Raw genomic sequence first — 138,732 nt, 5'->3', positions numbered from 1 at the left:
GATAAAATAAGCCCATAGATATCTTATCAGATATACTCAAATGAGAAGTATTAATTTAAGAGGTCTACTATTAAAAGAAGGAAAACATTATAATTTAAAAAAACATGTTTATCTTGGCAGAGAATACAAAGCTTTAGAAATGGGAACTCTAGGGTATTGTCAAAGAAATGGACAGATAAGTCATTATAACCATACAGAGAATTTAGAATTTACCCCAGTATCTATGAGAAGTTTATGGGAAACAATGTATTTGTTTCCTACATTATTCACTAATGTTATAGTGATGAGTGAATATGTCTAGAAAAAATATTTTGAGAATTCCATAAATATTTATGCTAACACAATTTTGAAGGATTAATGATCTAAATGTAAAAAGGAAAACAATAAAAAGAGATAGAAGTGAATTACAACTACAACTGTATAGAAAAATCTCACAAACATAATGGTGAGCAAGAAAAGCCAGACATAAAAGAGTTTGTGTATGTGAAATTCAAAACAAGAAACAATGAAGAAATCTTAAACCCATGAACCATGGGCACGCCTTCTTCTGTGGCCTCTGTGACACTTCCCAAGTAACTTCTCTTAGCTCTTGTCATGTTAGACTTGACGTGTAAGTCTGCTAATTTTCTTGCCTACTTTACTATGGTGCCCCTAAGGGAAGCCAGATTTAATTCATTTAGCTACTTCCCGAACTCAGGCGCAGCTAAAACCCACTTTGATGGAGTTTATATCTTCTATTTCAGCGGATCTCAAAGCAGAGCTGGGTGAGTCTTGCTTCTTCTCCTGCCCTGGGAAACTTGCTCACCTTTCACACCTGTTCTGGGTTTCTCACTGAGGGCTGTTTCTTCCAGAAAGGCGAAAGAGATTCTACGCTGCAGGTAAGACACCCTGGGTTTCCCAGGCCACCTGGTGTCCTGATGCCCAACACTTCCTCAGCTCCTTCTCCTCAGAGGGAAAGACTAAAATTCAATAGTAACCAGTGGAAGAAAAATAAGGCGAAGGGAGAAGGATGTGAAGCCCCAGACGAATGTCTCACATGTTTTACCTGGGTTTGTTCTGTTTAGGTTGGAAGAAGGCCCTGCTATGTCCTGGTAAGTAACTCTTTGGCCTCAGATCTTGCCAAGTGCTTCTGGTATTCTGAGCACAATAAGCAGAGACAAATACACACCACACACACACACACACACACACACACACACACACACACACACTTACAAGTTGTGAAAATGCATTCAGTTTCGATCTGTAGTATTTTGTATTTGGAGGCTTAAGTAATCAATTGTTTTCCAAAACTAAGGATAGAAAAGAAATAGCTGCTAACTGGGGGGGTTTACAACACACATAGGGTATAATTCAACATGAATTGTTAGCTCATCCGGCATGGAGAAGGAAGGCACAGAACTCAGAGCAATTTTGATGAGATTTGGGAAGAATAAAAAGTACCCCATTATAGGAGCATTTCTATACTGAAATTAAAGTTTAAAAGGGAGATAATTTATTATATTTTAAATTTGGGAAAATATATTAACTATGATTTTATTTATTTTACCTATTTGAAACAAATAAAGTAAAGTTCAATATACAGGGATGAATTTATGTCTGAAAAGTTTGAAAATATCTCAATATCATTTATAAAATTTTTAAAAATATGTTTGTCTGGTGGTAGAAGGGATTGATTGTTGTTATACCTTCTATGTATTGTGTGGGTTTTAAGTAAGTGTGCATGTGTGTGTGTGTGTGTGTGTGTGTGTGTGTGTGTGTGTAGTAGAGTTGGACCTTGAAAACATATCAGGTCATTCATTGAGCGTATGTGTGTGCCATTTTACATGTCAGACATTGTGCTGTGTTGGTGGCATGAGTCATCATCTCTGACCCTATGGAACTTAAATCCACTGGGAAAGTAAGCCAGCAACTGCACACAGTCCGAAAAGCGCTTTGATAGGCGGAGGTCAGAGGAGCTCCTCACAAGAATTAAAGTTAATTAAGCAGTTTCTATAGCGTTTTCTGTTTTGAGATGCTTAAAAATGTTCCAGTGAGTCTAGAAGAGACAGCAAGTACTAAGGATGAGGACAGGAATTTGAGCTCTAACTCTTAACAGTTTCAGCTGAGGAGTAGGGTCATTCTCTGTCTTGGCCGCAGTCTCCTTACCTCTAAGGCAAAGAGTTTGGAATGCATGATTTCAGCTATTTCTCGGGACCCCTGTATTCATAGATTCTCTATATCAGAGCTATACTTGTTCCAGGAGGGAAGTTCAGCGAGAGACCATAACCTGCTCTTGTTGAGAATCATGGCCATGTCTTTATTTGCCTGTCCTCCTAAGACTCTATGATAATATCCAACCTTTAAATAACACCACAGGTCTTATTATAAGAGGAGTGGCTATGAGCAGAGGCAGATGCAGTCATCTGTCTCTGAAAAAAACATTAAAACTGATTACAGGGATCAAAATAACAGGGGTCAGTTTAAAGACCTTAGTCACAAGCTTAAGCTCACATTTGAGGAGGTCACAGGCAGGGAAAACCCCCAAAATAAAGTAAAATGAAGGACATTTAACAGGTCTGGTCCTCACTGGGGAGGGCCATAGAGGTCTTAAGAGCATGGGCACCTGGAACCCCGGACCCTCTGCAGGTGTCCCCTAACCTGGCTCAGGCTGGGGAAGCTTCTTCCCCCAGCATCCGGATGAACTAGGTGATGGTTCCTAACCTGAGACAGGGCACGGAAAGCTTATGTGTGTCCCGTAGTTTCTGGACTCTACCAGAGTGAGGGGCTTAGAGGAGGAAGTGAGGAGAGTCCAGAAAAATGAGCAATGAGCCTGGGGAGGAAGCATCCGCCTCCTTCTCATTCCCTGGCTGTGTGTCCATCTTGATCTCTATTTGTGTTGCTCTTTTTCAGACTGGAGGAAGGAACAGTTCGACCTTGGTGAGAGGTTCTTTATCTTTCTGGCTCTCTTTTAACCACCCCCCCCCCCCTTTCCCTTCCTAACTTCAATGCCTAGTTGAAGATGGAGGCAGCATTATTCTGGTAAAGAGAGGGAAGAACATGAGGTCAGTAAATGTTAGCCTGAACTGAAACTTGCTGCTGAAATTAGCTACTCTGGTTGTGCTTCTGCCTTTGTCTGTTGGCCCAGCTTTCTCCTCTGTGGAATCCACTTGGTTCTGAAACAGAAATTAGTGCAGCCCCTTCGCGAGGAGACCCCTAACCAGTAAAAAAGTGCTCAAATGGCAAGAGTAACTCGGCTGCTCTCTTTAAAGAGGTCAGCCCTCATGGAGCCTGTTACTCATTAAGGACTGTAGGTCTGATTTGCAGAAAACACGGGAAGAGCATTATTCTCAAGCGAACACCGCAAGTCCCTGGCTCACTCTGACACTCCTCCAAAACACTGGCAGTGGCATGGATGAGACCAGATGAGTAGCATCGCACCCCAGGAGAGCACAGCTACCCCGCCTAGTCCCACCCCCCCAACACACAGTCAGAGGAGCGGTCTTTCACCACGCGGCCCACGTTCGCTGGTTTATGGTTCCCGGTACAAAAGTGTCCTTCCCTTTATTTTCTTCCAACCCCTGTGACGCTAAATCTTAAAAGTTTTATCCAGAACAATCTGACGCAGAGAGAACAGAGACCTTGAGAGCGGAAACACAGGACCTCTCTCTTAGTAACAAGCAAGGAAACGGCCACCTCATCAGACTTACTATGGAAGGCTTCACTTCAGGGAGATACTACTGGGAGGTGGACATTGAGGGCACTGATGAGTGGACCCTAGGCATTTTTGAGGAGCCCGCAGACAGCGGTGGATTACAATTCAGAGTCTTAGAGAAGAAGGGATGTGACTACAGGGCTCTCACCTGTTGTCTCCAAGAAATTTCTCTAGCAGAGCGTCTCCTGATAGAAAAGTGTCCACAAAAGATTGTGATTTTTTTGGATTGTGAGGATGGTGACATTTCTTTCTACAGCATGACTGCTGGTACCACATCTTTTCCTTCACCCAGCCCAGCTTCTCTGGGTCACTGTGTCCTTATTCAAACTGGAATCCATAGAGCTTTCTCCATCTGCTCAGTATTAAGTGACTTAGAGGGAAAACCCTATACCATGAAGACAGTAGCCCATTCTCTGTAATGCTGCTAGGATTCCAATCCAGATGGGTGGCCCCGAGCCACTGATTTTGAAGCCTCTTGGCCTAAGGCCCTGTAAGTCTGCATGAGCAGAGTGTCTGGCCATATCAAGCAGAGTTTCTTAAACAACCTCCAGAGAAGTATATATTTTTTTTGCTTATTGCTGTAAATGTTGTTTCTTGATTTATATATAATGTATCACAGACTGATGATTTTCTAAAATGAATTACTACAAAATGAAGTGAATAAAAAATAGACACACGATTACAAGTGGTAATTATTATTAGATTCAATATACCTAAAATTATTCTGTCAATTTGCTCTAAAAGTGTTATAATATACTCTCTGTCTGTATTTGTCTCAGAAACAACTGGTAAGAAAGTTTATATGGAGGCACTTGTCTGTGGCCCACATGTTGAGTAGCTTTGCTAACACAATATTCAAAGGAATAAAAATTTAGATAAACCTCCTCACATTTCTCAATACCAGCACTGCATAAAAATGACAGACTGTGTTTTCTAATGTTAAAGGAGAAAAGTGAAACTACAATTTTATAATAAGCTGATGTATATCTTAAATGCAAGAATAATTTGAGGAAAGAAAACGAAACATCAGTCACATCTAATCCTAACAAATGTGATGATGGCAACATGATGGAGCCTGGAGGCCAGAGTGAAGTCAGAGGCATTTATCTTGTTGAAGGAAAGAGAAATGACTTTGCCTAAGGTACTAATAAGGAAATGACCACTTTATACTCTTGGGAATTCTCAGTGTGACCACCGGCAGAGATAAAGAAAGTCACACTACCTATTATGTGACCCAAATTGAGGTTCTGAAGAGAGAAACTACAATGTGTGAGATGAAAATTACATTGGATGGGATTAACAGCAGATAAGCCATTGCAAAAATAAATTATTAGTGAGCCTAAAGATATAGAAACCATCCCAAATTTAACACACAGAGAAAAATTAATTTTTTAAAAAACTTATAGACACTGACAACAGTATGGTGATTACCAGAGGGAAACGGGGGGGGAGGGGGGGAGATAGAAGAGGGTAAAGGGGAGATAAATTGTGCTGGAAGAAGACTTGGCTGTGGGTGGTGAACCCACAATAAAGCATACAGATGATGTGTTATGGAACTGTACCGGTGGAACCTACCTAATTTTATTAACAAATATTACCTTAATAAAATTCAATATACATTTTTAAGAAAATGAAGAGTATTGGTGAGCTGTGGGAAAAATTTAAAGGACCTAATACAAAAGTAATTGGAGTCCTTGAAGAGATTTTTTTAAAAAGGTTTGAGAAAACAGAGCTAAAAATATATTCTCAATGTGATCATTATAAATTTCAGATCCAAAAAGCTGTCTTAGTTTATTTGAGCTGCTATAAATATATCCAAAGGGTGGGGGGAGTTCCGGGCAAGATAGTGGCATAGGTAAATGTGGCATTCAAAATTACAACTAAATTACAGAACCACCTGAAATGTAGTGGAATACAAACCTTACAACTAAGGATATAGCCACATCAAGACTGGTAGGAGGGGCAGAGAAGTGGAATGGGCTGATCCCACACCCATGTGTGGTGGATAAAAACAGGAGGGATATCTCAGCTGGGGAAGTTCCCCCTGAGGTGTGAGGGGTCCCAGCACCCGACCAGGCCCCCAAGCCCAGGGTTCCAATGCCAGGAATAGAAGTCTCCATAACTTCAGCCTTTAAAAACCTGCGGGAATTGTGGCTGAGTAAGACATAAGGCTGCTGGAGTCCCAGGTATTCCTCTTAAAGGGCCCATGCACAGACTTAGACTCACTCACTCTGAGTTCCAGTCCTGGGGTAGCAGCTCAAAAAGATGCCAGGGGCATACAAGGAGGAATTGAATTGTCTGGCATTGGGGTGAGAGCTGGAGGGGAACTTTCTCCCAGAGAGAAGTGCTGGCAGAGGCAATTGTTCCTTTTCTGAGCCCTCACCCCACAGAGCCAGCAGGCAGGTGACATCCGTCAACCTGGCTCACACTGTTCACCTCACCCTGGTGATTCCCTGAGTCCCTGCCACACCCAATTTTCAGGCCCAACCCAAGCTCTTTCTGCTGACTTTTCCATACAACTGGCCTGCCTTGGCTCACACTGAAGACTTTCCTAACATCTCAAACTGGTAGCATCTGGCCTCCGCCTGCAGCATTCTCACTAAATGGCCCCAGGCCTGAGACTAGTGGTAGCTGGCCTTGGTTGGCAGCTTGGCTTCTCCCAGGCACCTCCAACACCAGCACAAATAGCAGCCATCTGCAGATTGCTCTGTAGTTCATGTCAGGTGGCCCCAGGCACACCTCCATTGCCGGGGAAACCCAAGCCTCCTGCTGGATCTGTGGCTGCAGCCATCTTGGTTGGGTTAATTTGCATACTCCCTCCTGATTGGCTGGTGGGCATGGCTTGTGGGTGCAGCAGAGGTATGGTCAATTTGCATATTACTCTTTTAATAGATATGATTTTATAGAATAGTTTTAGATTTACAGAAAAATGGAAAAGATAGTAAAGAGAGTGTTCTTATATCCTTCACTGCTTTCTCATTATTTATATCTTACCGTAGTGTGGTTTATTTGTCACAAGTAATGAACTAATATTGATACCTTATTGGCAACCAAGAGTCCAGAGTTCATTCAGAATTTTTGTTTTAAAAAATGATGTATTTATATATATACATATACATATATATTTATACATATGTAAATAAATACATAAATATGTATTTATTTATATACATATACATATATATATATATATATATATAATTTAAGTACTAGAGGCCCAGTGCATGAAATTCGTGCATGGGGGGAGGTGTCCCTCAACCCAGCCTGCACCCTCTCCAATCTGGGACCCCTTGAGGGATGTCTGACTGCCCATTTAGGCCTGATCCCATGGGGATGGGGACTAAACGGGCAGTCAGACATCCCTCTCACAACCCAGGATTGCTGGCTCCCAACCACTTGCCTGCCTGCCTACATAATTGACCCTAGCCACTTCTGCCTGCCAGCCTGATCACCTGCTAACCACTCCCCTGCCAGCCTGATCAATGCCTAATTGCTCCCCTGCTAGCCTGGTTGCCCCTAACTGTCCTCCCCTGCAGGCCTGGTCACCCCTAATTGCCCTCCACTGCTGGCCAGGTCACCCCTAATTGCCTTCCCCTGCAGGCCTGGTTGCCCCCAACTGACCTCCCCTGCCAGCCTGGTCGCCCCCAACTGCCCTCCCCTGATGGCCTGATCACCCAAAACTGCCTTCCCCTGCTGGCCATCTTGTGGTGGCCATCTTGTGACCACATGGGGGTGGCCATCTTGTGACCACATGGGGGCAGCCATCTTGTGACCACATGGGGTGGCCATCTTGTGCAAGGGCATGATGGTCAATTTGCATATTACCTCTTTATTATATAGGATTTTGCCATTGTGATCTGAGAAGATGCTTGATATGACTTCAATCTTCTTGAATGTGGAGAAACTTTGCCTGTGACCCAATATGTGGTCTATCTTTGAAAATGTCCTATGTGCACTTGAATGTATATTCAGTAGCTTTAGGGTGAAATGTTCTGAAGATGTCAATTAAGTCCATCTGATATAGTGAATCATTTAGGATTGATGTTTCTTTGTTGATATTTTGTCTAAAGGATTTATCCAGTGATGTCAATGGGGTGTTAAAGTCTCCTACTACAATTGTATTGCTGTCAATCTCTCCCTTTATATCTTCCAGAAGTTTTTTTTTTTATGTGTTTAGGTACTCCTGTATTGGGTGCATATATATTTGCCAGAGTTATATCCTCTTGCTGTAATTATCCCATTACTATTATGAGGTGGCCTTCCTTATCTCTTGTTATGGCCTTTACTTTGAGGTCTATTTTGTCAGATATAAGTATTTCTACCCCAGCTTTTATTTCATTTCCATTTGCCTGAAAGTTATTTTTATATCCCTTCACTTTCTGTCTGTGTGAGTCCCTTGTTCTGAGGTGGGTCTCTTGTAGACAGCATATATGTGGTTGATGTTTTCTTAGCTATTCAGCATCTCTATGTCTTTTGATTGGAGCATTTAATCCATTTACATTTAAGGTTATTATTGATAGCTACTTGATTGTAGCCATTTTTATTCCTTGTGCCTGTATTCCTTCTTCCTGTTCTATTTCTTCTTTTTACAACAGTCCCTTTAGCATTTCTTGCATTGTTGGCTTGGTAGTAATAAACTCTATTAGCCTTTTTGTTTGTTTGTTTGTGAAGCTCCTGGTTTCCCCTTCAATTTTAAATGATAGCCTTGCAGGATAGAGTATTCTTGGAATCAGTCCTTTTTTTTGCATCACTTTGTGTACTTCATTCTATTCCCTTCTGGCCTGATGTGTGTCTGTTGAGTTACCTACAGATCCCCTTGTACGTAACTCTCTGTCTCTCTCTTGAAGACTTTAAGATTCTCTCTTTGTCATTAACATTTGCCATTGTAATTACGACATGTCTTGGTGTGGATCTCTTTGGGTTCATCTTGTTTGGGACTTACTGTGCTTGTGTGACTTATTTCTTCCCCAAATCAGGGAAGTTTTCTGTCATTATTCTTCAAATAGGTTTTCTAATCCTTGCTCCTCTTCTTGTCATTCTGGCACCCCTATTATATGTATGTTACTTTGTTTCATGTTGTCCCAAAGCTCCCTTAGTCTCTCCTCCTGCTTTCTAAGTTTTTTTCTAAAATTGCTGTTCAGATTGGGTGTGTTTTACTACCCCATCTTCTAATTCACTAATTCGGTCCTCCACTTCTTCTAGTCTACTGTTGAAACCTTCCATTGTGTATTTATTGTCACTATATCATTCTTTATTTCCTCTTGATTCTTACATATGTTGATAATTTTCCCATCCAGCCAGTTTAGAAACTTTATGACCCTTACTCTGAATTCTTTTTCTGACATATTGCATGCCTCCATTTCATTTAGTTTCTTTTCTGGTGACTCCTTTTCTTTCTTTGGGGGTTGTTTCTTGGTCTCCCCATTTTTGCTCTCACCAAAGGGTCTAGGCTCTGAGTCATGTGAGGACTGTGGCTGTAGCTGTGGGCTTGGCAGGAGGGTTGTTCTCTCTGAGACTCCCTGGAGGGCTCAGGCACTGAGGCTCACAGGGCCTGTGTCTCTTACTGCTATGCAGTATTCCATCATATAAATATTCTACAATTATTTGTCTCTGTTACTGTGCATGAGCATTGGGGTTATGTCCTTTGTTCTGTTTATATCAGTAAAGTGCTGTGAATATTCATGTGTGTATCTTTTGTAAGCATAGGCACCAGCTTTTGTTGTGTGTTAATCTGGGAGTGGAGTTGATGTTTTAGCTAGACTATGTTTAGTTTTAGTAGATACTACTGAACAGTTTTCAAAAGTGGCTATAATAATTTGCACCCTACAGGCAGTCTATAGGAGTTCTTGTTGCATTTACATTCTAAATATACCCCAATTGTTTGTTTACAAGGTAGTGCTTAGAGGGCATGGTGTTAAAGATGATCACTTCATTCATCATGAATTTATTTAATTGCCAACCTTAACTATATTACTGTACCTATTGATGCATAATAAATTACACCCAAATTTAGCAGCTCAAGACAACAAACATTTGTGGGACAAAGTTAAAAGAGCCATCAGGCATCTGTTTAGCTTGTTTAGACCAAGTTAGTCTGAAGAAAGGAATTTAGGAGTGGCTTAGCCAGGTGGATCTAGTTTAAGGTCTCTCTCGAGATTGCAGTCAACCTGTTGACCATGGTTGTAGTCATTTGAAGGCTTCTCCAGTGCTAAAGATGTGCTGCCAAAGTGTCTTACTCATAGGTTGTTGGCAGAAAGCCTCAATTCCTTGCCATGTGGTCTTTCTCAGAGGGCTACTTATGGCAAGAGAAGTAAGATGGTTAGCAATATTAATAACCTGCTACTTTAATTCTCCCATGCCATGTAACCTAACATACTCATAGATTCTGGGAATTAGCACATGGACATCTTGTAGGTGGGTGGTCATTTGCTTACCTCTATCTATATATCACTCTATCTATGTACCAATCTATATATCCAACTATCTATGATCTTACCATTTCTATAAAAGGTTTCCAGTCCACCTGCATCAAACACTAAGAAGTGAGAAAAGATGCTTGGACCCTGTTCCACATTCACTGATATATGTCCACTCTGTATTCACAGGAGTCTTAGGTTTCAGTACTTCCATCAATTTTTAGAATGTTCAGATTAAATATGATCATTCCTCTTACAAATTAACACCATTAGATGCTGTTGCCAGTTCCTGAATGTCTTGCCTCCACCTGCTTATGACTATTTTTGTATGGTGGGCAAATAATAAATTTCTCCATTATTCTTTTCACTTTTGTGCTCATCATCAATATGTTATAAAAATGCCACAAAATGCACCCTTGCTTAATATTTTAAAAATTGTAGGAATAAATTAACCATAAAAGGTTACTGAACAAAGATGTCTGAATTATATAATCAGTAGCCTTTAAGATTTAGTCAACAGGGATTAAATGAAATATTTTTATTGTTGATAGTGTGATTATGTGCTTGGAGACTTTTATTTTCAGTTTTAGAAAGGATTAAAGAGAACACTGTATTCTTGTAAAAAGAGCATAAAAACATGAGGGATATGTCAGAGGCAGTATGCTCCAGATTTACTGAGTTATCAGCACCCTCGGAAATACTAACAATTTTAGAGCAGGAGACTTTAAATGGAGATCAAATGATGGAAATCAAATTCAAACACTTCAATTTCATGACAGGTTGGTGTCACTTTCTAAAAACAAAATCATAAATGCTGGGGGTATGGCTAAATGCAATTTATAAAATTTTCTAATTTCCCCTCTCCCCACATTGCCTTACAGTGAATCATTCCTCTAGACCAGTGGTTCCCAATGTGGGACACCCCCACACACAGGGGGGCAGTTTTATTTTTAAGGGGGATGATTTGAGAATGAGTTATTAACAGTGAATTTTTGCATGTCTTATTGTTCTAGGGGCCTCATATATAGTATATAAATATATATTGTGACATATTTATGCATTTCAGTTCTCTGTTATATATTTTTAACTGTATTTGCTATTTTTCATATCACTTCATTTTATTATTTTTTAACAATTTCTTAGTGATTTCTTCCTCAGTACTTCGACTGTCCTTTCATTCTTTTATTTTTCTCTTTCATAGATGCCATGTTCTTTGGAAGCTTGTTTAGACCAAGTTAGTGGCCTTTTAGGCTTCCTCCACGTGAATAGGAGTTCACTTTTTGAATAATAATAATTATACTCTGGGTGGCCAGATTATTATGACCACCACATCAGTACTTCATTGGGCCACCTTTTGCCTTCAATACTGCGGCGATTCTTCTTGGCATTGACTCCACGAGATGTTGAAAGGTGATGCAAGGAATCTGACACCGTGCCTGATGAATAGCACTGTCCAGTTCTGTGAGATTTGATGGTTGTGGAACCAGCTGCCTGATGGCTCTTTTAACTTCACCCACAAATGCTCAACTGGATTGAGATCTGGTGATTGTGGAGGCCACCTAAGCAAGGTAAAGTCTCCCTCATGTTCTTGAAACCACTCCTGCACAATACGAGCACCATGGCATGGCGCATTGTCTTGTTGGAAGAAGCCATCTCCATTGGGATACGCCATCAACATGATAGGATGAACTTGATCAGCAATGATACTTATGTATGTTGTGCTATTCAGACGTTGTTCCACACGAATTAAAGGGCCCAAATCATGCCAGGAAAACATGCCCCAAACCATAACACTGCCCCAACCAGCTTGAAGGGTTGTACTCATTCATGTGGGGTGCATGCTTTCATGCTGTTTCCGCCAAATTCTCACTCTGCCATCTGCACGATGCAACTGGAAACGTGATTCATCAGACCACATGACTTTTTTCCAATGCTCAACTATCCAATCCTTGTGTTCCTGTGCAAGTTGGAGATGTTTTATCTTAGTAACTGCAGACAGCAAAGGTATTCGAACAGGCCTTTGGCTTCCATATCCCATACGATGCAGTGTACGGCTAATTTGCCTACAAACGTCAGGTGATCATAATAATCTGGCCACTCAGACTGGGGTGGGTGGGTATCAGGATTTTAGAGATGCTTAGGTGGGGAATGGCCAAAAAAAGTTTGGGAGCCCTAGCTGGTTTGGCCCAGTGGATAGAGCATTGGCATGTGGACTGAAGGTTTCTGGGTTCGATTCCAGCCAAGGGCATATGCCCAGGTTGTGGGCTTGAACCCCAGTAGGGGGTGTGCAGGAGGCAGCCGGTCAATGATTCTCTCTCATCATTGATGTTTCTGTTCTCTCTCTCCCTCTCCCTTCCTCTCTGAAATCAATAAAGAAATTTAAAAAAAAGAAAAAGTTTGGCAACCACTGCTTTAGACTTAATTTGCTTTTTTTTTTTTTTTTTTTGGTAGAAAGAAAGAGAAAAAACATCCATGTGTGTGAGAAACATTGATTGGCTGCTCCCCCAACCCCATATGTGCCTCAACCCCGACTGAGAATCGAACCCACAACCTGGGTATGTGCCCTGACATGAATTGAACCTACCACCTTTGGGTGCATGGGACAATGCTCCAATCAACTGAGCCACACTGGCCAGGGCAAGGCTGAGTCTTTTTTTTTTTTTTTAATATATTTTTTACAGAGAGGAAGGAAGAGGGATAGAGAGTCAGAAACATTGATGAGAGAGAAACATCGATCAGCTGCCTCCTGCACAACTCCCTACTGGGGATGTGCCCGCAACCAACGCACATGCCCTTGACCAGGATCAAACCTGGGACCCTTCAGTCTGCAGGCCGACGCTCTATCCACTGAGCCAAACCAGTTAGGGCAAGGCTGAGTCTTTTAAAGTGCCCTGTGATCTGAACCCAGGTCCCTTGTACCAAAGTAAGCAATGAGGTGATATTTATAGTAAATCGGACTCTCACATCATTTGGGAGATGTGGATCAGGCCAACACCGCACTAAAGCGAACCAGTGGCTCTCTGACGTGCAAACAATGATACTGTGTCACGGTGCCCGTGATGCCAGCCCCAGGATGCATTGCATATGGTTTGGTGTTCGGTATGAACATACAGTTACTCTGTCATTAGTATATAGTCCAGGTCTCTCTATCCCAACAGATTACTGTAGAACTGTGAACAGCATTTGTGATAGGACATAAATTAGGGGTTTTCTATGACAAAACAGAGAAGGAGCAGTATTGCTCTGGAGGTGGAACTTTATTTCTCCTTGTTAGAATCCTGTTTGCCCAAAAAGCAAGCCTTGAAGGATGAGTGGTTTTGATAGGAGTTCCAAGGAAAATTATCTTTGGAAGTTGTAGGCTTTTGCTTTAGGCCTGCCGATTTATAAGGAGACTTCCTCTCTTGAGATTCTGTCTCTTAATACATAAAACCAATAGGATATTTACCATAAAATGGGACGATGAGGCTTGGATAGTATATTGGGTTCAAATATTGTTTTTGAGACGTTTTGACTGAACTGTAGGAAACTGCTTTAGAAGAAGTGATGGCACTTTGTGGGTGCGTAGCTTGGCTGCCTAATGCCTGAGGGCTGCACTCGGTTGGCCCCACACATACCAGAGCTCCAAAGCCAGAAATCAAAATAGGAGAAGCCTAGTCCTAAGTCAGGGTGGTAAGAGCAGACATGAGGAGAAGGATAGTCCATGGGAAAGCAGCCCAAGGTAAAGAAAGTTTTCTAGAAGTTATCTTCAATGAAAACAAGCACATTTTCTTAACCTTATCCTGTTCATCTCACCAGTCTTTAAATGAAGACCATCTGGAAGGTAGAAAAAAACTAAGAATATGTAGCAAGTGCTATTCATCACTTTGAATATTTCTTGTCACTCCCTCTGGCCTACAAAGTTTCTGTTGAGAAATCAGCTGACAATCATATGGATGCCCCTTTTGGGTAACTAACTGCTTTTCTCTTGCTGCTTTTAAGATTATCACTTTGTCTTTAACCTTTGGCATTTTAATTATGATGTGTCTTGGTGTGGGCCTCTTTGGGTTCCTCTTATTTGGGACTCTGTGCTTTCTGGACTTGCAAGTCTATTTCTTTCACCAGATAGTGGAAGTTTTCTGTCATTATTCCTTCAAATAGGTTTTCAAAATCTTTGTCTCCCTCTTCTCCTTCTGGCATTCCAATAATGCAAATGTTGGTACACTTGAAGTTGTCCCAGAGGCTCCTTACACTACCTTCATATTTTTGGATTCTTTTTGCTCTTCCGATTGATTGTTTTTTCCTTCCTCATATTCCAGATCACTGATTTGATTCCTGGAGTCCTCTACTTTATTGTTGATTCCCAGTAATTTATTTTTTATTTCAGTTAGTGTATGCTTAATTTCTGACAGTCCCTTTTCGTGTCTTTGATGTTCTCACTAAGGTCCTTGAAATTCTCACTAAGTCCCTTAACACTCCCATTAAGATCCTTGAGCAAGCTTATAACCATTGTTTTGAATTCTATACCTAGTAGGTTTTTACAGCCCGAAGCTACGGGGACTTTTCTTCCCAGCTTTGGAACCCTCGGCTGGGGAGCTGGTGTGGGGGATGGGATCCCTTCCTACTCACAGGAGGCCTTCACAGACATGATATTTCACCTGATTTTTTTATAAACACCACATGTGGGTGTGAGACCAGTCTGTTCTGCACCTCCATCCCTCCTACCAGTCTCAATGTGTTTTCTTCTTTCCTTCTCTAGTGGTAGTATTTCCATTCAGCCAGATTTCAGGTGGTTCTGAATGATGTATTTTAGTTGTAATTTTGATGTTGTTGTGGGAGGCGGTGAGTACTGGTGTTTACCTACACAGCCATCTTCGTTCTCCATCAGGGTTATATTTTTAAGGATTTTATTTATATTTTAAAATATGTTCTTTTATGTCATTTTAAATAGATGTTACTTGACCTATAGAACATTATATGTAATAGATACTGAATATTTGTTTAATGAACAATATGAAGGTTAAAGTAATCTGTGGGTTCATGTGCATTATGCATATTACTAGAGGCCCGGTGTACAGATTCATCCACATGGGAGTCCCTCAGCCTGGCCTGTGCCCTCTCACAATCCAGGACCCCTCTGGGGATGTAGCAGTGCACCAAGTAGCAGGTGGCCAAGGAGGAGCCCGAGCCGGGGCCGAGCACCGCACTGCTTACACTCATCTTGAACCCCTGCACCTGCTGCCACTACTCAGTAGCACTGCTGCGAAGTCAGGAGAGACTCCTGCCACCACAGTTGTGCTTGCCAGTCATAAGCCCAGGTTCTGGCTGAGCTACGCTACACCTGTGGGAGTGCACTGACCACCAGAGGGCAGCTCCTGCATTGAGCATCTTCCCCCTGGTGGTCAGTTCACATCACAGCGACTGGTCAACCAGTCGTTCCAGTCGTTCCAGTTGTTCAGTCCTAATGGTCGCTTAGGCTTTTATATATACATATATATGTGTGTGTGTGTGTGTGTGTGTGTGTGTGTGTGTGTGTGTGTGTATGTATACACACACACACACACACACACACACACACATATCCTACCTAATAAAATGGTAATATGTAAATTACCATCACTCCACTATGCCCAAGATTGGGCCAGCGGGAGGCGCAGGGGGCGGGACTCGGGGTGGCCGGGGTAGCCAATTGGGCCAGTGGGATGCTGAGCTCACATCGCCAGCGGCGGCGCGAGCTCAGCATCTGTGCCATGGCTGTGCTGCGGAACAGAAGGGGCCTCTGGGGCAGCGAGCTCACGTCCCGCCACGGACCATCAAAAGCAGGGGAGCTGGTTGCCTGTCTGCTCCGGCACCAGGCCTTTCAGAAGCCTCCACTGAGCCGGCGGCTTCTGAAAGGCCTGGTGCACCAGCGGACAGTCACCCAGCTCCCCCGCGATCGAAAGCAAAAGCGTGGGAGCTGGGTGCCTGTCCATTCTGGCACCAGGCCTTTTGGAAGCCTCTGCTGCGTTGGAGGCTTCCGAAAGGCCTGGTGCACCACGGACAGGCACCCAGCTCCCCCGCGATCGAAAGCGAAAGCTTTCAATCATGCACTGGGCCTCTAGTATATATGTATACTAGAGGCCCAGTGTGTGTGTGTGTGTTGTGTGTGTGTGTGTGTGTGTGTGTATACTAGAGGCCCAATGCATGAAGATTCATGCAAGAATGGGCCTTCCTTCCCCTGGCTGCCGGCACCGCCTTTGTTCCAGCGGGAGCTGCCTTTTCACTCCAGCCCAGAGCTGTGTTTCCACCTTCCCATGCTGCCCAGAGGCCCAGAGTGGCTGAGGTGGGACGGAACACCTGCGCCGTTGCTGACACAGGCATCCCACCCTGCACCCGGTCACTCGGTGCCTGCATATTCAAATTAACCCACCATCTTTGTTCGGTTAATTTGCATACTCACTCCTGATTGGCTGGTGGGCGTCATGATGGTACAGTCAATTTGCATCTTACTCTTTTATTAGTGTAGGCTAGAGGCCCAGTGCACAAAATTTGTGCATGGGGGGGTATCCCCTCAGCCCAGCCTGCACCCTCTCCAATCCGGGACTGCTGGCTCCTAATTGCTCACCTGCCTGCCTGCTTGGTCACCCCTAACTTCCCCCCCAGCCAGCCTGATTGCCCCTCACTGCCTCTGCGTGCCAGCCTGATCACCCTAACTGCCCCCCTGCTGACCTGGTCACCCCTAACTTCCCCCCCACTGACAGCCAGGTCACCCCCAAGTGCCCCCTCCTGGCCAACCTGGTTGCTCCTAACTGCCATCCCACTCCTGCTAGTCTGGTCACACCTTACTGCCCTCCCTGCCAGCCTGGTCACCCCAAACTTCCTGCCTCTGCTGGCCTGGTCGCCCCTAATTGTCCCCCCTTCACCAGCCTGATCGCCCTAACTACCCCCTTGCCAGCCTGGCTGCCTCCTCCCCCCCCCCTGCTGGCCTGGTGACCCCCCAACTGCCCCCCCCCGCTGGCCTGGTTGCCCCCAACTACCCCACATGTGCTGACTTGGTCTCCCCTCACAGCTCCCCCACCAGCCTGATTGCCCCATGCAGCCTGCTGTTTAGTCATTTGGTCATCCCTCACTGACCCCCCTGCCAGCCTGGTTGCCCCACACAGCCTGCTGCTCAGTTCTTTTGGTCGTCCCTCACTAACCCCCTGCCAACCTGGTCATAGGCAACCATCTTGTGAGGGCTTGAGGGTTAATTTGCATATTACCTCTTTATTATATAGGATAGATGTAGTAGTATAATCTACCAAAATATTAACTTTTGGAGCCTAGTGAGCCAGTATGAATGGAAACTTTCCAAAGGCAGCTCTCGTCTCAGGGCATCCTCACTTCCCAGTGAGACTTTCCTGCAACTCTCTAGGCAACGTTGACCTATGTAGGCAAAACATAATGACAAGAGGGAAAGAAGACTATATAAATATCCCTCCGTCATATCTTCACTTACCCATCTAGCTACTATTTTTATGATTCAAAAAGGCAAAGCAAATACACTGAAAACATGGAAAATTTAAATATAAAAAACAAATAAGTTATACATAATATCATAATGAGAGAGAATATTATTAATCTAATGTATTTTATGGTTTTAGATTAATTAATATGTCAACTTATTTGAACTTATTTTTTCATGTGAAATCATACCATATGCTTTTCCCATGTCCTTAAAAAAATCTATAAAATATGTTTTCCTGGTTGCGTAATATATTTAGATATATAATCATTTATCTAATAATCCCTTTTTAACCTCTTCCAAAAATGCTGCTTTCTGACCACAACCTAAAATACACACCCTGATTCTATGTTACTCAAAGCAGAACATATAAAAAGTGTCACATTTCAGTTATCCTATACTAGAAACAGGTCGTGATTTTACCTCACATATCAACCTTATCTTGTATATCCTGTATTTCTGATGCTTTGATATTCAGGGCCTTGCTGAACCTAGAAAGACTGCATCTTGCAAGTTAGCCAAGTCCTAGAGATAGTAAACAATTCATCCACACATGTGCTCTTCAAATACAAACCAATCAGTCCAGAACCCACACTCCCAGCCACACTTTTGTCAGGGTCTCACATTCCAGGGTACTATCCACCTGCCCTAACCACACAAGGCCAGGTGCCGGAAAAACTGGGATCGTCCCCATGTCCCAGAGCCCACTGAAATTGTTCAAATCAGCCAATCCTACGCCTGTTTACCCTGCCACTCTCAATCCCTCTGCCTCCTGACCAACTCAGGTGCTGCCCCATGGGGCCCCGGTAGCATGGCATGCCCTTCCCTCCTGGGAATGGTAACACACTGTCCTTTTGATGACAATCTTCTTCAGATCTGATGGTGTTAGTATACCTCATATTTTCTATTATTGCACTACACTTTAAAACATGGCAATGTTCTGGCTCAGTCATCTTATCCACATGTTACAATGCAGAATTCTCTAATGTCAAGTGATAACAGCTTTAAGAATTTGAGGAAATCCAAAGGTGTTTTTGTTTGTTTTTTTAACGTATGGCCCCTGCTTGGATGGTGTTTCTCAGTGGTTAGAGTGTCATCCCATGCACTGATCAAAGTTCCCCTCTCTCTCTCTCTCTCTCTCTCTCTCTCTCTCTCTCTCTCTCTCTCTCCTTCTTCCTTACTCTCTCTAGAATCAATGAAAAAAACATCCTCAGGCAAGGATTAAAAAAGAAACACATGGCCTAAAACCTAAGGTTTCCTAGCCTATCCCAATGAAGTAGAAAAATTCTCCGCTTTTAAAAAGAAAATAAGAGTCTTGCCCTTGCCCAAAAAGTTGCTATATGGCTGTATATGAAGAGTATTTAAATTAATATGGACCTCACACCAATCAACAATACATAATACTGTATATGTACTTTAGATACTGGTTAGTAATATTAATATTACATTTCCTCTTCTTATCCAAATGCCTAAATGAAAGGACAAGGATGATTATAGTCAGAGGCAAACAAAGGGGATGCTTGCTATTCATTACTCCACAGTTCTTAAACTGTAAGCTCAATCAAGTAAAATCAATTGAAAGTTATGTATCTGAACTCCTTCACATTATTCTTCTTCCTTACTCATAGTTTAGAATTCCTATTGTGCGTGATCAGTTTTCTAAAATACATTAAATGTCCTCCACCCCTACTGGAAATGTAGAGAAGGCCCATACATAGTTTTGCTAACACATACACTATATCATATTGTGGACAATTAGATATTTTTAGCAAAGGGATGTATTAGGATCCTCCAGAGAAACAGAATTATAAGGTATATATAAGGTAATAAATTAAATAGATTTATTTAAGGGAATTGGCTCACACACTGTGGGCGCTGGCAATCCTGAAATCTGTAGGGTGGGCCAGCAAATTCATGTAAGAGTTGCTATTACTACAGTCTTGTGTTCAAAATCCACAGGGCAGGCCAAGCTGGCCAGAAACTAAGGCAGAGTTTCTATGATACAGTCTTAAGGAATATTAGTTTTTCCATGAAAAATCTGTCTTTGCTCTTGAGACTTACAATTGATTAAAGGAGCCCCACACAGATTATGGGAAGTAGCCTGCTGTACTTAGTCTTGTGATTGTAAATGTTTATCACATTAAAAAAAATCTTTCACAGAAACATCTAGACAGGTGTTATAGCCTAGTCAGGTTGCCACATAAAACTAGCCATCACAAGGGTAGTTAGTTTTGTTGGTTTATTTTGAGTTCAGGTTCAGATTTTATGATGATAGCAGTAGCTATGAGTGTACTATCATAGACTTACCGTGTTTCCTCCATTCAAACTTTGCTGTCAGTTTACATTTATTCTATAGTTGGAGAGTTACAATTCAGAAACCAGGCTGAGGTACTAGTCTATTTTACAAAATGTTATGTAATTAAGTCCTAGTGATTCTATTATGATGTACTATTACTCAAAATTATATAATTAATCATTATAATTGACTATTGGACTTATGATGGTTCTAATCACTTTGTAGTATAATAAGAATGAAATTGTCTCTATCAATGAGTCTTTACTGAAATAAATTGTGGGGTGATTGTTGAAATACTAGTTATTTAAATTTACATGTGTAAAAAATTTAAATGACTCCTCCATCATCAACCTAGAGAATAAAATAGACTAAATAAGAATTTTAACTATCAAAGTTGATTTTAAAAATTAAGGTAGTCCCAAGCTACCCAGACCTGGAAGGTGATGCATCCTGAAATTGGAGGACGTCACTGTCCCCCCGAGACTGACTACTTCGCCTGAAAAATGCCATCATGGACAGTCAGCCTCAAGACTGAAATGAAGTGTGGCTTTGTGAATACTGTGGGATTTAGAGTCAGAAACTGCCTTTTGTTGGCTGGGTGAGTTCAGGTGGCTCAGTCTTGAAGGTTTTCATTTTGCAGGTTATTCAGGATTAAATGAGTTTGTACTTGTAAAGTACCTATTACAGAGCCTGATAGCTTATAGACACTCAATAAAAAGGAAAAGCTATTACTCCCCTGTTCTCCACACTGGCTATGAAACCCCGCCCACTGGCTCATTCTTCCTATCACCACAAACCTCTGACTTTCCCTTACTATCTAACCCCAACAACTCAGTTTACCCTTCATTTACTGTTTATCCTATCTAATAAAAGAGTAATGTGCAAATTAACCATCACTCTGCTACACCCACAAGCCATGCCCACCAGCCAATCAGAAGCGAGTATGCAAATTAACCCAAAATGGCTGCTGCCATGGAGAGAGCAGGAGGGAGGCTTGGGTTTCCCCGGCAATGGAGGAAGCCAAGCTTTCCGCACACCCTGACCGGCCCAGGCCTCTGCTTAAGGCTACAAAGTTTCAATTATAGAAGATAAATAAATCACAACAGAAATGGCTGCAGCCATGGAGTGAGCAGAAGGCTTGGCTCAGCTCAAGGCTACAAAGTTTCAACTATAGAAGATAAATAAATCCCAGATACCAGGGCCTCCACTTGGATCATCGGGGGGCATGGCCAGCCTGCAAACCACCAGAGGCCCCTCGCCCAGGCCATCCCATGCCCCAAGGGAACCCCCACCCTGATCTGGGACACCCTTCAGGGCAAACCAGCTGGCCCCCACCCATGCACCAGGCCTCTATCCTATCTATCCTATCTAATAAAAGGATAATATGCAAATTGACCATCACTCCAACACACAAGATGGGTGCCCCATGTGGTCAAAGATCCTGCCCCCATGTGGACACAAGATGGCCAGCAGGGGAGGGCAGTTGGGAGGGACCAGGCCTGCAAGGGAGGGCAGATGTGGGTGATCAGGCCAGCAGGGGAGGGCAGTTAGGGGTGACCAGGCCAGCAGAGGAGGGAAGTTGGGGGTGACCAGGCCTGCAGGGAAGGGCAGTTGGGGGCGACCCGGGCCTGCAGGGGAGAGCAGTTGTGGGGGACCGGACCTGCAGGGGAGGGCAGTTAGGGGTGATCAGGCCTGCAGGGGAGAGCAGTTAAGAGTGACCAGGCCTGCAGGGAAGGGTAGTTAGGGGCAAACAGGCTGGCAGGGGAGCAGTTAGGCATCAATCAGGTTGGCGGGGGAGTGGTTAGGGCAGTGATGGGCAACCTTTTGAGCTTGATGTGTCAAACTTCGCCAAAAAACTGAGTATAACTCGGGTAGTGTGTCACTTTGAGGAAAAAACATTATTTCGTGATATTTATAGTTTAAATAACGTAAATGTATAATTGTTATATATAATTGTATTTAATAAACCAAAAACTAAATATTTAACTTACCTGCTTAGTGACTTCTTTGTTCATCCGTCAGTTGGTTTCTTTTGTTGGTCTTGATATTATTTAGCTTGTGTGGGGTGCCATGAACTAAGATAAGTGAGGGGGAGGGGGAATTCTTTAACTAACCTGCCTATTAGTGACTTTTTTGTTGCTGAATTTCATTGGCTAAATTCTTCAATTGAAGGTTGGTATTTTGTACACGTCAGGCCCAAGCAAGCGCTACTAACTTCATCTGTCAATCTGTTTCTTTTGTTGGTTTTGATATTATTTAATGCTGAGAATAAGGCCTCACAAAAGTATGTAGAGGGAAAAATTGTGAGTAAAGCCATTGCTATATTTTTCAGGGTGCTAAAAGTGTCTGGTAGTCGGTTCCAGGCACTCCAAATTTCCTGTTCGTAGTGACACTCCTCTTGATTCTCCAAGTGGCACCTTTCCAGATTCTCAAGCTTTGACCTCAAGTCGACAAACACCTGAGCCCAGATACTGTCTTGAAATTCTGCAAGTTGCATCTCCAAATAATCAATTTGCATCCATTGGAAACCATTTAATTCCAAACTACTGTAGACTACTACTTCAGGATACTTAATTATTTTCATGGTCTGTTCTAGACTTCTAAATTGACTAAATCTATCCCTAAACTGGTCAAGTAACAAGTCTAAAACATGCTGGTACTTCATATGCAAGAGTTCCATTTCATTTTGTACAGCTGCACTGGCCTTCTCAAAATACTTTGTTACTCGAGGAAAATACTTATAAGTTTTAGTTTCTACATCTCGCTTGAAAATTTTAACTTTACTTTCAAAAGCTTTTGTGTATCCAAACATAACGTCAATACTTTTGCCAAAACCTTGTAACTTTAAGTTCAGTTCATTAGTATGAACAGAGAGATCTGTAAAAAACATCAGGGTGTTGACCCACTTATCATCAAGCTGAGGAAAGTTTCCCAGATCCTTATCATCAAGAAATACCTTAATTTCTTCAAAGCACTCCACAAAGCGCTCAAGAACTTTGCCTCGGCTCAGCCATCTTACATTATTGTACATTAGCAGTCCACTGTAGGTGGAATCAACCTCCAGGAAAAGTGCCGAAAATTCTCGCTTGTGAAGGGGGCAAGCAGCTATTAAATTAACTATTTTTGTAACAACTGACATTAAGTCGTTTAAGTCGGTGAATCCTTCCTTGGCACATAAAGCCTCCTGATGGATAATACAATGAAAAGGCACAATCGGATGTCCAATAGCTTCTGTAAACAATTTGACAAATCTGACTTTTTTCCCCACCATATTTGGTGCCCCATCTGTAGTCACTGACACAACTTTAGAGATATCAATGCTTAGGTCACGAAATGTTTGTATAACAACCTTACATACTTCACTTCCTGATTTACTTGTTGACACTGATACTAACTTTATCAACTCTTCTCTTATTGTGAGACCATCAGAATATCGACCAATAATGGCCAACTGAGCATGTGATGTGACATCAGAAGTTTCATCAAGAGAGATCGAAAAATATTTACACTTCCTTATGTCTCTTTAATTGATGTTGTACGTTTGTGTTCAGTCTCATTATTTGGTCTTTTATGATATTTCTACTGAGTGGTAACTCAGATATTCTCTTAATAATTACATCTTTATTCTGCATATCGTGAAATAGAACTGGTACACATCTTAGGAGAGTTTCTTTAATAAATTCTCCCTCACTGAGTGCTTTTCCATGCTGAGCTATAGAGTGAGCAATGCTCAAACTTGCAGATGTTAAATTTGTAGAGCCTTTCATAAATTTAAAGATGGAATTAGATTGGCTCTTATAAAGGTGTAGCTGCCTGGAAATGTATTCCTTCCTTTCATCCTCACTTTTTTCCAAGAGCTGGGAATGATTAGTTTCAAAATGTCTATTTATATTCCACGTTCTGCTTACTACTGTTTCAGTACATAGAACGCAAAATGATCTGCCATTTTTTTCTATAAAGCCATACATCTCAGTCCATGTCTCTTGAAAGGGTCGGCCACTGCTACTACCACTTCCTTTACTTAACCTTAGTTTTTTATTTTGTGGGTTCTCCATCAGGGGGGCAGTGACAGAAGATAGAATTATAGATAGCTTGTTAGGCCTGCAGGCAATTAGGGGTTAACTAGCCTGACTAACCACAAAATGGTGCATATAACTGTCTTTTAGGAAAGGTCAGGGTTAATAAGCAGAAATAGGGATTAATAAGGATGCACAACAGTAATAGTGGTGAAATGGAGTCTGCACTATGGAGCAAGATGGTGTGCCTTATGTGAATTAAAATGGCTGCCGCTATTTCTAATGGCGGGAAATGGCACCCATAGCATGCCACAAACCCTCGCCTCTCCCAGTCTCCCCCTCACTTATCTCAGTAATGATGGATTAGAAATCCATGACACCCCAGAACAGTAGATAATGGTTGCTGTGGTTAACTGTTATTTGGTTACTGGTAATGGCAGGGCCCCCAGAGATGCATCCCCTGCTGCGTTCCACTGCTCCCTGCTCTGCCGGCGGAAGTGAGGGCAAAGATCCCGGCTTAACCGGAAGTCCCAGAACTAGACACTCTGTGCCGGACTTCTGTTGTTTTGGCCTACAGACCTCCGGCACAGAGTGTCTAATAGGGGAGGATGAAACATTTGCGACTCTAACTCCAAGACTCTAGTCGCAAATGTTTCATCCTCAGCATGCGGCCACCTCAGCGGCAGCGTGTCATCAGAAATGGCTACGCGTGTCAGTGCTGACATGCGTGTCATAGGTTCGCCATCACTGGGTTAGGGGCAATCAGGAAGGCAGGCAGGCGAGCAGTTGGGAGCCAGCAGTCCTGAATTGTGAGAGGGCTGTCTGACTGCCCATTTAGGCCCGATCCCACCAGGATCATGCCTAAATGGGCAGTCAGACATCCTTTGAGGGGTCCCATATTGGAGAAGGTACAGGCTGGGCTGAGGGACACCCCTGCCCTTGCCCCCCCCCCCCCCCCCCCCTGTGCATGAATTTTGTGCTCTGGGCCTCTAGTTCTTAACATAAATATAGAAATTTGTCTCATTTTTAATCATGAAAAATTTATTAAGTGCCTGTTCTATAGGAATTCTCAGACACAAACATTACAAAGCTGACTGAAACACAAGCTCTGCCCTCACAGTCTCTGGAAAATTAAAAATTATTCCAGAGCCCACATAGAGTAAATTTAAGGTCCTCCAAAGTATTCTGAAATCTTCCCAGTCTTGGACCTCCTTTTACTTTTCTCTTGCCTCTCTGAAGTTCTAATTCTTTGTTATGACACAAATTCTGGAACCTTCATAGGCCACACTTCTATAGCCTGCTCAGGTCTGATCAACCTGAGGCATACAATTCCTCTGTGACTCTCTGTACCCGTCTACAAGGGCTTTCCCCACATCCAAGTTCATACTACTCAGAAACAGTGAGCTTGGGGTGTTAGTTTTATCTTGACCTCCCTCTGACAAAGAAATCCAGATGACACAGAACCCATCGAAGACAATACCTGGAAAATGGCAGTTTGGGGTATGGACTGACTCCCTGAGGCCTCCTCAACACTATTGGTTCAGGAGTTTTCTCTTTGGGGACCATAACACAACTGTTTTACCTTTCTTGCCTGCTCTCTTTCAAGTTCTCTTCTTTCACTCTTATTGATTCTTCTGGGAGCCTGAGTCAACTCAGCTTGATTTCTCCTTTGGTTTATGAAGTTTGAGCTGCTCAAAGAAAATAACCATCCTTCAGAGCAACAGGAAAATTCCTTAGCCTATTATCTAATTTCCTATAATATTGCTCACTTTACAATCTACTCAATTCATCTTCTTATTTTCCACATAAATGGAGATTATTTCCATAGCTAGAGCATCTCACACATCAGTCAAAGGGAGTACTACTTTCCAGAGGTTTGATCTGAGTATACCACCTGGTTATCTCTTCTTTCCCTAAGGATCATTCCACATCAGTTACAAAATTATGTCTTACATGATAAAGGCTAAATTGATTATTTGCTGTTCATTTGGTGGTCCATGATGAGCATATTTTTGAAGTTTGGTTTGGCAGGAGGTTTTTCTCACATGACCTAACACCTAAAAGATTCAGTAGACATTTGCCTAATCTGCCTTAATTGGAGGTGTGTCATTACATCTTGAGGTGAATTCACCTTCTGATTTTTTGCAGTAGCCTAAATCTTGGTGTAACTAATTTTCTTACCTTTCAGAGTTCAGTTTTTTTCAGCCAATTTTGCTGTCACGGGCATATTTATTGTTGGTTCATTTGTTCATTCACTCATTCATTCATTCACTCACTCACTCACTCCTCCCTTCCTTCTTCACTTCCTATTTTAGCATGTAGTTCTTCTATATGTATATTTGTAAATGTTATAATAATTTTATAGCTAATAAATCTAAAATCACATAAAATTGCATAGTTTTCTATTTAAATTTTAAATCTAAAATTACATAAAAATAAAAACAATATGTTTTCACACATCCCAGAGGATTGCTTTGCAAAACTATAATTCTCTCTAACCTTCTCCCACTTGCAAGAGTAAGGAGCTCAGTTGTGGAGGAAATCTTTCATACCCTAAACCCATGGTCGGCAAACTGCGGCTCGCGAGCCACATGTGGCTCTTTGGCCCCTTGAGTGTGGCTCTTCCATAAAATACCATGGCCTGGGCGAGTCTGTTTTGAAGAAGTGGCATTAGAAGAAGTTTAAGTTTAAAAATTTTGGCTCTCAAAAGAAATTTCAATTGTTGTACTGTTGATATTTGGCTCTGTTGACTAATGCGTTTGCCGACCACTGCTCTAAACTAAGGTTACACAGCATCCAAAGTTCTCAGTATCTCAGAAAAAGAACCTTCATAAAGGCTAAGAAATGGCCAGGTGAAGAAATGTGAGGAGGGTCAGATGAGGAAGATAAAGGAAAAAAGGAGTTGAGATAACAGATGGAGGGTGTCTATCTGGTGACAACAGTAAGAGGTGACCAGAAGTCTCTGATAGTGAATGAGCCTAAATACAGGTGAGTTTTTGTTTCAGAAATAACTTTGGCTGTCATCCTGACTCTACTGGGACTTGCTATTCTGGCTATTTTGTTAACAAGATGGACACGACTCAAGCAAAATGGTGAGTAACAATGAGTCAAAATGGAGATTCCCTGCGAAAGTCATAAAAGGAGGGATGCCAAGATGTAGTCTGAGTTCATTTCTACTTATCAGATAGCTAGAGACTTTGCAAATATTCTGGAAATTAATTTCAATACATGAATCAACAAATCTCTGACCTATTAATGATATACCCATCTTTTTTAACTCCCAAAGCTCACATTAACAATAATGTCAACTAAAAACATCAGATTGAGTTTAACAATATTAATAAGCAGAATACTCTAAAAGAAAATGATCTGAGCTCCAAGGAAAATTACCTGAGGAGGAAAATGGGAGAGAAGACACTGTGCTAGTAGACATCACTAGCTAGTATTTTAGTTACTTAAAATTGGGGAGATAATAAGAATAGACAAATATAGAATAGTACTTGTCAAGGAAACAGAGGTGGGGCTCATAAAGGCAATGACCTATTTCTAGGCCATGCGGTCTCTCCAGCATTTTTCTCAATATCTTTCCTACTTCCTTCTAGTCAGCTGCATCCCTCTCTAGTTCTCATCCTCAGTCCCATGGTCCCTCGGAGACTAGGTGGTGTGGAAGGATAGGAAGCACAGGGCTGGTTAGAGACAATGAAAGGAGGTAATGCATCGGATCAAAAGGCAGCCTTGAGAGAAATGAAGTTTAGAGTGAGGAGAGTAGGGACAGGAGAAATAACTTCTCTTACAAGTAGCCAACTGATCTATTTTTGCTTAATTCTTCCACAGAAATGGATGCCTCAAGATACAATTCAGAACAAAGTAAGTACTTATGCCAATGAGAAAAAGAAAGATAGTAAGCATTTATTATGAATTTTCGTAAGTCAGTGACCAAATCTGTCTTGTTTACCATTGTATTGGCAGCTCTAAGTTACTGGGAGAAATCCACCAGAGACTTCTATGCAGCAACTGGTTTGGACCGAAAGAGTTAGTAGTGTCGTTTTGCATAATTCTGAGGCTCTCTTCAGATGCCTGAGGTCTGAGAGCAGCAACAGAGACATCAAGCTATGGAAATAGCTGACTCCTCAGGCAATGAGGCAGAAAGTCTAAATTTGATAGCTATGAGGGCCTTGGCAATGTGGCCTGGGGAAGAATCTAATGTAGCTAGAAATAATACGAGTGAGCACAACTAAGGTCATTATGATTGATAAGGAGCACCAAGTTCCAGAGGTGAAGCAGGATTTCCCTGGCACTGTCCAGTGAGATGCCCAAGTTGCACAAAGATAACCCGGAAATAGTAAGACAAGGAAAAGAGGAGCTAGGTGCTGGTGTGCCAAGAAGGAAAAGCAACTTTGAAGCCCCTTCTGATTATTATTTAGCCTCGCTAAAATGAAACTGTTGACTGTCATGGTCACTTGTCATCATCTACTCCTGCTACTTATGCAGTCTCTAGTTCCTACAAAGTGAATCAATTTCCATCATTATTCACTACCAGGAGTTCATGTCTACCTTAGCTCTCAGACCCTTAAAGGCCCAATAATTTTCAAGAAGCAAAATCATGAAGCTCTTTCTCCTTTGTTCTCCAGGTGCCAGTCTTCTGGACTATGAGGATGGTAGAGGTAAGTAGATTAGAAACCACCGGAGAATTGATGGAGGAATATGTTCATTAGAGAACAAAGTAAAGGCATCTCCCTTTGAGCATGGTTTGTTAGGTCAGCACATCTTGTGGTGTTAGAATATCCAACCGCCAATCAATTTCTCTATACATGTATATACGTATGAAAGATTTATGCATTTCTTCAGAAGAGGCAAATATGTCCCCTTGTTAAGAGTATTGAAAGAATTCTTTGCAGCCCTAGCCGCTTTGGCTCAGTGGATAGAGTGTCGGCTGCCGACCGAAGGGTTCTGGGTTCAATTCCAGTCAAGGTCATGTACCTCTGTTGCAGGCTCCTCCCTGGCCTGGGCCCTGGTCAGGGCATGTGCAGGAGACAATCAATCCATGTGTCTCTCTCACATCAGTCTTTCTCTCTGTCTTTCCCTCTCTCTTCCACTCCCTCTAAATAGATGGAAAAATCCTCGGGTGAGGATTAACAAACAAACAAAAGAAGAATTCTTTCCAGCTCCTCTTTATCCCAATATCTTGAAAGGTTAAGGAACCTCTCCAAAACAATTCCTGATTGTGTAAAATAGGAATAAACTGCATAATTCATGAGTTGCCATGAAGATTGAATAGCATACATGAAAAGATACTTTGTAAGCTATAAAGTACAATATAAGAGTGAGCACAACTTATTATCTCCATTTTAGAAGATACAATTGATGCTCAAAGTTTAAGAGGTTTAGCCAAAGTCATGGAAAAGGAAGTAGTTGTCTAGGGAACCTAGGTTTGTGGACCTGAGTCCAATACTCATATCCTTACACCATACTATACCCACTTGATTTAAGGCAAAAATTTGTATACTGAATAAAAGTATACTGAATTTCAGTATTTCTTCTTAACAATAGAGCTATACTCTGACTCTCAAATCAGGACATGTGGTCTGGAATGAGTAAGGAATTATGATAAAGATTATTTTAAATAAGACATCCAGAAACCTGATGGTTCTAAGGAGATTCCAAGGCTCACTCTACTTTTTTGTAGGGACGCACACACACATACTACATACATACACACACATGCACACACACACACACACACACACACACACACACACACACACACCCCAAGCATATAGACTCATATCTCCCAGAGAAAAGAACAGAGGCAGCTTGGTACTCTGTTTGCTGTCCGTACCTCACACATGGTCTCTTGATCCATCAGTCTTCTTACCTCTGATTCAACTGTCCTGACAAACCAGAATGAGGAGCAAAGGACAATGGCATCCCCTCTTTCTTTTCTGAAATGGATTCCAAAGAAAATGAGAACATCTGGGAAAGTAGAAAAATCTCTTAGCAGTTAGCTTTAGACTAATAGTGAAACATTTCTTGATGGGCTGTAGTAAACTTAATCTAGTATTTTTCCCGCAAAGATTTTTCCTCTCAGAGATCTGAAGGAGGAAGAGGTAAACATTTACACCTAATGAGAATATAATGTAGACATAGTGGTCAAGGTAGGTCTCATTTTTTCCATCTTGTCTTTTAGGACTCCGACATTCATATTCGACAGAAAGTGGTAAATAAGCTAGATACCACGTTGTTAAGAAATTAATAAAGGAATCTGTTTATGAGAAATTAAGAATCTTATGTTTTTCCTCAATCCTCTAGACACTTCATATGATGATCTACGTAAGTATATTTAGAAATTATGGTGAAATTCAAGGAAAATTAATGTTTTCCTGTTATAACATGAGGGGCTATAAAACCTACCCAGATAAAACACAAGAAACCAAGAACAGTAAAGAAATTCTGAGAAGTGTTGAGAAATATCCATTTTTATACAATGAGGCAACTTTTCCCCAGAGCAACCAAGTTCCTCTCCTATCCACCTCCTAATAAGTTAACAAAAGAAATCTGAGTACTCAAATGTAATTCAATGTTCCAGAGTTCAAAAATGCTAACAATTTGGCATGCCTTTCTTAATACAAATGTTAAGAAGTGGAGGAATAAATCCCTGTAAATATTACATAGGGCAGTGGTTCTCAACCTTCCTAATGCTGAGACCCTTTAATACAGTTCCTCATGTTGTGGTGACACCCCAACCATAAAATTATTTTTGTTGCTACTTCATAACTGTAATTTTGCTACTGTTATGAATCGTAATGTAAATATCTGTGTTTTCTGCTGGTCTTAGGCGACCCCTGTGAAAGGGTTGTTCAACCCCCAAAGAGGTCGCGACCCACAGGTTGAGAACTGCTGACATAGGGTATAACACACACATTGAAATTCTAAGGGCACAAAGAAGTGCTGGTATTTTCTACTGTTGTCACTTATATCTCATGTTTATTGAGAAACAACCTCCTCATTGGAACATCATATTTAACCAAGAAGCAACCCGAATGTAAGGAATTGAAGGATACACAGATAAGTGAAATAAAACTCTGCACTCTGGGGAAGGAAGAGAATTAGCATGCACTTGGTACCTACCATGTGCTAGTTACTCTGGTGGGCATTTTAAATTTTATTTTATTTTATATCTATAAACAACCCTAGCCCTGCCAACCACACAAGTATGAAGAACCCAAAAAGTCCGCTATGGTTACCCAAAGCTTCTACTAGCTTATCCGTTACTTTGGTGTGAATGAGAGAGGAGTTCTCCCACCAGATGGATACAGCCCCACATCAGGGACGCCGGTAGGGATTTCAGTCCCCATATCCCTTTGTGCAGCGAACAACCTATACAATCACTATACAATGGTCTTGAAGATGTATGAGAGGCATTTCAGTCTTAACATGTCCAAAATCCAAGTCCTGATTTCTACTACACACAGGTACTCGCACCTGTGTCCACCCAATTGCTCAGGCCATCTACCTTGGAATCATCCCTCACTCTTCTCATCTAATCCACCAGTAAATGCCATCCTTGATACTTTTGAATCACATCCCAAATTAGACCACTTTTGGCCATGATGACAATCTTAACTGAAGCCCCAACATCTCTTGCCTGAACTACAACTGCCTGCTAACTGGTTTCCATGTTTCTACTCTTGCCTTCTTACTACCTATTCTCCTCACCAGTCATGGTGAACCTTAATGATCAGTTCTTAAATAATCAATTAATTCTCTATAGATTGTTATCCCTAATTTATACAAGAGAAGCATATGCATGAAAAGTGTTAGTGACTGGCCCAATGCCTTAGGGCCAGGTTGAGTCATTTCCAAGTGACTCAACCAGGGTATGAACGTAGACAGTCTGACTTCAAGTTTCATGTCTTTAGTTTATTCTTACACAATTTAGTAACCATTATTAATTTCCTGGTTACAACTCTTCAGTTTACAGTCTGCAATCGTAGCTCCTTTCCATTCTAGGCTACCCTAGCATTCTTAGCAAAAATGTGCATTGGTAAACATTTTACAGTTGTCTGATCTGAATAAGCCATAATTTAAAATTCATAAAACCAAGTCACAATTTATTTCTCTGACTTTCCAGTCACCTCTAAATCTATCATCCTAAATCTCTCAGTTGCCAATCTCTACTAGTCTTTCAAACACAATTTCTTGACATAGAAATAGAAATTTTCTCATCAACTTGAGATAATGGAATTCTCTGACAGGAAAATACTAGGTGAGATCATTACATTAGTTTAGGTACATTAAATTTAGTATTTAAATCTTAGTGAATTTAGTTTAATTTAAACACATCACATATTCTATATTAAAGTTGCTATGGTAATTCAAAACTTTTTAAATGCACTGAATTTATTTTTAATATTAATTTTTATAGCAACCATAAGTATAGCACATGAAAGTATTCATCATCTCTTAATATTTACTTTTTTAAGTATTTAGTATTTTTAAAATACTCACAGAACCATGAGAAATAAGTAACATTAATGTAAAACACTGATTTTATGTGTTCTGCACTTAATTCCCATCACAATGGCAACCAAGTATGGAAGAAAAACACCCTTTTTCCAAAAATAAGCTGAGAAAAAAATACACCTTGTCTTTACATTTCTAGATAGAGTTTAGCTACTTATATTTGCATAAACTATTAAATGCTATCATCATATAACATAACTCAAGTCGCTTCCAGAAGTTTTTATTTTTACACTTTAATGAACACATGACTGTTCATTTGCTTTGGAATTTGCTTTGTCCTCAGATCTTTTAGAAAGTCTGTTTCCATGACATCACTAAGAAACAAATTTTAGGTCACAGAACACTCAGACAATCTCCAACATCCCCTAAGGGGTCCCAGATTGTGAGAGGGCACAGGCCAGGCTGAGGGACCCCACTAGTGCACAATCAGGGTTGGGGAGGGACACGGGAGGTTGGCCAGCCAGGGAGGGCTCCAGGGCCTGTCTGGCCCATCTCACTCAGTCCCTATCAGCTGGACCCCAGCAGCAAGCTAACCTACCAGTCAGAGCATCTGCCCCCTGGTGGTCAGTGCACGTTATAGCAAGTGTTTGAGCAGCCATAGCATATCATTAGCATATTACACTTTGCTTGGTTGAATGTGAGACCCTATCAGTTCATGTAAATACTAAGAGAGAGCTAAAGTCTCCTGGCCGTGTTAGTTTAGGGTGGTCTATCAGTAACAAACAAGTTTCCAAATTGATTGAGAGGCAAGGGAAAAAATAGAGAAAATGATGAGTGAAAAGGGGAAGTGATAGGGGTTAGGGGGAAGAAGAGAAAAAGAGACAAGAAGGAAAAAGGGAACGGATGAGGACAGAAAAATGTAAGCCAGGAAGTTTCACAGGAATAGCATCTGTCAACTAAAAGATGAAACCCTTTATGGAGACTGAACAGATGGGCGGGAGCTGGTGGGGGTGACCTCCAGTACCCACCACCAGGCCAGTGGATCTCCCTGGGCCAGGGCTCGCCTTTGAAAGGAGGTTACAATGATTGAAGCTGATACACTAAGGTCAGCCATCCAGATTCTGATAATTCACTTAATGTTTCTGTGTGTGTGTGTGAGTGTGTGTGTGTGTATGTGTGTAGCACCATCAGCCAACTCCTCAGGTAAGTTTTTGTGCTCTTCTTTCAATTCTACTGTCATCTGGTTTGCAAGTCCTGTAGTTTCTGTATTTGTTTTTCTTTCTCTTAAAGAAGCTATAGATATCAATTACAAAAATAATTAACACATAAATTCACACTCTAGATTTGATAAATTATATTTTGTCATATTTCTCAAGTGGCAAATAAAGTAAAAATTTTTGTCCACAAACCTAGATCCAATCTACTCTTCCAAAGACTTATGGATGTATTAAATTCTTTTAAGCTTATTTTCATATGTTTATATAATTTCTATGTATCACTGAATAATATATAGTATTGTTTTGTATGTATCTTTTAAAAATTTCACTAAAATGGCATCATTCTGAAAGTATCATTGCAACTTGCTTTCCACCCCCCAAAAAAAACCACCTTTGTAATATTGAGATATATAGAAATGCAGGTTATGCATCTTAATTGTTGAAAATTTTTCCAACTTATGAATATACAATATTTATTCTATTCTTTCCTCTACTGCTGCATTCTCAATGTTTCCAATTTCTGCCATCGTAAATAATGCTGCAAAAATGTCCTTAAGTAAGTGGGAAACAGATTATCCGGGGTACACACCCTGAAGTGGATTCATGAGTCACATTGTGCCTGAACATTATGCAATTTAGGCACATTTTAACTTACTAGCTATTGAAACGTGTGGAAGTTTCCCGTTACCTGGCATCTGTAACAGCCCTAGGTTTTGTCATCCTTTCACATTATTGCCACTTTGATGAGCATAAAATGTTTTCATTTTCATTTTCCTGCTCACTCCTGAAATTGAGCATCTTCTCATATGTTTACTTGCTGATTCGGCTTCGCTTTATACAAATTGGAAACCCCCTGCTGAAGCAGTTAAGTAGTAATAGTTTGCTGCAAAAAAAAAAAGGATTTTTTAAATAAAGAGGAAAAGGGAGAAAGAAAATTGAGAAGAGAGAGGAGGAGGAGGAGGAAGAAGCAGGATCAGAAGTAGAAGAAAGATAGAGGCAGAAAGTTTCCATGGGCTGAGAAATTAGTGATACCCAAAACACTGTTAGCCTCTTACTGAAAGAAATTAACAGATGGGTTGCATAGATCTTACAATTCTACCCTACCACCAGAGTATTACTGAGAAAATGTGCAACCTTCGAAGTGTATACCCCAAGAGCAACCCATAAGTGGCTGTCCATCCGCCCGCCACATTGCATTGCAACTGACACTAGAAAGTGAATGTGACCCTTGCTGCCCTCTCCACACCCTCTTCCTGATGCAGCCGCTTATGCAACCGAAATTCTCCCTGGAAACTCAGATCTCATTCTCATTTTGTTTCCTTTCAGCACCGTCTCGAGCAAGTATTGGTAAGTGCCTTACTTTCCATCGATTGTACTGACACTTAGCCCCGTTTAATCCCGGGGCCATTTTCCTAAATGGCCCAGACTTCTTCACTGAGTCACAGCCAAAGCCTTAACTTTACATTTCTTTAATTTCTTTTTTTCTAAATAACGCAGACACCTCAGTAATTAACCAGAAGTACAGGAAGTAATGAAACTTTCTAGTGGCTGACCATGATGACATGTCAGCAGGAAATAGGAAACATTCCCAAACTTGTAATGCTGGGGAAACAGGGAAGAAGGAAGAGAGCAAGGAGCTAGTGAGAATGGAGACAAGGGATGTGATAGGGTCTGAGAGAAGTGGTCTTATCTGCCTTCTGAGAATTCCGAAGCTTTGTGTGCAGAGCGGTGCGGGAAGCTTCCCTGGAGGTGTCCCCACGTCCGGCTGGTGCCAGACGTCTGATTCCTACCTCCCTGTGCTGGAACCATACTCACTAGTTGGTGCTCCTGGGTTTCCCTGAACCGACACTCCCCGAACAAACAAACAAATGTGTAGCTTTTGAGCCAGACAACCACATAAACTTTTAGATTTGTGTCTCTTTTTAAAAGAACAATGGGCTGAGGGCCTTTTCTAGTCCCAATTTCTATTCCGTTTTGTGTGACACAGGGCTGGGATGGTACCCTCTCTGCCCAGCTCTTGTCCCTCATCCTCCTCCTTCCCCATCATTGGACATTTATCTGAAATTAATGAAAATTTTAGAAACTGAAAAACCTACTTGTTAAGAACAAAGAGAGGCCCTGGCCAGGGTAGCTCACTGGCTGGAGCTTTGTCCCATTCACCAAAAGGCTGGGGGTTCAATCCTCGTCAGGGTACACACCCACGCTGCAGGTGTGCTCCCCCATCAGAGCACATACGGGAGGCAACCAATTGATATTTCTGTCTCACACTGGAGTTTCTCTCTCCCTCTCCCTCTCCTTCTTTCTCTCTCTGTAAAGTCAATAAAAACATATTCTCAGGTGAGGATTAAAAATTTTAAAAACAAAAAGGATAAAGAGAGGATTAAAATGGTTTTAGCTAGTCATGATGGGCCCAGCAAAATAATTATAACTTCTTTGAGAGATAAAACAAAAGAAGAAAGAGGGTTTTGAAGAGGGCAGGAAATGGAAGTAAAAGACAGGGGGAGAATTAAAGAAAGCCATGTTTATTGAATCCATATTTAAAGGAATTACAGATGAGAAAAGTGAAGTTGAAGGACATTATTTAACTTGCCCTAGGGGATTTAGCTAATAAAGGTAAAACTGAGGTTCTAAATTCAGTCTTTGGATGCCAAATCCTGTGCTTGTCCAACTATACCCAGGACACCATGAAATATGTTGGATTTTCAATCCAAAGTAGCTTTTTGAAATAAAAGATTTCAAGGAATTTGGGATATTATGCATATGTAAAAAAATACTCAATTTTTAAAATGTAATTTAAAAATTAAAAAGTGTAAATTAACTAAATTTCAAAATTACTTTGCTAGTCCAATACTGTGACATAATACAATCCTACAAATAAGGTTGTTTTATGTTATATATATATATATATATTATAAAGGCTGCCCTTGGAAAATACCAAGCTCAACAAAGTAAAACAATAAACTCACATCTTTCATTTCTCTTGCACTATTTCCAGGCTCTGTTGTATATGGATATGGGATCAAAAATTAGCCTTTGATCAGAGGGCTGAAAGAGACAGTATTTCAAAGGACAGTTGGGCTTATTTTTAAAAAGATAGTGAAGAGAACAGCATGGTGTGTTGAGAGTTTAGAGAGGAAGGAGGGATGGAAAGAAAATCAGAGTAAGAGTTATACCAATCATTATGATACTAAAATGAGAATCACCCTCTGATGATGAAGAAGGTAGAGTGTTTGGCTGGAAGTTGGATGGGGCCACCAGGGAGCTATTTACTCCTGAAGTTCAGTAGGATGTGTAGTCCTGCCAAATGAGGGCGGCCCTCTTGTGAGATCAACCTCACCCGCGCTCACTGGACGGTGGTGAGTTGGGAAAGCGGCTCCCAAACCAGGAGCTCAAAGGGCCTAATCCTGTTATTTATTTGAAAATCTCAGGCCAGCAGAGTTCCCAAGGCAGAGGAAGCTGTGGTCCATCCCTCTAAGGGACACATAGATAAAGACTGCAATTTAAACAATAATGTAATAATCAATAAGTATATTTAGTATATGTGCCATGCTGCCCCAGGCCCTCTACATCTTCATAGCACTCTTATGAAGTAGACATAAATCCTCCATGTAAAATAAACAAACTTAGGGACCAAAAAGTTAAGGAATTGTGCAGGCTCACACAGCTAGTAAGTAGAGAAACAGAGATTCACATCCAAGCATTCTAATATCTGGTCACTCACATTACTTAATGAGAACCAGAGTCCCTTTCTAAAAAGAGTTCAGTGAGAACCCTATGCTTTTTAAAACAATTAATCCAGACTTGGATGGATTTTAATCTTTATTCTTCAGTGTCAACTCCAGGAGTCATATTTAAGTCTCTTTTCTATTTCTCAATTTAGGAAATAGAAAGGAGTAAATGGGTAAAAAGAAAGGAGTACAGAGGGCAATTAAAGAAAGTTTAAGCCAGTCTAAGTCATCCGAGTTCCCATAAAAGCTTCAGCTTCCCAAAGCCTGAAACACAAGAGGAAATGGCCTCCATGATCATCACCAGTCCTCTGTCTCTCTGGGCCATTTGCACAGCCAAAGCACAGGATCCTTAAACATCGTGACCAAATCATGCCACAGGTGGCATCAAGGATTTGGAGCTCCCTGGAGGGGAGTGTAAGGGCTTCTTTCTGAGGTCTCTCTTCAAAGGGGGGTTAACTTGAGTGCCTTTTAGCAGCAGCCCTCATGAATGTATCTGCGTGTCCATTTAGCACAGCCCACAAGGGGACTGAGCAATGCCTGGCTGTTCTTCCACCATCAACCCTGGGTGTCTGGGAAACTGTTCTGCCTGTCTGCTCTCTTCTAGGCGGGCCCTCAGTTTAGAATGCCAGCCTTTTGCTCCCCCACAATCCTAGATTTTATCAGATAAGGCTGAAGTCCAGAAATATAGGACTTCAGTTTGTAAATTTAGACTAAGTCAATCATTAAAAGTTGAGCTGAAAAGAGTATTGTTAAACTTGTCATTTTAGAGATTAGTTAAATAAGGTCCCAAAAGATGGTGGACACTATCAAACTTCACTAGCAACTTAACACCAACACAAGGCAACTAAGACAAATGCTCAACCTTCTCCGCTGAATACTGAGGGTGCATTTCATAGTAGTTTGCATATTACTATGATTTCTCATGATTAATATCATCAAAACTCCTAGGTCTTCCCTATAATTTACATTATTTTCCAAGAGGAACACTACAGAAATTAATAAAAAGAACAGTAAAATTAGAAGAATCCATATTTAGGAAAAAGTAAATTACTATTTAAAGGAATATTCCAAAAGAATAGAAAGAGGAGAAAATTGTTTGGGGTATAGAAGAAAAGTACACTGAGCGTAGACTCAGAATGTTGGAGGCTAAAACTGCCTACAGTAGTGTCCTGCCTTATCCATGGGGATACGTTCCCAGACTCCCAGTGGATGCCTGAAGCTGCAGATAGTACCGAACCTTATGAAGACTGTGGTTTTTTGCTGTACATACCTAGGATAAGTTTACAGCTTCTCTCTGGCATAGCCAAATTGCCAGCATCACTTGGTAGCCATTATGAAGTAAAACGGGAGTTACTTTGAACACGAGTCCTGTGATACCTCCACAGTCAATCCGATAACCCAGCCAGCTACTAAGTGACTGACAGGCAGGGAGTGACTGACAGGCAGGGAGTGACTGACAGGCAGGGAGTGACTGACAGGCAGGGAGTGTCTATAGCAGGGGTCCTCAAACTACAGCCCGGCCCGCGGGCCACATGCAGCCCGCTGAGTGTTTTTGCCGCCACTGCCTGTCCTGCTTAGCAGCCGACTCGTCCGGGCCCGCAGTGCGCATGTGTGAAATGTGCGCCGCACTCTCCGACTCCCCTCCTTCTCTCTGAGGGACAGTGAACTGGGCCCCTGTTTAAAAAGTTTGAGGACCCCTGGCTCTACAGCCTGATACATTAGACCAAGGGATGATGCACGTCCCAGGGGCACAGGGCAGGACAGGGCAAGATGTCAACACACTACTCAGAACAGCGTGCAATTTAAGACATCTGTATTGTTTATTTCTGGAAGTTTCCATTTGGTATTTATAACTGCAGTTGACTGCAGGTAACTGAAACCATGGACAGTGGAAACATGAATGAGGGGGAATATTGTATGATTTTTAGCATCCACAGGCCTAGGGCTTCTCCCCTCTCAGCCTCAGTTTTCTTTTATACTGATAAATTTGAACCTTTCTAACATTCCTTTTCTCTGATTCTTGAAGCAATCCCATTATGGAGAGGAGACATTCAAAATGAAAAGAGAAAGGAAAGAGAGGAGGGAATGGAAAATACGGGAAATGAATGAAATCGGGATGTTGGGAGTATAGTAAACCTGAATACTCCGCAGAAAACGTTCACTCCCGGCTAGAGTCCCAGGGGGAAGAGGACTCCACACCAGCAGGTGTGCCAACCTATGTGCCCGCTGGGCAGCGGAGAGCCTAGTGCATCCTGGGGCACATTTCTGGAAAGACTCCTGGGACAGGGGTGGATTATTGAAAGCATTAGCTCTAGACTGATTTAAATATTTCTTATTGTGCCTTAGCGTTACTGCAAGGATCTGTGAGTAAGTTTTTCTTCTTGTTGCAAAGTCTGGTAGTGCAGGACTCCTGCACTAGGCAGAGGGCGCTCCCTGTCCCACCTGCTCCCTGCGTGTCAGAGTGACAGGGCTTGAGGCTCGTGATTCTCCACCTTCTCCTTCATTGCTTACCTTACCCATATCATGCTCACCTGTCTCACTTTTTAATTGTTCTAGACAATTAAACACCCATGTTGTTTTCAAGCAAATGCCTCCACTCATGTTTTTGACCTCATCTCCCAACCCCACCTATCTCATCAGCAGCCATAGCTTCTCATTTCTATTTATATTTTCTTCATCCATTAACAACTCCTTGAAGTACAGAGATCTGATTTTCTTCCACCCCAAAGAGACTTCCCTTGACTCTGTGTCTCTACCTATATTCCAACCACAAAGGAGGAAATTATGCTGTCCACTTTGGCTGTGGGCTTGGTAAAAAAGTTGTCTTTCACCCTTGCTATGGGAACCATGCATTATTTCTCCAAGAACTGAGAACAGGATAGTAAGACCTCCTAAAAGCCACTTGTAACATGTTTGTTAATTGAAGTGTTTCAGGTACACAGAGGGACTGTTGCCTAGCAGTGACGCACGCAGCGCTGCAGCCAGGCTGCCCCGAGCTGCATCCAGCTCCCTCCCTACTGATTCTTTGAATTTAGACAAGTTATTTGAACTCTCATTTAGGTATTAAATCAGTTACATAACTAATTTCAATAAACAGTTGAAAAATTAGAGAACTGGGCAGAGTAGTGAGGGAAATTAGAAGAAATAAATGGAGAAGGGGACAATCGAGGTGATAAACCTTAACTCAGTGTCCTAGAATCAATTTCCATTTATTGTCAAAGAAAAATGAACACAATTTCTAAAGGAAGAGAAGATTGAGAAATGCGGGACAGAAAACTGAGGAAATAAAATAAAATGACCCCAAAATATAACAAAATTTCAGAAACAAATAGTCCTGGTTGGACACCTTTTTTTCCTTCTGAGTTATGTGCTTGTGGTAAAATTTTTCACATTGAATTCTATATTTGGTCATATTTTCAACTAGCAAAATTGCTTCTTGTTCAAAGATAGAATTATGTATATCACTATTTCATTATTTTTTCTAAAAAAATACCACCACTTAAAGGTGCTTCCCAACCTGCACACGTTTGTGAATCTTAAGCTTTAATTAAATGTGATCCAACAAGACACTTATCCTTACATTAATGGAAATACGTGTTTCATTTGGCCAATCCCAACTCAGGCCACAGCCTGTGCGATGCCAGTCTCACTGCCCTGTAGTTCAAGTATGCAGGGTGCTCACCTAGATCCCAGCCTTCCTCAAAGCAGAGCTCCCAAATTAGCAACCCTCTAACCCCATGCCACCTGCACATGTGCTTTGGCCAGAATAGCACTATTTTTTTTTATTTTTTTTTACTTTATTTTTATTGTTTATACTATTAAAGGTGTCCCATCACCCACCCTTGGCCCACCTCTCACCCTCCCTCAAGCCCCCTTCCCTCTGGTCATCACCACACTGTGGTATGTGTCTATAGGTTATGCATATATGTGCTTTGGCTAATTCCTTCACCTTCTTTCATCCTGTCCACCCTCCCCCAGCCCCTCTGAGATCTGTCAGTCTGTTCCATGTATCCATGCCTCTGTTTCTATTTTGTCCATCAGTTTAATTTGTTCATTAGATTCCACATGTAAGTGAGGTCATATGGTATTTGTCTTTTACATATTCCACATAGCATAATAATCTCTGGGTCCATCCATGCTGTCACAGAAAGGCAAGATTTCTTTCTTTTTTTTATGGCCACGTAGTATTCCATTGTATAAATGTACCACAGCTTTTTTATATACTCATCTACTGAGGGGCACTTAGGCTGTTACCAGATTTTAGCTATTATAAATAATGCTGCTATGAATATAGGGATGCATATATTCTTTTTGATTGATGTTTTGGGATTCTTAGGAAATATTCTCAGAAGTGAGAAGACTGAGTCAGTGAAATAGTTCCATTTTTAATATTTTCAGGAAATCCCAAACTGTTTCCTGTAGTGGCTGCAACAGTCAGCATTCCCACCAACAGTGCACTAGGACTCCCTTTTCTCCACACTTGTTGTTGGTTAATTTATTGATGGTAGCCATTCTGGAAAGTGGGAGGTGAGAATCTCATTGTAGTTTTAATTTGCATCACTCTGATGATTAGTGATGTTGAACATTTTTCATATCTTTGGCCATCTGCATGTCCTCTTTGGAGAAGTATTTATTAAGTTCCTTTGTCCATTTTTTAATTGGGTTATTTGTCTTCCTGGTGTTAAGTTCTTTAAATATTTGGAGTTAACCCCTTATCAGATATATCATTGGCAAATGTGTTCTCCATACAGTGAGTTCCTTTTTCATTTTGTTGATGGTTTCTTTTGCTGTGCAGAATCTTGTTAATTTGATGTAGTCCCATTTATTTATTTTTTGCTTTATTTTCATTGCCGTAGGGCACATATCACCAAAAATGTTGCTATGAGAGATGTCTAAGATTTTACTGCCTATGTTTTCTTCTAGGTTTCTTAAGGTTTCACAACTTACTTTTTAAGTATTTTATCCATTTTTAGTTTATCTTTTGTATAGTGTAAATCAGTGGTCTAATTTCATATTTTTGCTTGTATCTGTTCAATTTTCCCAATACTATTTATTGAAGAGACTGTCTTTACCCCATTATATGTTCTTGGCTCCCTTGTCAAATATTAATTGACCTTGTAGGTGTGGGTTGATTTCTGGGCTCTCTGTTCTGTCCTAAATCTATATGCCTGTTCTTATGCCAGTGCCAGGCTGTTTTGATCACAATGGCTTTGTAGAATAGTTGATATCAGTTATTGTGAAACTCCAACTTTGTTCTTCTTTCTCAAGATTGCTGAGGTTATTTGAAGTCCTTTTTTAGTTCCATATAAATTTTTGGAATACTTGTTCTAGATATGTGAAACATGCCATTGGTATTTTAACAGGAATTATATTGAATCTACAGATTGCTCTGGGTAGTATGGGCATTTTAATGATGTTAATTCTTCTAATCCATGAACATGGAATATGCCTCCACTTATTTGTATCTTCCTCAGTTTCTTTCTTCAATGTCCTATAGTTTTCTGAGTACAGGTGTTTTACCTCCTTGATTAAGTTTATTCCTAAGTACCATATTTTTTGTTGCAATACTAAATGAATGTTATTAGTTCTTTTTTTTCTTATACTTCATTATTTGTGTATAAAAATGCCACTGATTTCTGGGTATTAATTTTGTATCCTGCTACTTTGCCAAATCCATATATTAGCTCTAGTCATTTTTTATGGACTCTGTAGGGTTTCCTATGTACAATATATCATGTCATCTGTGAATAATGACAGTTTTACTTCCTCCTTCCCAATTTCAATGCCTTTTATTTCTTCTTCTTGTCTGATCACCATGGCTAGGATTTCCAGTACTATGTTAAATAACAGTGGTGAAAGCGACATTGCTGTCTTATTCTTGATCTTAGGGAAATGCTTTTAGATTATGTCCATTGAGTATGATACTAGCTGTAGGTTTTTTATATGTGGCCTTTATTATGTTGAGATATGATCCCTCTATTCCTACTTTGTTGAGAGTGTTTAACATAAATGGGTGCCAGATTTTATCAAATGTTTTTTTCTGCATCAATTGTTATGACCATGCAATTTTTATCTTTCATTTTGTTTATGTGATGTATCACATTTATTGATTTGTGAATATTGTACCAACCTTGCATCTCTAGGATAAAACACACTTGACAATGGTATGTAATCTTTAATGTATTGCTGGATCTGGTTTGCTAATATTTTGTTGAGGATTTTAGCATTTATGTTCATCAGGGATTTTAGCCTATAATTTTCTTTCTTTGAAGTGTCTTTATTAGCTTTTGGAATTAGGATAATGATGGGATTGTAAAAAAAAAAAAAAAAAAGTTGGAAGTGTTGCCTTCTCCTGAATTTTTTGGAATAGTTTGAGGAGTGTAGGTGCTAGTTCTTCTTTGAATGTCTTAAAATTTGCCTGTGAAGCTGTCCTGCTCAGGACTTTTATTTGTCAGGAGATTTTTTTTTTATTATTTCTGCTCTAATATAACTCATTGTTAGCAGTCTTTTCAGTTTTTCTGATTCTTCCTGATTCAGTTGTGGAAGATTGTATGTTTCTAGGAATTTGTCCATTTTTCCCAGGTTGTCCAATTTGTTGGCATATAGTTGTTCATAGTATTTTCTTACAACCCTTTGTATTTCTGTGATGTTAGTTGTTACTTCAACTCTTTCATTTCTGATTTTATTTTATTTGGGTCTTCTCTCTTTGCTTCTTGATGAGTCTGGCTAAAAGTTCATCAATTTTGTTTATCTTTTCAAAGCTCCTAGTTTAAGTGATCTTTTGTATTGTGGTATATTTGTTTTAAGTGTCTTTGTCACTTATTTCTGTTCTGATCTTATTATTTCCTTCTCCTTAATCTGGGGTTTTCTTGTTATTTTCTTTCTAATTGTTTTAGTCTTAGGGCTAGATAGTTTATTAGATATTTTTATTGTTTCTTGAAGGAAGTAGGTAATGCTATGAACTTCCCTCTCAGAATTGCTTTTGCTGTGTCCCATAGATTTTGGGTTGTTATGTGTTTGTTTCCAGGAAGTTTTTAATTTCTTCCTTGATCTCATTGTTAACCCATTCATTGTTTAATAACATGCTATTTAGCCTATTATGTGTTTGAATGTTTTGAATTTATTTATTGTAGTTGATTTATAGTTTCATGTCATTAAGATTCGAGATGATGCTTGGTATGATTTAAATCCTCTTAAATTTGTTAATACCTATTTTGTGGCCTTACATGTGGTCTGTCTTTGAGAATGTTCCATGTGTACTTAAGAAGAATGTATACTCTGCTGTTTTGGGATGAAATGTTTTGTAAATATCAATTAAATTTATGCAATCTATGTGTCATTTAAGGTTGCCGTGTCCTTATGGATTCCTTGTCTAGAAAAGTGGTCGGCAAACCATGGCTCACGAGCCACATGCAGCTCTTTGGTCCCTTGAGTTTTTAGCAAAGGCCAGCTTAGGAGTACCCTAACAATGTACCTACCTATATAGTTTAAGTTTTAAAAATTTGGCTCTCAAAATAAATTTCAATCGTTGTACTGTTGATATTTGGCTCTGTTGACTAATGAGTTTGCCGACCACTGGTCTAGAAGATCTTTCCACTGTTGACAGTAGGGTTTTAAAATCCCATGTTATGACTGTACTAGAGGCCTGGTGCATGAAATTCGTGCACGGAGGTGGGTTGTCCCTCAGCCCAGCCTGTACCCTCTCCAATCTAGGACCCCTCGAGGGATGTCCCACCGGGATCGGGCATAAACGGGCTGTCGGACATCCCTCTCACAATCCAGGACTGCTGGCTCCCAACTGCTTGCCTGCCTGCCTTCCTGATTGCCCCTAACCACTTTTGCCTGCCAGCCTGATCACCCCCTAACCACTCCACTGCCAGCCTGTTTGCCCCCAACTTCCCTCCTCTGCTGGCCTGGTCACCCCTAACTGCCCTCTCCTGCAGGGTTGATCACCTCCAACTGCCCTCCTTTGCAGGCCTGGTCCTTCTCAACTGCCCTCCCCTGCTGGCCATCTTGTGGTGGCCTTCTTGTGTCCACATGGGGGCAGGATCTTTGACCACTTGGGGGCAGCTATATTGTGTGTTGCAGTGATGATCAATCTTCATATTACTCTTTTATTAGATAGGATAGAGGCCTGGTACAGGGGTGGGGGCCAGCTGGTTTGCCCTGAAGGGTGTCCCTGATCAGGGTGGGGGTTCCCTTGGGGTGTGGGGTGGCCTGAGCGAGGGGCCTGTGGTGGTTTGCAGGCCGTCCATGCCCCCTGGCAACCCAAGTGGAGGCCCTGGTATCTGGAATTTATTTTCCTTCTACAATTGAAACTTTGTAGCCTGGAGCGGAGCCAAGCCTGGGGCTCCCTCTGTGGCTGGCAGCCATTTCTGTTGGGGTTATAATTGAAACTTTATAGCCTTAAGCGGGTGGGCTCGGCCAGGGTGTGTGGAAAGCTTTGCTTCCCCTGTTGCTGCCGGCAACCCTGGCCTGCTCTCTCAAGCTCCATTCTACCACCATTTCTGTTTGAATTTGTTTACCTTCTATAATTGAAACTTTGTAGCTTGAGTGGAGGCTTAGGCCTGGCAAGGGCAGGTGGAAAGCTTGGCTTCCTCTGTTACCTAGGAAACCTTGTTCTCTGTGGCTGTAGCCATCTTGGTTGGGTTAATTTGCATACTTGTTCTGATTGGATGGTGAGTGTGGCTTGTGGGCGTGGCAGAGGTATGGTCAATTTGCATATTTGTCTATTATTAGGTAGGATTGCTGTTGATCTCTCCCTTAAAGCCCACCAAGATTTTCTTTATATGTTTAGGTGCTTCTATATTGGGTGCATATATGTTTACAAGGGTTATATTCTCTTGTTGGATCAATCCCTTTAGTATTATGTAGTGATCTTATTTACTTCATGTTATGTCCTTCACTTTGAGGTCTATTTTGTCAGATATAAGTATTGCTATTCTGACTTTTTTGTTTGTTTCAATTTGCATGGAATTGTTTTTTTGCCATAACTTCACTTTCAGTCTGTGTATATCCTTTGTTCTGACTTTTGTATGTCTCTTGTTTTCTTATTCATTCAGCTACACTATGTCTTTTGATTGGAGTCTTTAATCCAGTTACATTTAAAGTTATTGTTGATAGGTACTTACTGCCATTTTTTCTTTATAACCATGTTCCTCTCTATATATATTTATCCCTTTTTATATTTTTTTATTGATTTCATAGAAGAAGGGAAAGGGAGATAGAAACATCAATTATAAGAGAGAATCATTGATTGGCTGCTTACTGCACACCCTCCACTGGAGTTCAAACCCACAATCTGGGCATGTGACCTGACCAGGAATTGAACCGTGACCTCCTGGTTCATAGGTCAACACTCAACCACTGAGTTACACTGACAGGGCTATATTTATCTTTTTTAAAAAGCAGTCCCCTTAACATTGCTTACAATACTGGGTTGGTAGAAATGAATTCCTTTAGTCTTTTTTGTCTGGAAAGTTCTTTACTTCTCCTTCAATTTTAAATGATAACATTGCTGGATAGAGTATCTATTTTTCATCACTTTGAATACTTCATGCCAATCCCTCTGGCATTAAGTGTTTCTGTTGAAAAATCAGCTGACAGCTTTATGAGAACTCTCTTGTAGTCTCTCTCTTGCTGCATTTAAGATTCTCTCTTTGTCTTTAATTTTTGCCATTTTAATTATGATGTGTCTTAGTGTGGATCTCTTTGGGTTCATCTTGATTGAGACTGTATGCTTCCTGAGCTTGTGTGACTTTTTCCTTTACCAGGTTAGGAAATTTTTCTACTCTTATTTCAGCAAACAGGTTCTCTATCCATTGCTCACTCTCTTCTCCTGCTGGACCCCTATAATGCGGATGTTGTTATGCTTGATGTTGTCTCAGAGGTCCCTTAGACTTTCCTCATTTTTTTTTTCATGCTCTGCTTGGGTGCTTACTGTTATCTTGTCTTCTAATTCACTGATTCAGTCCTCTGCTTTATCTTAACTAATGTTAATTTCTTCCAGTGTATTCCTCATTTCAGATATTGTATTTATCATTTCTGACTGGTTCTTTTTTATGGTTTTTATTAGAGGCCCGGTGCACGAAATTCGTGCATGGAGGGGGGTTGCCTGTACCCTCTCCAATCTGGGACCCCTCAAGGGATGTCCGACTGCCCATTTAGGCCCGATCCCCGGGCAGTCGGACATCCCTCTCACAATCCAGGACTGCTGGCTCCCAACTGCTTGCCTGCCTGCCTTCCTGATTGCCCCTAACCACTTCTGCCTGCCAGCCTGATCACCCCCTAACCACTCCGCTGCCAGCCTGGTTGATGCTTAACTGCTCCCCTGCCAGCCTGTTTGCCCCCAACTTCCCTCCTCTGCCAGCCTGGTCACCCCTAACTGCCCTCTCCTGCAGGGTTGATCACTTCCAACTTCCCTCCCTTGCAGGCTTGGTGCCTCCCAACTGCCCTCTCCTGCTGGCCATCTTGTGGTGGCCATCCTGTGTCCACATGGGGGCAGGATCTTTGACCACTTGGGGGCAGCTATATTCTGTGTTGCAGTGATAATCAATCTGCATAGTACTCTTTTATTAGATAGGATAAAGGCCTGGTACAGGGGTGGGGGCCAGCTGGTTTGCCCTGAAGGGTGTCCCTGATCAGGGTGGGAGTTCCCTTGGAGCATGGGGCAGCCTGAGTGAGGGGCCTGTGGTGGTTTGCAGGCCGTCCACGCCCCCTGGCAACCCAAGCAGAGGCCCTGGTATCTGGAATTTATTTTCCTTCTACAATTGAAACTTTGTAGCCTGGAGCGGAGCCAAGCCTGGGGCTCCCTCCGAGGCCTGCAGCCATTTGTGTTGGGGTTATAATTGAAACTTTGTTGCCTTAAGCGGGTGGGCCTGGCCAGGGTGTTCAGAAAGCTTTGCTTCCCCTGTTGCCGGTGACAACCTTGGCCTGCTCTCTCAAGCTCCATTCTGCTGCCATTTGTTTGAATTTGTTTACCTTCTATAATTGAAACTTTGTAGCTTGAGTAGAGGCTTAGGCCTGCAAAGGCTGGCAGAAAGCTTGGCTTCCTCTGTTACCTTGGAAACCTTGCTCTCTGTGGCTGTAGCCATCTTGGTTTGGGTTAATTTGCATACTCGCTCTGATTGGATGGTGGGCGTGGCTTGTGGGTGTGTCGGAGGTATGGTCAATTTGCATATTTGTCTATTATTAGATAGGATGTCCTTTTTAATACTTACTATCTCTGTGTTTAAATTCTCACTGAAATCATCCATTATTCCCCTAAGATCCTTGAGCATCCTTATAATCATTGTTTTAAACTTTGCATCTGGTATTTTGGTTGCTTTCATTTCATCAATTTCATTTAATTCTTTTTCTGGGGATTTTTCCTGTTCTTTTATTTGGAGTACTTCTCTTTGTCTCCCCTATTTTTTCTGTGTATTTGGTAGATCTGCTGTGACTCCTATTCTTGTTATGATGGTTTTATGATGAAGGTGTCTTGTTGGGCTCAGTAGCACAACCTTCCAGATCACCTGTGCTCTAGGAATATTTCTTGTGGGTTCTGTGCATCCCCTGTTGTAGTTGAGTCTTGAATGCTGTTGGCCTTTTTTTGGGTGGAGTTAACCTTTCAGGCTGGGTGACTATAAAGTTAAACCTTGAGACACTATGCTGGGAAGATCCATGAAGTGGGGTTGTTCCAAAAAGGGTCTTGTGCCTGATGGAATCCCCCTTTGGATGTGCTGTTTGTGTGGCTAGTTGGGTCGAATTCTGGCATGGTCTGATGGGGTTCAGGTAGATTTTGTGTGTAGATGGCCTTGGGCTACCTGCCTATATAGCTGCTAAGCTGTTCACTGTTTGTGTCTGCATCTATTGGATGTTAATGTGCATGGGAGGGGCCAACCTGTGCAAACAGGTCAGCTTTTTTCAGCTTAAAGCTGGGGGCAGATCTGTAAAAGGACCAAGGCTCCCTGGAGTCTGACTCCACTTGTCAGCTACTCTACCTCCTCCTGAGGTTGCCTGGTCTTCTTCCAGAGCCTTTCAAAGAGAAGCTGTAGGTTGAGCCAAGCTAGCTAAGATAGGGCTAGGGGGTTCCCTACTTGGGGATTACACTGTCAGGCACTCAATGAGGGGAAAGTAGCCTCTCCTTCAAAACCAAACACTTCAGTCTCTGCCAGAGTCTCCAACCCTATTTCCCCCTAGGGGAGCTTGCTGAAGGTTCAGGTTGGGTACAGCAAGCCATCCCCTCTTCAGAAGCAAGCTCAGAGACCCTCGGCTCAGGAGGATAGATCAAAAGAGTCTCCCTTTGGGCATGATGCTGCCAGCCTGCAAGAGGGGTCTAAGCACTTCGACCCAATCTCAGACAATAGTCTCTGAGATTTTCATGCTTTGAATGTCCCCATTCCAAGCCACTCTCCCCCGCCCCCCATAGAACTGCACCCAGTGGTTCTTGGCTAATCTAAACAGTATCCCATTTGGGGGGGTGCCCACAACCCTGTAGGAGAGGAGTGGACACTTCTTCTCCTTCCCCAGGTAGCACTGGTTGAATTTGCAGGGAAGTTTGGCTATGCCTCCCCAAAATGTGACCAAACAGCCCAGCACTCGCTCATCTGGCTTCTGAACAGAAGCCTTCCTGGAAGACACAGTTTGAAAATCCCAGTTCTGCATGGCTCCCCACCACACCACCCCCCGCCACCAAACCAAGCAGGTCAGGGTTGAAATTCAGCCTTGCATGGCACTCTGGTCCCTTATGAGGTTGGTCTCAGCATAGCAGAGTCAAACACCCCAGCTCTGCATGGGCTCTGAACCCAGCAGGACTGGCTGAAAGCCCTAGCCCTGCCCAGCTCCAACCCAGCAGAGTGGGGAAGGCCAAGCTGCTCAACAGTTGGAGGAAGGAGCGCTAGCTATGCACTTGAGGTGGGGGAAACCAATCCTCTTTCCCATATCACACAGCTTAGTCACTGTCTGGGTCTCCACCAAAAGCCCTCCTAGAAAATAGAGGGCCCCTTAAAGTCACTGCTGGGGTAACAACAGACTCATCTATAGGACCCAAGTACAGCAGAATGGCCTCACCAGCAGTTGGAGTCCAGATCCTGAACTCCCCAGGCTGTAACAATAAGCGTGTTCATCCCTGACAGGCTGCAGTCACAGTCTCACAGGTGAACTGAATCCCCACTGATTCCCATCACCAGATGCTATGCAGACTCCTCTTCCCATCTCTGTTGCTCTGGGTTTGGGGATCCCCACATGGGGTTGCAAACTACACTCCTAGGAGGAGGGAGTTCCACAGCCATGATATCCACTGCCTCTGTTGCACCTGCATGAGGGGCCTATCGCTTTCCATGTCCCCTTCCTTCTTACCAGTCTCTATGTGACTTCTTCTGTACTCCTTGGTTATATTTCAGATCATCTAGACTTCAGTTGGTTTTCCAGGTTTATTGCTCCATAGTGTAATGGTAAATCCAGTTTGGGGTTGGGAGCAAGTGGCACATCTCAGAATCCCTCAGGTTTTTTCTTTTTTTCCCTTCATTATTATTTTAAAGTAGTTTCAGGTGTACAGCATAGTGATTAAACATTTATATAATTTACAAAGTGATTTCCCATAAATATAGAACACACCTGGCACCATACATAGTTATTACAATATAATTGACTCTATTCTCTATGCTTTACTTTACATCCCCAGGACTATTTTGTAACTGCCAATTGTACTTCTTACTCCCTTCACCCTTTTCACCCAGCACCCCACCCATCTCTATAGTTAGTTCTTTGTATCTATGAGTCTGTTTCTGTTTTATTTGTCCACTTATACTGTTCTTTAGATTCCACCTATAAGTGAAATCATATGATCTTTGTCTTTCTCTGGCTGACTTATTTCACCTAGCATAATACCCTCAAGGCCCATCAATAGACAACTGGATAATTAAGATGTGGTACATACATACAATGGAATATTATTCAGCCACAAAAAGAATGAAATCTTACCATTTGCATTATTTAAAATTTTGAATTTGAATGCTTCTAGATACGGAATGGGCAACTTTTCAAATGGCCAATATCACCACTATATTGATAAATCGCCCCTTATAACAGACAAATTCCCAATTCATGAGACCTGCTGGACCCCCACAAAGACAACCAGTATTTCTGACAAGTATGGAAAATGTGGTACTCTCTAAAAGAACTGCTTCTGATATCTTCATTAGACAGAATATCCAAAAATACACAATAGAATTTTGGCAAGATATTCAAGTCTTCTCCACTCATAAAAATCAATAAGTGGATACCTTTGACCACCCTACTTATTTGTCTTCAGCTGAGCAAGGCCACAAAACTCTCAGTTCAAAAATTTCCTTTGTCCTCATTATTCTATATTGCTTTAGGCCAGAAATACTAAATACATGATGTGGTCCACCTATGCCCAGACTTTCCCCATGGCAGACTTCAGTAATTGATAATAGTTCTCTTTCCTGTTTAGCCCACAGGCAACCTAAAATTCTTCTCACTTCCAAGGACCTGCTACTAACTCGACACAAGTAGCACATAACTCATATATACTTGCCATTCCTAATATAGGTTAATATTACTAAATCTTAAAAACCTTAAATATATGAGAGCTGTCTTTTCTAAATTATCTCTATTTGATTGTAGGAATGCTGTATATTACTTCAGTTTATACCATGTAGGAAAACTAACATCTCATTTTAAGTACTAAGGTAGATCTTATCACTTCTGTAAAAAGCTACAATTTCCCTCAAAACACAACAAAATAAAAAGAGCCAGAAATACACAGGTAACAACTGCATGTAATTATTTTAAGATACATCAATTGCCAAGTTTTTTAACTCACACAAAGCTTTCCTACTAGATATGATTTTTTTTTTAAATAACGCTTCAGCACTTACAGAAATTTCAACAAAGAGAACTAAAAGCACATAAAGAGCAAAGAGTTGAGCAGGTAAAAGAGGAAAGAGTGGTGAGGAAAGGAGAAAGGAGAAAGAATTTCAGTGAAAATCTTCAGAACAGAAAAATGAAAGACCAAAATAGGTTCTAAGAGTGCCAGTCATAATTTCACACACATGCAAAACCTTTGAAATTCCATGGAAAAATTAATTCATTTCATAAATAAACTTTCTTCAATATAGAGGTTTTTAAGATTAGTTATTATTGAGGCAGAAACAATTGTCAGACCACTGACAAAGTCACTGGAATTTCAAAGAACATAATAAAGTCTCAAGGTGACTAAGGAATACACACACACACACACACACACACACACACACACACAAAGTGTTTTTAAAGAGTAAAATCACACATATTAACAAACGAAAAAGAACATTTTTTCATGAAATGCAGCATTCGAAACTTTCCAAATGACGATCCTAAATAATAAAGAGGTGATATGCAAATTGACCATCACTCCAACACACAAGATGGTTGCCCCCATGTGGTCAAAGATGGCCGCCCTCATGTGGACACAAGATGGCTGCCACAAGATGGGCAGTTGTGGGTGATCAGGCCAGCAGTGGAGGGCAGTTGGGAGGGACCAGGCCTGCAGGGGAGGGCAGTTGGGAGGGCCCAGGCCTGCAGGGGAGGGCAGTTGGGGGTGACGAGGCCAGCAGAGGAGAGCAGTTAGGGGCGACCAGGCCTGCAGGGGAGGGCAGTTGGGAGCAACCAGGCCTGCAGGGGTGGGCAGTTGGGAGTGACCATGCCTGCAGGGGAGGACAGTTAGAGGTGACCAGGCTGGCAGGGGAGGGAAGTTAGGGGCAACCAGGCTGACAAAGAAGGGCAGTTAGGGGTGACTGGGCCAGCAGGGGAGGGCAGTTAGGGGTGAACAGGCTGGCAGGGGAGGACAGTTAGGGGCAATCGGGCTGGCAAGTTCCTCCCCTGCCAGCCTGGTCACCTCTAACTGTCCTCCCCTGCAGGCATGGTCACTCCCAACTGCCCACCCCTGCAGGCCTGGTTGCTCCCAACTGCCCTCCCCTGCAGGCCTGGGCCCCCACAACTGCCCTCCCCTGCAGGCCTGGTCCCTCCCAACTGCCCTCCACTGCTGGCCTGATCGCCCACAACTGCCCATCTTGTGGCAGCCATCTTGTGTCCACATGGGGGCGGCCATCTTTGACCACATGGGGGCAACCATCTTGTGTGTTGGAGTGATGGTCAATTTGCATATCACCTCTTTATTATTTAGGATTGTCATTTGGAAAGTTCCTCCCCTGCCAGCCTGGTTAGGGGGTGATCAGGCTGGCAGGCAGAAGCGGTTAGGGGCAATCAGGCAGGCAGGCAGGCAGGCAGGCAGCAGTTGGGAGCCAGCAGTCTGGATTGTGAGAGGGATGTCCGACTGCCCGTTTAGGCCCGATCCCACCAGAATCAGGCCTAAACGGGCAGTAGGACATCTCTCAAGGGGTCCCAGATTGGAGATGGTGCAGGCTGGGCTGAGGGACACACACACACACACCTGTTCATGAATTTTGTGCACCAGGCCTCTAGTAAGGAATAAAAGAAAGAAATAGAGATGGTAAGAGAAAAGTTAAATGAAGCAGAATGCCTCCAATGCAGTGAACACTTACTACTTTGCAGAAGTTTTATAAATCCTGTGTAGCCACTGACTATTTCTCTCCCTGCCATTTCTCATAGAACTTCTCAGTTTTCCTGTTCATTAGCCTTCATTTTTCACTGCAGCCCTGCAGTATAAGCCAAACAGGAGATACCATTACCATTTTAAAGATTAGAAAAATAATATTTCACAGGTTTAGAAACTTACCCAGTCATAGAGCTAGAGAGGAGCAAAGCTGAGACTCAGGTCTTCAACATCAAGAGGATTTGTGACCTGGGAGAGGGGAATAGGATTGCATACACTCCATGCCCTCTGAAAATTTAAATCAAACTCATATTTGTCAACTTTCTTTCCTTTCCTTTTTGGTTTAAGCATCAAACATTTATTTTTCTCAGTTCTTGTCAATTTTCATTATAGGTGATACACAAAGCTTAAAAGCAACTCCAGGACTTTTTTGTAAGTTTCCCCTATTTCTCAACCCAGTTCTTTTTAATTTTCTACAGAGAACTACTATTGGGGTGCTGGGGAAAGGGTTAAGGAGGCTTATAAAGACTGAGGAAAGGGGGACCACACTCACTATTTTACTGTTCTCCTTTCACTTACTAGTGTAGGAAATTGAGGCTGATTCTAGTATTCCCTAAGTAACTGATGATTTTCTTACTTAGCAAAGTGGAAACTCTGCTAATAAAAATAATAATTAATTAATTAATTACAAGGTAAGAGAAAAATCCTCAGTTTGGATGGAGTTGTTTATCAAAAACAAACAGAAACTAAGAAGGATTTGATAGCAAGAACACAGTAAAAATTGAAAACCAAAAAACTAATTGCAGGATCTCTGATCTCATCAGTCTCCTAAAGAAAAAGGGGAGCAATGCAGATTTATCTTTTGTTAGGTCCATGCCCACAGGGGCCAGGCCAAAAGATGTGAGAGTTTAAGAAATTTTATTACATTCTCTCACAGCGGGCTAAGATTGGAAACTGGAATCTGTTAGTCATGTCTTGCAAAACCTGAAATGAGAATAATAGGAATACCACAGGGAGGTTGAGAGCCCCAAGCAGGGGGTATTGGAAAAGTACTGAGTGCAGGGGAAGGTAGAGAATATGCCTAAATTCCAGATTCTTTTTCTTTTTTTGTAAGCTGGGGTTCATGTAAACTGGGGCTTCTCTAAGCTGGGGTTGATGAGGGAGGCCAATCTCATTCTTCTGTAACTTCTTCATGCTTAGGTGGGATGTAGAGATGTCCCTAATTAGTTGGTGATTGAGGGAGAGGATGGTATCTAGTGTAGGTCTGGGATAGCATCACTTCCCCTATGGATCTGTTGGCAATTGCCTGAATGTGGTTTTGGAGGAAGGAAGAAAGGGCTCTTAGGATACACAGGCCAAAGATGAGTTCCAGGAAGAGCTTTAGAAGGGTCTGATAGAGGTAGAAGCCAGGAGGCCCAGTTTAGATTCTGTAGCCAGGAGCCCCAGGATTCTGAAAGTTGTTGTTGGATTTTTAAGGCCCTATAAGCTAATTTACTGGCCCCTTCCATTACCTAGGAAATTGAGAAGGGCATGGATGTGTAGTTGGGAGGGAGTTAGAGAAGGACTGCATAACAGAAGATCATCGACATATTGGAGGAGGGTGCTGGGAATTAAGTCGAGGTATGGAAGTCTGAGGCTAGGGCCTGACCAAATAGGTGAGGACTGTCCCTAAATCCTTGTGGCAGGACAGTCCAGATTAGCTGCTGTGATGTATTGGTGTTGGGATCTGTCCGTGTGAAAGAAATAGGCTTTGGGAGTCTTTACCCAAAATTTAGAATGTATGAGGCCGTGGGAGGGGAGTTGACGGCAGTTAGATTGTAACTGTGGGTTGCTATTCTGCCATGGGAAATAGCTAGCACGGGAAAGAGGTTGACCTGGACAGAACTGGGAGTTGTCAGTTGTTGGGAAGGTTGCTGATATGGTAGGCCAGGCTGAGAACAGAACAGGCTTTGAGAAGTGGGCTGTTTGGGTAACTGTATAGCTTGCCCGCACTTGAAAGAGGGTTGAAGTTCAAGAGTAAAATTTCATAGGTGTTGATCAAGATGCCCCATATGACAAGGTCCACCAGTAAGAGGTCTAAGGGGGCAGCTTTAGGGCTGGGGGTGGGTGTCAGGAGGAGGCTGAGGCTGACAAGTGGGAAGAAGGTTCAAGGGAACTTAGTGTGATAGAGGCAATAAATTTGGAGAGAATATCCTTCCCTAGGATAGGGGTCAGGCACCAAGGTAGGATGAGAAGAGAGTGGATAAAGGGAGTGTTTAGTAAGATGCAGTGTAGAAGTGAGGCAGCCAATGGCTGTGAGACTAATCTATTAACCCATAATAGAGCCTGAGGAGGGGACAAGGGTCCCAGTGAATTCAGGGAGGGCAGAATAAGTGGTCCCAGTGTCAATTAAAAAGGAGATCAGGTGACCTGTCACCACAATCATTACTCGAGGCTCTGTTCTGGTGATGGACGTCTGTGGGGCTTTGTCAGGGCCTGGGCAGTATAAGTCTTTGGTGGCCAGTCCCAGGAGGTCTGGGAGCTCTTAACTTGATCCAGAGGGCAGTCTAGCTGGACTGGCCAAGGTCCGACCTGGAGGGGTCAGACTACAGTCTGATTTCCAGTGGCCTTCCCTTCCGCACCTCGGGTGGGGCTCTCAGGTTTGGGCAGGACTTGGTCCAGTGTCCTTCCTTGTTGCATTTGAAGCGTGGGCCCAGAAGAGGCTTAGCCCCTGACTTACCCTCGGTTGGAGGACAGGCACTCTGTATGGGGTTTGTGGGAACAGTGGCTGGGAGCTGAAAGGCCTCCTTCTGGGCCTCAGCCTTGGCCTGATCTCTCCTTTGTTTTTGGATTTGGGTCTCCTCATTTTTATTACTAAAGACCTTGAAGGCCAGGTTAACGCGGTCTTTTTGAGGGGTTTGTGGACCTGTGTCTACTTTTCAGAGTTTGCAGCATATGTTGGGGGCTGACTGGGAGGTAAAATGGGTGTTCAGAAGAAGGGCTCCCTCTGGGGAGGTGGGGTCTAAGTTGGTAAATTTCTGTAAGACCTCCGTGAGGCAGGAGAGGAAGAGAGCTGGGTTTTCGTCAGGGCCCTGAGTGATTTCATTAAGTCTGCCATAGTGACTGCCTTATGGGCAGCCTTTATTATGAGAGGCAGGGAGGAGGGAGCAGGCCCCACTGGCTTGCCAGCCACTTGGATTCAAAATCACCACATTCTTTCCTTACAAGAGGAGGGGCTGTATCCCTCCCTGTAGCTTCTGAAAGGCATGGCTGCAGTTGAGGGGCAGAGTGAAAGGGTAGCGTTGACGATGCCCATTCACCGCAGTGATCACATGGGTTTTGGAAGGAAGAGGCCTTGGTGAGAGAGTAAGCAGCCCCCTGTCTAAAACAATTTCATTGTCTTACCTGTCACATTGAGGGCCAGCCTTGGCCATCCCTTCCGTGGTGATGCCCTGAGTGGGGGCTGACAGGAGTGCTGGGCCCCATCGGTTCAAGGCCATCGTGTGGGCGGGCTCTGGCCCTGGGGACCTTCCAGCCCTGGAACGGCCCTCTTCCAGTGGCTAAACTCGTGGCAGAGGAAGCAACAACGCCCTTGAGGCGACACGTGGCTTCAAATGGAGCTGCTTGTTCCTATCGATGGCTTTCTTGCTCTTCCTCTGGTGTTACAAACACGGGAAGCCTTTTCTACCAGTTGCTCGGTGGGAATCTGGGGTCCTAAGGCTAGTTTTTGGTAACTTTTTCCGAAGGCCTGAGGCTGTCTATTGGATAAAATGTGTCCCAAAATTTCTCAGCCCTTAACAGACCCAAACCATTTCTTTATCATGCTTTCCATGTGTGCCTTTCCTTCGAGGGGGCATGCTAAGGTCTGGGTGATGACGAGCTCCGCTCCCGGTAGTGCGGGACTGTTAGGCAGGTGCCTGCAGTTCTGCAAACAGGCGTCCGCAGTCTTGTGGCTGCTGCTCCCTGAGAAAGGGGGGGGGGGCGGGGGGCGGGGGGCAGCAGGCTGTTCTGCCTTTGTGAGAGGCAAGCCGTTTGCCAGGACCGTGAGGAAAGTTTCCCTTAAATCCCTATCTTGGTAAAGGGGCTTTAAACATTTGAAAAACAAATTGAATTGGAGAGCAGTGCTACAATTTAGAGATTCATTTGTAGGCCAGACTTAATGGTATTGGGGCTAAGCTGTATTACAAAAGAAAATCAATCTCTCTTTTTAAAGCTTGAGGGTAGATTTTTCTAATTATTCAAGAGACAAATATTGTGGTTTTCTATTTGAAAGAGGGGAGAGGAGAGGAGACTGCAGGAGAGAATGGTCAGTAAGAGAGGAGCAGTAGGTCTTGGGACTGAATGATCAGCTCAGTCAAAGAGAGTCCACACGGAGGAAGGGTCAGCATGAAGAAGGGGAATTTGGTCAGCTGTCAGTCCTTCAGAGATGGGCGGCTGTGGAGAAGGAAGGCGGCCGGATATAGGGAATCTCCCAGCACTTCCGGGTGCCCTGGCACCAGTTGTCTAAGTCACTGAGGTACTGAAATTGAAAGTGTCGGTTTTAGGTCAGACAGACTCATTGTTCAGTTTATACTGGGGCCAAGCCGTGTTGCAGTAGAAAATGAGCCATCTGGGTCTGTGTTTGCTGTGAGGTTGAGGCGGTCAAGATTCCGTAAGAGGCAACCCAAAGGGGTGCTGGTTCCCCATAATGGGTTGGTGTGGTGGGAGGGGAGAGGTGAGTAAGAAGCCCATCCTGGCGGTGAGAGGTCCGAAGGGAAGGAGTCCCAACCATCGAACAAGCACCAGAGAGAAGAGGAAGGCAGACCGCTATGTTAGGGCGTCCCACCAACACCGGGTAGCCAGGCACCTGGTCCCGGAAGAGTGGGCCCGCTGGCCCAATGCACAGGACTTTCATGGGGCAAAAGCCCACAAATCAGAGAGTCAAGGGCAGTGACTCTTACCAGAAATTTGAACGGCGTTGCCGTCTGGAGAAGGCTGCGCTGGGAGTGGGGGTCCCCACGGGCTCCCTCAGCATATCCCAGGTTTCAGTACTAAAATATTAGGTCTGCAGCACCAGGAGCCACTGTGAGAGTTTAAGAAATTGTATTACATTCCTTCATGGCGGGCTGAGACCAGGGTGTGGTGTCAGCAAGCAAGCGTGGGGAGAGCGGGATGTGTACCTCCTGGGCAGGTCAGAGTAGCCTGCCAGACCAGGGGCAGGTGGGGCTGGAAACTGGAAAGCCGCAGGGAGGGCGAGAGCCCCCGCGGGTAACGGAACAGTAAGGCGCGCAGGGGAAGGAGAGAACATGCCTCGCACCTCTCACTGCCGCCTGCCAATCTGGGAGGTGCGGAGGCTTGAAGTGTGCGCACACCCTCCGTCTGCCCCCTCTGACTTCCCTCTTTGTGTTTGTGTTGCAGCCAGCACGGCAGGAGCCATAAGTAAGTACTTTTCTGCGCTTTCATCCGCTACACGCCGGGATGTGAGAGTCCTGTTCCCGGATGTCTTTATTTCCCTGCAAACACTCAGCTCCGTTCCCCTTCTTTTTTCCCATTGTTACCTTAGTAGCTGGGGCCTCTGTGAGGAAGTACTATGTTTTAATTTTCTCACCATCTTGAGATGGAACAGCAAAAGTAAGTGCTAAGAATAAGGGTTAGACAGAAAGGCCAGAAAGCTTCCTGCTGAAAATCCCAGCAGCACTCGGAGGAAGAGGGCAGTAAGCCCCCCTCCCCCGACTGAGGGTCCCCAGCTGTCAGGGATGGGTGTGGGGAATGCACATGCCCTGCTGTGAATGGGTCAGCCTGGAAGACCTATCCTGGCAGCATTTTAAGTGACATCACAGCCAACATCTCTGGCAGAAGCACTGGGAGGAAACAGAGGGGAGGTGGGTGGGACGGACTGGATGAACGAAGGTGAGAGAACAGCCAGCGGGCACAGACAGCAGTGTGGTGAGGTCCAGAGGGAGGGGGTCAAGGCTGGATAGAGGTGGACAAAGGGGGAAAATCAGGGACATCTGTAATAGTGTCGACAATATAAATAAAATTAAAAGGGAAAAAAAGAGTGATGGATGAGTGAGAGGCAGTGGATCTAGAAAAGAAAGCCAGTGGCACATGGGAATGTACATGCACCCTGAGGTGTTACCAGGCTCTGTGGCCTTGCTGCTTAAAGTAGGCCCCAAAATCGGCACGGGCATCACCCTGGAGTTTGTCAGAAATGCACAATCTCAGCCTAACGGCCATGCTCAGAGCTACTGGACCAGAATCTGCATGTTAACAAGATCCATGTGGGTCTAGTGCCTCCACCCACTAACCATCCCTTCGAAGGTCTGGAGTCCAGTTTCCATCCCCTCTTATACTAAGACACTCAGGCCAAGTCACTCTGTTGAATAAGGGAGCCCAGGTCACCACCCTCAGGACACAGAAATTCCCACTGCCTGCTTCAGAAGAGGCTAGCGAGTCTTCATAAGCATGTTCCAATGAGCCCCGCTGGGAGAAAGGCGGCAGCCTGTGTAATCTGCAGAGACGCAGACACCCGCCCCCCGGGGAAGGACCGCCACCCTGCACCCCGCAGCTCCCCTGTCAGATCACAGTAGCCACTGTGGTCCCCCAGGGTGAGGATGAAAGAAGAAACCTATTTGCTCCTCGAATGGAATGGAAATTTTGCTCCTGTTGCCTACATTTCTGATGTTTTCCCAAAAATAATTGCAGTGCATACTGTATTCTCCTGTGCCAAAGAACCATTCTAATTGTCTTGTTTCTGTCCTATTTTAGCTGGAGCTATTGGACCCATAAGTGAGTTCCTTTATTGTTTCTTAATTCTGACATACTTGGGTCTTCTGTGGGATATGGGGCCATCTCCTCACTCTAGATGTTTCCTTTTCTATAGCTGTAGGCTTTCCCATTCATGCCTCTTGGTTACAGTTGAATCTCCTGACACCTCCTATTGCCCAAATCATCAGAAAAAAAAAAAAAAAAGAAAAAAAAAAGCCCTGAATTGTCACTGAGCTTAAGACAAGGGAAAGCTAAATAATTTTATTTAAAATAATTACCAAGACAATCAAAACAGCTATTAGTTGGCTTTTTCTAAGCTGGGAGGAAGGTCAAGAATAGGTTATTCTAGGAAAAGGCAAAAGCATAAAGCATAATAAAGACAAAGGAGGCAGTGGGGATGAAAAAGGAGATAAACTGACATGTTACCCGACCCTAAAGAATCTCTACCCTCTGAGACAGCTGCGGGGTGGACAGGGAAGAGAGGAGGGATGGAAGCGAAGAAGAGCTGACAACCTTCAGTCTGATTCCTCACTTACTATGAACAGTGAGTGACGTGACCTGGTGGGAGGGTTATGGTTTGCACACTACAGGTGCTGCAGCAATAGTTCTCCCTCTGCTTGAGTTGCTTCACAGATTCTTTAAAGAGAATATTGGTGGCATGAGAATTCTGTTAATATAAAACCACACTGATTTTTCTCCTCTTGTATTTCAGTGCAATTTTCAGCGCCTATTCGTAAGTATCAATTTTTCCCCCTTCTGGTTCCTTTGATTTCTGACCTGCAAGGTTAGGAGTGACCTACCTGTTTTTGTACCACATTTCTCAACACCCTTGGCATTCCTATGACACAGTTTAACGGGATCTCTGCATTGAGTAGAGAGAAAGCAAAGCCCATGGGCCAACCTAAGAAAATAGAAAGAAGAGGACCTTCCTAGCACTCATAATGCTCTCTCAACAAGCAGGGTCCACTTTTCAAATAACAAGTCCCTAATGGAATGGGGGCGGGGGAGGGGAGGCACAGGAAGAAAAAAAATGTAAGAAGAGAAGAGTTATTACAAATTAGTGTGGAATGAATCTTTCCCACTCCTCTTAAATGTTTTACCATCATTTAAAATAGGGGAAGCCTCTATTCTTGTAGGTCCCCTACACTGTGCTCCTTGGCACCTGTCCGAGGACTGCAATACAAGCAACCCTCGATCTCCCTCAGATTTCCATTCTGACATCTCCTCCAGAGTGAGTGTTAGGGGTGGGTATTTCCTTCACAGTGGTGACGCATACTAACCTGTCTATCTCCTTCTCTCTCCCTCTCTGGTTCCTCAGCTGGAGCGACAGGACCTATAAGTAAGTTCACTGATTCTCTACTGTGGAACATTTTAATTTCCAGCAGCGTTGTAGGGATCCTTCCCTGATTTCATATTGGGATTTCCAGGCTTTGAGGTTCACATTTTCTTGGCCTTTTGGTATCTTTCTACCTAGCATTTCAGTAAGTCATTGATGAGCTTGTGAATGTACATCCCACTGCTAAACATAAACTGTAGAGTGGAAGATGAGCCCTTGCAGAAGGTTTCCAGTGCCTTATCAATATTACGCAAAGGGCTTTTAAAAACAGAGTGAGATAGACATAAGTGAAATCATGAGAGAAAGGAAGAAAATTAAGTTTAAATGGAGAGGGGGTCTTTTTCAATCCTCTACAAGGGTTTAAATGGACTAAATGTATGCCCTCTCCCTAGTACCTTTGCTACTTATCCTCTTAGTGGCCCATCAGAAGAGGAGGCCCTTATATGTATGAGATTGCCTGAGTATCCCAGTAAGAGTCAACACCCCGCTACCCAAATGCAGCACACCCCAGAGCCTTAAAGCACCTACTGATTTGTTTTACTTCTTTTCTCTTCCCTTCTATTTATTTATTTTAGAGCTCACTCAGAAAACCATTGGTAAGTCACCTAAGTCTCAGCTATGTCTATTGATCCTTTACAATGCTTAGAATGTCATTCTATTTTTATTTCAATGATTCATTCCCACAGACTCCAGTATCAAGTGATTCCACTGCCTCATTCCCCTACCCAGAATTCTGAGAGCTTGGATTTTCCCAAGTTCCACATTTAAAAAAATATTCACTCTGAAGCTGAAATACGAACTGAAAATAAGACCCCCATGGGATGGTCCTTTCTGAGCCATTACCACTTAAGTATATAATCTAGCTCTTTAGAGCCAATCTACAATAATAAAAGAGTAACATGCTAATTGACCGTACCTTCACGACACCCACCAGCCAATCAGGAGTGAGTATGCCAATTAACCCAACAAATATGGTGGGTTAATTTGCACACGCAGGCGCTGAGCGCCATGGCGACTAATGCAAGTGTCCTGTACCACTCCAGCCACTCAGAGCCTCTGGGCAGCATGGGAAGGTGGAAAGGCGGGCTCTGGGCTAGAGCAGAAAGGTGGCTCCAGCCAGAGTGAAGGTGGTGCTGGCAGCCAGGGGAAGGAAGGCCCATTCTTGCATGAATCTTCATGCATTGGGCCTCTAGTATATAATAAAGATTTAGAATATGGCACATAAACTTCTTGCCTTCTGTGCAAATAATTGTTATTATTAGATTATCTTCATTTTGTAAAATAATGAAAACTTTAAGTTACTTTTCATTTCTAATTGCTCTGACAATTTCTCTCTAAGACAGAATCTATCTTCACCAACACCTAGCAACTTTCTCTAATGCATTTTTCCATGGAAACATTACAAGTAATGGTTAGGTTCCAAGATGAGATTTCCAAAATTACATGTTCATAAAGTAACAGCAAACAATTACAGCTTCACACACTCAATTATAGTATTCCTTTAAAAATTAATAATTTTTTAATTATAAAAGTAAAGAAATATGATTTGAGGTCCCCCTATAGTCATCTGATAAAATGAATATGAGTCTTGTATTTATACCTACCATATTCTTTGAGTGACTTCTATAATGTCTTACAGTTTTTCTAACTCTCAAATTATTGGATCTACAAATGTTCCATAGGTAGTGGAAGAAGGAGTTATATACTCATCTTTAGAAATGAGGAAACTGAGGCTCAGGAATCATTTCTCAAAACAATAGGGAGAGGGTTGGCTAGTTAATAACAAAGCTAGAATTGAAGTTTCCCTGACTCGTAGTTGAGTTCCTTCCACTTTCATTTTGGGTGTTATAAAGGTTTATTAGCAAAGAATAAAATGAACTTCAAATGTTAGAATTCAGGGGACAAAATGGCTTATATGGGTAAAGGAAGTCAGAGAAAGTGCAATACAAAGTATAAAAGAGAATGAAGATATGAGTTAAGGAAAACATCAAGAGAAAAAATTGGAAGGCAATATTAAGTAAATTGGCAGATATGAGAAAAAAGAAGAGTAAATGAATGTAAATAAAGCTGAGAAAAAGAGGAAAGGAGGATACAAAGAGTCACAAATTAAGAGTGGAAAAGGGGAATAAAATATATAGAGCAACAAAAGACAAAACAAAATTTGAAATGATTATCTGTCCAAAGATTTAGAGCCTCACACCAAAGGGCAGGAATCCTAGAAGTTCTAGTCCAGGATCAAGGGCACTTTTTTATAGAGACAATCAAAGCAAGTATTAAATTACTTTTGCAAAATACCTAAATTTCTAGCTTGACTACAGCTAAGAGCCCAGGATATTCAGAACTGGTAAGCTATCTTCTAGTTTTGTGGGGGAATGGTTTGTGGGTCAGAACCGGAATATTTCCCATCATGAGTGCCATGCATTGATGAGCTGTGGAGAATAAAGGTGGTGCAATGCCCACTTGGAGGAGGGGTGGTTTTAAATTCAACTAGCCATGCAGACTCAGAAGATTATCGTAGCCCTCCCCTGGCACCAGACTGCTCGTAGGACCCAAGGCACACTTGCCAGCAGGGCGGCACCAGCCATACCTCTGGGGTGGGAGTAGTCCTCCCAGTGGTCTCTGCAGGTGTCCACAGAGCCAGCCAGGAACTATTCTCTTTGGCCTCCATTGGCTCAGGACTGGAGCTGCCCTGGCTTAGAAGCTCCAAGAGCTAAATTTCCTGCAAGAACTCCATATACATAACTTGTAGGGATCTCAGAAACATGCCCAAATACATCATCACTACATTCAGGGAAGCCAAAGGTATGGCTTTCTAACAGGAATTTATAGTTCTCCCAGTTCATGTGCAATTTACCAACCAAGAATCATTCTTAAGTAAAAGCAATGTTGGCAAATAACATAGCAGACTTACAATCTCTATCAGGTCACCAGGGGATCAGTGCTAGAAAATCACCTGAAGGCCAAATTCTCATCAAAAACTGAGGTTTTATTGACTCTTTGCCCACAGACACCAAAGCAACAGTCAGTGAGAAGAGCTTCCGTCCTACCCAAATGCCTATCCTGGAACATATTAGTTGGTCAAAAATAAAGACTTTAGTGCAAGAGCAGTCCTTTGAAAAGGCGGTATCTTCTACTGTTACTGACAGGAACGAAAAGTATAGAATTTTCCCTAATGTCTTCTAGGTTGACAGGATCCTGGAAAAACCCTCACTTCAGGCTGAAATATTGCAGAATATGCTAAGTGCCCCCTTTGTTCTATACTTAACATAGCTGGATTAGTTCTCATTACAGATACCACTGCCTCTCCCCTACTCTACCTGCCAAAGCCCCACCCTAGAATAAAACGAATGAAAAATGTATTCTTCATCCTACTACCCATACTAAATATGCCAATTTCAATTTCTTTTCAGTGCAATCTCCAGGACCTATTGGTAAGTCACCTGTATATATGTCAACTCATATGTATCACTCAAATTCCTAATAGATAGCATAACATTTTCCTAAAAGAGATTATAGTGCTTTGTCAACAATCATTACAAGCACCTTCCAAAACAAAGATGCAATAAGAGAGAGTCTGAGAGAGGGTGTAAGAAATGAGCAAGAAGACAAAAGAAAGATGGCTGAGAGTGAAACAAAAGAGATATGAAGAAAAAATAGTGAAGAAGATGGAGGGAAAGGAATACAACTAAGATTTCTCCTCAGACACCTCTAATGAAAGGCAAGAATGAAGTGGTTTTCCTTCCAACTAGAGTTATGAGTCTCCTAGAGGAAAGTCTGACTCCTATGGACAGGCTAGTACAGCAGAATTAAACAGATTTAATCCAGAAATTGGGATTTAGTAATTCCCAGGAAACCGTTGTCACTGCTCTCTTATTGTAAACATCAGTGGTGCATGTGTTTTTCATGTTCAACAACCACAATATGTTTGTTTCTATTTTTAGTGCAATACGCTGGATCCAGTGGTAAGTCCCTTGTCTATTTTTTCCTCTGGTATTCATTGATCTTCTTCAGTGTCTAGAGGGCCTGTTTCCTGTCCTAAACATATCTATGGCCATAAGAACACTGGTATTAAACATGTTTTCATCCTTCCAAGTTTCCACCTGCTGAAAATTCTCCAGGGTTTGTTTTTTGTGTTTTTTTTTAAGAAAAAGAGTAATAAAATTCCCCTAGTAATGGTGATGATAGCTTCTACAACAATATAGAAATCTCTAAAATGATAAGGGTAGGCCTGGCCGGCATGGCTCAGTGGCTGAGCCTGGACCTATGAACCAAGACGTCACGGTTCTATTTCTGGTCAGGGCACATGCCCGGGTTGTGGGCTGGATCCCCAGTGTGGGGCATGTAGGAGGCAGCCAATCAATGATCCTAACATTGATGTTTCTATCTCTCTCTCCCCTTCCCTTCCTCTCTGAACTAAATAAAAATTAATAATAATTATAATAAGGGTAGCTTTTCAGTTCTGAAGTGCTTTATAGCTTATAAAGGAACTACTCAAAGAAAATGGAGACAATATAGAGAAAATGAGAAAATGAAGGCAAATTTTAAAAATAAATATAAAAGAGGGAAAAGACAATCAATTTGAATATTCTTCCCAGTTTCTCGGGGGAAGTCTACCAGTGAATACTACTCAGGGCCTAGTCTATCCTGAGTTACCCAAGGCCTTTCTTTTTCCTCATGTCCAGGCCCTCTCACCCCAAACATACGTGTACACACACACACACACACAGAGAGACAGAGAGAGAGAGAGAGAGAGAGAGAGAGAGAGAGTCAGAAAACAGGCTATGACAGGGAGGCTGCAGTTATAGGATTTGGCAGAAGCATCAGGCAACTACAAAACATGAGCAGTGATAGCCTATAGCAGTGATAGAACAGATGAAGAGGAAGTTCAGTCTGTGACAAGCCGGGCAAAGACAGTGCCAAAATCTAGTGGCAAAACTAACCCCAAGTCCTAGGAAATTCTGAGTCTGGACATTAAGTGACAGCGACAGCATTCCAAAGTTTAAGCCAAACAGGAGGAAATTATAAGAAGGCAAGTCAGAGGTGAGCAAACATTTCTTCACTAGCTGAGCTCCTCCTGTGAATCAGAAACTGTGCCAGGCCCTGGGCATACAGTCATGAATTAGAGAGAGAAGGGTGTGATTAACCTCTGAGGCCAAGGAGTGCACAGTCCTACGAGAGGTCTTAGAAACATGAACTCAACGTGTGGAGAGGGCAAGCAGCCTCCAGTACATCGCCCTCTGACACCAAAGCTGATGGAGCTCCCTAAGTGCTGGCCCTAAATATCCCGCTTGTCAATGATAAGAGCCATCAGCCACGGACTAGTCCCCTCCATCGAGGCTGCCTCTCAGTCTCCTGATGATCACCAAGCCCGACGGCCTTGGGAGGCCTCGTAATTCCTACAGGGAGAACCCGTAAGCCAGCTCACCTCAGAGCGTCTCACTGTAGCTGAAGTGGGGGGTCTCTTCTGGCCCAAAAGTTCCCTAATAACCACCAAGTGCCAGAAAAACGACATGGGTATGTGGGTTCCTTCTTCCTGCTTTTCTTCCCGCTTACCTCCTCCTCCCCTATGTGTAAACACTTCCGAAATAAATAATGTAAGCATGAAAATATACTGCTCCATTTGCTTCCTCCGGGCTTCCCCCTAAATCACAAGGCGTTTGAAGAAAGTGCAAAATGCATTGATTTTTCTTGATTAACAAAAATGAGTGCTCCAAATGGGACTCACAGAGGAGTAAGAATAACATGTTCGGTGAGTTAAGTGTTAGGTAGGAAATGAGGCGAGTGGAAATGAGAGAGACTGAAGTACATTGCAGTAATGGGATGGGCCTCATGGCCATTCTCCTGCCGCAGACCAGAAGGAACAAGCCTGAGGATGCCGGCACGAGGGTGGGTGTTTTCGCCCAGACACAGGAGCTGGTTTTAGAGCTCACTGCGTCCGCTCTGCAGTTACCCTTTCTAAACTCATCGCGGGAGAACTGACGACTCTTGGTTCGACACACACTAATTTCTCCCTTCTTTTTTCCTTCCATTTTCATATCAGCTGAAACTTCAGATATGACCAGTAAGTGCCATGCCTATTCTTATATGATAGTTACATTCAGCTTCCTACAGGATCTGGAATACTTCGTGTCTTAAGGGTGTAGAAATTCATGTTTCCTCTTGCACTCTCTAGCTGTCCCCACTAAGGAATGAATAAATTGGGGGATATATATCCAAAGTTTCCTGTGGCTTTTCAACAAGGGAGGGAGGATATTTGTATTACTGAATGAAAGCTTGCATGGGATAGCAGAATTAGGGAGAGGTGAAGGCAACAGAGTTTAATGTACTAATAGCCTATAGCAGTGATGGCGAACCTATGACACACGTGTCAGCACTGACATGCGTAGCCATTTCTGATGACACGCGGCCGCATGCCGAGGATGAAACATTTGCTGCTCCTGAGGATGAAACATTTGCGAAATAATGTTTTTTCCTCAAAGTGACACACTACCCGAGTTATGCTCTGTTTTTTGGCGAAGTTTGACACACCGAGCTCAAAAGGTTGCCCATCACTGGCCTATAGGGTTTTTTAAATTACCGGTCCGTCATTCACACCGGGAAGAGATACGTCATCTCGCTGTCCTGCAGCCTCTCAGACTAGGCAGGAGGCAGACCCCACCACGGCTTGATGGCAGCCGCCTTCCCAGCCCCTGCACTGCAGCACCTGCAGGGATTTGCTGCTCCCCTCACGGCCATTTCTCACCTCCCTCCCAGAATAGCAGGGAAACTGGCTCCTCTTTCAGCAGCCTTTCCATGCTGATTTCTCTCTTTGTTTTTCAGCTACAGAATCCTGTAAGTGTGACTCTCTCTCTCCATGACGGAACTCATCTGTCTCCAACAGTACCTGACAGACCTTGAACCAAATTTTGCCTGTAACCCCTTATGTTTCCATTACTCAGAATTCCACTAGGTTACTAAGAAGTTTCTAGACTATTCACTGACTCGCATACAAATGAAAAAGCAGAGAATCTTTCTCCATGGTTCTAAGGATTCTCAATTAGTGGCTTTCCATACAGAAGGAAAACCAATGAATGAAAGTAAAAGGTATAGATAAGATTTCTGCTTTCCAGCTGAGTCACCTACACAAGTGATTAGTAAACTGTCCATCTGCTTCTCTGCGGGGCCTGGTCAAAGTCCAGCGACGTCTGTTGGAACTTGATTCCAGCCAGAAACTTGAGACTCCTATTTCTTAGCCTTTTGATTCCCCATTAACCAGCATGTCCCCGGCTGATTATAAGTTTTTTGGAAAGTTCAGATGCCTGTAATCAGAAAAACTTTTCAAGCAGTTATACCACTAAGAAATGTACCAATAGGAAAAAAAGAATAGCCCAGTAAGTCAGAGGAGTAATAAGAAATCTCTCTGCTTGTGTTTCAGCGGGAGCAACTCCTCACAAAACCCGTAAGTCTGTGTGTCCATTTGACTCCTGGCCCCTTGGTCTCCGGCGGGGCCAGGAGTCTCCGGCCATATTGAGATGGGGAGGGAGTGAAGTCCATCTTGGCCTCTTGCTATCTCATTGTCAAAATCCCTCTGGGTTATTAATGATGTATTTGAAAGTTCTAACACTATTGATTTACATAAATATGAGAGGGAGAAATGAGCTTAGTCATAAAGACCATCAATAACAGATTGTCTACAGAAAAGGGAAATAAATGATAGGAGAGAAAGGAGGAGATAAGAAGTTTCTAAAACAGTTCTTCCTTTGAACTTCCTGCCTCACCAGGTCTGTTTTCCCACATTTGGATTCTAAGATGTCTGAGAAAAATTTCCCTCAGTATATAGGGGTTTTAGAAACATTTCGATATCTTGCTTTCATATTACCAATAATTCTCTCAGCTTCTTCATAATTTTATGGAAAAGATCAAACTCCAGAGTTTACATAAAAAATCAAGAACCGAGGGGGCCCTAGCCAGTTTGGCTCAGTGGATAGAGCGTCGCCCTGCGGACTGAAAGGTCCCAGGTTCAATTCTGGTCAAGGGCATGTACCTTGGTTGTGGGCACATCCCCAGTGGGAGGTGTGCAGGAGGCAGCTGATTGATGTTTCTCTCTCATCGATGTTTCTAACTCTCTATCCCTCTCCCCTCTCTGTCAGAAATCAATAAAATATATATATTTTTAAAAAGAACAGAGGGAAAGGTTTCCCAGCAGTTTAGAATGACCTGTTAAGGGACTTCACACACTGAAAAACAAATTGAACAGGGACGGAAGGAAAAGGAGATAATTTTTTCTGTTCTGTTTTCCAGATGAACCAGCTCCACATGCCACAGGTACGTCGTTCCCTGATTCCTCCACTGTGGCTCCTGTAACCTGGGCTTTGTGGGCCGGCGCTGGGGTTTCTGGGCATGAGATACACGCTTCCTTAAGCACCTAGCTTCCCATTATCAAAATTCCACGACATTACTAATTATTTTTTTGGAAATTTCAAAAGCTGCTGGTTTACATTAAAAGTAAATAAAACCAAAAGGGACAGTTTCCCTGTGGGTATAATGACCTACAGGGAAAGAGAGAATTCTGCAAATAGAAGGGAAAATAGTGAGAAAGAAAAGGGTTATAAAGCTGTTTCAGCTGCTCCACCTTCAGTGCCCGGTGGTAACTGCAGTCCCTGTTTTCTGTTCTGTTGTTCTCTACAAGGCCCAGCATCTGGCCTGCTCGTTGCTAACGCTTGTGCAGCAACCTGAGACCCACAGCTCTGTTTCCTTTGCCTGCTGCTCATCCAGCTTTCTCTTCTGTGAAGCAAACTTACCTTTACTTAACATATGTTCACGTGTCCTATGTGGCATAGGTGCTTTATTACATTATCCCATTTCATCTCCTTTCCCTTTTTACTGAATTTGTTAGGATGACATTGGTTAACAAAATTATACAGGTTCCAGGTGTACAATCCCACAACACATCATCTGTACACTGTATTGTGTGTTCACCACCCAAAGTGAAGTCTCTGTCCATCACCATTTATCCCCCCTATACTATCCTCCACCTCCTTCCACCCTCCCCCACCCCTTCCCAGCAATCACACACTGTTATCCATGTCCATGAGTTTCTTTCTCCTTTGTGTGTGTGTGTGTGTGTGTGTGTGTGTGTGTGTGTGTGTGTGTGTGCTCCTTCTCTCCCCCTCTACTCCACTGACAGCTGGCTATTTAATCTTTTGGGGAGTAGTGGGGTGGGGGCGAGGGGGAAGAATTGGCTGAAAGGCTTTATTCAACATTTTTATATACATTTTTTACATCCATACTTCCTGCTGGTATTAGCATTGTCCTCTTCAATGAACCACTAATTGAACAGCCTGACAAGCATGACATAATCATACAGCACTTCTAATCTGTGAAACCTATTTAGAATGTTAGCACAAAATAGAAATATGATGGGTCTATTTAATCTTTAGAGTAACTCCACTGACCTCTTTGTAAGGGCTAAGAAACTGAGGCCACATGCCTGCCTAAGAATACACAGTCACGGAAGCATAATCTGAACAAAAGAGCTGTGTCACTATCAAGCTGCTCCCCTACACAAATAATCCTGTTACACTTGTTTCTTTCCATCAGGGATCTAACAATATCTAATTTGTTCTTTCAGGTCTACCCCCAGCACCCATAAGTAAGTACTACATCTGCCTCTCTACTTTGGTTCTCTTTGGCCGTCAAAGTTGGAGGGACTTTGTTCTGTTAAAGTGATATGAGTTCCTCATTGCTCTCTTGCTTCCTTATGACCCAGCTTCCCCTATGTTGCAGATAATTTAAGAGAATACTGATTAAAAGAAGGACTAAGCTAACATTGGTCAACAAAAAAAACTGAAGAATATTTTTAAAACTAGTGGCTCTGCGCATGAATCCGTGAGCTGGTAGCTCACTGCTGCTTGCCTCAGCTGGCCGCCCCACCCACTGCCGCTGTAGCTTTCAGCTGCACATAGCTCGCTGCCCTGCCCTGCTGGTGATCAGTTATTATGTGTCATGGCGTAACAACCATTTGCATATTACCTCTTTATTATAGGATCATAGAGTAGATGAAATGTTTGAGAGAGAGACAAGAAGTCCAAAAATGATATTTAAATGGAGAGAGGCCTTTGAGTGTTACAGTTTCCTTTCAAAGGAAACAGAAAGATCCAGGGTCTTCACCTGAGACTATACCCAAAGTCATTCAGGTCCAATAAATAAAGAGGCCATTTAAGGAAACCCTGTTGGCTTCTTCATGACATCATCACTGCTTAATTGTATACCTAAGTTTGCATTAAACACTTTGGGACACTTTCTTCTTATGCCCACCCAAGCCCTCCCTCACAGATGCCAGTAGACTATATTAGACATACTGTTTTTTTCTGTTTAAGAAAAATTACATGGATTTCTTTTGCTTATTTTTTAGCGATTTCACAGAGAACATCAAGTAAGTTCTTTATTTATCAGCTTGTCATATGTTGGACTTTTTCTGAGCTTTGATGTTTCTATGTCTAAGTACACAAGAGAGTGAGACTCATGTTTCTCATATTTGTTCACATCCACCTTATCCAAAGGCCTCTAGATTAGAATTGAAAGACAATCTCTTTGATTTATAACTGTAGGATTTACCATTATTTCAGTTCTTAACTCAGTTTCCCAGGTAACAGACACCAAAAATAACAATATTTAAACCAGATCAAGCACTGACCAGGTGATATTGAATACAGAACTCAGGAAGTCACTTTCACACTGTGCAGTAATTTTCCATAATTCAAATCTCATATGTATGTTACAAATGATTTTTATGCAATCCCACTATTCCCTGGGGTTTCCCATATTGAAATTAAATCACATTAATATTAAAACACCAAGTTCCTATCTTGGTTAAAATTTCAGCATCAACAGAGCCCAGGCAGGTAACGGAAATGACTGAAATGGGTTACATCCCCTAGGAACTGAGCAGATTAGTCTAAAGGGCAGTTGTCACTCAGCTCCAGTCAATCTCTCCATGCAAGAATGCAGATCTAGAGTTACCACAGCATCTATCTTAATCCTGACTTTAGGTAAAATGTCCCAATGATTAAGACATGATGGACATCTTGATCACTCAGACAGATTACAAATATACTCATATACATCCACCCCACACTTCCACCTATAAACATGATGAATATATTTTATAATATTATCTTTTTAATAATTTCAATAATGTTAGGACACAGGGGTTGGTATTTGAAAAGGGAGAATTGGAACTGTTAACTCAGAATGATCTAGTGTCCTTCTGAAGTCCCCATCTACACATTCTTTCTGAGTCTTAAGCTAGGAAATTGATTAGCCAAATATTCCCTGCACAGATGAAAATGCTTAGTCTACAGAGTCAATGATGCAAACTCAAAGGTGAGCTTGAAAACCTCAGACATCCACGTTTAGGCATACGCCCCATAATTGGGAACAGCGACCAAGGCCTACTTGATGTCAGCATCAGGACTATTGGTCCTGCAGATAGAAATCATAACCCAGAATCTAAACTGAATAAATAGTGTTCTTTTCAGCGGAGGCATCAGAAAGGATGAGCAGGCAAGGAGATGTAAAAATACAAGACCCAAGGGATTAGAAGGAGGAAAAGGGTATTCCAAGGGAAGTAGGAAATATGCCACCTGACTTGGCTGTTAATTTTTTTAATTAAAAACTAGAGGCCTAGTGCATGAAATTCATGCACTCAGGGGGTCCCTCAACCCGGCCTGCACCCCCTTGCAGTCTGGGAGCCCTCAGGGGATGTCTGACTGCCATGGAGGCAGGAGAAGCTCCCACCACCACCACTGTACTCACCGGCTGTGAGCCTAACTTCTGGCTGAGCGGCGCTCCCTCTGTGGGAGCGCATTAACCACCAGGGTGCAGCTCCTGCATTGAGCGTCTGGCCCCTGGTGGTTAGTTCTGCCATTTGGTCGATTTGCATATTAGCCTTTTATTATATAAGATACACAGCCAAGCTTAAGTATAAAAGGGGAGATTAGAATGACTTCCAAGGGACATAAAATGAATAGGAATACATTGTGAGGAGAAGCTGAAGATAATCCCCTTAGCAAGAATTGTGAGCAATGAGGGCAGAGGGAGCAACTGCACCACAGAGACAGAGTTAGAATTTCAACATCTGACAGACAGCACTGGTGGGGTCCCGTGGCCTGGCCTGCACTCTCTCAGAATCCGGGACCCCTTAGGGAATGTCTGACTGCTGGTTTGGCCTGATACCCTCAGGCCAAGCCAAGGGACCCCACCAGTGCACAAATCTGTGCACCAGGCCTCTAGTATGCATATATGATCTTTGGTTAATCTCTTCCCAACCTTCCCCCTTTCCCCTTCTCTCTGAGATTCATCAATCTGTTCCATGTTTCCATGCCTGTGTATTGAGCGTCTGCCCCCTGGTGGTCAGTGCGCATCATAACTACCAGTCGAACGGTCGAATGGTCAAATAGTCAAATGGTCACTTAGACTTTTGTGTATATATAGATTATTTCTCCTCTTGCAAACAGGAAATTCTTTATAACTTTGAAATTATTATTCCTAGCCTCATCAAGTTTTCAAAACCTTATAGCTAAAATTCTGCCAGTGCTTAGGCACAAAATGCCATGTGATCACCCCTCCCCAGCAGTCTCTTTTGTTCAGTCGTACAGGGTGTGGCAGGGATCACTTCCTGTCTGCAGGTGCCCCTGCCTGTTTCCCTGTAAACACAACATCTTCCTGACCAGTGGTGCCTGGGGAGCACACAGGGAGAGGACGAGTGCTCTGCTGCGGCCACGGTTGGAGAATTTCTTCACTGATTCAGCACACATTTAGGTGCCGGGTCTCAGAGAGCAGGCTAAGTGTGCGAGTAACGGAGAACAGAGAACCTGCTTTCAGACAAGGGAGCGACAACTTGGGCAAATCTAAAACGTTGGTGGAGATTAGAAGAGAAAAAATGGGAAAGGAGAGCCAAGAAAGTAGCTCCACTGAAACAGGTCGGGGAGGTGACGTGACCGATTCAGAGACCTGGGTGGGACAGGTAAGAGGCGCTCCATCACTAGCTGTGCACCTTCCTTCAGCACGCCCCGAGGCAGCGCAGTCCTCGCCGAATCCCCTTCTGCCCACTGTTGTTCAGTGTGTGATGCTCATGCTGAAAGGACGTCCGTGGAGATGTGTTTCTGTTTCATCAGACAACCACACTAATTTGTTTGTTTGCCTTTTTTATTTGAAGCAAGACCTGGGATATATAAAGGTAAGTCCCATGCTGCTCTCAATTCTATTGCTATCTTTGGTTTTGGTGGTTCCTAGAAGCCCCTTTGTGCCCTGTTTTTAGTGTGAATGTACCAAGACAAGATTTATATTTCTGTCTCTATGGCTTATTAATCTTTTTCAGCATTCCTCTCCTTCTAGCTTCTTATTTCCCTATTCCTATTTTCAGTAGCTGGCTCCATTTCAGCTATCAATGTCATCTGGAGGCTATATTGAAACTAATTGGTACTAATTGTGGTACTAAAATAATAAATAATATGTATTACAATGTACCGGGCACTGTGCTCAGGGCTTTATACATAAACATGCATTACATCAGATAAGGCTTGTTATTTCTTTTATACAGAGAAGGAGATAGTGAGACTGGGTAACTTGCCCATCATCTCACAATTATGAGAGCAGCGGCTGGGATTCAGATTCAGTTCTATTCACCTGAGTCTAAATTCAGAAAGTGCCTCTGTCCCAGTCAGATGGTGGGAAACGTGGCCAACCAGCCCTCAACTATTCATGCTTGCAGGAAAAAGAAAAACAATTCTAAAATTAACCTAAAGAGCAGTAATTCGCAAACAAGAATCATAATGATCATAATAAACCAGTACAATAATCCCAAATAAATAATTAAAAAGGAGGAATAAGAAGAAAAAGACAATAAAGTCTTACCAGCCAATGATGTTTATCTATTTTGTTTGTTAGTTTATATTGTTCATTAGATTCTACAACTAAGTGAACTCATATGGTACTTGTCTCTCTCTGACTGACTTATTTCACTGAGTATACTACAAACTTTTTGAAAGTTTGAGTTAGCAGACAGAAGTCAAAAGGAAGGAGTAGCTTGAGTGGAGTATCTGAAGACATTTATTCCCCACTATATTTAACTGATTCTAAATAGAGTTTGTTGGCCTCTCAAAGTCCTGTTTCTAAAACTTTCAGTACAAAAAGTTTGAGAAGTAACCCTGTTCCTTATCCAGAAACCTCTCATTCATGTATTTATTTCATTTGTTTTTCACAGAAAAACAAGAGCAGCCACGTAAGTTCTATAGATATTCATCAATTCTGGGGCTGATTCCTGTATTGATTGTAACCTTTTCTGAACTTGCAAGATCTGACATTCAATTTTTTCTATCTTTTTTGTTTTTATACTGAATAACTTCCTCTAAAGTTACTGGTGAATATTTTAGAAAGTAAAAATCACACTAATGGGAAATCAAATAATGAGATGACTGAAGGTGACCTGGAATTAGAAATAATGCTTTCAACATTTTTTTGTAAGTTTTCATCTATGGAAAAATATGCTAGCTGTTAATATTTTTGTTATTAGAATTTATAAATGCTTTTGGTAGGAAATAGAAATGTAGGAGATGACAGAAATGGAATTAAATTGGCAAAGTTAAAGTAATTGATATCGTATTTTTTTAAATACATTTACTGAGGGTATACCATGTGCCAGGCACTGGGAATATAACAAAAACCAAACCAGAAGACACTCTCAGAGCTTACATGTGAATTCAAACATTTCTGACATGTTTCTCATCCACAGAAGTTGAGGAGAATAGGAAGAAAAAGTAGTTCATCTATCCCACTTCTAGAAATGGAGCTGTTGCGTCTGAAAAATATGTTTGGTAGTTACTTGAGAATATAGTCTGTCTTCACTCCCTGAATGCTATCAATGAGAGCCACGTTCGCTGTGTCCACTTTAATGATGCCTAAGAAATTCACTTTCTGCCTGATAGTTCTGTTATGCACCCACTATGGGCTTTTTCCTAAACATGGCTGTTTTTGTTTCAAAGGAAAGATTGACATTTTAATTTCTGATACCCTTTCCCCAAAATTCTGCTAGAATATTTATTAATTTATACAAAGCATAGACCACAAAGATTATTGGGGGGGGGGGAGCAAATGATTGATTTTTTCCTAGTAAGTTCAAATGTCCCACTAAAAACAAATGAGGTTTTACCGGTTGAAAAGCACTCGTGGTAGGGATGAAGTAGAGTGATTGAGGAGGAGCAGGAAGAGGGAAGCTCCGCTCACTTCCGGCTGAGCTGGCACTGCTGGCCTTCACTCACCTGGCACACACATCGGCCCCCTCTCCCCTCAGATGACTAACTAGCACCTGAAAAATGGGACTGACGAACAGAAATAATTATGAGTGGGATGAAAATCTCCTAGGACTGGCCCTATTAACTTTTCAACAAAATATAAGGTAGAGATGTTGAGGAAAAACTCGTGAAAGTTAGCAATGAGAAAAGGGAGTAGAATGAAAATAGAAGCAAAATTTAAAGGAAATTAGGTTTTTCCAGTTCTGTGGTATTTCAATTTCCGAGAGAAGCTGGATGATAAAAGTGACTATACTACTAGAAAAGAGACCAAATAGCTCAGGTAAAAGGCTTTGGAGTTTGCTCATCTTTTTCATTCCAGAAATTCCTTTCTGGAAACAGTATCAGTGAGAATTCTATTGTCAATGTCAATTCTGTTACCAGTGTCAACCCATACTAATAATGTGTTTGGATTCTAGCACATGTGGCAGTACCTATCAGTAAGTTCCTTTTTCTTTCTTAAATCTGGTACAAACTGGGAATCCCCAAAAAGTGGAGAAACTTTTTTCTAATCCTGACCAATTCCATTGAATGTTTTTACTTATAAATATTTCCTGTCCCTCTTACTTGGCAACTTGATGAGTTATTAATTATTCAATGGAAATAATAAACATCTGAATAAAAGACTAAGTTTAAAAGAAATACTTGGTTTTCTAAAAAATTTTCAAATAGCTTTTAATAACAAGCTTTTCATTCTGCAAAAAAGAAAGATATATAGAGTGGGATATAACAGTGTGGAGATGCCAACAAGGAATAGAGGAAGATCTGTGTGGTGTGGGAAGAGGAAAGAGGTCACCTGCAATTAGCATTCAAATTTGTAATTGTTTAAAAAGGCAAATCCTCTGCAGCAGGTCAGACAGGAGAATGGCCTGAGCACAGGAGCACTAGCTCTCTGTGCCTTTCTCCACACTGAAATACCCTGAAGCCCGCCCCCTCAGACTGGGCTCTTCCTTCCCCACAAAACCAATGCTAACCACTCTGGTTCCACTGGACATCTCCCCAGGGGAGGTCTGGCGCCCCCCAAAGCTCTTTCTGTTAGTGCCTTGGAACGAATAAGAAAGGGATGTATATATAAATCCTTTATCCAAAAACTCTGCTAATATGTTTTTATTTCATGTTGTTCTGCCAGTTACAACAATACCTATTGGTAAGTTGTTATTCATCTATTTCCTAATTCCAGTGTCCTTTAGACATTTTCCCTGATGGAGAGGATTTCACGCTCACATTGTCCAGTTCCTGGATAATTATGTTATATAGTACACTTATTATTATATATTGCACTTATTATGTAGTATACTTAAGTTACTAAAGAATTCAGAAACTATAATATGGCCAGTGAGTGGCAACAAAAAATTTGAACAAGAAACAGAAAATTAAAACCCTGACGTAGTATTTTTTACCTAGTGAAGAGAAAAATTTAAATATAATAAGCAATGCTTTGTTAAAACTTACACATTCGGACATCATTGATCCTGCTTAAATTAATCTAACCCTTTCAGAAAGGAAATTTGCAGTATGTTGCAAAATACATAGAATATAGTATCCCTTAAATTTATAATTCCATTCCAGAGTTGTGCCCTTAGGAACAATTTTCATGATATCAATTGGTTGGAGAGAAAAACCTGGCCTGTGTGGCTCAGTGGTTGAGCGTAGACCTATGAACCAGCTCACACACATAAAGCGAAAGGGCCGGTGCATTGCTAATCAATGAGAGCTGACTGCATAATTCGGAAAGATAACAATTGGTTTTGTTTTTGTTTCAGCACTCGCTCCAGTAGCAGCTGGTAAGTTCATTGTCTGTCTCGGTTTCCTCTGGTCCTGTTACATGGGGTCCCTTTGTTTGCACTGACACTTCGGACATCTGACAACACTGAACCCAGAGAGTCAGGTTCCTTTCCGTCTCTTTTCCTCCATGTTTTCTCGTACTTCTTCAAGTTACAGCTGTTTGGGATTAGGGCGGTGGGAGGTTGGTTTCCCTTTAATTTTGGTTTGGTAAGTCAGAGGCCCATAGGAACAGGAATCAATGTGTCAAGAACAGAGAAAACAAAGTTGTTCGTTTGTTTAGAGAATTAGGTTATGGAAGAGAAACAAAAGGACACGATGCTGGCAAATATGTGGGGTCAGGAGACAGGAAAGACCAAGGAAATAACACACTAAGAAATTTATATTTCCTTCTGAAGCTACAGGGTCACAAAATAAAATCCCCAAACATAAAAGGTGAGAAAATAAAATGAAAAGATATGAGTATAAGAAGGGACAGACTGCACAATGTAAACAAGCGTAACACTGAGTAAAACAGAGTGGAAGACTAAAGAGGCTGACCTTTGCCCTCTCGGTAAAGTTTATCAGATGTCAGCCTGGGCCTTCACTGCTCGGAGAGTAAGGGCTGGGAGCAGCCCCGGAAAGCCTTTTCTGACTTCTTCTCCCGAATGAATTGAGTTGGTACTTGCTTTAATAATGCTCAGGCAAACAACAAACCTTGGTGTTTTAAAGAACACTGTTGGTCTAAATGTACCAATTAAAAACCAAAAATTAATAAAACACAAAACCAAAGCAGAACTAAATAAATTAAAAGATATTTCACGCTAATGGACAGGAAGACTCAAAATTGTCATGACGTCATTTTTTCCCAACGTGGCCTGGCCACAACATCCTCAGATAACCAGAGCCATTGGCTGGAACACGGCCTTTGGATTCCAAATCCTAACTGATCTGGACAATTTCATTCAGCGTTACGGCAAGTGGCCCGAGGCTCCACATGTCCAGGCCTTCTGGACACTTCGATCTGGTCCTTCCCTCTGTCAGTCCGTCCCCTCCTTCCAGATCCTACTTCTCAAGGAACAGCCTCCTAAAACTCAGTCCCCTCCGGTAATTAACACACACCAGCCGATGACCCCCTCCCCCATAACGGTACCTCCTCTGACCCTGCGGACTGCTCTGCCTCCATATGTAAGCCCCTCTTCGCCTTCTTCTCCTTCCTCAACCTCACCCTCTGCCCTCTTCACGTCTCCCTTCTCAACCCATCCTCTATCCTCCATTGCCCTGCACCAACAGAGTCCTCACTTCCACTCAAACCTCCAGGCCATCCCACCCCATACTCGGTCTTGGGGTCCCCTCCCCCTGAGACCAAAGCTCCCTCCCCCTCGGGTCTGTAGCCCCTATAGGAGGGAGGGTCCACGTCCCGTTTTCCTTCTCAGATCTCGCACAAACAGAGAAGAGATTAGGCTCCTTCTCGGATGACCCAACCAAATTTACAAAAGAATTTAAATACTTAACTCAAACTACGTTCTGACTTACCAAGCTGTCCCTGCCATCCTTACCTCCACAACCACTCCCGAGGGAAAGGATCGCATCTGGGCAGCTGCTACGGCTCACGCGACAAATTATTCGCTGAAAATCCAGACGAATTTAGGGGAATGCAAGGCACAAATGCAATTCCAACTGCCAAGCCAGGCTGGGACTATCAGGAGCTTTCCCTCCTCTCCCCCATAGGAAGGGGATGGCGCATTTCCTCACCTATCTTTCAGAGGGAATGCGAAAGGCAGGATTTAAAGCCATCAACCATGACAAAGTCTCAGAAATCACCCAAATGTCCTCTGCTGGCTGTCAATTATATTAATATCACATAAAGTACACCTCAGAGCAAAAATTTACCAGGGACATTATATAATTATTCAAAGAACAATCAACACACCAAGTAGACACAGAAATCCCAAATGTGTATGTTCCAAACAATAGAGTTTCAAAATTCATTGGAGAGAAAACTGATAAAACTAAAGAGAGAAATAAAAAAACTCAAAATTAAAGCTGGTGAATTCAGCATCCTATTCTCAGCAATTGATAGATCATGAAAGAGGTGAATTAATTAGCCATGCAGGTATCTGAGGGGAGAATATTTCTAGCAAAGAGGACAATAAGTAACCCGCTCTGGTGTAGAAATATTTTCAGACTCTGAGGGGAAGCAAGTGAGGCTGGAGCAGAATGAAAAATAAGGTGAAGAGAAGCCATCAGAGTTATAGGGGATTTTGACCTGTCATGTTTTTATTTATTTTCCCTTGAGCATGTTATCCACTTATAAATAAAACATTTCTTTTACATTAAAAAAAAGAGTTGGGGTGGGGGACAGCGTTCCTGGGGTCTTCCTTTGAAAGGTGCTGTAATGATTTCAACTGGTCAAGCAAGGTATGGCCAGTCACTGGTGGGTCTTAAGCACGGGAGTGACCTGGTCAGACAGGAAGTGTAAAAGGTGGCTGCTGGGCTACAGACCCCTGGGAGTGCCCCAATCAAGGACCCCCTGCCAGCCCATGGACACCCTCCAAAGCCAGAGGGGTGTTAAGCCACATCTCCCCAACTCTGCTAAAAGCTCCTGTGTGTTCCCAATTGCCGCCCCCAGAGCCAGGTCCTGGAGGAAATACCACAAATTAGTTATAGCATCACCTTCTAGAATAAAAAAAAAAAAATGGTTTATTTTTTTAATCTTTTTATTGAAAGTATTAGATATGTCTCCATTTTTCCCCATTGACCCTTTCTAGCCTGCCCCTGCCACAGGCAAAAAAAAAAAAAAAAAAAGTTTCTAATTGCCAACCTAAATTGTAAGAAACAAAGTAAATATAAATTCTTAACTAAGATGTGTTTGCTACTTCAAAATGCAAAACCAGAAGCACATATCATTAAACACTATGTAAAATAAAGTAAATAAGTATCACAAAAAAAGAGAATAATAATTTTTCAACAACCAAACTCTGAGGCACAAAATATTACATTCTACCTCATAAAGAATTTAAAATTCTGTTATAAAGAAGTTTACTGAGCTAGAAGAAAACTCCAACTCAGAAAACCAATTCCATGAACTCAGGAATGAAATCAATGAACAGATGAAGTTATTTACCTAAGAAACTGAAATTATAAAGAAGAACCGAATAAATTCTAGCACTGAAAACGTAATAAATAAGATGAAGGAAGCAATAGAGCGTATACTAGTATGTGGCAAGGCAAACCAAACGGAAGAAAGAATAAATGACTTGGAGGATAGGAATATAAAAATAATTCAGTTACAAAAGGATAGCAAACAGATTTTTTAAAAATGAATAAACTCCACAAAAGCCATCAGATTCTATCAAAAATGCAACTATAAGAATAATTGGTGTGACAGAAGAAGATAGGGAGATGAGGACAGAGAGTTTAAAGAAATAATAGCTGAGAACTTCCCAAACCCTGGGAAGGAATTGGTCATACAAATCCATGAAGCTAATAGAACATCCTATTACCTCAATGCAAAGAGACTTTCCAAGATACATTGCAATGAAACCATCAAAAGTCGATGATAAAGAAATAATCTCTCACAGACAGCAAAGAAAAAAAGGAGTAAACTACAAAGTAACCACCATTAATCTAACAGCAGATTTCTCAGCAGAAACTCTATAAACCAGGAGAAAGTGAAATGTATATTCAAAGAGTTGAAAGATAGAAGTTGCCAGCCTAGAATACTGTCCATTTTTCATTCAAATATGAATGAATAAATAAAGGCTTTCCCAGAAAAAACAAAATCTAAGGGAATTTACCAACACTAGACCTGCCTTACAGAAATGCTGAGAGGAATTCTTCAAGCTTAAATGAAAAGACACTAATCAGCAACATAAAAACATATGAAGAGGCCATCTTTCTCAGGCAGAGCACGTGCCTCCATGTAGCATCAGCTGGAGGTGGGAGAACAATAGCCCGACCCTCTGGGATCCCTCTTGGCCCACCCTGTGAAGCTTGTACTTGCTGAGGAGTAAAGCCAAAGGCTCTTTTAGTAACTGAGCCTAACAGGCAACTTGCAGGGGAAGGAGGAGGTGGATCTCCAGGTGCTTTGAGATTTTGGGGACCTGCCCCCAGACCCAGTGCTAGTAAAAGCCAGACCTGGTGCATAGCTTGGTTCTTGCCACATACACCAGGCCCAGCAGAGGTGGTCACAATATGTGGATCACTGATAGTTCCAAAAGGTTGCCAGAGCTAGTCACAGACAGCACCTGCCATTAGCCTGTTTCAGAGTCACCCCCAAGAGTCCCAGACCAATAGACTCAGTGGCCAGCTTCAGACAACAGAGCTGGATCCAATAAGTTTCTCAAGCAGCACATCCAAAGGGAGATCTCAAAGCCTGCTGAGGTGAATTCTGCTTTATATGCTCAGCACCTGCACAGCAGCTTGCATGCTATGTTGGAGGTTGAGCCTCACAGTCAGCCAGCTTTAGTCAATCACATGCACAGAATAGCAATCAAGACTCAATTACAAAAGGAGGGCCAACATAACCCACACAAGGAACACTCCTAAAGCACCCGGCACAGGTGATCAGGGAGTCTGTGCCAAAAGGCACCTTATTACATAAGACCACCCTAGCAAGACGGGGAGTCTTAGCAGATCTACCTAATACATAAAAACAAACACAAAGATGCAGCCAAAGGGGAGAGACAAAGAAAGAGGCCCAAATGACAGAACAGGAGAAATCTCCAGGGAAAAAAAGAGCTAAATTAAGTGGAGGCAAGCAATTTATCAGCCATAGAGTTCAAAGTAATAATTATAAGGAAGTTCAATAATTTGTAAGAGGATATATCAACCATAAAAGAGGGCCAATAGAAATGAAGAATGAAATATCTGAAATAAAGAATACACTGGAAGGAATAAACAGGTTGGATGAAGCAGAGGATCAAATCAGCTATTTGGAAGACAGGGTAGAAAAAACACCAATCAGAGCAGCAAAAATAAAATGAATGAAGATAGTTTAAGGGACCTTGGGGACAACATGAAGTGCAACAATATCCATATCAGAGGGGTACCAGAACAAGAAGAGAGCAAGCAAGGGATCGAGAACCAATTTAACCAGGTGAAGGAAAAAGACACACAGGTCCAAGAAGCATAGAGAGTCCCAAACAAGATGGATGCAAAGAGGCCCATACCAAGACACATCATAATTAAAATGGCAAAGTTTAAAGACAAAGATAAAATCTTAAGTCACAAGAGAAAGGCAGTTAGTTACCTATAGGGCAGCTCCCATAAAGCTGTCAGTTGATTTCTCAACAGAAACATTTCAGGCCAGAAGGGACTGGCATTAAATATTGAAACAAATGAAAAGCAAAGACCTACAAAAAAGGCTACTTTACCCAGCAAGTCTATCATTTGATATTGAAGGAGAAATAAAGAGCTTCCCAGACAAGAAAAAGCTAAAGGAGTTTGTTACCACCAAACCAGTATTATAAAAAATGTCAAAGGGCTTGTAAAGAGGAGGAGGAGGAGAAGAGGAGGAAGAGGAGGAGAAGGAGAAGGAGAAGGAGGCTTAAAATAAAATGTCAATAAATACTTATGTATCAATAATCACTTTAAATGTAAATGGCTTAAATACTCCAATCAAATGGCATAGGGTAGCTGAATGGATAAGAAAACAACTCCCATATATATGCTGTCTGCAAAGCATCTCAGAGGAGATGTAAAAGGTATTTCATGCAAATGGAATTTTTTTTTTAAAGCTGGGTGACAATACTTATTATATCTGACAAAATAGACTTTAAAGCCAAGGCTATAGTAAAAGACAAAGAAGGACACTACATAATGATAAAGGGAGCAATCAACAAGAGAATATAATCCTTGTAAACATGTATGCACCTAACATAGGAGCACCTAAACATGTAAAGCAAATCTTTGTGGACAAAAAGGAAGAAGTTGACAGTAATACAGTCATAGTAGGGGATTTCAACACCCCATTGACATCAATGGATAGATCTTCCAGACATAAATCAACAAGGAGACAGTGTCCTTACATGACACACCAGATTCAATAGATTATTTGATATCTTTATAGCATTTCACCAAAAAGCAACAAAATATACATTCTCTTCAAGTGCACCTGGAACATTTTCTAGGATAGACCACATGTTGGGACACAAAATAAGTCTCAATAAATGTAAGAAGAGCCTTGTCTGGTGTAACTCAGTTTATTGGAGCATCGTCCCACACACTAAAAGGATGTAGGTTCAATTCCCAGTCAGGGCACATACCTGTGGGTTCTAATCCTGTCAGGATGCATATGGGAGGCAATCTATCAATGTTTCACTCATCAAAGTTTCTCTCCCTTCCCCTCTCTAAGATTAGTGAACATAACCTCAGATGAAGATTAAAAAATCAATAAATAGAGAGGAAACCAAGATGGCAGCATAGGTAAACACCTAAACTGATACCTCGCACAACAATTTCAAAACTACAACTGAAAGACAAGACGAACATCATCCAGAACCACAGGAAGGTTGGCTGAGTGGAAATTCTACAACTAGAAGGAAAGAGGAAAGCACACTGAGACTCAGAGGAACTGTGGAAGGCAGAGGTACCAAGGCACAGGCGCAGAGAGGGCGGGCAACTGAGTACGCGGCTGGCTTTCTTAAGAGTGAGGGAGAGGGGTGTGGGATGGGAATGGGGGGATGAGGACAAATATGTGACACCTTAATCAATAAAGAAATTTAAAAAAAAAAAAAGAGTGAGGGAGACAAAAGCTCCAGACTGCACTGAACTCCAGTTCCAAGCAAGAATCTGTGGACCCAAACTTATTCGGGGAGAAACTGGACTATCTGACAGTGGGCAGAACTCGAGGGTGGCTTTCTATCAGAATTGCTTGCAGCAATTACTACAGAACACTAAGACACAGGGGCCTATTAGGGCAGGGCTGATGGGAAACCAGTGCTGTCTGCTCTGCCCTGAGACTCTGCCCCATTCAAGCTGAGCACAGAGGCTTTTGCAAGTCTTCTCCCATAAGGGTGTCTCCAGCACAGAAGTTCTCCCAGTGTAGACACAGCTGATCCTCACAGTCAATTGGCCTTGAGGTCAATTCCTCCCAGTGATACCAACAACAATCAAGGCTTAAATACAACAAGACTATGCGCACAGCCCACAAAGGGGTGCACCAAGAGGGTCCACCTCAGGTAACTGGGGAGCCTGAGCCACTGGGCCCTATAGGACACCTAGCACACAAAGCCACTCTTATCAACTCAGGGAAGCAGCCAAAATGCGGAGACAAAGAAACAGATCACAAATGAAAGAAATGGAGGAGAACAAATAAATGGACATAGAGTTCAAAACCACAGTTATAAAGTTTTTCAAGAATTTCCTAGAAAAGGCAGATAAATTTAGCGAGACCCTCGAGGATATGAAAAAGGACCAACTAGAAATTAAGCATACACTGACTGAAATAAAAATATTATACAGAGATCTAACAGCACAATAGAGGATCTCAAGAATCAAGTCAAAGATTTGAAATACAAAGAAGCAAAAAACACTCAACCAGAAAAGCAAAAAGAAAAAAGAATCCAAAAATATGAAGATAGTATAAGGAACCTCTGGGACAACTTCAAGCATACCAACATCAGAATTATGGGGGTGCCAGAAGAAGAGAGAGAGCAAGACGCTGAAAACCTATTTGAAGAAATAATGACTGAAAACTTCCCCCACCTGGTGAAAGAAATAGAGGAAGTCCAGGAAGTGCACAGAACCACAAACAAAAGAAATCCAAAGAGGATCACACCAAGACACATCATAATTAAAATGCCAAGAGCAAAAGACAAAGAGAGAATATTAAAAGCAGCAAGAGAAAAGCAGTTAGTTACCTACAAGGGAGTACCCATATGACTGTCAGCTGATTTCTCAACAGAAACTATGCAGGCCAGAAGGGAGTAGCAAGAAATATTCAAAGTGATGAATAGCAAAAACCTACCACCAAGATTACTCTAGCCAGCAAAGCTATCATTCAGAATTGAAGGTCAGATAAAGAGCTTCACAGATAAGAAAAAGCTAAAGGAGTTCATCACCCACAAACCAGTATTATATGAAATGCTGAAAGGTATTCTTTAAGAAGAGGAAGAAGAAAAAAAAGGTAAAGATAAAAATTATGAACAACGAATACATATCTATTAACAAGTGAATCTAAAAATCAAGTGAATAAAAAAATCTGATGAACAGAATAAACGGGTGAATGTAATAGAATCAGGGACATAGAAAGGGAGGGGACTGACAATTCTCAGGTGGAAAGGGGTGTGGGGGGTCCGGGAAAAGACTGGACAAAAATCGTACACCTATGGATGAGGTCGGTCGTGGGGGGGGGAGGGGGTAAGGGCAGAGGGTGGGGTGGGAACCGGGTAGAGGGGAGCTATGGGGGGAAAAAGAGGAACAATTGCAATAATCTGAACAATAAAGATTTATTAAATTTAAAAAAAAGAATTCACTCAGTGTTTCAAGTAGAAAAAGATAAAAATTAAAATAAATAAATAGTCTGGCCAGTGTGGCTCAATTGGTTGGAGCATCATCCAGTGCACCAAAAGATGGAGGGTTCAATTCTCAGTCAGGGCAAATACCACTGTTGCAGGTTCGATTCAATCCTCAGCCAGGGTGCATGCGGGATGCAATTGATCAATGTTTCTCTCTCACACTGATCTCTCTCTCTCTCTCTCTCTCTCTCTCTCTCTCTCTCTCTCTCTCTCTCCCGTCAAATTGAATAAGTAAATATAAATCAATGTAAGAAGATTGAAATCATATCAAGCATCTCTGACCATAATCATATGAAACTAGAAATCAATTGCAAGAAGAAAACTGGAAAATACCCAAAGACCTGTAGGCAAAATAATAGAGTACTAAAAACTAAATGGGTTAACAACAAAATCAAGGAAGAAGTTAAAGGCTACCTTAAACAAGTGAAAATGAGAACACAACAACCAAAAATCCATGTGACACAAAGAAAGCAGTTCTAAGAGGGAAATTCTTAGCATTCCAGGCATATCTCAAAAAACAAGAAAAAGCTTTCCCCAAAAATCTAACTTTATACTTAAAGGAACATCAAAGTCCAAAGTGACTACTAAGCAGGAAATAATATCAGAGCAGAAATAAACAAAAAAGAGTCTAACAAAACAATAAAAAAGATCAATGAAACCAAAAACAAACCTTTAACCAGCTTATTAAGAAAAACAGAGAGGACTCAAATAAATAAAATCAGAAATGAAAGGTAAGAAGTAAAACTGACAAAAGAAATTCAAGGATTGTAAGAAAATATTATGAACAACTATACAACAACAAATTGAACAATCTGGACAAAATGGATAAATTCCTAGAAACATATAATCTTTCAAAACTGATTCAGGAAGAATCAGAGAATCTGAATAGACAGATTACAATGAGTAAAATTGAAGCAGTAATCAAAAAACTCCTGAAAAAACAATAGTCCTGGACTGGATGTCTTAGCAGGTGAATTTTACCAAATATTCAGAGAAATAAACACTTATCCTTCTCAAACTCTGCCAAAATATTCAAGAGAAGGGAAGACTCCAAAGCTCATTTTACAAGGCTAAGAGTATCCTAATTCCAAAATCAAATAAAGACACTACAAAGAAAGAGAATTATAAACCAAGATACCCAATGAACATAGATTCTGAAATCCTCAACAAAATATTAGCAAATGGATCCAAGAATATATTAAAAAGATCATATAACATGACCAAGTGGGACTTATTTTGGGGATGCAAGGCTGGTACAATATCCACAAACTAACAAATGTGATACATTACACTAAAAAATCACATGATCATATCAATAGATGCAAAAAAAAAAGCATTTAATAAAATCCAACACCCATTTTTTATTTTTTTTAAAAACTCTCAACCAAGTGGTAATAGAGAGAGCATATCTCAACCTATTAAAGGCCATATATGAAAAACCTACATACTCAATGGGCAAAAAATAAAGCCATTTCCCCTAAAAACTGGAGCAAGACAAGGTTGTCAACTTTCACCATTTGTATTCAACATAGTACTGAAAGTACTAGCCTCAGTGATCAGACAAGAAGAAAAAATAAAAGGCATCTAAATTAGAAAGGACATTATAAAACTGCCATTATTTTCAGATGACATGATACGTACCAAAGCACCAAGAATAAACTCAAGATTTGGGAGGACATTTTGGGTAGAAAATATTTATTGAATGCTACTGTATGCCAGGTTCATATTCTAAATATATACATAAATTTTGTTTTTGTTTTCTTTGAATTGCTTCACTAAACCTGTGAAGAGGCTTATCATCTAAAAAAAAAAAGTACAAACAATAAAAGCAAACACAGATAAGTGGGACTACATCAAACTTAAGAGCTTCTGCATAGCAAAAGAAATAACAAAATGAAAGTCAATCTTCAGAATAGAAGAAATTTTTTACAAACTAATTTCAGATAAAGGGTTAATATTGATTTCACTCATATGTGGAATTTAATGAACAAATTGAACTATCAGTAAAAATAGAGATAGAGTCATAGATAAAGAATAAACAGACACCTCTGGTGGAGGGGTGGTGGTGTTGGGATGGAGGGTGGAGGAATTGAGCAAAAAAGAGAGAACTCATGGACATGGACAAAAGTGTGGTGATTGTGGGGGGACAGAAGGTGCAAGGGAGGAGGAGGAGGGAATAGAGGGGTTTAAATGGTGAAAGAAAAAATTAATAGAACAGAACAGAAATAATAGAATAGAATAGAATAGAATAATAGAATAGAATAGAATAGAATAGAATAGAATAGAATAGAATAGAATACTCATACAACTCAATATCAAAAAACAATCCAACTTAAAAATGGGAAGAGGAACTGAAGAGAAATTTTGCCAAAGATATCCGAGTGGACAACAGGTACATGAAAAGATTTCAGCATCACTAATCATCAGGGAAATGCAAATCCAACCACAGTGAGTTATCACCTCACATGGGTTAGAATGGCTATTGTCAAGAACACAGAGATAAGTGTTGAAGAGATGTGCAGAAAAGAAAAATCTTATACACTGTTGGTGGAAATGTAAATTGGTTCAGCCACTAAGGAAAACAATATTGAGGCTCCTCAATAATTAAAAATAGAACTACCAGAATCTTCACAACCTAGACCCAGCAAAATGGCTCCCACCTAGAAGGGGGGTGAGAAGAAGGGCTTTTCGACATCAACAAAGTAGTGACCAGAGAACACACTATCAGCACTCACAAGCTCATCCATGGAGTGGGTTTTAAGAAGCGTGCCCCACAGGAACTCAGAGAGATCTGGAAATTTGTCATGAAGGAGATGGGGAACTCCAGATGTGTGCATTGACACCAAGCTCAACAAGGCTATCTCAGCCAAAGGAATAAGGAATGTCCCTTATGTATCTGGGTGTGGTTGTCCAGAACATGTAATGAGGATGAAGATTCACTAAACAAGGTCTACATGTTGGCTACCACTTTCAAAAATCTATAGCTAATGCTGATTGTTGAACAAAGATATAAAACTTACAAACAACAACAAAACAAAACCAAAAAAAAACACCAGAAAATAGGTTCTCCAAATGGTACAGCAATTTCCAGTGTACACCAAAGAAAGGCCTTGGGGAGGGGCCAGGAGTTGGGAAGGAGGGGGTTATTGAGGGGAGAAAGAACATTTGTAAAGCTTTCAACAATAAAGTTAGATTTTTTAAAAAGGAAATGAAAATGGGGTATTAAAAAGGTGTATGCACTCCTTTACTTATTATAGCATTATTCATAATAGCCAAAATATGGATACAACCTAAATGTCTATATCAACTGATGAATGGATCAATTATATGTGCCATATATACACAATAGAATATTATTCAGCCATGCGAAAGGAGGACATCTGCAATTTGTAACAACATAAATGAACCTTGAGCATATTATATTAAACTAGAGGCCCGGTACACAAAATTTATGCACTGGGGTGGGGGTCCCTCAGCCCAGCCTATATCCTCTCCAATCTGGGACCCCTTGAGAGATGTCCAACTGCTGGACATCCCTCTCACAATCCGGGACTGCTGGCTCCCAACCACTCACCTGCCTGCCAGCCTGATCACCCTCTAACCACTCCCCTGCCATCCTGATTGACACCTAACTGCTCCCCGGCTGGCCCGACCGCCCCCAACTACCCTCCCCTGCCAGCCCGGTCACCCCCCAACTGCCCTCCCCTGCCGTCCTGGTCACCCCCAACATCCCTCCCCTGAAGGCCTGGTCCCCCCCAATTGCCTTCCCCTGCTGGCCTGGGATGAAAAATATAGGAAAGCCCAGTATCTACTGATGTGTTTGTCTTTATCTCTTTCAGTTGATGATTCTGGAAAAATCAGTAAGTTTGGATCATTTCCTTACCTTTCCTATTTCTGTATCCAGGACCTTTGAGATTTTGTTTCCAAATTTTTTTGTATTCCACATTCTTCTAACTTAGTCTATATTTCTTAAATGATATTCTCATACTTTGATTCTCTCTTATCTATGTTTATTTTATAACAAAATAGAATGGTCTTGTATTTGATTTGGGTTATTTACTACCAAAGAAGATTGTTGGCATATATTCCCATCAAGTCTACCACAAAACAGCCTGTTTTCCTTGTGCTATAATCTGGCAATCAATAATTTGTACTAAAAAAGAAAATCCTCTAAAACTGATGTAAAGAATAGGTGTCGGGCCCTAACTGGTTTGGCTCAGTGGATAGAGGGTCAGCCTGAGGACTGAAGGGTCCCAGATTCAATTCCGGTCAAGGGCATGTACCTTGGTTGTGGGCACATCCCCAGTAGCGGGTGTGCAGGAGGCAGCTGATCGATGTTTCTCTCTCACCAATGTTTCTAACTCTCTATCCCTCTCCCTTCCTCCCTGTAAAAAAATCAATAAAATATATAAAATAAAATAAAAAGAATAGGTGTCAGTCATCTACTGATGGGCACATGGGCTGTTTCCAGAACTTAGCTATTGTAAATTGTGCTGCTGTGAACATAGGGGTGCCTATATTCTTTCTGATTGGTTCTTCAGGTTTTTTAGGACATATTCCCAGTGGTACATTTATACCATGGAATACTATGCAGCAGTAAAAAAGTAGGATCTCTTACCCTTTGAGACAGCATGGAGGGAACTGGAGAGTATGTTAGGTGAAATAAGCCAGTAAAAGAAAGAGAAGTATCATGTGATCTTACTTATATGTAGAATCTAATGAACAAAAACTGATGAACAAAATATATTCCAAGACATAGAAGCATAGAACAGACTGTCAAATCTCAGAGGGAAAGTGGGGAGGGTGGGAAGATATTAACCAAAGGACTTGTATGCATATATGGACACAGACAATAGGATGGTAAAGGCCTGGGGGGAAGGGGGAAGTGCAGCGAGTGTAATCTAGAAGGAGTCAGTGGGGGAGGGAAGGGGACATTTGTAATACTTTCAACAATAAAGATTAATAAAGGATATAAATTAGCTATGGATGTAAAAAAAGAATAAGTGTCAGGACAAGACACAATTTTGATAATTGACCAGCAACACACATTTCAAATTGATCTGAAGGAGAATGGGGAAAAAAACTGACTTGTGAAAAACTATGAAAGCAGGAAATTACAAAGGGAAGGTAGGAAATTAGTAAAACAGATATTGCTTATCAAGGATTCAGTCCCACACACTAACTAAATGACACCCTAAAGACCACCTTCGCTGTGGACAGGATGTGGAGCGTGGCCAGCAGCACTCCTGGGGCTGAAATTACTGGAGGATTCCACATCCCCTGCTGGTCCTGCAGAACATTTACCTACAAAGGGTATCGTTAGAGCTGGGTTCTCCTTGAGTTAGAAAATTCCCACTAATCTTTCTTTTGTGTTTTATTTTTAGCATTATCGCCTGTGGGTAAGTTCCTTATCTATTCTTGTGATATTTTACATTGTTTATAGTTATTTTCTGGCCTGTTTCTACTCCCAAAATACATACTTGTGCTTCAAAGACCATTTTAAATGTCCCCATTCTCCAAAATGAAGCAATACTTTAAATAACTATTTCTGGAGAGATTGCTATAGAGGAGATGAAGTTCATACAAAAGAGTGGCACAATCTCTGGCCACCTTCCTGGCTCTGGAAGAGTCTCCTCACTGACTCCCAACAAAACACAATGAAAGAAAGATGGGTTCTGAACTCCATTAGTTGCTCGCCGGTAATTTAAAACTCTTTTTCAGTTGTAAGTAAAAGCCTTCTGTATCATATTAATAAAAAAAAAATAGTTCAGGACAAAATCTTATCTATTTTCTATTGCCGCTAAGTAACTTTACTTCGAGGGATAATAGGTATTGAACACCTACTATATACTGTGCACTGTGCTAGGCATTTTCAAACCCCGTAAGTATCTCTTATTCTCACCACAGCCCTGCTTGGTAGCTATTATTATCCCCCACTTTACAGATCAGAAAACTGGCTCAGACATTTACCCAAGGTTAATGAGTTGGTAAAAAGCAGGATGCAAACACAGGGCTTCCTGTCCCAAAGTGAACACACCTTCTACCTCTACATATTGCATCTTATACGGAACCACAAATGCCTCTACTGTGATTACTCCTGAAACCTTACCTATAAAGCAAATATTTGTAAATACAAATATGCATCTACTAGAGAAGCGGTAAGTTAAATGTACACAAAAGGTTAAAAATAAAAGACATCCATGTAAATTGATGCTTGGCTTTTAACTGTTTTCTAAATTCAAATTTCTCTATGTCAGGATTATTTAATGTAGGCTCAGCTCTTCAAGGAAATCAATCAGATGAAATGAAAGAGAAAAGTAATTTTTAAAACTCTGTAAACATATCATAAGAAGCAAGACTGAAATGTAGTGAGATACACTCAAGCATCTCAAACATTCTAACCACTGACAAACACAAAACATGTTCCTTATTAAACCTCACTCTTCTTCCTCAGTTTCCACTGGAACGAGGGTTGGCTTGTGGTTGGGGGAGAGGCCGTGAAGTTGGGAGAGATGGGCATTCGAGCAGTCATGAGGTGCCTGCTCCCTCAAGTGCCCTCCCCACATGGGGAAGGTGATAAGACAGTGCATTTCCCTTAAAAAGGAAGGGGGCGATGAGAAAGGCTCACAGGCCAACTCCCTCCCTAGAAATGAATTAGTTCTTAGTAAATGTTTTGTAATTGCCAGAAATACAATCAGTTTAACTTTTCCATTTCTTTACTTTAAAAGATATATTGTTATTTGACAGTGTTTCAAACATGATCTTCCCAGCTAATATTTTTAATAAAAGAGGGTTAAGGTTTAATTCCTTTATTCAAAGACATATTTATGACAAATCAGCCCATCAGATTTCATCATCTCTCGAGTTGAGTCCCTTATTTTCTGTCCTCTGTATTCAGCTAATAAGTATGTGACCTTTTTAAATGTTGGTTTATGGCCTGAGAATTAGTATGATTCATCTCTCAAATCTTCTACAGTCCCAATCTGATTGTGCTCTCCCTGGCAGGCACCAGATTAAGAACCAAATAATATTAGTTCCCTATAATGAAGCCCCTGGTCCATTTTCTACATTATTTAAGAATCATACAATTAGAATTATTAAATGTGATAGTTATTTCTTGTTATCTTTCAGCTTTAACAAAACTTATCCAATTAAAATATTTTTTCAATTTAAACTTTTTAATCAGCCTGAATACATTACAATGATTGTCAAGGTCTTGATTAAATCTTTCAATTTTATTAGAATTTTGTTGTATAAGCTAGCACCTGCTATGAATGGACACTTAGCCAGGATTTTCAAAGATTTGCATTATGGAGCTTATGAGCACCAAGGGGAAGGAAAGGTTGATGCACCATCTAGAAATCTGGAAGAAGGGAGAGAGGAATTTAGGATTTGGTGGAATGATGATTTGTGCCTTCCTTCTATAATACAAAATTGAAGTAAAATGAACCTCACTTTATGGGATAGCTAGATTCCTAAAAAATAAATCCCCAGCAAATATAATTTCTGTTCATTTAGTTGGAGATCGAAAACATGCGGCAAAAATATTAAAACACTCAAGGGTATGAAGATCCTATTAGAAGTGACTAGAAGGATTTTGTAATGGGAAAATAATAAACATTTTATAAATTCTACAAAATTGTAGCTAAAATAGACACTGATTGTTTCATTAAATCCTAGAATACTTAATTTTGATTGACAGAATCTATATTATTTAGGAGATAAATTTAGGTTAAAAATGGGTAATGCAGTGGTATAAATGACAGTAAACAAGAAACAAATTACCCCGAAGAGATGGTAAAACTAAAAATTATTCATAAACTAAGAAAAGTCAGTTTGTTTCAAAGTACCTTCCATCGAATTCATAAAGTTAGAAGCTTTGGTGGAAAAATACACTCTCTTCACTCTACACCACACCCCAAACACATTGTGTCCACTGGTGATACTGACAGATAGCAAGATATCCTGGGCTGTTTTTCTCAGTACAGAAGGACTAGGGAGATAGTACAACTGACTTCCATTGGAAAATTGGAAATGAGTCTGTCTAAAATAAAATATCTAGTTTCCATATCTTAATGAACAAGAACTAGTGAGGAAAATACACCAAAAATAAGTTCAAAAAGCATTAATGCAGAGTTTCAAATATATAATTTTTATTTTGGTGTCAAAAGTTTAAAATGTCAAATAGAAAACACTGGACTACGACATCCATTTTGATTCATAGTTACCTCCTTATCTAATACAGGTGTGTCTCACTTTTTACTTTTAATAAAATACAGTTCTATATATGTCAATTTTTCAAACAACAAACTCTAAATGTACCAAAAAAGCATTTAATATTTAAAAAGTCAAATAATTAGTTATTATGCAAGAAGTCTTACTGTAATGTAATATATCATTCCTCTAAATTATTTGGTGGGAACTAAAATAACTCGTCTTAATAGTTCAGAGAAGGTTTTTGCCTGTACTGTCTCATTTGGTTGTAGTAATAGCCAATATTTATTGACTACTTACTATGTTCCATGCGCTGTACTGAGTGCTTTACTTAGATGATATTATTTAATCCTCACAACACTTTTGTGAAGTAGTTACTACTATTGCTTCCATTTTACAGATAAGAAAGTAAAGTTTGCAAAAGGTCACCCACCATAGTTAGATATGGAGCTGAGATATGAACTAGTCTGAGTCTAAAGGCCATTTTCCTTAAACTATCTGTCTAGAAAACTTAACTCTACAAAGTGGGCAGAGCAAACAAACTAAATATGAGGTGTGAGTCTTTGGGGATTAACTGACTTACCTAAATAAACCCTACTGGCAGGAATATTAAACCCAGGTGTTCTGACTCAGATTTTAAATTCAGTATTCTTTCTACTATATTAATATTAAATGTTAGCTTTTTTCAAAGCAAGACACACCTCTGCTCCATAGCATGAATCCACACAATTCTCCTTGGTGGTAGCACAGATTTTGTTTTTCTTAATTCAGACAATCAAATTGCTAAAAAATAATAATAAAATTTTAAAAGCTAGCTAACAAATTCAATCATTATAGGTAACACATAAATAAGACAGCAGAGCTGATTTGCCTACACATAATCAAAGGGACCTGAAATTTTTGCAAAGTGAGTTAGCCAATATTGCAAGAAACCATCTAGTAGTTAGTAGTGGTTAAAAACTGAACTCTGGAGTCTAACTACTCGGTTCAAATCCTAGCTCTACCACCTGCTAATTTTGTGACCATATTCACATTTATTTAAACTTTCTGTGCCTCAGTTTCTTTATCTGTAAAATGCGGGTAATAATAGTACGTATCCTAAATGGTCATTGTGAGGATTACATGAGTTAATGTGTATAAAGTGCTCAGAACAGTGAGTGCCTGGTGTGTGGTGAGCACTTAGTTAATATCAACTAGCACTATTATTACTTTTGCACAATGAGATGAGCTTTTATTTAATACGAAAAGTATATTTTGAATTTCCTTTTTCTATTTTAAGAAACAATATTGCTTCTTTCCACAATTGCTTCTTTAGAAACAATTAATATAATTAAATTATATTTCTTTTCAGAATACATCCTTCTTTAGCTATTATTCAGCATTAATTAATTTGCTAGAACATACTGAACAAATGTCAGCTCGCTTATACTACATTTTACTTTATCTTTCATTAATCTTCCAATTTATCAAAAGAGTCTGGAATGTTATCAACACTTAATATCATTTCATGTGTAGCGTTCCACCATTTTATATTTTCAGGAAAAACTCAAGTTATCTCCAGTCTGTCAGTTTTAAGACACACACAAAAAAGAAAGAAAGAAAAGAAACCAATATCAGGGGGGGAAGTAGGAATAGAGAGAAAGTACTTACCTGAATTGTGCACTTTTGTTGTGTGCTCAGTTATATTTCCAGGTTACATGGAAGGAGAACTTGCAAAGAAATCAGATCCCAGAGCCTCGATTCTAAAAAGTGGAGGCACCGCAAAGTCTAAGAGTAGCGAAGAAGAAAACAAGGAAGCACTAAAGAAGGAAATCTCATTCCCAGATTCTAATGAGTCCTTGGTGCACGAAACAGAGTCAGAAAGAAAAGCAAAGGACACTGATTTGGACACAGGGAAGATAGACATGGAGGCCAAGGTAAAGGAGAGTGACATGGGAATGCCAAAAAGAGAGGAAGCCCAAGAAAAGGAGAGAGAGGCCGGAATACCACAAGGACAAGCATCCCAAGTAAAGGAGAGCGAGGTGGAAACACCACAAGGACAAGCATCTCAAGAAAAGGAGAGTGAGGCCAAAACACCAAAAGGACCAAAATCTAAAGTAAAGAAGATCAAGGCCAAAACTCCACAAGGACCAGAATCTCAAGTGAAGGCGAGTGAGGCCGAAACACCACAAGGACCAGAATCTCAAGTGAAGGAGAGTGAGGCCAAAACACCAAAAGGACCAAAATCTAAAGTAAAGAAGAGTGAGGCCAAAACACCAAAAGGACCAAAATCTAAAGTAAAGAAGAGTGAGGCCAAAACACCACAAGGACCAGAATCTCAAGTGAAGGCGAGTGAGGCCAAAACACCAAAAGGACCAAAAGGGAAAGTAAAGAGTGAGGGTGGGACACCACAAGGACAAAAAGCTCAAGAAAAAACCGAGAGTTCTGAAGCTAAAGAAAACCAGGTCAAAGAAAAGGAAGATGCAGGAAAGACTAAAGATACAAAAGAAACGGATGCCCAAAACAAGAAAAGTGGTGAAGGAAAGGACCAAGTTAAAGGAAAGAAAGAACCACAAGTCAAGCGTAAAAAAGCAGAAGCAAAAAAGGACACAGGCAATTAAACTAAGGAAGTGCAATGAAAGGAGGGAGAGTGAAGATAAAGGAAAGGAAAGCTGATTACTATGGATCCTATCACCCAGAACCAAGTCATGTCCCAGCCATTGCTTAAACGGATTACAGTTATAGAATGCTTATGATCTATATATCTGCAGAGTTTCTACTCTTTAAAAGTTTCACCATTTTTAGACCTCTTAGCCACAAACCTGTTTCTAATCTTTTTATAAGTTGATACTTATATTACTTAGTCAAGAAAGCCTGGATACTTTCTGAAATAAAACATTTTTATTAAATACATGTATAATATTTTTTTGACAAATATTATATTTGTGATAGCTTAACCAACCAACCAAAAATTTTCATGGTGGGCCTAATGTTTTAAGGCACTGTTCTAGCAATAAGGGATATATGGAAAAAATGTCAGAGTTCCTGCAATTAAATTGCTTGTAACATATATAGTGACATAATATGACAATTTTTAAAAAATAGACTGAAGTGTCAGAATGTAGTTTAGATGGACAATATAATAAAAGTTATCAACTTCTTGGTATAAGAAGGTAAAGAGATTATCTTTGTGGGGAAGGGAATGATGGTATATGACATGTCTCAAAAGATGGACAAGATGTTGCTATGTTGATAATGTAAAAAGACAAAAAAACAAGGCAAAGGGATTAAAGACTGCTGTGCCATGCTCTAGGGGAGAAGGCAAAGGAATTGTTGCAGCAGGTTTATGGGAGGTATTCTGGGGTATCATTTTGAAAAGGAGGGCTAAAAGAAGATTCTGAAAGGATTTGCAACACAAGCTTGGAATCTGTATTATACTCATCAGGCAAATGGAAGCTTTCTGAGGTATTTGTGAAGGAGAGTCAAGGGAATAAGGTTGCATTACTAAAATGATAATTTTGTGATTGTGCAAAATAGAGTGAAAGGGAAAAACATCATAGGCAGTAAATCTAGTTAAGAGGTGTTTGGAGACGAAACCGGTTTGGCTCAGTGGATAGAGCGTCGGCCTATGGACTGAGAGGTCCCGGGTTCGATTCCGGTCAAGGGCATGTACCTTGGTTGCAGGCACATCCCCAGTGGGGGTTGTGCAAGAGGCAGCTGATCGATGTTTCTCTATCATCGATGTTTCTAACTCTCTATCCCTCTCTCTTTCTCTGTAAAAAGTCAATAAAATATATTTTTTTTAAAAAAAGAGGTGCTTGGAATAATAAGTGGTGGAAAGAGAATAAACAGAAGGTTGAGATGTGAGATGTTTTTTCAATGAAGAATCACTACTTCATGATGACTGACTACATATGAGTAAGGGGGAAAAATTTTTGACTCCATAACTTTTGAAACTGGCTGACAGAAAATCAATAACAAACTAGGAGCTAGTTTGTAGGACAGGGAGGAAACAACAAATTGAGTTTGAAGGGACAAGCAATAATATTTATCTTTCAAGAGAGATCTGGAGTCAGTCCAACGGCGGTAACAATTGAAGGCCTAAGAGTAGGAGCTCCCCAAAGGAGCAAGGACAGAGCTAGCAGAAGTAGAGCTAGTGCAGTGCAGGTGCAAGAACCACACTGTGATACGTAGTAGGTTGGAGGAGAAAACGGACTAAGGCAGGAAGACATAGGGAAAACCTGCACAATGAATGAGTTGCAAAAAGAAAGGATGGTTATAAAATAGCCGAGACTTCAAGGAGAATAAGGACTGAAAGACACCATTGCATGGGACTATGAACTTGTAAAGAGCACTTTCCAAAGACAGGAAGCGAGGAGGTTTTCAGGAATTTTATTTTTATACTATTCACTCTGTGCTGGTTAGTCCTTTCTCTGAATATTGTATTCATTTTTGTTGTCATGGGATATGGACAAACGAAAGTACCTTCAGATGACAGATTATGATGGTAAGGGGACCCAAATCATTTCAAGGGAGTAGGAAGTTCCACAGTTTCACCTGGGGGAGAAAAACATACAAGGAGACAATAAGAATTATTTTCAAATATATGAATGTCCATCACGGATTAGAATATTTTGTATGGCTCCAAGGAAATAACACCAATGAATGAAAGGTTCAAGGTAACAGCTTTCTGTCTCAACATAAGGGAAGTGTTTAAGACTGGAAGAGATTAAGACTGCGTGTTCAGCCCAGCCGATGTGACTCTGTGTTTGAGCGTAGGCCTATGAACCAAAAGGTCCCAGGTTCAATTCACAGTCATCACACATGCCCGGGTTGTGGGCTCGATCCCTAGTAGGGCATGCAGGAGGCAGCTGGTCGATGTCTCTCATCGATGTTTCTATCTCTCTCTTCCTCTCGCTCTTCCTTTCTCCCTAAATCAATAAGAGACTGCATGATCTTTGGTGGATGTGTTACGGAAGAGATTCTTAGGAATCAGCTGAGTGGTTGGAATAGATTATTTTATGAGTCTATAATTTAGAGTATAAAATAATTTTGGACTCACCAGATGTCTTCCAAGGAACCTTTTCAAACTAATCTGATATGCTAGAATTCTTTAGAGAGGTTTAGCAAGAGAGCCCATACTTTAGTCCCTGCCCAACGTATAAAATGTTTCATAAATGGCTCATTCTAAGTAACTACAAGCTGAAGAGCGCAGCTCCACAGCTTCTAGCACAATTCAAACCACTATGTGGATCCCTGCCACGTGCTCACAGCCCAGACACAGGGAAGCCTGAGTTCATTTTAGAGATCACAAGTGAACCACATAGATTTAGCAAGACTGCATTGCAAATAAGGGGGGCAGGATGAAAATATGGAACATGGCATTTTTATATTGTAAATTACTTCCACAACTCTGGAACATTCACATTTAGAGATTTTACCAGCCTTAGTTGACTTATCTTCCCTATATATTATGCTATTATCAGGGGGAAATGTGACAAGAAGGCTTTTCATATAGTTAAAAACATTCAGGTTTTCATGACCTGTAAGTCACTTCTCCATAGCTCTCTTTGGTTCACCTGCCAGCTAGCTAGTAGGTTTCAGAAGGCTATGAGAAATTCAGCTTCTCTCAGATTTCTGTTAAGAAGCAGGGACCCTGTCAAAAGCAATTACCAAAAAACAATAGTCCCGCTCAGGTGACTCCATATCTGAATGCAAATCCCATTGAGCCAAGGATTCAAAAGAGGTGAACCCACAGACACCTCTCTGTAGCACCTCCTTAATGTCTAACTTGCAGTGAAAGCATCTCCATTCCCATTAGGTCATTGAAGGCGAGTTAAGTCATGGAATAGAACTGTGTGAACCATTTAACGGCCACCAAAACCAAAGATTCAAGAAAAATGAAAGAATAAAGGTGAACTATCAAAATTACACCAGGTTTAGCAAATGATGCAAATATGTACTTTCAACACAGATTAGATATACAGGTAGAAATGTAGAACTTAACAAAAAACTAATGACAAAAAAATTTAATTTACAGATAAACTATTACAAATGTCAAACTCCCTGTTCACAAAACAAACAGAAACATACATCAAAAACTTCAAGTTGGTTGCTAAGAAAGTAGACCTTAAAAAATCTCATTACAAGGGAAAAAAAAGAAAATTTGTAACTATGGGAGGTGATGAATGCTAACTAAACTTGTGATAATCATTTCACAATATGCACATATAGGGTGTCCCAAAAATGTATACACACACTTTGCATAATTATAAAAGTAGTGTTTATTAAAATATATTTCATTTTCAAAATTGAGCTATCAGCTGTTAAAGTATATATACATTTTTTGGGATACCCTATGTAACATTATATTTTTGCACCTTAAACTTATACACTGTTATATGTCAGTTATATCAATAAGCCTGGAGAAGGGGAAAATCAAGTCTTACACCTTAAATATATATGGTTTTTGTCAATTATAAACTAGCAAAGATGGAAAGAAAAAAAGAATGAGTGGAAGCCTCACCATTAGTTACTTTATGTTTTGGAGAACAGCATAAGGAAATAAAAGCTGGAAAGTGAGTTAAAAGATGAATCAGAAGTGCAAAGATATTAGGAAATCAACAATCCTAATAAAAGGGTAATATGCAAATTAACCATCACTCCAACACACAAGATGGCCACTCCCATGTGGTCAAAGATGGTCACCCCCATGTGGACACAAGATGGCCACCACAAGAGGGCCGGCAAGGGAGGGCAGTTGGGAAGAACCAGGCCTGCAGGGGAGGGCAGGTGGAGGCAACCAGGCCAGCAAGGGAGGGCAGTTGGGGGTGACCAGGCCTGCAGGGGAGGGCAGTTAGGGGTGACCAGGCTGGCAAGGGAGGGCAGTTAGGGGTGACCAGGATGGCAGGGGAGGGCAGTTAGGGGCAATCGAGCTGGCAGGGGAGTGGTTAGGGCGTGATCAGGCTGGCAGGCAGAAGCAGTTAGGAGCAATCAGGCAGGCAGGCAGGGGAGCAGTTGGGAGCCAGCAGTCCTGGATTGTGAGAGTGATGTTTAGGCCCTGTTCAGGCCCGGTGGGATAGGGCCTAAACGGGCAGTCGGACATCCCTTGAGGGGTCCCAGATTGGAGACAGTATATGCTGGGCTGTGGGACACACACACATACACACACACCCCTTGCACGAATTTCATGCACTGGGCCTCTAGTTTATATAAAATCAGTGTGACTGCTATTGATTAAAAAATATTTTTAAATGGAAAATAGATTTCCTAGCCTAGAATTGCATTAAAAATGTGATCCCTCATTGCCTCAAAAAAATCTCTCACCCCAGGTTATAACTGATGTACCTAAGAAGTAAATGCAGGGAGCTGGTAAAAAGGAAAAAGTATAGAATTTAAAAACAGGATCCAAAGAGATAAAAGGATAAACTGAAAAGTTGATTAGACTTTCAGTTTTATATTTAATGAAATTCCATTACTCTCCCTCTTTAAAACAGTTAAGAATAGAAAGAATGACCAATGTCCCTACTCTGTAGCTGGAAGGTTTTTTTATTATTATTATTATTATTATTGATTAAGGTATTACATATGTGTCCTTATCACCCCATTGCTTCCCCCACCCCCCACCCCCACTCATGCCCTCATCCCCTTAGTGTCTGTGTCCATTGGTTAGGCTTATATGCATGCATACAAGTCCTTTGGTTGATCTCTCCCCCTTACCCCCACCCAAGAAATATAAGCCTATTTTTCTAGTGTTTAAGGAGTAAAGATGCTTTTATTCATCATCATCCAGAAACCTGAGCATCTGCCAAGACTGGGAAGTCAAACCTAAGGATTCCACATTATAGACTATCCCAGGGGTCCTCAAACTTTTTAAACAGGGGCCAGTTCACTGTCCCTCAGACCGTTGGAGGGCCGGACTATAGTTTAAAAAAAAACTATGAACAAATTCCTATGCACACTGCATATATCTTATTTTGAAGTAAAAAAACAAAATGGCAAAAACACCCGCATGTGGCATGCGGGCTGTAGTTTGAGGATGCCTGGACTATACGCTCTGTAACCCAGGTCTCAAAAATATTTTGTTTAAATCTTTATTAAATTACTCTTCAAAAATTAAAAATTCACAATGTCACTTATCAATGTTAACTTCCTGTGAATCCTGTCTTAAATCCAGGCTACATAAACATATATGTAAATGGGGTCAAACTACATACATTATTCTGCAAGCTGATTTCTTCGAGTAACAGTACATCCAGTAAATCGCTACAGGTCAGCAGACATCACGCAGGCGTCCTCAAACTACGGCCCTCGGGCCACATGCGGGTGTTTTTGCCGTTTTGTTTTTTTACTTCAAAGTAAGATATGTGCAGTGTGCATAGGAATTTGTTCATAGTTTTTTTTAAACTATAGTCCGGCCCTCCAACGGTCTGAGGGACAGTGAACTGGCCCCCTGTTTAAAAAGTTTGAGGACCCCTGCAAGGCACAGCACCCAGCAGTGTGGATGAATTACTGCTTATTTCCTCAAAGATGGACATTTGACTTGTCTCCAGGATTTTGCCTTCGGCACGTGGTACAATTACCAGATGGTGCTGTAAAAAACACCTTTGTACATGATAAGAATTTTATTTCTCTAGGGTGGATTTCCAAAAGTGGAGTTGCCAGTCAAAGGAGATGTGTATGTTTAATGTTAATAGGCATTACCCAATCACTTTCCCAAAAATTTCTGAAAATTCACATTCTGATCAGAATGTGTGAGTTCGGCTTTCCACACTCTCTCACTGACACTGTAAACAGTAGTTATTTTAAATTTTTATCTATTTAATGAGAAAAAGTGGCATCAACTCTTGCTTTCATTGCTTTCCTGACTACCAGTGAGAATGAGCATTTTTTTCATAGGCGTTATTAAGCTTTTGGACTTCCTCTTCTGTGAATTACTCATTTTTTTAACTGGTAGTTTGTCCTTTTCTTATTGTTTATAGGTGCTTTATTTTTTACATTAATGTCTTATCTGCCATTTTTGTTGAAAAATGTTTTCCCAATCTGAGAGTTTTTTCTCTGCATCAATTCATTCATTTCCCCTACAATTTTATCTTGAATCTGACTTACCTCCTTCATCAGGCCATCCAAGCCACCACCACACCCCACCTGTACTGCTGTGGTAGCCTCCAAACTGAACTTCTTTTTTTTTTTTTTTAATAAAGAACCTGAATCATTAAGAAAAGGTTAAATTCCAGGGAGCATCCTTCAGCTTAACAAGAGAGAGAGAGATGTACTATTTCCAAAATGTTTTCATCCAAACAAACATGAGGCTTTTTATTGCACACACCAAACACTTTCCTGACAGCCTGTGGTAGACCAGCAAAACAGAGCCGCATACTCTGCTTGTGAGGGTGTAAACTGATGCAGCTTTTATGGACACTAATTATCAATAGCTCTAGAAGTTTTAAAGGGGCCCTAACCGGTTTGGCTCAGTGGATAGAGCGTCGGCCTGTGGATCGAAGGGTCCCGGGTTCGATTCCGGTCAAGGGCATGTACCTTGGTTGCGGGCACATCCCCAGTAGGGGGTGTGCAGGAGGCAGCTGATCGATGTTTCTCTCTCATCGATGTTTCTGACTCTCTCTCCCTCTCCCTTCCTCTCTGTAAAAAATCAGTAAAATATACTTAAAAAAAAAAATAGAAGTTTTAAAGGGGATATTCTTTGGCCCAGGAAATCCACTTTAAAAAGTTACCTTGCAGATACACAGGGTGTCCCCCCCAAAATGTATGCACAATCAGAATAATTATAAAGGCACAAACTGAGCTCCTCATGCCACTCTCTCCTACAGTCACAATCACACCTTTAAAATGTCAGATCGTGTTACTTCTCTCAAGACCCTCCAAAGGCTTTCCAGTCCTCAGTGTAAAAATCCAAAGTTCTTATGGGCTTGGAGGCCTTACAGGCCCAGCTCCGGTTCCCCTCCCCCTGGCCTCCCCCCCTCCCTCCCTCTCTGTCCCTCCCACGGTGGCCACCTCGTGCCTCACAGCTGCCAACCACAATCCGAATTCAGAATGGGCCTGGAGCCCTCTCCCTCAAATAGTCACACAACTCATCCCCACAAATCTTTAACATGTCGGCTAAAATATGACCACCCTGACTAAAACAGTACACGCCATTCTCTACCCCTTTGTCCTGGTTTATTTTCGTGCCAGCATTTATCACCACTTCCCATCACATGTCTATTGGATTGTTTATTGACTGGGTGACCACCAGAATGTAAGCTCTAAGGGGCCCGTGTCCACTGCTGAGGCTCCAGAGCTTAGAAAGGGTCTCACTCATAGGAGATGCTCAACAAAAATCTGTGAAATAAAATAAAAGTACCTGTTACTATACAAAAAGGCGTTGCATTTAGTCAAATGCATCTGTCTCATCCTTAATAACTCTGGGCTTTCAAAAGTGTCTCCACTATTACTGTGATACATATATTGAGTTTTTTTCTCTAAAACTTTTCTCTTTCATCCTTATTTAATCCATATGGAGTGAACTAGGGGCTTCATTTTCTTTTCTTGCAGATAGAGATCAAATTTATCACCAGCAGCATTCGTATAATAAGCCATCCTTTTTCCATTGTATCACACATTCTCAATGGGAGCAATGTTGCATTCCACAGGCAAAAATCAGTTCTCGAGGATAAAGAAATCATATTCTCTTTAGCAATAAATCATAAATATTCATAAAATACATAAGCAGATATATTGTATATTTGTGGTATTAAAATTTTATTAGAGAAATGAAGATAAAATATTCTTAGAGGGGTGATAATAAAAAAATTTCCAATATTGTGCTGCTTTGATTAAATGGGCTTTGTAGAAAGTTTGACTCTCTAGTAGACACGTCCTATTCTACTCTTCTTTCTTCATTGTTTTCTTGCCTCTTTTGGACACATATCCTGCCATGTGAACTTCAAAATGATTTACCTGGCTCCCTCCAAATAAACGTAGCATTCTGACTGAATGTTTAATTTCTATAAGTATTGAAGACATTTTGTTTTATTTTTATTATTATTTATTATTTAAGTCCCCACCTAGAAATATATGAATCTTCATTGGTTTCAGTCTTGATTTTGGTCCTTTCACAACACTTTACAGTTATCTTCTTGTTAGTTCTTGTTATATTTATTCCTGGGTACTCAGTTTTGTTGTAAACGTGAATGTGATTTCTTAAGTTTTCTTTCTATTTAGTTGTAAGCAGTATAGAGAAAAGATATTAACTTTGCATATTTATCTTGATTCATATGCCTTACCAGACTTTTATATTAATATGAATAATTTTTAACCATTAGGAGGTTTTCTAATATACTTCTGTAAATACAGAAAATTCTGCTTTACACACCTTACATTTATACATTTTGAACATGTGCTGTTAGGTGTATATAAGCTCCAGATTCTTCTTGAAGAACCATTTGTTTTATTAATATTGAATGAAATATTATCTTAATGCTTTCTGATTTAAATTCTACTTTAATTGAAAGTTTTATTTTGGTTACTATTTTTCCTTACTATGTCTTTTTCTATTATTTCACTTTTCAGATTCCAATTTATATGGGAATAGAAAAGAACTGGATTATTTTCCCAATAGAGCATATGTCTTTTAAAGTTTTAGTCATCTACATTTGTGGTAATTACTAATGTATTTGATTTTTGTTAGAACTAGGAATTTTGCATCTTAAACCTTCAGAATCATGTTTCTCATCGACTTTGAAAAATTCATAGATATTATCTGTTATCTGTTTGAATTTTGCTCCTCATGTTTTCTATGTTCTTCTGGAATTCATATTAAATTGATCTTGAACTTGCTCATTCTAGTCTCTATTTCTGTTAACCTTGCTTTCACATTTTTTAAATCTCTCTGCAATGTTTTATAGGTAGTTTTCTCAAGTTAGTCATTTTCTCTTCAGTGTCCAATGTTCTGATTAGCCTATTGAGTTTTAGTCCATTACTAATACTTCTCAATTCCAGAAGTTCTGTTTGATCCTCCTAGTTTCTTATTGGGATTTTACTAGTTTTATTCTTTTGTTAATCACTTCAGGGTCTCTTGATAATTGCTCTATAGTAGGATAAGCAAACTTTTTCTGTAAAGTGCCAGGAATAAATATTTTCAGTTTTGCATGCCATACATTCTCTGTTGTAACAATCCAACTCTATAATTATAGTGCAAACATACTCATAGACAATACACAAACCATTGGGCATGCCTGAATTTTGCCTCTGGTGAGCTGCATTTGACCCACGGATTAGAGTTTGTAATCCGTGCTCTGTACTCTTACAGCCCAAAAGTACTAAGCATTCCTTCTAATTCGAGTTTACTGTCAACAATTTTGTCAAATGCTGTTTGTACATCTATTGAGAGTACCGTATAATTTTTCTCCCTTTCAGTATTGAGAATTACATTGATTGATTCTTAACTGCCACACCAACTTTACATTCCTAGGTCACAGTATATTAAACTTTTCATATATTGCTGGATTCAGAAATGCTAATATTTTATTAAGGATTCTTGCATCCACATTCATGAGGGATATTGGTCTATAGTTTTTTCTTCCTGTAATAAACCTTTGTTTGGTTTTGGTAAAGTAAGGAAGTTTTCACTCTTCCTCTATTTTTCTATTTAGTTTCTGTAGAATTGGTATTATTTCTTCTTCAAATGTGTAATTGAATTCACAGTGAATCCATGTAGGCCTGGAGTTTTCTTTGTAGGAATGCTTCCAGCTGCAAATGTAATTTGAATCAGGACTATAGAGCTACTCAATTAGCTCTATATATTGATTGACCCAGTTTAATAATTTGCATCTTTCAAGGAATATGTCCATTTCACGTTAGTTGTCAGGTTTATTGACCAAAAGTTGATCATAATATCTCTCTGTCTGTAGTATCTGTAGTGATCACCCCTTTTTCATTCCTGATATTGGTAACTTCTGTCATCTTCTCTTTTCTTAATAATCTAACTCTAGAGGTTTATCAATTTCATTAGTAGCTTTCGATTACATTGCTTTTTTTCATTAATCTCTGCTCTTTTGTTAAGCCTTCCTTTCTGTTTGTTTTGAGCATATTTGCTAGCTTCCTGTGTTGGAAAATTTAATTATTAGTTTTTACCTTATCCTTTGATAATATAAAATTTAAGGTTGTAAATGTCCTTCTTGACACTGTTTTAGCTGCATGTCACAAATTCTGATATGCTGTGTTTTCATTTCTATTTAGTTTTAAATAATTTCTAATATCTGTAATTTCTTTGAGAAATTAAAGATTTATGGGTTCCAAATATTTTGGATTTTTTTCTCAGACATGTTTCTGTTGTTAATTAATAATTTAACTCTGTTGTTACAGAACTTGTATAATTTCAATCTTTTTAATTTACTGAGACATGTTTTATGGCCAAAAATATAGCCAATCTTAGCCAATTTTCCAAATGTACTTTAAAGGAATGTGTATTCTTCTGTTGTTAGGTAGCTTTGCCATAAATATCAATTATGGTTCAGTTGATTGATAGGGCTGTTCTTATCTTCTGTATACTTACTGATTTTCTGCTTATTTGTTCTATCAATTAGTGATAAGTGAGTATTGAAATCTCCCATCTTAATTTTTAATTTATTTCTTCTTTCAGTTTTGTTAGTTTGTGATATATGTTTAATAATTTGTTACTAGTACATAAACATCTGAGATTATGTCTTCTTCATATTTTACCACTCTTAAGTGCCTCTGTTTAACTCAGGTAAAAATTCCTTGTTTTGATGTCACTTTGCCTGACAGAAATATAGCCAATCCAGCTTTCTTATGATTCATTTTTGAATGGTGTACCTTTTAATCTAATCTAATCTAATCCTTCTAATCTGCATCTTTAAAATTAATTTTTAGGGCCTGTCCTGGCTTAGCTAGTGGATAGAGCATCAGCCCAAGGAATGAAAGGTCCCAGGTTCAATGCCAGGCAAGGGCACATACTTCGGTTGCAGGCATGATCCCGGACCCCAGTCAGGGCACGTGTTGAAGGCAACAAATCAATGAGTCTCTCTCACATCAATATTTCTTTCTCTCTGACTCTCCCTCTCCCTTCCACTCTCTAAAAAAAAAATCAATGGGAAAAAATATCCTCAGGTTAGGACTAACACTAATTTTTTTTTTAATTTTTAGAGAGTATATAGTTGGTCTTGCTTTTTTCTAACCCAGTCTTAAGCCTGTTTCAACTAGAGTGTTTATGCCATCTGTATATGGTGTGGTTATTAACATGGCTGAATTTATGTCTACCATTTTACTATTTGCTTTCTATTTAGCCCATTTGCTCTTAGACTCTTTCCTTCTTTTTTCTGCTTCCTTTCAGATTAATTTAGTACTTTGATGTTTCCATTGTATCTCAACTATTGTTTTACTAGTTATCTCTTTTTCTTGGTGTTTTTATAGGGTTTAATGTGTGTGTGTGTGTGTGTGTGTGTGTGTGTGTGTGTGTCTAACTTAATATGGTTTACCTTCAAATAATAATATACCACTTCATGTATAATGTGAGAATCTTAAGATACATTTCTATTTCCTACTTCTGTCCTTTGTGATATTTTTATTGCATATTTCACTCTACATATGCTTTAAATCCTATCATACATTACTACTGTTTTGTGTTAGTTAGCACCAATAATGCAAAAAGGGACTGCTTTAAGAAGAAATAGAGAGAGGAACATAAAGAAAAAATGGCAATAAATAAGTACCTTTCAATAATAAACTTAAATGTAAATGGATTAAATGCTCCAATCAAAAGACATAGGGTAGCTGAATGGATAAGAAAACATGACCCATATATATGCTGTCTACAAGAGACCCATGTCAGAAGAAAAGACTCACACAGGCTGAAAGTTAAGTGATAGAAAAAAATATTCCATGCAAATGGGGAAAAAATCTGGGTGGCACAATTATACTGACAAAATAGACTTCAAAATAAATGCCATAACAAGAGACAAAGAAGGTCACTACATAATACTAAAAAATCAAATAGAAGATATGACCCTTGTAAACATATATGCACCCAATATAGAAGCACCTAAATTTATAAAGAAAATCTTGGTGGGCTTTAAGAGAGAGATTAACAGCAATACAGTTATAGGAGAACATTTTAATACTTCACTGTCATCAAAGGATAGATCTTCCAAAGAAAAATTCAACAACAAAAAAACACAGTAACCTTAAGTGACACACTAAATCAGATGGACTTAATATCTACAAAACTTTTTATACCAAAGCAGCACAATATACATTCTTCTTTAGTACACATAGAACATTTCCAAAGATAGAACACATTTTAGGACACAAAATAAGTCTTAACAAATTCAAGAAAATTGAAATCATATCAAGCATCTTCTCAGATCACAATGGCATGAAACTAGAAATCAACTACAATAAAAGCACTCAAAAACATTCAAACACATGGAAGCTAAATAGCATGTTATTAAACAATTAATTAGTTAGCAGTGAAATCAAGAAAGAAATAAAAAATTTCTGGAAACAAATGAAAATGAACACACAGCAATCCAAAATCTATGGGACTCAGCAAAAGCAATTCTGAGGGGGAAGCTCATTGCATTACAGGCCTACCTCAAGGAACAAGAAAAATCTCAAGAAATCTAATCCTACAATGAAAACAAGAAAAGAAAACAAAGCCCAGAGTAAGTAGGAGGGAAATAATAAAGATCAACATGGAAATAAACAAAATAGAGTCTAAAAGGCAATACAAAAGATTGATGAAATCAAGAGCTGGTTCTTTGAAAAGATAAACAAGATTCATAAAACTTTAACCAGACTCATCAAGAAAAATGAGAGAAAAGACCCAAATAAATAAAATCAGAAATGAAAGAGGAGATGCAACTACTGACATCACAGAAATTCAAAGGATTGTAAAAAAATAAATAAATAAATACTATGCACACCTATATGCTAAGAAAATGGACAAACTGGGCAAAATGGATAAATACCTAGAAACATACGATCTTCCAAACTTAATCAGAAAGAATCAGAAATCCTGAATAGACCTATTACAACTAATGAAACTACAGCATTAATCAAAAGGCTCCTAGCAAACAGAAGTCCCAGACTGGATAGCTTCACAGGCAAATTTTACCAAACATTCAAAGAACTAACACCTATACTTCTCAAACTATTCCAAAAAAATCAAGAGCAGAATACTCCCAAGTTCTTTTTAAGAGGCCATCATTATCCTAATTTCAAAACCAGATAAAAACTTTACAAAGAAAATTATAAGCCAATATTCTGATGAACATAGATGTTAAAACCCTCAAAAAAATATTAGAAAACCGATCCAGCAATACATTAAAAAGATCATACACCATGGTCAAGTGGGATTTATCCTGGGAATGCAAGATGGTACAATATTTACATATCAATAAATGCAATACATCACAAAATCAAAATAAAAGTTAAAAATCACATGATCATATCAATAGATGCAGAAAAAGCATTTGATAGAATCCAGCACCCATTTTTGATAAAAACTCTCAACGAAGGGGAAATGGAGAAATCATACCTCAACATAATAAAGTCCATATATAAAAAACCTAAAAAATACTCAATGAACAAAAGCTACAAGTATTTCCCTTAAGATCAGAAACAACACAGGGATGTCCACTTTACCAGTCTTATTCACATAGTACTAGAAGTCCTAGCCACAGCAATCAGAAAAAAAGAAGAAATAAAAGGCATCCAAATTGGAAAGGAAGAAGCAAAACTGTCATTATTTGCAGATGGCATGATATTGTACACAGAAAATCCTAAAGACACCACCAAAAAAAACTATTAGATCTAATAAGTGAATTCAACAAATTAATAGGATATAAAATTAATATTTAGAAATCAGTGGCATTTTTATACACCAATAATGAACTATCAGAAAGATAAACAAAGCAAACAATCCCATTTACTATTGCAACAACCAAAAAAGTAGGTACCAAGGAATACATTTAGCCAAGGAGGTAAAAGACTTGTACTCAGACCACTAATGATATTGAAGAAAGAAACTGAGAAAGATACAAATAAGTGGAAGCATATATCATGTTTATGGATTGAAATAATTAACATCTGTAAAATGGTCATACTACCCAAAGCAATCTATAGGTTCAATGCAATTCCTATTAAATACCAATGGCATATTTTACAGATCTGGTACAAATATTCCAAAAATTTATATGGAACCAAAAACAACCCCAAATAGCCTCAGCTATCTTGAGAAAGAAGGACAAAATTGGAGGGATCACAATACCTGATATCAAACTACACTACAAGGCCATTGTAATGAAAATTGTCTGGTACTGGCATAAGAATAGGGATATAGATCAATGGAACAAAACATACTTGACAAAGGCAGCAAGTGCATACAATGGAGTAAAGACAGTCTCTTCAATAAATGGCATTGGGAAATTGAATAGCTACATGCAAAAAAAAAAAAAATGAAGTTAGACCACCAAGTTACACCATACACAAGAATAAACTCAAAATGGATAAAAGACTTAAATGTTGATCATGAAACCATAAGAAACCTGGAAGAAAGCATAGGCAGTAAAATCTCAGACATCTAATGTAGCAGAATTTTTGCCAATATATCTCATAAGCCAATGAAAACACAACAAAAAATAAACAAATGAGACTACATCAAATTGAAAAGCTTGTGTACAGCAAAGGAAACCAGCAGCAAAGTGAAAAGGGAACCCACTGTATGGTAGAACATATTAGCCAATGATACATCTGATAAGGGGTTAATCTCCAAATACAACTCAACACCAGGAAGACAATCCAATTTAAAAATGGGCACAGGACCTGAATAGACACTTCTCCAAAGAGGGCATTCAGATGGCCAAGAGGCATATGAAAAGATGCCACCATCACTAATCATCAGAGAGATGCTAACTCAAACCACAATAGATATCAGTGCACACATGCCAGATGGACTACCATCAATAAGTGAACAAACCACAAGTGCTGGCGATCTGTGGAGAAAACGGAACCCTTGTGCATTGTTGGTGAACATAGACTGGTGCAGCCACTGCGGAAAACAGTATGGAGTTTCCTAAAAATATTAAAATGGAACTTCCTTCTGACCCAGCAATCCCATTTCTGGGAATGTATCCCAGGAATCCCAAAACACCAATCAGAAAGAATGTATGCACCCCTATGTTCATAGCAGAATTATTTACAATAGCCAAGATTTGGAAAGCGCCCAAGTGCTCATCAGTAGATGAGTGGATAAAAAAGCTGTGGTACATTTACACAATGGAACACTATGCGGCCTTTTCTGCAGAATGTATGGGCCTAGAGAATATTGTGCTAAGTGAAATGAGCCAGTCAGTGAAAGGCAAATACTATATGATCTCATTTATTTGTGTAATCGAATGAACAAAATAAACTAACTAATGGACAAAATAGAATCAGAGTCATGGATACGTGAAACAGACTGGCAGCTGGCAGCAGGGACAGGGAGGAGGCACTGGATGAAAGAAGGTGAAGAGATTAGCCAAAGAACATATATGCATAACCCATGGACACAGGCAACAGTGTGGTGACGGCCAGAGTCAGGGGTGGCGGGGGGAGGGTAAATGGCAAGAAATTGGTGGAGCAGGTCAAAGGATATTGGGGGGAAATAGGGACATATGTAATAGTGTAAACAACAAAAATAGTTTAAAAAATTTTAAATAGTCAATTATTTTAATGAGAAAACAAAAGATATTTTATGTACACATTTATTCACCATTTCTGAAGCTCTCTTTCTCCTGTGTGAGCCCAATTAACACCTGGTGTGATTTTTTCTGGCTTTATAATTTATTTTAATATTTTCAATATGAAAGTCTGTTAGAGACAAATCCCCTCAGCTTTTATCTCAGAAAAAATAATCCATTTCACCTTAAGTTTTGAAAGATGTTGTTTCTGAAAATAGAATTCTAGGTGGACTTTTCCTCAACACTTTAAAGATGCTGTTCCATTGTCTTCTGGCTTAAAGAGTTTCTGACAAGATGTCTATGACAATACTTACTTTGTTCTTCTGTATGAAATTTAACTTTTCCTCTGGTTGCTTTAAAGATTTTCTGTTTATTGCTGGATTTCAACAATTTGATTATGGTGTGTATTGGTGTGGCTTCCTTCATATTCTTTCTGCTTGGGATTTATGGAGCTTCTTGGATCTGTGGGTCATAATTTTTCTCAACTTCGAAAATTTCTTGGCTACTATTTCTTTTTATTTATTTGTTTATTTACTTTACAAATATTTTATTCTTTATTAGTGTACATGTCACCACAATAGGCTTATATTGGTAATACAGGAATAAATAAAATAACTACAATTAATTCAAACAAAGCAAATGAGATTAAAGAGCCCTGATCAAATGAAATACTTACAATTTTCAGTTGAAAAACTGTAAAAGTTACATACATACCTAATAGCACTAGGAATGTCCAATATCAATTATTAGGGGTAGGAGAATGAGTGATTCACAGTCATAAGAAATTATTTTAATATTAGTGTGTATTGTTCCTTTTATAGACAAATATTTATAAGATACACTGATTTATGTCTCATGTAAGAGAAAGTAGGAAACTAAAAGTTAGCTGCATTTACCTAAACACGGCACTGACTTGCCACAGGTAACCTGCTCCAAAAGATCCAATTCTGTAGGTAGGCCATGGGGCTGAATGCATGGCTATGCTAACAGTTTTTAAAAAGGAATATATTTCCAGAAGTATGTTAAAATCCACAAGTATCAGTTCTATAAATAACAAAAATTATTAGCAAAAATGTTTAGGTTTTAGCATTCCCAAATTTTCTAATGCCTTAAGTGTTTTAGATATATGTTCTTTGATTAGTTCATTTGGTTACAGTTCTAAACTAGCAAACCATTATCCTAGGAGAAGAGCTAAACTAAACTTTAACACTGAACAAACTTCCCAAGGTAACCTGAAAAATCTAAAAAGTGATTCCAATTATTCTAATTAACATTGGAGACACTAAAAGAATCAATGACTCAAGAAACATTTGGAAATTACACAATTTTCCTTTATCGTTTCCTCCCCAAACTATTCACATAAACTTAAGATCCAAACTACCTAAGAATATATCTTCAAAGTAGGCTTTTCACTAAAGCCTTTTGATCAGAAGACATAGCTTTAATGCTTCTATTATATAATTCTAACCTAAAATCACAACCCTTTGTTTGAGAACATCAAATTCAATTTTATAACAATTAATTGGTAAAGCTACAAACAAAAAATAAGTCATGGTGAAATGTGCAGCAGCAACAGCTACGAGAACAGAAAACAAAATTTTTTTTTCCAGAAAGAGTCTATGAAAATATAAAGCCCAAAGTGAGTGACAACAGAAGTCCACATATAAATGTTGTTTTAAAATAGAAAGCTTACATAACGAATGGACACAGAAACTAGGGAGATGAGGGCATGTGCCGGGGAGGAGAGAGGAGGGGATTTGGGGGGAGGTCAATAGGGGAAAAAGGAGACATATGTTCTACTATTTGTAATACTTTAAACAATAAAAAATAGAATGCTTACAGAAGGCCAAGAGACATGAAAACATGCTCAAAGTCACTAACCATCCAAGAGATGCAAATCAAAATGACAATGAAGTACCATTTCACACCTGTCAGAATGGCTATATCAACAAATCAACAAATGACAAGTGCTGACAAGGACGCAGAGAAAAAGGAACCCTCGTGCACTGCTGGTGGGAATGCAGACTGGTGCAGCCACTGTGGAGAACAGTATGGAGTTTCCTCAAAAAACTAAAAATGGAACTCCCATTTGACCAAGTGATCCCACTTCTAGAAATATATCCCAAGAAGCTAGAAACACCAATCATAAAGGACATATACACCACTATGTTCATAGCAGCACAATTCACAATAGCTAAGATTTGGAAACAGCCTAACTGCCCATCAGCAGACGAATGGATTAGAAAACTGTGGTACATGTACATAATGGAATACTACGCTGCGGTAAGAAAGAAGGAATTCTTACCATTTGCAACAGCATGGATGGAACTGGAGAGCATTATGCTAAGCGAAATAAGCCAGCTGGAGAGAGATAAATATCACATGATCTCACTCATTTGTAGAATATAATAAACAACATAAACTGATGAACAAAAACAGATACAGAGACAAAGAAGCATCGAACAGACTGTCCAACTTCAGCAGGAAGGCAGGGGAGGATGGGGGTGGGGGTAAGTGATCAACCAAAGGACTTGTATGCCTGCATCTATAATAATAAAAGCGTAATATGCTAATTAGACCAGACAGCCGAATGACCTTCCAGGTGAAACCAAGGCTGTGAGGGCTGGGGGGGGGGGGGGTTGGGGGCATGTGGGGGGGGGGGGTTCGGGGGAGACCAATGGGGGGGAAAGGAGACATATGTCCTATTATTTGTAATACTTTAAACAATTAAATAAATAAATAAAAATAGAATGCTTTCCAAAGCTTCTCATGAGATGTTAATGTAGAGTCAGAGTTGGAGTTAAGACCTTATAAATTAAGGGTACGTTATACAGAACTATGCTGCTTTACAAACCTTCAGCAATGTTCAACTGATACACATAACTTACAGGCAGCCACAGGGGTTCTTAATGCCCCGCCACATCATCTCTCAGTCCCCGTGTCCATGTGTCATAGTTTTGCTCCTTGAAGTACCAAGAAGCCTTTGAAGAGGAAGAGTTCCACTCTTCCCATGATCCCTAAAGAGCAGGTAACAAAGTATAAAACTAAACAGGATTTGCGTTTGATAACCTAACATAAAATTACACTGCAGTATTCGTAGTGACTGCTTACAAACATACAGTCATCATAAAGCCCCTGAAGCAGATCCTGTTTTACAAAAGAAACGCAGGTTGTCTCAGGTAAAAATACAGTGCAGGCTGCCAAAAAGCTCTTGGTTGCATGAGGAGGAGAACCTCGGAAACCGTGAACGTGCTCCCCAAACTTTGAGCACCAGCTAAGCGGCGGCAGGATGCTTTCCAGTGGCTGCCCCTTAAAGCTAACCTTAAAGAAAAAAGGCAGAAAGTGTGAGCAACAAAGGGTGCAACCAAATCGTTGCAAATGCAGACTAGCGATGCGCAGTGAGGAAGGTGACCGTCCCCCTCATCCCGGTTAGATGCCACCTGTACATACTGCGTTCTTGGGGGGAGGTGGGCTCCCGGATCCGCACGGGTGACTGGGGAGCAGATGGAAGGCGGGCCTCTGGGTGCGTATCCGGCGCTGAAGGCCTTGCTGGAATGCGTGAACAGCCTCAGGGCTCGTGGAGAAGGTTTCTCTGCAACGTAAGAGGTTTCGAAGGCTCTCTTCCCTGCAAAGGCCGTGGGTAGCAATTTTTCTACAAACTTTCTGGTGTCATTCAGAACGAATCAGTGGGATTCCACGCACAGCTGGAGAGGAACCCCATCCGCTTCTGTGTGGCACCGGAGTTTTGCTGAATCTGCAGTTGCCTCCTCCATGACCATTTCACATGACTCTGTACTTCATTTCCATCCGAGCCAGGGGCCAAATCGGGCGCACCTCCCTCACCAGGAGCGTCACTGAGTTTTCTGCTTGCAAGTGGCTCAAAGCATTCAACATGGTGATATGTCCACAGAAATGCTGCAAGTCCGCCTTGTCCCTTAATATTTCCAATGCTTTATGAACACCCCAAAGGACATGGTAACTCTCCTTGTAGCTCTGCCTCATCCAATGGAAATGGCATGTGGACAGGTTCTCTGTCCTGTGGAAACCATGTCCCTGAATCAAAACCCAAATGTTTAAAGCATCAGTCAACATCGTGAGCACATTTACCCCAGGATCATGACCCCAAATGCTATCAGTAACCGATCAGAACCCTGGGAAATATCTGGCAGCTTTCGAAGTCTTGTACCTTTGGACAGCAAAAGGGATGGTGTCCCTGCCCGGTGACGTGGAAAATGTGCAGTTTAAACCAGACAGAGCTGACTGCTGGGATAGCTGGTCCAATACGCTGAGGAGGGCAGCTGCTGACAGGCCGAATAAATAAATCCTTTGTTATATAAACTGTGTACTACATTGTAATCTAGTGACCCAGAGAGCTGAGGGCCTGCATTGATGATCTTATCAATAGCGCATTTCTCAGGCAAAGTGCATATCTTTATGTCCTCTTCCGAGATATATCCAGCCTGCACCACCCACCACATCTCTATGGCAATTTCCACCGGCTTTACTGGTAGAAGATCATGGGCTGTTTTCCTTCAGAAAAAAATTTTTGATGATCTACACCAAGCATGTCAAAGTAAAAGGCTAACCTGGGCCAAATAAACAAGGTGTAAGTTTATGCGGCCACAAAAAAACAAAAGCTTCAATTTTAATAGAAATGTAGGTTTATTTCGATAGAGACATGCTGAATACAAAGGGCTAAAATAAATGAGTAATCATTAACATAAAATAATAGAACATTTTGATAAAAATTAATATTTTTTCTTGAGCACTAACTTACCAGACACTGAATAACTGCACAAAGTAATAAGCGGAACGTAAATAAACCTATTTTTCTTGTTCTTAGAAGCAAAATATTTCCTGTTGTGCACACCAAACAAGTCAGTCCAAGACTAATGCTGTGGCCATCGGCTGCTAAAATATTCGCTGCTGGTATTAGTGGGGAGAAATGGTGCGCCTGCGCGTAAGGTGCCTAAGGGAAATGAATGCAACACGATGATAGTCATCAGTCATTAGCGAACGTTGTAGTTAGTTATTAATAACTAGAGGCCCGGTGCACAAAATTCTTGCATGGGGCGGGGGGTGGGGGTGTTCCCTCAGCCCAGCCTGCACCCTCTCCAATCCAGGACCCTTCAGGGGATGTCCAACTGCCGGTTTAGGCCCAATCCTGGGGATCAGGTAAACCAGCAGTCGGACATCCCTCTCACAATCCAGGACCACTGGCTTCTAACTGCTCACCTGCCTGCCTGCCTAATTGCTCCTAATTGCCCCCCCCCCCCCCGGCTGGCCTGGTCACCCCTAACTTCCCCCCCACCAACCTGGTTGCCACTTAGTGCCACCCCCTGCTGGCCTGGTTGCCCCCAACTGCCCTCCCTGCCAACCTGGTCACCCTTCACTGCCCCACTCTGCCAACCTGGTTGCCCCTCACTGCCCCCCTCCTGCTGGCCTGTTTGCCCCCAAATTCCCCCCTGCGGGCCTGGTCACCACACGTAGCCTGCTGCTCAGTCGTTTGGTCGCCCCTTACTGCCCCCCTCTGGCCGGCCTGGTCACCCCCAACTGCCCCCCCTGCTGGCCTGGTTACCCCACACAGCCTGCTGCTCAGTCATTTGGTCACCCCTCACTGCCCCCCTCCTGCCGACCTGGTCACCCCCAACTGCCCCCCCTATGGGCCCAGTCACCCCACACAGCCTGCTGCTCAGTCGTTTGGTCGGCCCTCACTAACCCCCCTGCAGGCCTGGTCTCCCCACACAGCCTGTTCAGTCATCTGTTCAGTTGTTCCGGATGTGACGGTCACTTAGCCTTTTATATATAGTATAGATTATGTATAACAGGACATTGTAAAAATTAAGTGACAAAATTTTTATTAAACCCCTTCTTGCATACCATTATATTGACTGGGCCGCAAAAATATTTGCTGTGGGCTGTGAGTTAGACGTGCTTGATCTACACTGATCATCAGATTGATGTACTGGTTTCTTCCTCTGCCAAGAAGCCTTACAGTAGACAGTCAGCAGCAGTAAAACTGGGCAGAGAATCAACTTTTGTCACTGTTCATAATGTCCTCCATAACCCCAGTGTAACATGGAAATGGTGTCATCCTCAGGCCCTTTCCCATAATATCTGATCAATGGTAAGGGTACAGCATGAGATGGTCTCGACTGTACTTTAGTAGGTCCTCATAGCTTCTGCGTTCATCTTTCTTGACATGATTAAGTTATTTCTATATCGTAACTGATTGCGGATGCTGTACAGGACAACCTGCTTTTCATATTCCCTCTGTGAATTTCCAAGACTCTGCCTCATGTTGGCCGGCACTTGCTCCGGGGGTAGTTGTGGCAAATGTGGAACTCCACGTCTATGTTCATGGTGCCCTGATCCCTTGGCCGGTGGGGGGTGCCCGGGGCCCATGCTCACACTGCCCAGGGCCCACACAGCCCCTTGGCCAGGGCCATGCTCACACAGCCCATGGCCTGCACAGCCCCTTGGCCAGGGCCATGCTCACACAGCCCATGGCCTTCACAGCCCCTTGGCCAGGACCATGGGGCCCGGGAGCAGCGGGGACGGGCACAGGGAAGCCTTGGCAGCTTCAAGTTTCTTCCTAGTTTCGCCCGCCGGATAAAATCTTGGCTACTATTTCTTTAAGTACTAGAGGCCCAGTGCACGACATTCATGCACAGGGGAGGGGGGTCCCTCAGCCCGCCCTGCACCCTTTCACAGTCCGGGAGCCCTTGGGGAATGTCTGACTGAGGCTTAGGCCCTCTGGGCCTAAGCGGTCAGTAGGACATCCTTAGCACTGCCACAGAGGCGGGCTGCTGTGCTCACCAGCCCTTTGCCCGGATTGTGGCTGAGTGGCACTCCCCCTGTGGGAGCACACTGACCACCAGGAGACAGCTCCTGCATTGAGCGTCTGCCCCCTGGTGGTCAGTGCTCATCATAGTGACCGGTTGTTTGGCCATTCGGTCGATTTGCATGTTACCCTTTTATTATACAGGATTTTTTCTGTCTCCATCTCCATTCCCTCTCATTTCTGTAATTCTGGAATTACAATTCTAGAGCTATACATCAGTTAGACTGTTCAATGCTGTCCGACTGTTCTTTTTTCTCTCCGTGCTTTATTTGCCTAATAACTATTGTGATATCTTCAAGTTCACTGATCTTTTGTTCTTCTGTGACTAATTGCTGTTAATCCTATTCAGTTTTTTATTTCATATATACTTGTCACTATTATTTACATTAGTTCCATTCTACACTAGTTCAATTTTCTCACAATGTTCCCATTTTTCTCTAAATGTTTGAACATAACTCTAATTGGTGTTTTAACATCTTTTTCAGTAATTGAATCTCTATCATTTCTGAGTCTGTTCCTACTGATTTTTCTCCCGGTTGTGGGTCATATTTTCTTTATTTTGCCTAGTAAATATTGATTGAATGTTGAATAATATATGTCTTCCATTATTGCCTGAATTTTGTTTGTTCTTTTATTTTTTAAATATATTTTATTGATTTTTTACAGAGAAGAAGGGAGAGGGATAGAGAGTTAGAAACATCAATAAGAGAGAAACATTGATCAGCTGCCTCCTACACACCTCCCACTAGGGATGTGCTTGCAACCAAGGTACATGCCCTTGACTGGAATTGAACCTGGGACCTTTTAGTCCACAGGCTGATGCTCTATCCACTGAGCCAAACCAGTTAGGGCTTGTTTGTTCTTTTAAAGAAAGTAGGCTTTGTTTTTGCAAGTGGTATGGTACAGCTGAGTTTGATCCTGATAGTTTAACCTCACTACTAACAATCTGAGTCTCTACAGAATGCTCTGGGAGATCGAGAACTCTCCGTTCTGACAAATGGAACTCAGATCTTCCCATTCTAGTGTGAGCTCTAGGAACCATTCCACTCCTAATTCCCCAGTCACTTTTAGCCTCATGGAGTTTTGCCCAATACATGTTTCAGTATTTGGCTAAGATTCAAGGGACTTCCATGCATATTTTTGGAGCTCTGTTTCTGCATAGATCTCTTCCCTCTGGAACTTTATCCAGCAACTTCCAGCTCAGGAAGTCTCCCCAAACCCTGATTTCAGACTCAGCAACTCAGCAAGATTTCCATGCTTGATACCTCCTTTCCTTGCTTTATAGTCAACAATGTGCCTTCAGTAGTAAAGTTTGGAATCCCAAGGCTTACTTTGTTTCAGGACTCTCAGGAATCACAGCTCTATGCTGCCTATTGTTCAATGTCTGAAAACAGTTTTTGTGTCTATTTTGTTCAGTTTTACTAGCTGTTTACTGTGGGAATGAAAATCCATTCTCTTACCCCATCATGACTAAAAGCAGAAATCTTTCATTATCATTTTAAAATGCACTTCGGTGATTGCTGCATTTTTTATATGTTTGATAGCTATTTGGACAGCCTCTTTTAAAAAGTACCAGTTCAAGGTCCTAGAGGGGATAAAAGGTGATGGAAAATATTAAATTAAATTAACTTTTTTTTAAGTACCAGTTCAAGCATCTTGGCCATTGTTAATGGGTTGTCTATCTTTTCCTTATTGATTGTGGGTTTTCTTTTATAGCTAATTAAGTCACCTCTATGTGATGTGTTTTCTCCAACTCTCTGGCTTACCTTTTCATTCAACTTTTTTAAGTTTATATTGAACTTATTGGGGTGAAATTGGTTAATAAAATTATATAGGTTTCAAGTATACAATTCTATAATGTGTCATCTGTATATTGCATTGTGTGTTCAGCACCCAAAGTCAAATCTTCTGTCACAATTTATCTCCCCTTAACCTTTTTCTACCTCCCTCAACCCCTTTCCCTCTGCTAATCATCATACTGTTGTCTGTGTCTGTACATTTGGGGTGGATTTTTTTGTTTAATCACTTTACCCTTTTCACCCAGCCCCCCATTACCCGCCCCTCTGACCTCTGTCAGTCTGTCCCATGTATTCATGCCTCTATTTCTATTTTGTTCATTAGTTTATTTTGTTCACTGGAATTCCACATATAAGTGAAATCATATGGTATTTGTCTTACTCTGACTGGCTTATTTTGCTTAGCATAATACCCTTACGGTCTCTCCATGCTGTCGCAAAATGTAAGGTTTCCTTCTTTTTCTTTTTCAGCTGAGTAATATTCCATTGAATAAATGTATCACAGCTGTTTTACCCACTTGTCCACTGATGGACACTTGAACTTTTGATGAGTACAAGTTCTTAATTATAGTGTGACCCCAATCATGAATTTCTCTGATTATTAATGCTTTTATGTTCTATTTTGGAAATTATTTCCTACCGTCAGGCCATGAAAATATTCTCTTATGCTATATTTTAGGAGTTTTATTGTCTTACCTTCAATACATTTAGATCTATTATCCAACTGGAAATGTATTTTTCTCCCATATATTCAGCTAAATCAAGATCATTTGAAAAGCCTGTTCTAGCCAATAATTTTGTATTGTAGCATTTGTTGTAAATCAACTGTTAGTCTATTTCTGGCATTCTTTTCTGTTCCATTGATCTTTTTTTTTAATCTTTGCATCAATATCACACAATAATAATTACTGTAATATAATGTCTTGGTAACTAATAGAGTTCTTTTACATTTTTGTTTCTCTTAAATAGTCTTGACCATTCTTGGCCTTTAAATTTCCATATAAATTTTAGAATTAACTTTTTAAGTCACATACACACACACACACACACACACACACACACACACACAAGAAAAGAAAAGAAAAGAAAAGAAAAAAGAAAAGAAAAGAAAAGAAAAAAGAAAAGAAAAGAAAGAAAAGAATTTGCAAGAATTTTGTTTGGACTTGCATAGAATCTGTAGTTAATTTGGGAATAATTTGCATCTTTATAATAATGAGTCTTCCAACTCATTAGTAAGATTTTTTTCTTTTCATATATTTTTCTTTTTTTTTAATTGTTTCATATATAAACAAACTGCTTTTTTGCTTAGTTGCTAAATCTGCAGTTGCCTCCTCAATGACACTATTTTTTTTTTTTACAGTTGTCAGACGCTAACTGCTAGGTACCCTGGCTCTTGGGTCTCCAGGGAGGTGTAAAGTCAGCCACTGCCTGGGGTCACCTAGCCGGAGCTACAGAGAGATCTGTAGATTCCTCCTATTTGTATTGGGTTTGGAAGTGCTGAGGTGAGGTGAGGCTGTGAAGCAAGGCAGGCTGGTGTTAGTGCTGGGTCTTGGGCCTTTTATTGATAGGTTTGGGGCTCCCTGACCCAGCTGCAGCTTATTTGGGAGATTTTAGCAGAGTCTGAAGCCTGATCCAGGACAGGCCATTCATATGAAAAAGCTGCTGCACGCAGGTTGGGTGGAGCTGCAAATTGGAAGGGGCGAGGCCCCAGGGATTCACCAGGGCAGAGCAAACAGAAATGGCTGCCAATCAGCCCTGCGACTGGGGAGGTCCCAGGACAGGAACAAGGACCCCCTGGGAGCACCTCCATCTGGGAGAAAGCCACCCCTGAGTTCCTGCCCCGATGCCAGACAATCCAGTTCCTCTCGTAAGTGTCTGTGTTCCCCAGAGCCTCACCCTGGTGCTGGAGCTCAGAGGGAGTTCAGTCCCTGTGCCGGCCCTTTGAGAGGATTAGCTGGGTCTCCAGCAGCCTCTGTGTCACTGAGCCCCAACCCCCACTGGTTTTTACAGCCCGTAGTTATGGGGACTTCTTTTCCCAGTTCTGGGACCCTGGGCTGGGGGTCTGGTGTGGGGCTGGGACCCCTTGCTCCTCCAGGCGGCCTCCACAGAGACGATCTCCCTCTTGATTAAAAAAGCAGCACACATGGGTCTGGTCTAGCCTGATCTGCGCCTCCGCCCCTCCTGCCAGTCTCAGTGTGCTTTCTTCTTTACTTCTCTAGTTGTAGGACTTCCATTCAGCCAGCTTTCAGGCAGTTCTGGATGATGGCTGTTCTGAATTTTAGTTGTAATTTAAATGTGATTGTGGGGGGCTGTGAGTACAGGTGTTCACCTACACCACCATCTTGGTTCCTTCTCCTTTAATTTTTCTTAGAAAGGTTTTATAGTTTCTTGTGTTGAGGTCTTGCGCTTTTATTATATTTACCCTAGTAAGTTAATAAATGTTGACATTGTTGTAAATTATGTCATTTTAAAATTCATTTTTTTGTTTTTAAAATAAAATTTATATACTGATATTATATACTGAAACTTTGATAAATTCATCTATTATTTGGATAATTTGCATACACGTTATTTTTAATTTTCTACATTTACAAGTAGGTCATCTGCAAACACTGAGAGTTTTATTTCTTCTTCTGCAACTGCAATTTCCATGTTTAGCATTTTATTTCTTTTTGTCTTCTTGCATTGGCTAGGAGCTCTGAATTAAAGTTGCAGTGGCAATCATTATCTTGTTATTAAATGCAGAGGGAAAACTGTCAACATTTCAGTCATATGTATGGTATTTGCTGTTTGTGTTTTGGCCTTCTCTTCTATTTCTAGTTTACTTTTTAATATGAATATATTTTATATTTATCAAATGCTTTTTTTATATCTATTGAGATGATCCCATACTTGTTATTTGGGTGTGGGTGTGTGCATGTGTGTGTGTGTGTGCATGTTATTCTTAGTCCATTATTAGGATCAACTACAGTGATTGCGCCTTCTGAATGTTAAATTAATCTTGCATTCCTGGAATAAACCAAACTTGGTCATGATGACATACACTGAGTGGCCAGATTATTATGATCTCTGTATGCATAATAATCTGGCCACTCATATGTAATACTTTCAACAATGAAGTTTTTTTAAAAAAAAAAGGGAAAAAAAGACACACAAAGGCTCTGTGAAATGAAGTTAATAATTCCCTTTTGATAGCAAAGCTAATACTTCTTCTGCACATTAGGAAATGAAGGAATTAGTAAGAATAATAAATCTGGAGGAACCCAAGATGGCGGCATAGGTAAACACCTAAACTGCTGCCTCACACAACAATTTCAAAACTATAACTAAAAGACAAAACATCTATCACCCAGAGCCACGGGAAGGCGGGCTGAGTGGAAGTTTTACAACTAGACGGAAAGAGAAAAGAGTATTCAGTGCACAAATGCTGAAAAGCTGAGGTACGGGGATGCACGCGATACAGGCTGGCGGCAGATCCCGGCTGGTAGTGGGCGTTGCTTTCTTCAACCCGAAGGGAGACAAGCTCCCGATTTCTCTGAAATCCAGTTTCTGGGGAGATGCGCGGGACCCAAAATCCTACGGGGAGAAGCTGGACTGTCTGCTATCAGGTCGGAAAGTGAGGGTGGCTTGCTTGCAGAGCTGCGCAGAGGAATAATTGTTTGCTGCACTGGGGCGCAAGACACGGGGGCACAGTCGGAGGCATGGGATGGCATGCTGCCAGCCATTGCTGTTTGCCACGCTCTAGCCTAGTGATGCCCTGAGACCCCGCCCTGCACTACCTACAAACCCACCCAAGCTCCAAGCAGCAGCTTTTGCATATGAATGGCCTTCACTATCACTGCTTAACCTAGCAAACTTGCAAACTGGTTCAGACAGCTCCATAATCTACAAATCCCAAGCAGGGAGGAGAGGACTATAGTTCTCACTGTAGCTTCTGTAGGGTGGCCTCAGACCGTAGCTGACCTGAACCCCATTGGAGATCCAGAAGCCAGTGTACCTAGTGGTCAGTGTGAGACACAGATTTCAACTCCTTACATCCATAAGTGACACATTCAAGAGGCAGACTCAGTGAACACCAAAGCCCCACTGAAACAAGTCCTGCATCATAAGCATGTCTCCAACGCAGCAGTTCTTCCATTATAAACACAGAGGGTCCCCACAGCCAATTGGCTTGGAGGACAATTCCTCCCAGTGGACAATTCCTCCCAGTGTACCAACAGCAATCAAGGCTTAACTATACCAAGACTTTGCACTCAGCCCACAAAGGGGTGTACCAAGACTGTCCACCTCAGGTGATTGGGGAGGCTGAGCTACTGGCCCCTATAGGTCACCTACCACACAAAGCTGCTCCATCAACACAGGGAAGCAGCCAAAATGCGGAGACACAGAAACATGTCACGAATGAAAGAAATGGAGGAAAGCAAATTACGTGACGACATAGAGTCAAAACCACATTTATAAGGTTACTCAAGAATCTTCTAAAAACCGCTGAGAAACTTGATGAGACCTTCAAGGACCTTAATGAGAATGCCAAAAAAATGGAAAAGGACCAGTCAGAAATTAAGCATACACTGTCTGAAATAAAGAATATACAGAAACTCAACTGTAGATCAACGTACCCCAAGAATTAAATCAAAGATCTGAAATATGAGGAAACAAAAAACACCCAACCAGAAAAACAAAAAGAAAAAAGGATCCAAAAATATGAAGATAATGTAAGGAGCCTCTGGGACAACTTTAAGCATACCAACATCCGAATTTTGGGGGTGCCAGAAGGAGAGAGAGAGCAAAATATTGAAAACCTATTAGAAGAAATAATGACAGAAAATTTCCCCTACCTGGTGAAAGAAATAGACTTACAAGTTCAGGAAGCGCACAGAACCCCAAACAAGAGGAATCCAAAGAGGACCACACCAAGACACATCATAATTAAAATGCCAAGATCAAAAGACAAAGAGAGAATCTTACAAGCAGCAAGAGAAAAACAGTTAGTTACCTACAAGGGAGCACCCATATGACTGTCAGCTGATTTTTCAATAGAAACTATGCAGGCCAGAAGGGAGTGGCAAGAAATATTCAAAGTGATGAACAGCAAGAACTACAACCAAGATTACTCTACCCAGCAAAGCTATCATTCAGAATTGAAGGTCAGATAAAGAGCTTCACAGATAAGAAAACGCTAAAGGAGTTCATCACCACCAAACCAGTATTATATGAAATGCTGAAGGGTATTCTGTAAGAAGAGGAAGAAGAAAAAGGTAAAGATAAAAATTATGAACAACAAAAAGACATCAAACACATACCTACCAACAAGTGAAGCTAAAAATCAAGTGAATAAAAAGTCTGAAGAACAGAATGGACTATAATGGAATATAATGGAATATAATGAATATAATGGAATCAGGGACATAGAAAGGGAGTGGACTGACAATTCTCAGAGGGAAGGGGGTCTGAGGAGTGTGGGAAGAGATTGGACAAAAGTCTTACACCTATGGATGAAGACAGTGGCGGGAGGTAAGGGCATGGGGTGGGGAATCAGGTGGAGGGAGCTATGGGCAGGGGGGAGAGGAACACCTGTAATAATCTGAACAATAAAGATTTATTTTAAAAAAGAATAATAAATCTAGTAGCATTTTGTAGAATATTGTTACTAGGCATAGAATTCTTGTTGGGTAATTATTTTCCAAATTCATTCTTAGAGAACTAACTTCTTTTTCCAATATAATACATTGGTTTGCTAAATTGCATATCAAAACAAGGACAACTGGCACAAAATATTTTGAGAACAAACACGATTCTCATGAAGCATATGACTGAAGTGATGAGAGTTGAAATTAATGAACCAAGTATAGAGTAGCCTATTAGTCTCATGAGCATCAGTTAGAACTTTACCCCAATGGATGGAAATTCAGCACTTTCATTAAATGAAGGTTGATGAAGAGAGTATCCAGTTCGTTGATCTGCACCATTTCCTCTTCCCCTATCATGAAAACTTTATTAAAATTGTCCATTTCCAATATTTTCCTGAAACAGCACATAAGAATCGTGTGCACTTTGAAAGTGTGCCTGATTTTTTTATTCTATCTGACTAATGAATTTTAACCTTGGCTGGGTATAGGTTTATTGGATTATAAGGCTATTTTCTCAATTACCAATATAAATGTTATTCTAGCACCTTAATACTTCAAGTGTTGCTGATGAGAAATCAGATGATTCTTATACTCTCTTTCCATCACACATAGACTATTGTTTTTTACTAGAAGCCTTTAAAATTATACCTTTATCTTTGGAATTGAAGAATTTTACCAAGGTATGACTGGCACTCGGTCAGCCCTTTCAATCTATAATCTTGGGTCTTTCTTCAGTTCAGGAAATGTTAATTTATTATTTCATCTGTTCTTTTATACCCTTCTGGGTCTCCCAGTATTCTCTTTTTCATCAGAAAAAATGCTTTTTATTTAATTTATTGGGATGACACTGCTTAACAAAATTATAAGGTTTCAGGTACACAATTCCACAACACATCTTTTGTACACTGTATTGTGCATTCACCACTCCAAGTCAAGTCTCCATCCATCACCATTTATTCCTCCCGACTATACCCTACTTCACTTCCCCTATCCCTCCCCACCTGGCAGTCACCACACTGTTGTTCATATCCATCCTAGTATTCTCTTGTTTGATCAACTAGGTCTAACCTCAAAGTTTATTTTCCTTTGTGTTTCTATTCTTAGTGTTTTACCTTTTTTGAGAGCTTTCTTCCACTCCATTTCCCAAGTTATTAATTCATTATTCAGTAACAGCCATTATCATTTTCAATTTTCTGATTGAATTTTTTAGTTTTAAATTTATTTATTTATTTTAAGTTCACAGAAAAATTGAGTGGACAGTACAGAGTGTCCGTATATCCTCTGGTTCCACACTTGTATAGCTTCCCCCTCCACCCCGATCGATATTCTGCACCAGAGTGGTACATGTGTTACAATCAATTAACCTACATTGACTTATCAATAGCTCCCAAAGCCCATAGTTTTACATTAAGCTCACTCTTGGTGGTGTACATTCTATGGGTTTTGACAAACGTATAACATGTATTCACCATTACAGTACAGTATCACACAAAATGGTTTTGTTGCCCTAGAAAAACTCTGTGCTTTACCTATTCATCCCTCCCTCTCCACAACCTCTGATAACCACTGATAATTTCAATGTCTCCAAAGTTTGCCTTTACAGAATATCATATACTTGAAATCACATAGTGTGGAGTCTTTTCAAATTGACTTCTTTTATGCAGTAATATGCACTTACATTTCCCCCTTGTCTTTTCATTACTTAATAGCTCTTTTTTCTACTTTTATTTAGATAAAATTGATGTACAGCCCATAAGTGTATCTTTAAGGTTTGAAGCATAATGATTTGATTTGCATATATTGTAAAGTGGTTACCTTAGTAAGTTTAGTTCACAACCTTCATCTCAAAAAGATGCAAAAAGAAAAAGAAATTTTTTTCCTGCAATAGGAAATCTTGGGATCTACTTTTTAAACAACTTTCAATGCCATACAGCAGTATTAACTATAGTCATCATGTACATTACATCCCCAGTCCTCATTTATTTTATAACTGGAAGTTTATAACTTTTGACCACCTTCATTCAATTCCCCCACCCCCTAACCACAAATCTAATCTCTTTCTCCATGAGTTTGAGGTTTTTTAGATTCCACATATCGAGATTATATAGTATTTGTCTTTGTCTGACTTATTTCACTTAGCATAATGCCCTCAATGTCCAACCATGTTGTCACAAATAGCAAGGTTTCCTTTTTAATGGTTGAATAATATTCCTGTGTGTGTGTGTGTGTGTGTGTGTGTGTGTGTGTGTGTGTGTGTGTGTGTGAATTCTTCTTCATCCATTCAGCCATTGAGGAACATATAGGTTGTTTCCATCTGTTGGCTGTTAACAGATAATGTTGGTATGAACATGGGGGTGCAGATACATTGTCGTTTTCATTTCCTTTGGATATATTCCCAGAAGTAGAATTGCTGAATCATATGACAGTTCTATTCTTAGTATTTTGAGTCTTAGTAAAATGTATGTTTTTCTCATTTATTCTATGCTTTCCAGTTTGTTGGTGCATAGTTGTTCATAGGGGCTTCTTATGATCCTTTGTATTTCTGTGATATTAGATGTAATGTTTCCTCTTTCATTTATAATTTTGTTGATTTGCATCCTCTTTCTTTTTTGCTTGGTTAATCTAGCTAAAGATTTGTAGATTTTCAAAGAACCAACTCTTAGTTTGTTAATCTTTTCTATTATTTCCTGTTTTCTATTCAATTTAGTTTTGCTCTAATCTTTATTATTTTCTTCTTCTGCTAACTCTGAGGTCAGTTTGTTCTTCTTTTTATTCTTGAGAATTGAAATCATAGCTCATATTCTCTTAGTGCTGTATAATATTCCATTGTCTGGATGTACCAGTTTATTCATCCATTCACCTCTGAAGGGCACCTTGGTTGTTTCCAAGTTTTGGCAACTATGAATAACGCTGCTATAAACATCCACGTGCAGGTTTTTGTGTGGACATGTTTTTAACTCCTTTGGTTTGCTGGATCATATGGTAAGAGTACGTTTAGTTTTGTAAGAAACTAACAATCTCTCTTCCAAAGTTGCTGTACCATTTACATTTCTACCAGCAATGAATGACAGTTCCTGTTGCTCTACATCCTTGCACTTGACGTCAGCGTTTCGGGCTATGCTAAAAAGTGTTAGTGATATTTTGTTGTTGTTTTAATTTACATTTCCCTGATGATATTTGATGTGCAGTATCTATTCATATGTTTATTTGCCATTTATTTATCTTCTTTGGTCGGGTGTTGAGACTTTTTGTTCATTTTTATTTGGGTTGTTCCTTTTCTTATTGTTTAAAAAATTATTTGTATATTTTTAGTAGCAGGTCATTATCAGATTTGTCTTTTCCCACTATGTGGTTTCTCTTCTCATTTTTTTTTTTTTGGTGTTTTTCACAAAAGTTTTTTTTAATTTTAATAAAGTTCAGTTTATCAATTATTTCTTTCATGAATCATGTCTTTGGTGTGTTACATCTAAAATGTCATCACCAAACTCATGCTAAATTTAAATATTTTGTTAGATTTATTTTGACTCCCTTTTAAAAAAAATCCTTATCTAAGATTTTCATCAGTTCTACTTTACTAGAAAACATATTTTAGACATTCAACTTGGTTTTCCTCCATCTGGTTTTTGAGTGAAATATCTTTATTTGCTTGTTCAGGATAATTTGCCTTAAGTCGTCAGATTAACTATTAAACTCAAGGATTTCTCAGTCATTGACAATCACTATCCCATGGAATTCTTATCAGCACTGGCTCATATTTGCTATTTGTATACAAAATAGAAAATCCTTGTTCTTATACTGAGACACGATAAGAAAGGATCCTTGCTTCTGGGTCTCCCCGCAACCAGTTTTTTCCTAACTGTAAGAAGTGAGAGAAATTTGGCCCAGCAAGACAGGCAGGAACAAGAATATTCTCCCAGGAATGCAAATGAGCAGAAAAGAATAGCCTTTCCCAAGGGCTTTACAGTTTTCACATGCTGTGCTCCCTCAAAGAATCAGGAAATCCTGGTGATTTCCCCAGGCTTCAAGAGGAAAGAAGTCCTCACCTCTAGTACCAATACCTCAAGTCTACCATAGCCTCACGGAGAATGGTGTTCCTACTGTTTCTCCCTAAAGATCTCTCTAGAACCACCAGCTGCAGAGGAAAGGACAGGGAATCATGAAGTACTTGCTGCATGTCACTGTCCTTGATACTCAAATACAATAAACATTTGCTAAAAGTGCTGGAGAGCAACAGAACAGAGCCCACTAACCACAATCCAGCACATCTAGTCCCTTTGTCCTCTGGATATCAGGCCTAGGGAACAATAACCCACGCCCAGACTACCAAGCAATTGAGAGCGGCTACCCTATACATTCTACATTTCATTTTTCTAGCTGAACAAATAGGTAATTGGCAGTCTTAAATTTTCCCCAGAGCTCCTGCTCCTCAGATAAGAGCTCCTACGTCTCCCTTCCCTTAGGTAAGAAGCAGGCTCAACAAATAGTGAGGAATAGACTTCCTTTTGGATAAAGTAGTGTTTTGAATGATGGGCAATCAAGAGAGTGAGACATAGGGACCGGAGGCTCTGTGGCAGTTGGAGAACCCACGTAAAATGCCCGTAAGCAAGTGACATGATATGATGTTGTGGAAAGAATTGGATTTAAAATTGAGGAATGTGTTTCTTGTCTGATTTTTTACTCTTCTTCAATTAATTATTTAGGAATGTCAGTTAAGCTCTCTGAGCCTTAATTCTCTGCTTTCCCATGCAAGGAAAGGTGTCTATACTCTCATTCACAAAGGAAGCTCTTTCTCAGTGACAAACAGGTCTGACATGGGTGACTAAACAATAACAAAACAAAAAAGGGAAAATAAACAAGCCAGCAGCCTCCCCAGAGCATAAGCAACCTGGATACACAAAGGAGATTATTCCTCGGTATTACTACAGAGACAAAGCATAGGAGTAAACACAATTTACAATGCAGGCATTAAACTTCTTGATTCGGTTCTCTACTGGAGTGCGATAGCCCCTTCTTACACAAGTTTACAGTGGTGAACCAGTGAGCAGACACTTAGAAAATGTACAGTGCCATTAGTATCCTGCTATGAAAAAAAAAGTAAAAGATACAAACAGCCTCACATGCAATATCATATAATAAAGAGGTAATATGCAAATTGACCATCACTCCAACACACAAGATGGCCACCCCCATGTGGTCAAAGATGGCCGCCCCCATGAGGACACAAGATGGCCACCACAAGATGGCCATCAGGGGAGGGCAGTTGGGGGCAACCAGGCCTGCAGGGGAGGGCAGTTGGGGGCAATCAGGCCTGCAGGGGAGGGCAGTTGGAGGTGACCAGGCCTGAAGGGGAGGGCAGTTTGGGGGACCAGGCCTGCAGGGAAGGACAGTTGGGGGCAACCAGGCCAGCAGGGGAGAGCAGTTAGGGGTGACCAGGCCAGCAGGAGAGGGCAGTTAGGGGTGACAGGCCTGGCAGGGGAGGGCAGTTGGGAGCGACCAGGCCTGCAAGGGAGGGCAGTTGGGGGGGACCAGGCCTGTAGGAGAGGGCAGTTGAAGATGACCAGGCCAGCAGGTGAGGGCAGTTAGGGATGACCAGGCATGCAGGGGAGGGCAGTTGGGGGTGACCAGACCTGAAGGGGAGGGCAGTTTGGGGGGACCAGGCCTGAAGGAGAGGGCAGTTAGGGGCAACCAGGCTGGCAAGGGAGGGCAGTTAGGGTGACCGGGCCAGCAGGGGAGGGCAGTTCAGGGTGACCAGGCCGGCAGGGGAAGGCAGTTAGGGGCCAGCAAGGGAGCAGTTAGGCGTCAATCAGGCTGGCAGGGAAGTGTTAGGGGGTGATCAGGCTGGCAGGCAGAAGCAGTTGGGGCAATCAGGCAGGCAGGCAGGCGAGCTGTTGGGAGCTAGCAGTCCTAGATTGTGAAAGGGATTTCCAACTGCCTGTTTAGGCCCGATCCCACCGGGCAGTCGGACATTCCTCAAGAGGTCCCAGATTGGAGAGGGTGCAGGCTGGGTTGTGGGACACACACACACACACGTGCACGAATTTCATGCACTGGGTCTCTAGTCTATATAATAAAAGCCTAAGCAACCATTATGGTGGAACAACCAGAATGACCAGTTGCTATGACATGCACTGACCACCAGGAGGCAGGTGTTCAATGCAGGAGCTGCCCCCTGGTGGTCAGTGCGTTCCCACAGGGGGAGCACTGCTCAGCCAGAAGCCGGGCTCATGGCTGGTGAGCACAGCGGCGGTGGCAGGAGCCTCTCCCATCTCCACGGCAGCACTAAGGAGCAGTGAGCCAAGTGAGTGGTAGGGAGCAGCAAGCAGGCAGGTGGTAAGGAGCAAGGAGTCCCGGGCTGCAAGAGGGTGCAGGCTGGGCTGAGGGACCCCCACCCCCCAGTGCATGAATTTCATGCACCAAGCCCCTAGTATCATTATAAAATATAAAACTTAAAGTATCGTATTTTCCAGCGTATAAGACAACTGGGCATATAAGATTTTCCTGGGTTAAAAAGTCATCTTATATGCCGGAAAATACGGTATTTCCATCTTAGAGGTGAAGTGACTTGTGCTCAAAGCTGCATAGATATTTACTGTATTTTCTGGCATATAAGATGACTTTTTAACCCAGGAAAATCTTATATACCCAGTCGTCTTATACGCCGGAAAATACGGTAAATTCTAGCTTTTTTACAAGAGTGCAGGAAAGAGGGAAACTAGTAAAAGCTAAGAGAAAATTCATTGAAGATGAAGTTAAAAATAATAGAACTAAGAAAGTCTGTGGTGACTCAGATAAAGGATTTGTTGTTATTAATCAATAGGGAATTGATCCATTTTCTTTAAATGCTCTTGCAAAAGGAGGCATGCTAACTGTACACAGAGCTAAACAGAGAAATATGGAAAGGCTGACTTGCTGGCAGGGGGGTATCTCTAAATTCTTTTGATGACTTAAGTCCTGATTGGTTGGGACATGCAGGGCTTGTCTATGAGCATACATTGGGAAAAGGAAAGTTCCCCTTTATTGAGAAATGTAGCAATCCTCAGTCTGTCACATTAATGGTCAAAGGGCCAATGAGCACACACTCACTGAAATCAAAGGTGCAATACAAGAGGCTTGAGGCTGTTAAAAATGCTCTTGATGGATGTGTAGTTCCAGGTGCTGGTACAGTGGAAGTGGCAATGGCAGAAGCCCTGATTAAACATTAGCCCATTGTAAAGAGCAGGGCTCGCCCTAGCCAGTTTGGGTCCCAGATTTGATTCCGATTAAGGGAACATACCTGGGCTGCAGGCTCGTGTTAGAGACAATCAATCTATGTGTCTCTCTCACATTGATGTTTCTCTCTGTCTCTCCCCCTCCTTTCCACTGTCTCTAAAAATCAATGGAAAAATATCCTTGGGTAAGGATTAACAAAAAAATTATAGAGATAGATGATAGATAGATAGATGATAGATAGATAGATAGATAGATAGATAGATAGATAGATAGATGATAGATAGATAGATAGATAGATAGATGGTAGATAGATAGATAGATAGATAGCTAGATAGATAGATAGATAGATAGATAGATAGATAGATAGATAGATAGATAGATAGATGATAGATATAGATAGATGATAGATAGATAATGATGGTGATAGATAGATAGATAGATAGATAGATAGATAGATAGATAGATAGATAGATGATAGATAGATGATAGATGACAGATAGATGATAGATAGATAGATAGATAGATAGATAGATAGATAGATAGATAGATAGATAGATAGATAGATATAGATAGATAGATAGATAGCCCAACTTGGAGTTCAAGCATTTGCTGGTTCTCATTTGCTCATTATTCCCAAGGTTCTAGCTCAGAATTCTGGTTTTGACCTCCAGGGATCACTAGTTAAAGTTCAAGCAGAAATTCAGAATCAGGTCAACTTGTGGGGATGGACTTGAACACAGGGGAGCTGGTGGAAGCAGCAGAAGTAGGCATTGGGGCAATATTCTGTAAAGAAACCGCTTCTTCAGGCCTGCACTGTGATTGCCACCAACATTCTCCTGGCTGATGAGATCATGAGAGCTGGAGTGTCTTCTCTAAAAGTTTGAATTGAAGCTTCCCTGTGTTGCCTGGATAATGAAGACGCCCGAGTGAGCCTCAGAATACAGCTATGGAATTTTGTCCTAGCTTCAAATGATTTTTAAAGGAATTTTCGTTTCCCATATGAAGAGAGGCAGGAACACTGGCACCTATTCAAATTCCAAAGTCTGAAGTTATAATTACAGTATTTCTCACTGCACTCAGTGTACACATTAAAGCCGGCCCTTTTCACCCAGTGCACAGGACATTTTCTTTAGCTTCAAATATAAAAATACATGTTAGAAAAGCATGCTATCTACCTTATTAAATATTCCTTAAAAGCGGAAAACATATACAGTGCCTTGATAAATAGCATTTTTTCATTTCTACAGTTTTAATAAAACGATCTGTCTGAATTTTCCTAATTAGAAACAATAACTTTGGTAGACCAGGAAACCCTACTTTTGCATTTTCTACAGAGAAAGGATTTTGGAAACAGCGCTTATTTTAAAGTATAATTTTCCAATGTATATTCAACAAATATTAATGAACATCTACTATATACCAGGTGTACCAGTTAATAATGGCGGATTTTGTAATCAAAGAAAACACGACAATTTCAAGAGAAACATCAAAAGTGCTTTATTCAAAGTAATGTCCATCGCTAGCTACACATTTCCCCCATATTTCAGGTAATTTGTGGATACCGTCCCAATAGAACTTTTCTTGTTTTGAGGCAAACCATTCAGAGACCCAATTTTCCACTTCTTCGTATGTTTTTTTTTTGTTTTTTTTTTAATAAATCTTTATTGTTCAGATTATTACAATTGTTTCTCCTTTTTTCTCCCCATAGCTCCCCTCCACCCAGTTCTCACCTGCCCCCCTCTGCCCTAACCTCCCCCCGGTTTTCCTATTCCATAGGTGTATGATTTTTGTCCAGTCTCTTCCTGTACCCCCCACACAGACACCCCTTTCCCCCTGAGAATTATCAGTCCACTCCCATTCTATGCACCTGATTCCATTATGTTCACCAGTTTATTCTGTTCCTCAGATTTTTAATTCACTTGACTTTTAGATTCACTTGTTGATAGATATGTATTTGTTGTTCATAATTTTTATCTTTAGTTTTTTCTTCTTTTTCCTCTTTTTAAAGAATACCTTTCAGCATTTCATATAATACTGGTTTGGTGGTGATGAACTCCTTTAGCTTTTTCTTATCTGTGAAGCTCTTTATCTGCCCTTCAATTCTGAATGATAACTTTGCTGGGTAGATTAGTCTTGGTTATAGGTTCTTGCTATTCATCCCTTTGAATATTTCTTGCCACTCCCATCTCGCCTGCATAGTTTCTGTTGAGAAATTAGCTGATAATCGTATGGGTGCTCCCTTGTAGGTAACTAACTGTTTTTCTCTTGCTGCTTGTAAGATTCTCTCTTTGTCTTTTGCCCTTGGCATTTTAATTATGATGTGTCTTGGTGTGGTCCTCTTTGGATTCCTCTTGTTTGGGGTTCTGTGTGCTTCCTGGACTTGTAAGTCTATTTCTTTCACCAGGTGGGGGAAGTTTTTGGTCATTACTTCTTCAAATAGGTTTTCAATATTTTGCTCTCTCTCTTCTTCTGGCACCCCCATAATTCTGATGTTGGTACGCTTGAAGTTGTCCCAGAGGCTTCTTACACTATCTTCAACTTTCTGAATTCTCTTCTCTTCTTGCTTCTCTGGAGGAGTGTCCTTTGCCTCTTTGTATTCCAAATCTTTGGCTTGATTCTTGCATTCCTCTAGTCTGCTGTTGGGTCTCTGTATAATATTTTTTATTTCAGTCAGTGTATGTTTAATTTCTAGTTGGTCCTTTTTCATATCCTCGAGGGTCTCATTAAATTTATCAGCCTTTTCCATGAAATTCTTGAAAAACCTTTTAACTGTGGTTTTGAACTCTATGTCCATTCATTTGT

General features: G+C 40.9%; 1 protein-coding gene, 1 long non-coding RNA gene and 2 pseudogenes across 2 annotated transcripts; 3 read left to right on the top strand and 1 right to left on the bottom strand.

Moving 5' to 3' along the window:
* Window positions 1-25,179: 25,179 nt before the first annotated feature.
* On the top strand, window positions 25,180-98,587 carry TSBP1 (testis expressed basic protein 1). The gene is made up of 17 exons (XM_054722309.1): window positions 25,180-25,381; window positions 26,887-26,973; window positions 27,716-27,748; window positions 28,513-28,545; window positions 29,956-29,988; window positions 69,324-69,347; window positions 70,190-70,213; window positions 71,520-71,540; window positions 72,303-72,323; window positions 75,108-75,128; window positions 76,155-76,172; window positions 77,658-77,678; window positions 78,368-78,385; window positions 79,002-79,022; window positions 91,361-91,381; window positions 92,906-92,920; window positions 97,416-98,587. The coding sequence occupies exons 1-17, from the start codon at window positions 25,369-25,371 to the stop codon at window positions 98,333-98,335; spliced, it is 1,344 nt and encodes a 447-aa protein (XP_054578284.1). The 5' UTR covers window positions 25,180-25,368; the 3' UTR covers window positions 98,336-98,587.
* LOC129150468 (uncharacterized) lies at window positions 33,327-54,279 on the top strand. The gene is made up of 3 exons (XR_008557225.1): window positions 33,327-33,449; window positions 34,888-34,908; window positions 54,241-54,279. It is a non-coding gene; the product is annotated as an uncharacterized LOC129150468 (long non-coding RNA).
* Window positions 98,588-117,400: 18,813 nt separating the features above from the next.
* Window positions 117,401-120,813, bottom strand: LOC103300512 (protein FAM91A1-like; annotated as a pseudogene).
* A 12,500-nt stretch (window positions 120,814-133,313) lies between these two features.
* On the top strand, window positions 133,314-136,814 carry LOC103300513 (T-complex protein 1 subunit zeta-like; annotated as a pseudogene).
* Window positions 136,815-138,732: the final 1,918 nt, after the last annotated feature.

Source organism: Eptesicus fuscus, chromosome 10 (assembly GCF_027574615.1).
Source record: "Eptesicus fuscus isolate TK198812 chromosome 10, DD_ASM_mEF_20220401, whole genome shotgun sequence".
Taxonomy (NCBI): Eukaryota; Metazoa; Chordata; class Mammalia; order Chiroptera; family Vespertilionidae; genus Eptesicus; species Eptesicus fuscus.
Note: the sequence above shows the minus strand (reverse complement) of the source record. Positions and strands in the feature narration are given on the sequence as shown.

Coding starts and splice junctions, on each gene's coding strand:
- TSBP1 (XM_054722309.1), top strand. Junction 69,348..70,189: donor AGCAACTCCTCACAAAACCC/GTAAGTCTGTGT, acceptor TCTGTTTTCCAG/ATGAACCAGCTCCACATGCC. Junction 71,541..72,302: donor TCTACCCCCAGCACCCATAA/GTAAGTACTACA, acceptor CTTATTTTTTAG/CGATTTCACAGAGAACATCA.